We start from the raw sequence: 144179 nt of genomic DNA, 5'->3' as shown, positions 1-144179 counted from the left end.
CAAGTACAACCCAGTATGACTGATGATCTGGCGGAAAAAATATATCAACAACAATTTAAGTGAAACTGGAAAAAACACCTTTGGGAGAAATTGCTGAAACATCCTAACTACTCTCTATCTTCATACTAAGTCAAATAAGGCTGATCTACAATTAAGGCCTACAGTACAGTGCGTGAAAGTAATGCTAATAATAAAGGCATTTTCCAAGGAAGAAATTTTTGCTCACCCATTCAAAGAGGTTTGAACAGGAGTCCATTAATTTACGAGGAATTATGTTAAAGTCAGTGGCTTATGAAAAACTGTAATGGCAGCACCTTGAACTAAAATAGAACTGTGCTTTTTAAAAATTGGTTCCGGGATGTGGGCATCGCTGGCAAGGCCAGCATTTATTGCCCATCCCTAATTGCCCTTGAGAAGGTGATGATGAATCACCTTCTTGAATCACTGCAGTCCTTGTGGTGAAGGTACTCCCACAGTGCTGTTACGGAGGGAGGGAGTTCCAAGAATTTAACCCAGCGATGATGAAGGAATGGTGATATATTTCAAGTCAGGATGATGTGTAAGTTGGAGGGGAACATGCAGGTGATGGTGTTCCCATGTGCCTGCTGCCTTTGTCCTTCTAGGTGGTAGAGGTGGCGGGTTTGGGAAGTGCTGCCGAAGAAGCCGTGTGAGTTGCTACAGAGCATCTTGTTGATGATACACACTGCAGCCACTGGCTTAAACCCCAGCTCAAACAAATGCTGTTGTTTCTAGAGAATATTAGGTACATCATGAGCAGTGTGGATAAGTGACCAATATGTTTTTTCACAAACTAACAAGAGTATCAATTACTCCCAAGGGAAGACCCTAACCTCAATATTGTTCAGTGAATTTAGCATGTGTGCAGACTGGGCAGAGTGTACTTGTAGTATGGTCTGCCAGGAAGTAGAGACTGTCACTCAAAAGTCGAATTGCTGTTCATTTGAATGTGATGGGCGTGCACCAGTATGGCAGCATCTTTAATTGGGTGCAAGCCCTTTAAAGGGAAGTAAATTGGTCCAACAGTCAATGGATATAATCCCAATAGTTACATTCTGCAGGACAGACTTCAGAAGGGTGTTTTGCTGACCATTTCTGGAACTGGTCATATAACAACAACAACTTGCATTTATATAGTGACTTTAACATAGTAATACCACCCAAGGTGCTTCACAGCAGTGTTACCAAAAAAACATTGACACCAAGCCACATAAGGAGGTGTTAGAAGAGATGACCAAAAGCTAGCATAAGAGGTAGGTTTTAAAGAGCATCTGGAGGCGGTGTTGAATCTCCGCATCAATGTCTGCCTTTGTTGATAAGAGGCTCCCGAGATATGGGAAATGGTCCATGTTGTCAAGGGCCACGCTGTGGATATTGATGACTGGGGGACAGTGCTGTGTGGCGAGGACAGACTGGTGGAGGATCTTTGTCTTACGGATGTTTAGCATAAGGCTCATGCTTTCATATGCCTCAATAAATATGTCGACTATGTCCTGGAGTTCACCCTCAGAATGTGCGCAGATGCAGGCGTCGTCCGCGTACTGTCGCTCAATGACAAAGGTTGGTGTGATCTTGGAGGCGGCGTAGATTAACAGCTTCCAACTGGTTCTGTAGTTTAGTTCCACTTTGGCCGCCTGAGGAAAAGATTGTGCGAAGACCAGGCCCGCAAATCTACCACCAAGCTCATGGTCTACAGGGCTGTAGTAATACCCGCCCTCCTGTAGGACTCAGAGGCATGGACCATGTACAGAAGACACTTCAAGTCACTAGAGATATATCACCAACGATGTCTCCGCAAGATCCTACAAATCCGCTGGGAGGACAGGCGCACCAACATCAGTGTCCTCATCCAGGCTAACATCCCCAGCTTTGAAGCACTGACCAATCTCGATCAGCTTCACTGGGCAGGCCACATGGTTTGCATGCCAGACACGAGACTCCCAAACCAAGTGCTCTATGCAGAGCTCCTTCACGGCAAATGAGCCAAAGGTGGGCAGCGGAGATGTTACAAGGACACCCTCAAAGCCTCCCTGATAAAGTGCGACATCCCCACTGACACCCGGGAGTCCCTGGCCAAAGAAAGCCCTAAGTGGAGAAAGTGCATCCGGGAGAGCGTTGATCACCTCGCGTCTCAACGCCGAGAGAGTTGCAGAAATCAAGCGCAGGCAGCGGAACGAGTATGCGGCAAACCAGTCCCACCCACCCCTTTCCTCAACGACTATCTGTCCCACCTGTGACAGAGCCTGTGGCTCTCCAATTGGACTGTTCAGCCACCAAAGAACTAACTTCAATAGTGGAAGCAAGTCTTCCTCGATTCCGAGGAACTACCTATGATGATGATGAAAGAGCATCTTAAAGGAGGAGGGAGAGGTAGAGAAGTGGAGAGATTTAGGTAGGGAAATCCAGAGCTTAGGACCTAGCCAGCTCAAGGCACGTCTGCCATTGGGAGCGCGAATAAAATCGGAGATGCTCAAGAGGCTAGAATTGAAGGAGCTGAGATCTCAGAGGGTTGTGGGGCTGGAGGGGATTACAGAGTTAGGGAGGGGCAAGGTCATGGATGGTTTGAAAACAAGGATGAACATTACCGGACCAGGAGGCCATGTAGGTCAGCGAGCACAGGGGTGATGGGTGAAAGGGACTCTTGTGAGTTAGCATATGGGCAGTAGAGTTTTGGATGAGCTCAAGTTTATGTAAGGTGGAAGATGGGAGGCCGGCCAGGAGGATGTCTAGAGGTAACAGAGGCGTGGATGTGGGTTTCAGCAGCAGATAAGCTGAGGCAGGGGCAGAGATGGGCAATGTTAGGAAGGTGAAAGTAGGTGATCATGATGATAGAGTTGATGTGTGATCAGAAATTCATCTCAGGATCAAATACGACAGCTAGGTAGTGAACAATCTGGTTCAGCCTCTGATAGTTGCCAGGGAGAGGGATGCAGTCAGTGGTTGATGGCAGGGACCAAAAACAATAGGGGAATTTTAGCCCCAAAAACAGGTAGGTTCGGGTTGGGTGGGAGATTAAAGTATTGAAAATTTGAATCCCAACGCCAACTCACTTACAACCTGCCCTTAACGGAGATGGGATGGGGAGGGCAGCCAACCCATGCCCAGAAGGCGGATTGGCACTTTAAATATTATAATGTGGGGGGAAGCCTCTGATTTAACGTGCTGTGCAAATTCAACTGTGGCCGGCCTGGGATCTCGGGCCTCAGGAATCATGGGGATCAATCCTTGTAGGCCGGGAGGAGCAGGACTGCTTCCCTCACCCGCCCCCCACCCCCCCCCCCCCGGCCCCCTCTAGCTCCTCCACCATCAGCATCATCCCCCTCCCATTCAAACCCCCTCCCCCCCGGGGGTAGAGATCAGACACCCACAGGATCGGACACCCCATTGGTATTGCGGTTTGGACCCCCTGGGATTGAACCCCACCTCCCCGAGGTCACGATCGGACCCCCCCGGAGTCGGGGTTCGTACCTACCTGTGGTTGCGTCCTCCGGTCCAGCATTCCCCGCCCAACTGGAAGCCAGCCTACCAATCAGGTAGACATCCGGGTGGGAAACCTGTCCGTGACATCACATACGCAGTGGGGTGCATGTGATGGAACCTCTGGGTTTCCCGCAGTCTACCGTGCCCCTTGTCCCTCCCACCCCCCACCCTGCCCCTACCCCTCCCCCACCCCCACTGCGGGCAGGTCAAAACCTTTAAATTCCAGCCATTGGCTGCGGGCTTTCCTATATTTAGTTGGAGAAAATTTCTGCTCATCCAGTACTCAATATTGGATAACAGTGTGACAAATCGGAGACAGTGGCAGGGTTGAGAGAGGTTGTGGTGAGGTGGAGCTGGGTGTGTCAGTGTGCATGTGGAAGCACTGACTACACTTGACCAGCTCCGTTGGGCGGGCCATATTGTCCGCATGCCCAACACAAGACTCCCAAAGCAAGCGCTCTACTCAGAACTCCTATGCAGTAAGCGAGCCCCAGGTGGGCAGAGGAAATGTTTCAAGGACACCCTGAAAGCCTCCTTGATAAAATGCAACATCCTCACTGACACCTGGGAGTCCATGGCCAAAGACCGCCCTAAGTGGAGGAAGTACATCCGGGAGGGCGCTGAGCACCTCGAGTCTCATCGCCGAGAGCATGCAGAAATCAAGCGCAGGCAGCGGAAGGAGCGTGCAGCAAACCAGACTTTCCACCCACCCTTTCCTTCAACCACTGTCTATCCCACCTGTGACAGAGACTGTAATTCCCGTATTGGATTGTACAGTCACCTGAGAACTCACTTTTAGAGTGGAAGCAAGTCTTCCTCGATTTCGAGGAACTGCCCATGATATGATGATGATGAAACCTGATGTGTTTTTGGCTGATGTTGTTGAAAGATAGCATGTAGATGAGGAATAGGAGGATACCAAGGATAAATCCTTGGGGGACTCCAGAGGTAACGGTGTGGGAACGGGAAGAGAAGCCATTGCAGGTGATTCTCTGGCTATGACTGCATAGATAAGAATGGAACTGGATGACACAGGAGAGGTGTTGAAGGAAAATGAAGTGGTCCACCATGCCAAAGGCTGCAGACAGGTCAAGAATGATGAAGAGGGATAGTTTACAATGGTCCCAGTCACACAGAATGTCATTTGTGACTTTGATGAGGGCCATTTCAGTACTGTGGCAGGGATGGAAACCTGAGTGGAGGGATTCAAACATGGAGTTGTGGGAAGGGATGGGCAGGGATTTGGAAGGCAGCAACACAATGAAAGACTTTGGAGAGGAAAGGGAGGTTGGAGATGGGGCGGTAGTTTGCAAGGATCGGGGTCAATGGTGGGTTGTTTAAGGAGGGGGTGGTGACTGTAGATTTGAAGGGGAGAGGGACAGTACCTGAGGAGAGGGAACTGTTAACAATATAGCTAACATAGGGATCAGGATGGGAAGTTGGGTGGTCAGCAGTTTGGTGGGAATGGGGTCGAGGGAGCAGGAGGTGGGTCTCCTGGGCAAGATGATCTCGGAGAGGGAATGAGGAGAGATAGGAGAGAAATTAGAAAAAAATACGAATTCAAGGCAATGTCAGGGGAAACATTAGGGGAAGTTTGGCCTGGTGGGCTAGGGGAAGGTCTTCACAGTGGAAGACACTAAAAACATCCTAATGGTGGATAATCAAGGGGCTTTCGGGAGGGAGGAATCACTATCACTAAAGAAGTAGTACTCGGTAAAATAATCGGATTAAAGGCAGACAAGTTCCCTGAACCTGATGGCTTACATCCTGGGGTCATAAAAGAAGTGGTGCAGAGATAGTGGATGCATTGGTTGTAATCTACCAAAATTCCCTTGATTCTGAGGAGGTCCCAGTAGATTGGAAAACCGCAAATGTAACGTCCCTATTTAAAAAAGGAGGCAGACAGAAAGCAGGAAATTATAGACCGGTTAGCCTAACATCTGACGTTGGGAAATTGCTGGAGTCCATTATTAAAGAAGCCGTAGCAGGACATTTGGAAAAACATAATTTAATCAAGCAGAGTCAGCTTGGTTTTATGAAATGGAAATTATGTTTGACAAATTTGCTGGAGTTCATTGAGAATGTAATGAGCAGGGTGGATAAGGAGCACCAGTGGATGTGGTGTATTTAGATTTCCAGAAAGCATTCGATAAGGTGCCACAGAAAAGGTTACTGCACAAGATAAAAGTTCACGGGGGTGATGGTAATATATTAGCATGGATTGAGGATTGGCTAACTAACAGAAAACAAAGAGTTAGGATAAATGGATCATTTTACGCTTGGCAAACAGTAACTAGTGGGGTGCTGCAGGGATCGATGCTGGGGCCTCAACTATTTACAATCTGTATTAATGACTTGGCGTGTAATGTAGCCAGGTTTGCTGATGATACAAAGATGGGTGGGAAAGCAAATTGTGAAGAGAGCTCAAAAAATCTGCAAAAGGATATAGACAGGCTAAGTGAGTGGGCAAAAATTTGGCAGATGGAGTATAATGTGGGAAAGTGTGAGGTTATCCACTTTGTCAGAAAAAATAGAAAAGCAGATTATAATTTAAATGGAGAAAAATTGCAAGTGCTTCAGTACAGAGGGAGCTGGGGTTCCTTGTACATGAAACACAAAAAGTGAGTATGCAGGTACAGCAAGTAATCAGGAAGGCAAATGGAATGTTGGCCTTTATTGCAAGGGGGATGGAGTATAAAAGCAGAGAAGTCCTGCTGCAACTGTACAGGGTATTGGTGAGGCCACACCTTGAGTACTACGTGCAGTTTTGATCTCCGTTTTTAAGAAAGGATATACTTGCATTGGAGGCTGTTCAGAGAAGATTCACGAGGTTGATTCAGGAGATGAGGTGTTATGAAGATAGGTTGAGTCGGTTGGGTCTATACTCATTGGAGTTCAGAAGAATGAGAGGTGGTCTTATCGAAACATATAAGGTAATGAAAGGGCTCGACAAGGTGAAGGCAGAGAGTATATTTCCACTCATAGGCGAAACTAAAACTAGGGGACATAGTCTCAGAATAAGGGGCCGCCCATTTAAAAGTGAGATGAGGGTTGCTGTGGAGGCTGGGTCATTGAACATATTTAAAGCGGAGATTGACAGATTTTTGAGCAATGAGGGAATAAAGGGTTATGGGGAGCGGGCAGGGAAGTGGAGCCGAGCCAATGATCAGATCAGCCATGATCTTATTAAATGGCGGAGCAGGCTCGAGGGGTCAAATGGCCTACTCCTGCTCCTATTTCTTATGTTCTTATGTGCTTGTGTTCTTGTGAAGCGGCAGAGACAGCTTAATGGATAGTCTCAATCATAATGACAAAGAAGTCCATGAGCTCCTTGCACTTGTTGTCGGAGTTGAGGGTGGGCGTGGGGGTTTAAGAAGACAGTTTGCAATAGAGTAAAGAAGCTGGGGGTTATCTTTGCATTGCATGATGATCTGGAATAGTGAGCAGTTTTGGCTGAGGAGAGCAGGACCTGATAATGTTTTATGTGCTCCAGCCAGATCTGGTGATGAATTGCTATTCACCCAGCCCCCTGCTACCAATCCCCCCCGACTCGGCCACCAGTCGTTGCCACCCCTGTCCCTGCTAGCTCCCCCCGGCCTGATCCTTCACCCTAGGCTAATACTTCCAAGCCCGGGCCTGAGGCCTGATCACTCCCACCCCCACCGCTACCACATCCCACCCACTTCGGCCAGCCTGAGTCCCAGTCACTTCTTGTTGTGGTAAGAAGGAGGCTTCTCTCCTTCAAGGTGGACTAACTGATATAGTTAATCGACACCTGCTCTCTGTTGGGGTAAAAGGAGGTTTCTCTTCCTCGGGGTGGACTAACTGATATAGTTAATCGATACCTCGCCCAGCTTCCCACTGAATAATGACCACGGAAGTAAACAAACGAAACCTCAGGTTTACCGGTTTTATTACGAGCAATGCACGGGAAGGTTCAGTCATGGAACCTCCGAAATACAAGAGGTTTCAAGTACAATTTATGCAGGTTTTGGAGAGGAGCATCCTCCTACAAAATTCTCGATAGGTCTAATTCTATCAGCGAAGTTACATTGATTTGTCGACTTTTATCAAACTGTCTCTGAGTGGTATATGCAATTGCCCATCTTCTATGGTGATGTTCCATGACTTGCACTTTGCCACAGTATAATAGATACCTAAACTGGCTTCCTTATCTCTTCCTCAGAGACTTCTGATCAACAACTGCTGATTTTGCTGTTTAAGTATTACAGAGGTTACGGATTCAGTTTAATGCGTTATACATTTGTGCTATACCTATATAAGCAAGTGTTACATATATAGGCAATTATACAGACCCTCCTAATACTGATAAGTTCACTACCTTCAGCATAATTCTCACCACTTATTTGCAACTCTTACAATTTATCCCTTACACTCCTCACCCGACCAATGCTACCTCCAGTGAACTTCCTTTTCCCCTTTCCCCCAGGTCACCAATTCTCCCAACAGCTAGCGATCCTGCCCCCGCCGCACCCCCCCCCCCTCCCCCCACAACTAACCATCCATCTGGGCCATTGTATTCAGTCTGTATGATAACTTTTAAAAGCAATATTTATATTTTGTCTGTGAGTTATATCTTTGTGTGAAAATGCATATTTTCTGAATGCAACTGGTTGTTGATCTTTTCTTGTAGCTGTTAGTATTAGCCAGGGTGTCTGAATGAAGGTAATTGTTTTAACCATTGCTTTAACCAATCACATGCTTGTATAAAAGAGCAAGCGAGAGAGGGAAGGGTGTAGAGTGCCTATATTAAGCACTCGACTTTGCACGGAAAGTCTTCCCCTTCGTCTTGTCACAGTAGTCAACTTTGTGTTCACATTTAAGGTCTCAGGCATCCATCAAAGTAGGACACAGGGTGATGAAGGAAATCACCTTGCACCATGTGATGAATTCCCCGACTCACTGATAAATGAGCCAGTGTAACAGTCCACTAAAGTCCACAGTGTGATGACCTTTCTGCTGGAAATCTCAGCGGGTCAGGCAGCATCTGTGGAGAAAAACAGAGTTAACGTTCTGGGTCGATGACCTTTCGTCAGAACTAATGTTAAGTCATCGATCTAAAATGTTAACTCTGTTTCTCTCCACAGATGCTGCCTGACCTGCTGAGATTTCAAGCATTTTCTGTTTTTATTATTATAGTATATCCTGGCCCTGACTCATGTACTCATGTAGAGTGGAAGAAAGTCTTCCTCGATTTCAAGGGACTGCCTATGATGATGATGACACGATAGGATATGCTTTAAATTATTTCAAATTAAATCCCAATTTTTGTTAAATCATTTATTCTCCTTTTGCAGTTGAGAGGTGTTTGCATTTTTTTAGGGTCACCCTCGTTTTATTAATTCTTTTGTCTGCATGTTCAACCATGCAGCACTCTCAGTACTGCACTGTAGCAATGCATTGATTCAATACCTATTCTCATCGCCGAGAGTATAGAGAAACCAAGCGCAGGCAGCAGAAAGAGCATGCGGCAAACCAGTCCCACCCACCTTTCCCTCAACGACTATCTGTCCCACCTGTGACAGGGACTGTGGCTCTCGTATTGGACTGTTCAGCCACTAAGGACTCATTTTTAGAGTGGAAGCAAGTCTTCCTCGATTTCGAGGGCCTGCCTATGATGATTTGTGTAAATAGCAATATTTTTCTGAGCCAGATAGACTGACTTATAACATTTTATACATGCAGTTGTGCATACTGTGGTTATGGCAGACCATTGCTTATAATTTGCATTTAATATCTGTAGGAGATGACTAAGAATTACTATCAGATGTATCACAAATATTGTGCATTGGTATCATTAAACTCTTCTTAATTATGTATGGCTTTTTGCAATTGTAGTAATTTAGGGCTCAATTTTGGCCACCATTCTGCGCTGCTCTTTTGGCGTCTGCAGCTTTATTTTGGAGCAGACAATAATCTGCAAGTTTAGCCAAAGTTTCTGCACTGTTCTAAAGTAGGTACGTCCAATTTTTTTTAGTTCCCAATTTTTTTACGTCACTGGGGGCGGAACCTGCCGTGTGTGCCACTTCTGGCCATTTAAGTGAGTTTGGCCAAGTACGATTTTTTCCTAAAAAGGCGTACTGCATGCTTGTGAAAAACCTTCCCTACACTTAAGGAAAGTGGTGCAGAGAAGGGAAAATCGGTGGAGAGAAGACGCCATTTCAGCGGAGCTGAAGACAGGGCAGGTAGGTGGGGGGGGGGGGGGGATGGGTCATTTCAGCCCGGGATAGGTGCGGGCCGGCCTGCTGTCATCCTGGGCTGAAAGGACCCCGCACCGGCCCGCATTACCTCTTTGGCTGAGATTAACTATTTCACCTGGTCAAAGCACTGGAGAATGGATAGTGTCCGAGCGTTCATATTAAGTGAGCCAGAGCCTCCAGAAGAGGAGGAGAGAAAATAAGGAGGGGCGGGGAGAAAGAAAGAGATTTCCAGTATTTTCTGTTTTTATTCCAGATTCCAGCATCCGCAGTATTTTGCTTTTGTGTTGCCATGATGTTTCTGCATTGGCAACTTAAAATAGATTCCATTATGTTCTGGTTCACAATGTTCCAATTTTATTATTATCTCCAATTAATGTTGCTGTTTGGGTTACTTTGTGCAAGTCAGGAACTGTGTGTGCCATCCAACTCAATGAATTATATCGTAACTTAAGTTATAAGGAGTATCAAAGCGTTCCAAAATCTTAGATGTTTCTTAATTAGTAACAATTGCTATTACGGCATGTGCTTTCCGGCTGTGTCTTTCTGAACCCGGAGAAGCGCTCAGTTTACCATTATGTGATGGCATTTGTGTTATTGCTGGGATTTTTGACGTAGGTGGTGTGTATGCTTGAACTGACATCTCGAGTTGAGATATGAGGGGTAATGTCCCGACTTTACGCCTGCATGAGAAGTCGCACTCGCCAAGGGCAATTGTTAGAAAACCTAGCCTGCACTGTGCACACATTCTAACCAGTTGACATAATACTCAGAAAAATGTTATTCACCCATCAGAATTTTTGATATGCACTTACGGTTCAATGATGGGTGTACAAGTTAGAAAGTTATTTTCATAGGGTGGGATCCTTTCTTTTTTTCAATCAGACATACTGCTTCTCCTTTAGAAACATTGATGTGAAAATTTGTTTTGCCCTGTTTTCCGGATTGAAATAAAATGCTGGAGCCTGAGCCTCACCTGAGGCCTCAGGCCTCATCAGCACATTGTTGGCGAGCGGCAGATGTCAACTGCGCATCTAGAAGCAGCTCATTGGTTCCTGTCATGTATGTATGCTTGGGGTTACTAGTCACCAGGCGACGCCACTGTCGGAGGTCATTGGGCTGTATACACGTGTGCGACAGGCCACGTAAATAAAGCAAGCAACCATATAATGTGGGCACTTTGGGCCCGAATAAAGTTCAGCCAGGTTTGCACCTGTGTGAGTTTACAGTATTCAGTCTATCGAGTTATTACATATCTAACAATTGGCGACGAGGTAACTCAAGAACCTTCGCATGCAAAATGAGCACCATTAGAATTCTGGAGAGATTCATGAAGGGAGAGGACTGTCATGTATGTAACCACAATGTAATACCGCTGTATTATTGTGCACACTCAACCTAGATGCACACCTTGACCACAAGGGGTGAACTTGTGGGAGACACTCCTTACCTGATCACACAGGTAAAAATGAGAGGTCCCATGCAGGGTCATCATCTTTGGAGTCCTGTGAATAAAGAGTTAAGGTCACAGAGTGACCTTGTCCCCAGAATGTGCCTCGTGTGGTTTCATACTGTAGAGTAAGGACTTTACATTGGCGACGAGAAACGTGAATTCACGACCCATGAGAATGGCCACCGGTGGCACAGAGGAACAATACTGTGTTGGGGAAGACTGGGACAATTTTGTCGAGAGGCTTCAGCAAAGCTTTGTTACGAAAGAATGGCTGGGGGATGCAGTGGCCGACAAGCGAAGGGCTCATCTCCTGACCAGCTGTGGACCAAAGACTTACGTGCTCATGAAGGACTTACTGGCACCCGAAAAGCCGGCGGACAAAACCTTTAAACAACTTAGCAAATTGATCGGGGAGCACCTCAAACCGGCGAGTAGCATACACATGGCCCGACACAGATTCTACACCCACCGACGTCGTGAAGGACAGAGCATACCGGACTTCGTAGTGGATCTCCGGCATTTGGCCAACCTCTGTAAGTTCACAGACGCCTGCATGGGGGATATGCTAAGGGACTTCTTTATCGAGGGCATCGGTCATGCGGGAATTTTCCGCAAATTAATTGAGACCAAGGATTTGATTTTGGAAGCAGCGGCGGAAACTTTCATGGCGGGGGAGGAAGAGACAAAAATAATATACGTGCGCAATTCTGCCTCTAACGCGGCGATGGATCAGGGAGTCAACATCATCAATGCGACTCAGAGCCCCGCAGGTAGGCAGGGGCAGTCCGACACTCCCCAGGCAGCAATAGACCCCAGGGTAGGACTTTAACAGAGACAATGGCAGGCTGAACGGACATTCACGCCATCACAGTGGACAATACGGCCCGGGCTGGGGCCATTGACACCACTAATAGGGTAATTAAGAGCAATCAAAGGGACAGTCAGAGCGGAATGGCTGGCCATAATCCCTTTGTTCCCAACAATGGAAACTTAAACTCATGCTGGAGGTGTGGGGGAAAACACTTAGCTAGATCTTGCAGATTTCAACTGTTTATCTGCAGGAACTGCAATCTCAGTGGCAACTTAGCTCGAATGTGCAGGAAGTCTGCAACCAGACTAATATGAGGTGGATGGACGAGAAGAGGGTTCTTTGAGGCAGGATGACTTTTGGGGCAAGTCATTCATGGGCGTTCAGCAATTTGAGAAGCTACGGCCACGTAGACCCAAATTAGCACGTATTGAGACACAATTACGGACTTACACTAAAGAAATCATTCCGTTGCTAGGCAGTGCAATGTTGGCTGTCACACACAATGGGTTAGTGAATCAGCTGCCACTCTGGATTGTCCCGGGCAATGGTCCCGCACTGTTGGGGAGGAGCTGGTTAGCCGAGATGAACTGGAAATGGGGGGATGGTCACGCAATGTCATCTGTGGAGCGAAGTTCATGCTCACAAGTTCTACAACAATTCGATTCACTATTCCAACCTGGCGTTGGCACTTTCAAAGGCACTGAAGTAGTGATACACATCACCCCGGACGCCAGGCCAGTGCACCACAAAGCCAGAGCGGTGCTGTATGTGATGCGGGAAAAGATCGAGAGCGAATTGGACCGGCTGTTGATAGAGGGCATCATCTCGCCTGTTGAATTCAGCGACTGGGCGAGCCCCATCGTTTCCGTCCTAAAAGTGAATGGCTCTGTCAGGATCTGTGGTGACTACAAGGCCACCATCAATCGGGTGTGCCTACAAGATCAATACCCACTCCCGAGAGCATAGGATCTCTTCGACACGCTGGCAGGTGCAAGCCGTTCACCGAGTTGGACCTCACTTCAACCTATATGACCCAGGAACTGGCCGATGAATCTAAACTACTGACCACCATCACCATGCACAAGGGATTGTTCGTTTCACATTTGGCATTCGATCAGCGGCCGCGATTTTTCAACAAAACATGGAAAGTCTGCTTAAATCCAGTCCTGCAATGATCGTATTCCAGGACGACATCCTCATCACGGGTTGAGACACTGAGGAACACCTCCACAACCTGGAGGAGGTGCTACACCAACTGGACCGGGTAGGCCTAAATGTGTGTTCTTAGCTCCTGAGGTTGAGTTCCTGGGCAGGAGGGTTGCTGCAGATGGGATTCGGTCCACCGAATCCAAAACAGAGGCCATTCGACGAGAATTCAGACCCTGCAAAATATCGGAGTTGCATTCATTCCTGGGACTGTTGAACTATTTCGGGAACTTTCTGCCAAACTTGAGCACATTGTTGGAGCCGCTACACGTGCTGCTGTGTACGGGTTGTGATTGGTTTTGGGGGGACTGTCACTAACGGACACTAATCGGGCGCGAAACCTACTTTGTTCAAACAAGTTGTTGACCCTGTACGACCCCTGTAAAAAATTGGTTCTGACAAGTGAGGCATTGTCCTATTAGGTTGGGTGCGTGTTGCAGCAGGGCAATGCTGAGGGTCAACTACAGCCTGTGGCTTATGTCTCCAGGTTGCTCTCTCAAGCAGAACGGGGATATGGTATGGTCAGGAAGGAAGCGCTTGCATGCGTCTATGGTGTAAAAAAAATGCATCAGTACCACTTTGGTAGGAAGTTTGAATTAGAGACGGACCACAAGCCATCCCTGTTGTCAGACAGCAAGGCTATCAATGCCAATGCATCAGCTCACATACAGCGATGGGCTCTCACGCTGGCTGCTTATGACTACTCCATCCGGCACTGGTCCGGCACTGAAAATTGCGCTGACGCGCTCAGCAGGCTTCCACTGGCCACCACTGAGGGGGCAGTGGAGCAAAGCACCGAGATGGTCATGGCTGTCGATGTCTTTGACAGCGCAGGCTCCCCCATCACAGCCCGCCAGATCAAAATCTGGACAAACAGAGATGCCCTCCTATCCCTGATAAAGAAATGTGTCCTGACTGGGGATCGGACGCCCGCACACGGAGCATGCCCTGAGGAGGTCAGACCGTTCCACAGATGGATGGATGAGCTCTCCATCCAAGCCAACTGCCTACTATGGGGCAGCCGGGTAGTTATGCCCCAGAAGGGCGGGGAGGCATTCATCAGGGAACTCCACAGCGAGTACCCAGGCATTATGCTGATGAAGGCCATTGCCCGGTCACACGTTTGGTGGCCTGGAATTGATTCGGACTTGGAACACTGTGTTCGCAGATGCACAATGTGTGCCCAGCTGGGTAATGCCTCCAGGGAGGCCCCACTCAGCCCGTGGCCCTGGCCCACCAGGCCATGGTCACGCATTCATGTTGACTACGCGGGCCCGTTCATGGGAAAGATGTTCCTTATTGTGGTAGATGCATACTCGAAATGGATCGAGTGCATCATTCTGTATTCATGCACGTCATCCACCACCGTGGAAAGCCTACATGCGATCTTTGCAACCCATGGCTTGCCGGACATCCTGGTTAGTGATGATGGCCCATGTTTCACAAGCTACGAATTCTGAGAGTTTATGTCAGGCAATGGCATCAACCACATCAGGACTGCGCCATTCAAGCCATCCTCCAATGGCCAGGCGGAACGTGCGGTCCAAATCATCAAGCAAGATATGCTCAGGATTCAAGGACCCTCCCTACAATGCCGCCTATCGCGTCTCCTGCTGGCCTATAGATCCCGACCACACTCGCTCACGGGGGTCCCGCCCGCAGAGCTACTAATAAAGCGGACATTCAAAACTCAGTTATCATTCATTCACCCAGTCCTGACCGACATAGTTGAGGGCAAGCGCAAGTCACAAAATGAGTACCCTGATTGTAATTCGAGGGGGAGATGTATAGAAATAAATGATCCTGTATTCATCCTCAATCACACCATGGGGCCCAAATGGCTTGAGGGCACTGTAATTGACAAAGAAGGGAATAGGGGCATCGTGGTAAAACTCAACAATGGTCAGATATGCCTTAAGCATCTGGACCAAGTAAAAAAAAGGTTCAGCATCGACACGGAGGAACCTGAAGAAGACCACGAGATGGAGCTCACAACACCGCCAGTGAACGAGCAACAAGAGCAATCAGAAGAATGCACAGTCCCTGCGGTCAGCCGGAATCACCACAGGTGACAGACACTCACATCAGTGTCCAACAACCAGAGCCCCAACTGCGGCGCTCCACGAGGGAGCGTAGACCACCTGAAAGACTAAACCTTTCATCCCAATAAGACTTTGGGGGCGGGGGGTGGGGGGAGGTGATGTCATATATGTAACCACAATGTAACACCACTGTATTACTGTATACACTCAACCTAGATGCACACCTTGACCACAAGGGGTGAACTTGTGGGAGACACTTCTTACCTGATCACACATGTATAAAAAGGGAGGTCCCATGCAGGGTCATCGTCTTTGGAGTCCTGTGAATAAAGAGTTAAGGTCATAGAGTGACCTTGTTCCCAGAATGTGCCTCGTGTGGTTTCATTCTGTAGAGTAAGCACTTTACAAGGACTGGTCTGATTTTATCAATCGCCTGGATCAGTACTTCCTGGCCAACAAAATGGAGGAAGCTACTGACGCAGTTAGGCTCAGGGCAGTTTTCCTCACAGTTTGCGGTCCGAAAACCTATGGCCTCATAAAGAATCTCCTCTCGCCTGCACGTCCAATGGACAAGGACTATGAGGAATTGTGTGCTCTGGTACGTGACCGTCTCAAACCAAAAGAAGGCATCATCATCCCACGCTATCGATTCTACACGCATATTCGTTCTGAGCGCCAGGATGTGTCAGAATTCATCGCCGACCTAAGGCGCCTTGCTGGGCCATGTAAGTTCGAAGACGAATTGTGAGACATGCTGTGAGATTTCTTCGTAATAGGAATCAACCACGAGGTGATCCTCCGGAAATTATTGGCTGTGGAGATGCTGGATTTGAGCAAGGCCATCGCGATTGCCCAGGCATGCATGATGACGGATGATAATTTAAGGCAGATATCATCGAAGAGTCGGAGCTCCACTGCAAGTCCTGCAAACAAGATTGTGTCGTCGTATGGCAGAGCTGCTTATGGCAGGGCCTACTCGACTGCATATGCAAAACCTGTAGCTGCTCAAAGTCCGCCAATGGGTATGAATCCGATTTCACCCTGTTGGCATTGTGGGAGCAATCATCGGCATCATCAGTGTCATTTTAAACAGTACATCTGTAAAGGCTGTTTGAAAGTGGGGCATCTTCAGCAAATGTGTTCACAACTAAGCAAGCGTACTGCGACTCACCACATAGATGATGATGACCAGTCCAGCGCGGACCTGGATATGCAACCTGAGATACCCGAGGAAGAAGTGTATGGACTGTATTCATTCCTGACAAAGAGCCAATTGATAATGGTTAATATGAAACAAAATGGCGTACTGGTGTCGATGGAATTGGACACAGGTGCGAGTCAGTTGATAATGAGCCAAAGGACATTCAACAAGCTGTGGGACACTGAGGCTGTGAAGCCTAAGCTGAGTCCAGTCAATGCCAAGTTGTGTACTTACACCAAAGAACTCATACCGGTGATTGGCAGTGCAGTAGACAAGGTGTCGTATGATGGTGTGGTTCATGATCTACCATTATGGATCGTTCCAGGAATTGGTCCAACGCTGTTCGACAGGAATTGGCTCGAAAAAATCAAATGGAATTGGAATGATATCAAAGCATTGTCATCGGTGGATGGCACTTTGTGTGCTCAAATGCTGAGCAAGTTTCCCTCGCTGTTTGAACCGAGCATCGGCAATTTCATGGGAGCCAAGGAGCAGATTCACCTGGACTCGGGTGCAAGACCCATCCATCACAAAGCTCATGTTGTTTCGTACATGATGAGGGAGAAAGTCAGAATTGAGCTGGACAGACTTCAACGTGAAGGGGTCATATCACCGGTCGAGTTTAATGAATGGGCCAGTCCTATTGTTCCTGTGTTGAAGAGTGATGGCACTGTCAGGATTTGTGGAGACTACAAGGTTACGATCAACCGATTTTCGAAACAGGATCAGTACCCGTTAGCGAAGACTGATGACCTGTTTGCAACGCTAGCCTGGGGGGATGTCGTTCACTAAATTGGATCTGACGTCAGCCTATATGACACAGGAACTCGTCAACACATTGAAGAAACTTACGTGCATCAACACTCATGAAGGATTGTTTATCTACAACAGGTGTCCTTTTAGAATTCGCTCGGCTGAAGCTATATTTCAGAGGAACATGGAGAGTCTACTGATGTCCGTCTCTAGAACCGTCGTGTCTCAAGATGATATTCTGGTCACAGGTCGTGATACCGCCGAACATCTGAACAACCTGGAAGAGGTTCTACATCATCTGGACAAAGTGGGACTCAGGCTGAAACATTCAAAGTGCATCTTCATGGCACCGGAAGTCGAATTTCTGGGGAGGAAGATTGCTGCTGATGGCATCAGGTCTATGGACTCAAAAACCAAGACCATCTAAATGCACCCAGACCTCAAAATGTGACAGAGCTGCATTCGTTCCTTGGTCTACTCAACTACTTTGGTAATTTCTTACCTAGATTGAGCACTTTGGAGAGCCACTGCACAGGTTGATCAGAAAAGGTGACAACTGGGTTTGGGGTGTGTCTCAAGATAGAGCTTTCAAGAAAGTTACAAATCTGCTTTGATCTAACAGGTTGCTGGTACATTATGATCCATGTAAGCGTCTAGTATTTGCCTGTGATGCTTCATCATATGGGGTTGGCTGCATGTTCCAACAAGCTAATGAGTCGGGTAAACGACAACCTGTTGCGTATGCTTCGAAATGTTTGTCAAAGGCGGAAAGAGCCTACAGCATAGTAGAAAAGGAAGCTTTAGCCTGCGTGTATGAGGTTAAAAAGATGCACCAGTACCTGTTTCGTCTTCATTTTGAACTCGAAATGGATCACAAGCCACTCATTTCATTGTTTTCGGAAAACAAAGTTGTCAATACCAATGCATTGTCCCGCATCCAAAGGTGAGCACTGACATTATCTGCCTATGATTATGTCATTCGCCATAGACCTGGCACCGAGAATTGTGCCGATGCACTGAGCCATCTGCCCTTGTCCACACCGGAGGTGGAGTCTCCATGTGGTGACCGAGGAGTGGACCAAGTGATATACAGGGTCGACACTCGGGAAGAGAAGACAGACTCCGGTAGTGGTTCAAAACGGTTTATTTGCAGGCCTGGGAAGAGAGAGATCGAGACCCATTCTCGGACTCTCAACTTCGCAGTTAAATCTAAGTTGCAGCATTATATACCTTTTAGTACAAGCTTATCTCGCAGGCAAAGCCTGCATCTCATCACTTTTCTAAAATAAAGCTTTGTGTGTCTTGTACATTCTTTTCGAGTTACATTTTATCTTGTACAGAGAGTAACCATGTCCTTCTCAAGGCTTCATCTGCTTGGATGTTTTGTGATTATTATATCACTGATTGTCTTGCTGCTTCAGTTTTAGTTTTTGCAAGTTAGCATAATTATATGACACTGTGTTTTTCTTTACCCTAGCCTTCGGAGAATGCGAGTTAGCATAATTATATGAGGATTGATACAGTGCTTTCTCCAGCCCAGCTTCCATACATAGGTTTAAATGATTCCAGGCTATGCACCTTACTTTGGGGCTTTTTAGGGGTACTTCAGTTCCCCCTTGTGGCCCATTGGTCACTATACCCAATACGGCCACTTAATGTAAATACATATTCCATCTGTTTCCCATTCCATGGCCCCCCTTTTTGCACCCTCCTATTACCGTGCCGCCTCATGTTTTCTGGGGTTTCTGGTCCACCTGATTCGTACAAACGGTGATCAGTTGTCCTGAATCAAGCTTTCCAGTTTACCAGAATACTTCTTGGCACTCTCTGCTAACAATATGTTTGTGCGAATTGCCTTCCTGTGTTGTAATTCTGCCATTGTTAGATAATCATCATGTGATGCTGCATTTGCCTGGTGAAGCTTCTGCCCCTTGCGCTGTTGTCACATTATACATATCATTACTACCCAACACAGAACCAAGAACAATTGAACGAAAACCAACACATGGGATATAATCCTAATCCAAGGGTAGATGTTCACATTCATTCCCCAATCCCACAGGTACCAAGGGACGGTGTCCAACTCTTTCCCAATGTCCTTTGTCAATTTCGTAAGGTTTCTTTTGATGAGATGATACCGTTTGATACTGGCAACAAGTGAATTCTTAAGCCGGGGTTCAAGTGTTCCGGCAGATGTGACATTGGTGGTGCAATATCACTTGCGTATTGTTCCAGCTCGTCCTGTAAGCTGTCTTTTACATTTATTGTAACTGCCTCCCGCGCTTGTACATAGACTATTCGAGTACGTCCCACGCTTACTGAAATCCTTGGGGTGAAGCAGAAATTTGGGTTAGTGATGTTACATACAGTTTCACCATACATATATTTCTGGAGGGTGGTTGCCACACAGTATTCTCCCTTCCCTCGTTACGCGGAGTGGGTGACCTCCGTGTCTGCCGGACTTTCAACCAAGGTTAGATGAGTGGGCAAATGCATGGCAGATGAAGTATAATGTGGATAAATGTGAGGTTATCCACTTTGGTGGTAAAAACAGAGAGACAGACTATTATCTGAATGGTGACAGATTAGGAAAAGGGAAGGTGCAACGAGACTTGGGTGTCATGGTACATCAGTCATTGAAGGTTGGCATGCAGGTACAGCAGGCGGTTAAGAAAGCAAATGGCATGTTGGCCTTCATAGCGAGGGGATTTGAGTACAGGGGCAGGGAGGTGTTGCTACAGTTGTAAAGGCCTTGGTGAGGCCACACCTGGAGTATTGTGTACAGTTTTGGTCTCCTAACTTGAGGAAGGACATTCTTGCTATTGAGGGAGTGCAGCGAAGATTCACCAGACTGATTCCCGGGATGGTGGGACTGACTTATCAAGAAAGACTGGATCAACTGGGCTTGTATTCACTGGAGTTCAGAAGAATGAGAGGGGACCTCATAGAAACGTTTAAAATTCTGATGGGTTTAGACAGGTTAGATGCAGGAAGAATGTTCCCAATGTTGGGGAAGTCCAGAACCAGGGGTCACAGTCTTAGGATAAGGGGTAAGCCATTTAGGACCGAGATGAGGAGAAACTTCTTCACCCAGAGAGTGGTGAACCTGTGGAATTCTCTACCACAGAAAGTAGTTGAGGCCAATTCACTAAATATATTCAAATAGGAGTTAGATGAAGTCCTTACTACTAGGGGGATCAAGGGGTATGGCGAGAAAGCAGGAATGGGGTACTGAAGTTGCATGTTCAGCCATGACCTCATTGAATGGCGGTGCAGGCTAGAAGGGCTGAATGGCCTACTCCTGCACCTATTTTCTATGTTTCTATGTTTCTAAGACACAGTTTTCAGTTTGATTATAACCACATTGGTCTCGCTCCCCCCGTCCCACCGGATGAGGACATATGGTTAATCAAACCCTCCGTCTACATTCCTCCAAAGATATTCCCACCATTGTCTTGTTGCATCTTATGGCATTACTGTTGGTAGGATAGTATTGTAAATACCTATCCTGTCGGAATACCCCTATGTTATCTACTTCGAACTGGTGGTATGGGCCTTCTGCCCCGTCCATCATTACTGGAATACTGAGGACTAGCCCCACTAATCCGAGACCTTCCCCTACGCATCCTGCTGTGGCTGAATATGCCTGGGTCATTTGTTTGAGGGTACAGTTATCCAGGGGGCCCGGGTGTTTCGCCATTCAGAGCAACTGTGTCACATTGATTCAATCTGATACTTCCCCCCGAGTTAATGAGGAACAGGTCATGCCTTAGCTGTCCGACCATCAATCCTCCATATGCATGGCACAGGTCCCTACGAACCTCTGTTCTTTCATTCTCGAATTCTCGGTCGATTAAATGATTTATGGTGGTGGCGTGGCCTTCCAGGACTGTTATCCCTTTCCCTAAGCTCCCCGCCACCCCCATTCCTTCCTCTGTCAGATGGATTGATTCCTTCGCCTGCCTTACCAGCAACCCCTGTACGACCCCTTTCAAGTGATCTTGCTGGGCTTATATAATTTGTACGTCTAGGGTATTTACTACGGATGTGCCAGTATTTACTCCTGTTATAATATAATTTGCGAGGCCTCTCCTTTCCCTATGTATCGATTTCGAGGGTCCCGGGTGTCCTTAACCCGTTCTTCCGTGATACTCTGCTAATACTGTCTGTGTTAGTCGGGCATACCGTGCTTTTATCTTGGGTCGCATTTGGCAGGGAGACCTAGACCGGTGAGATTTATTTGTACCGGCAATGTTGCATGTAGGACATTCTCATACAAAGTTGTCCCATCTGATCTCCACACCAGTCCGCTCAGGGGCCCTCCTATTGTCTTAGGACACTTCAAAGGCTCCCAGAGTTCTAGTTGAAATGGCCCATGCCCCCTGCAGGTTGCTCTTGGCCTCCCACCCGGTGGGTTTTTACACCATATTGTTGGGGAGTCATTTTCACTTCCGGCGCCCACTTTTACCCATCTAAACCTTTCTGGGTGTACCAAATCTCCTGGCCCCATTCGTGTCCAAACAGTGCAGCCTCCATGTGCCCTCATCACACTTAGGAATGGCTTAGTCCCCTTTATGTCATAAGCAGAATTTTTTGTTCGTAGACTTCCATTGCCAAGGATGCAGGTGAACTCCACGCCCTCATTTTCTCTCAGCTGGATCTTCCCGTCCGTACATTTACCAGTGGTTACTAGCGCCACTCGCTCCCCTTGTGTCGCCCCAACAAGGCTGACAAGTAAGAATTCAGTTATGCCCCAAGCCTTAACTTTTATGCTTGGCGTGGCGCGTGGATGCCTGGTCCTTCGGGCTCTGCTGGTCTCAAGTTCTGCCTGAGGCTTCTAAGAATACAGATCAACAATATTAACATAACACAAATCCCTAATATTAATATGTAACTAAACGTGCTTATCCATTTGTGATAATCTTGAGCGTATTGTTCGCTCTCGTCAAATGGTATTACTTCTGGTTCATCCATTGGTTTGTTCATATAGCTTTAGCTGAGTCCAGTGCTTCCACCTTCCTTTATTTGTTCTGGACTCATCTATACAAGCGCAAGTATCACTGTTCATTAGCACCTCATAGGGTCCTGACCATTTGGGTGCCAGTTCCAGCCTGGCTGGTATTATTTTAACCATTACTTTGCTACCCACTGCTGGGACCTCCTTCGGGTCAGCCCAGGTACTGTATTCCAAATCACCTATAATCTGTTGGTCCCTGGCCTCATGCCTGAGAGCGTGTAGTTGGACACACAATTGTTTGATAAATTTCCTGATTCTATCCTTCAGAGGCCCCACATCCTCTCCCCCGGTAATGACACCCTCCGGCAGTGCCATTGCTCGACCAGTCATTAGTTCAAAAGGGATTAGCCCAGTAATTCTATTTAGTGTTGCTCTGAGCCTCATTAGTATACTGGGAAGTATCTCTGCCCATCCCTTGCCTGTGTCTTCTATTGCCTTAGCTAAGGATAATTTCAATGTCCTATTCATTCTTTCCACCATCCCTGAACTCTGGGGGACGGTAGGGTATGTGGAACCTTTGTCTAATGCCTAATAGGGCACATGTCTCTTTTATCACTTTCCCCGTAAAATGTGTCTGCTGATCTGAGTCAAATCTGTAACGGGACTCCCCATCGTGGCACCACCTCTTCTGCCATTATCCGTGCTACCGTGGTTGCTGTACAATCCCGAGTGGCGAATGCTTCCACCCATCTAGTGAATTGATCTATTATCACCAAACAGTAAGTTTTCCCTTTAGAATTTGGTAAGGGTCCAATAAAATCTATCTGCAGTTTTTCCCATCGGCCCCTTGGTCACGGCTAATGTCGCCAGTTCACCTTAATGAGCTTTCTATGTTATACAGGGCGCATATGTGACACTGTCTGCAAAACTTTTCCACTGCTTGTGTCATTCCGGGCCACCACCAGCATCGCCGGAGGTTGTTTAGCATATTAGACATACCCGTGTGCTGCCTACCATGGCACAATTCCATCAATCCCTGTTGAATGTAACTTGGGGTGCAAATTTACTGCTCCTTCCTCCATATCCCTCCTGTCTTTTCCACTGCCCCTCCCTGTCTCCATGTAATCCTTTCCTCTTGGGATACTTCCACATGTAATTTGGATATGTCTATATCCTCGGGCAATGCAGTAATAGCGGCTATATCTATCTGTGTTTCTGGACCTGTTTCAGCCTTGTCTCCGGAGCAATTAGTTATTCTGTCACCCTCTTGGCTGCTTGATCTGCAGCTCTATTTCCCTTTTCTGTGGGGGAGTGGCCTCGCTGATGGGCTTTTACCTTCACCACTGCTGCTTCCGTGGGCAGCCCCGAGGCGGCTGGCTACCAGTTTCTCTACTAAATCCCTGTGTTGTATTGGTTTACCCTCTGAGACAGGACCCCAAGAAAGAATGCAAAAGGCAGGAGGCAACAGAGCAGAGTAGCACTGGGGTAAGTGTAAACCACAAGGTGATAGGAAGGGACAATAGGTATGAATATAAAGGGGTTGCAGGAGGGGTCAAAACTAAAAATCATGGTTTAAAAACTAGTATTAAAACACTTTACCTAAACGCACGCAGCCTTCGAAATGAAGTAAATGAGTTGACGGCACAAATCATTACAAATGGGTATGATTTGGTGGCCATTACAGAAACGTGGTTGCAGGGTGGCCAAGACTGGGAATTAAACATACAGGGGCATCTGACAATTCGGAAGGATAGACAAGAAGGGAAAGGAGGTGGGGTAGCTCTGTTAATAAAGGATGATATCAGGGCAGTTGTGAGAGATGGTATTGGCTCTAATGAACAAAATGTTGAATCATTGTGGGTGGAGATTAGAGATAGTAAGGGGAAAAAGTCACTGGTGGGTGTAGTTTATAGGCCCCCAAATAATAACATCACGGTGGGGCGGACAATAATCAAGGGAATAATGGAGGCATGTGAAAAATGAACGGCAGTAATCATGGGGGATTTTAACCTACATATCGATTGGTCAAATCAAATCGCATGGGGTAGCCTGGAGGAGGAATTCATAGAATGCATATGGGATTGTTTCTTAGAACAGTATGTTACAGAACCTACAAGAGAGCAAGCTACTTAGATCTGGTCCTGTGTAATGAGTCAGGAATAATAAACGATCTCCTAGTAAAAGATCCTCTCGGAATGAGTGATCACAGTATGGTTGAATTTGTAATACAGATTGAGAGTGAGGAAGTAGTGTCTCAAACGAGCGTACTATGCTTAAACAAAGGGGACTACAGTGGGATGAGGGCAGAGTTAGCTAAAGTAGACTGGGAACACAGACTAAACGGTGGCACAATTGAGGAACAGTGGAGGACTTTTAAGGAGCTCTTTCATAGTGCTCAACAAAAATATATTACAGTGAAAAAGAAGGGCGGTAAGAGAAGGGATAACCAGCCGTGGATAACCAAGGAACTAAAGGAGAGTATCAATTTAAAAACCAATGCGTATAAGGTGGCCAATGTTAGTGGGAAACTAGAAGATTGGGAAAATTTTAAACAACAGCAAAGAATGACTAGGAAAGCAATAAAGAAAGGAAAGATAGATTATGAAAGTAAACTTGCGCAAAACATAAAAACAGATAGTAAAAGCTTTTACCGATATATAAAACGGAAGAGAGTGAAGAAAGTAAATGTTGGTTCCTTAGAAGATGAGAAGGGGGATTTAATAATGGGAAATGTGGAAATGGCTGAGACCTTAAACAATTATTTTGCTTCGGTCTTCACAGTAGAAGACACAAAAACCATGGCAAAAATTGTTGGTCACAGGAATGTGGGAAGGGAGGACCTTGAGACAATCACTATCACTAGGGAGGTAGTGCTAGGCAGGCTAATGGGACTCAAGATAGACAAGTCCCCTGGTCCTGATGAAATGCATCCCAGGGTTTTAAAAGAGATGGCGGAAGTTATAGCAGATGCATTCGTTATAATCAACCAAAATTCTCTGGACTCTGGGGAGGTACCAGCGGATTGGAAAGCAGCTAATGTAATGCCTCTGTTTAAAAAAAGGGGGCAGACAAAAGGCAGGTAACTATAGGCCGGTTAGTTGAACATCTGTAGTGGGGAAAATGCTTGAAGCTGTCATTAAGGAAGAAATAGCGGGACATCGAGATAGGAATAGTGCAATCAAGCAGATGCAACATAGATTCATGAAGGGGAAATCATGTTTAACTAATTTACTGGAATTCTTTGAGGATGTAACGAGCATGGTGGATAGAGGTGTACCGATGGATGTGGTGTATTTAGATTTCCAAAAGGCATTTGATAAGGTGCCACACAAAAGGTTACTGCAGAAGATAAAGGTACGCGGAGTCAGAGGAAATGTATTAGCATGGATCGAGAATTGGCTGGCGAACAGAAAGCAGAGAGTCAGGATAAATGGGTCCTTTTCGGGTTGGAAATCGGTGGTTAGTGGTGTGCCACAGGGATCGGTGCTGGGACCACAACTGTTTACAACATACATAGATGACCTGGAAGAGGGGACAGAGCGTAGTGTAACAAAATTTGCAGATGACACAAAGATTAGTGGGAAAGCGGGTTGTGTCGAGGACACAGAGAGGCTGCAAAGAGATTTAGATAGGTTAAGCGAATGGGCTAAGGTTTGGCAGATGGAATACAGTGTCGGAAAATGTGAGGTCATCCACCTTGGAAAAAAAAACAGTAAAAGGGAATATTATTCGAATGGGGAGAAATTACAACATGCTGTGGTGCAGAGGGACCTGGGGGTCCTTGTGCATGAATCCCAAAAAGTTAGTTTGCAGGTGCAGCAGGTAATCAGGAAGGCGAATGGAATGTTGGCCTTCATTGCGAGAGGGATGGAGTACAAAAGCAGGGAGGTCCTGCTGCAACTGTACAGCGTATTGGTGAGGCCGCACCTGGAGTACTGCGTGCATTTTTGGTCACCTTACTTAAGGAAGGAAATACTAGCCTTTGAGTGGGTACAGAGACGATTCACTAGGCAGATTCTGGAGATGAGGGGGTTACCTTATGATGATAGATTGAGTAGACTGGGTCTTTACTCGTTGGAGTTCAGAAGGATGAGGGGTGATATTATAGAAACATTTAAAATAATGAAAGGGATAGACAAGATAGAGGCAGAGAGGTTGTTTCCACTGGTCGGGGAGACTAGAACTAGGGGGCACTGCCTCAAAATGGGGGAGCCAATTTAAAACCGAGTTGAGAAGGAATTTCTTCTCCCAGAGGGTTGTGAATCTGTGGAATTCTCTGCCCAAGGAAACAGCTGAGGCTAGCTCATTGAATGTATTCAAATCACTGATAGATAGATTTTTAACCAATCAGGGAATTAAGGGTTATGGGGAGCGGGCGGGTAAGTGGAGCTGAGTCCACGGCCGGACCAGCCATGATCTTGTTGAATGGCGGAGCAGGCTCGAGGGGCTAGATGGCCTACTCCTGTTCCTAATTCTTATGTTCTTATGTTCTTATGATATACCCTTTCGATTCCAGGCAAATGCAAAGTATTTATATTTCAGTATTATAAGATTCAGGGGACAGAACTTTAACAAAGACTTTCTCTGATCAAACAATATATGTCTGTGACTGACAGCTGCTCAACTGTTGGCTCTGCCCATGTGACAGGCTAATGTCTACGCCCGTGTCTTTTCCATAACTAGAACAGAGTCTTGCACGTAGGCTTTGAAAGATGCTTTCCGTTATCTCAAGTGTTCCAGTTTCAAGGCCATTACATCTCACTTCCTGTGGTTCTTCAACCACCGTCTCTGAAGTCACAAGTTCAACTTATATTGTTCTTTGTTCTAAATTGCTAAAGCCTGCAGTTTTAACATTCTAATTTTTCCAAAGTCCCTTTTACACTTTCGCAGATAGCTCCCCACTTGTCCAGGAGTTTGACCTGATCCCTGAAGGTATTTCTATATTGTTTCCAAACCTTTTAGTCTTATTTTTTTTAAGAAATCAGATTTAACTTTTTATTTTAAATGTACCTCATTTGGTTGTGCCTTTTCTTAACCAGTGGTACTTGAAACCTTCACAACAAAATTAACTCTTCACTTTTCCTATCCTAATTTCTGCTCCCCTTTTGTAGGATTTGTATTTATTGTTGGATTACAAAATGTCAAATATGGTAATACTGTTTTTTTTAATCAGACTTTTCATTTATGCTTATAGTGATTCACAGATCACAGAATGCAAAGTACTTGTTTTATAATTATGTGCCTAACTTCTGTTTTAGAAGCTGAACATCAAAAACTCTAATCTTTTGCTTTGTAACTTCAATTTTGTGATACCGTATCTCATAAATTACATCTTTTTAAGCTTCAGCTTCTGACGTAGTAGTTGTGTAATTTTATCAAAAAGGCTTCCAATCCCAAGATTTCCTAATACAACCAAAATGTTTATCAAGGAGAATCACCTGAAATATCTCAAAATCCCAATTCAAATATTGTACTGCTAATCTTTTATTTAAAAATCTTTTTACTGAGCTAGAAGCTTTCATGTCAAGGTTTTACACAAAGGAAAATGGGGGTGTACTTCCCCAACCCGCAGCCTCGAGAGACCCACGCAGGCTTTTTTTTAAGGCATTACAATTTCCATTCTCCTTTCTTTATCTCATTCCTAGACTAACTTTATTGTCTTTCAACCCAATATAATCAATGATTACATGTTTTCTTTTCACAAGTGAGCGTGTCGAAATTATTTTTTTTAAACCAACAGGACCATGCATTTTTTATCTTTTGCTCAACAAACCTATCCTCGTTCTGTAACTTATCATCTGAATAAATCCACACCTGTGTTTCTAACTTAAAATGTAATTCAATTCTAGGTTCACACTTTTTTGAAACTTCCCACATACAGGACAACACTGCAAAGGGTTAAAAAAAAACTTTCACGCTGTCTGAAAAAGTGGGTGGAGCCAAAACAAACAGACAGCTCCACCATTTTCTCAAACAGGCTTTCAGACACATGAAAAATTTATGAATTCCCACCTCAAATATTCCGCAGTCAAAATTCATACAAGCACTTTCATTCAAAGACAGACATTCACAAAAGTCTCTCTTCATTCAACAAAGTTTATTGGTTGGCCGGCTCTATTTTTGGATCCATACTTCACTTAAGATAGTCACTGTCAGGTTTTTTTATGGTCGTCCGAAAAATATCTACTAAGCGAGCCATCCGGCCCCCAATCTAGTGTATCTTTACATGTCATTTCTATACTGGGTCCAGGAGATGTCGCTTGGTATCACGATCCTACGGTCTAAGTGTGTTCCCTGCACCTACTTGATCCTGGCCGTCACGTGGGACCAAGTCCTCTTAATTCAGGCTCAGGCTAGGTGTGTGAGATATTAGACTGTCTGCTCGTGTCAATCAACCAGCGTCCACCTTCAGCACCCCTGTTTCTTGTTACAGTCATGCGCTTGGTTAGGATTTTGCCACCTACCTGGCTTAGAGGATTTTGCCGCCTCCTCGGCTTAGAGAATTATGCCACCTCCCCAGCGTTAGAGGATTATGGTGCCTCCCTGGCTTTAGAGGATTTTTCCACCTCCCCGGCGTTAGAGGGTTCTGCCGACTCCCCGACTACACCGAACCGCACCACTTACTCGAGTCTGTCCCCACTTGTTCTTTGGTCGCGATCTTGTCAAATCCCACAGTCCGTTTTGAGCACTCTAATTTATGGGTGGTAAATGAAAAATACTCACCCTGTTTCGCTTAATGTTCCTGGGGAATGGCAAGACGTCATGACCCTGCTCTCGCTGTGCCAAATTGTGGTGACCGAGGAGTGCACCAAGTGATATACAGGGTCGACACTCGGGGAGAGAAGACAGACTCCGGTAGTGGTTCAAAACGGTTTATTTGCAGGCCTGGGAAGAGAGAGATCGAGACCCGTTCTCGGACTCTCAACTTCGCAGTTAAATCTAAGTTACAGCATTATATACCTTTTAGTACAAGCTTATCTCACAGGCAAAGCCTGCATCTCATCATTTTTCTTAATTAAAGCAATGTGTGTTTTGAACATTCTTTTCGAGTTACATTTTATCTTGTACTGAGAGTAACCGTGCCCTTCTCAAGGCCTCAACTGCTTGGATGTTTCCTGATTATTATATCACTGAGTGTCTTGCTGCTTCGGTTTTAGTTTTTGCAAGTTAGCATAATTATATGAGGATTGATACAGTGCTTTGTCCAGCCCAGCTTCCATACATAGGTTTAAATGATCCCAGGCTTTGCACCTTATTTTGGGGATTTTTAGGGGTACTTCACTCCACAATCTGCAGATCTGCTGATAGTTTTGAGAGTGAAGGAACCCCTGTCATGGCTCAACAAGTTAGAACTTGGACCAGACAGGACCCGATTTTATCAGTTGTGAAACGTTGTGTCCTCAGTGGTGATTGGTCTGCTATACCTATGGAAATGTGTGATGAGACCAAACCTTACAACCGTCGCAAAGACGAACTATCCATTCAGTCCGATTATTTACTGTGGGGTAATCGTGTTGTTATGCCTAAGAAAGGCAGAGAGAAATTTGTACGTGATCTACACAGCACTCATCCCGGTATTGTCATGATGAAAGCCATCGCCAGGTCTCACGTATGGTGGCCTGGAATTGACTCTGATCTGGAATCATGTGTGCATCAGTGCAACGCTTGTATGCAACTAAGCAAAGTACCAGCGGAATCTCTGCTGAGTCTGTGGCCGTGGCCATCCAAACCATGGTCGAGGATCCACATCGACTTTGCGGGTTCTTTCCTGGGAAAGATGTTTTTTGTTGTGGTGGATGCATATTCCAAGTGGATAGAGTGTATAATCATGTCATCCAGCATGTCCACAGCTATCATTGAGAGCCTTTGTGTCATGTTTGCTACTCATGGTCTGCCTGACATTGTTGTGAGCGACAATGGATCTTGCTTCACAAGTCTGGAGTTTCAAGAGTTCATGAAACTCAATGGTATTAAACATGTGAGGTCAGCACCATTCAAACCTGCTTCTAATGGTCAAGCAGAGGGTGTGGTCTAAACAATCCAGCAGAGTATGAAATGTGTAATTCAGGGTTCACTGCAGACTCGCTTGTCATGCATATTGCTTAGTTATAGGACAAGACACCACACGCTTACCGAGGTCTCCCCTGCTGAACTATTGATGAAGAGAGATCTCAAGACCAAGCTCTCTCTCGTCCATCCTGACTTGAACGATCGTGTTGAAAACAGACGTCAAAATCTGCTGTGGTATCATGATCATGCTGCTGTGTCACGCGACATCTCTGTTAACGTGCTAAATTATGGTCAAGGTCCCAAGTGGGTCGCCAGTACTGTTACGGCCAAGGAGGGTAACAGAATGTTTATTGTCATGCTCAAGAATGGGCAAACATGCAGGAAACATGTTAATCAGATAAAGCTGCGACACATGGAGAAACTGGAACAGTCTGAGGAAGATATGATCAGTGACCAACCAACCTGTATTCATTCATCAGATGACTCTGTCATCATCAATGAATCTGGACTTTCAATCTCTGACATGGTCATTGCCACTCCCATCAGATCAGCTACCCAGCCTCCAGTCATAACTGACTCAGAATGCTCGCACAGAACTGGAGTTGAACTGAGACGATCAATTCGTGAGCAGAAAGCCCTGGACTGTCTTAACTTGTAAAAAGACTGATACTAAGATCTTGAAAGGGGATGTTGTCATGTATGTATGCTTGGGGTTACTAGCCACCAGGGGACGCCACTGTCGGAGGTCATTGGACTGTACGCATGTGTGCGGCGGTGCAGGTATATAAAGCAAGCCACCATGTAATGTGAGCACTTTGGGCCCGAATAAATTTGAGCCAGGTTTGCACCTGAGTGAATTTACAGTATTCAGTCTATCAAGTTATTACATACATAACAGTTCCGCAAGGACAAAGTTGGGCTGAGGTTTGCCTCCCCAACAGTGGTCCTCAGGTCGGCCTGGAGAGATGGTGGGAGACAATTGGGAGGGAGGATGACGATCGGGAGGAAGGATGGTGATCAGGAGGGAGAGAGAGAATAGCGGTTAGGAGGAAGGGTGGTGATCAGGAGAGGGTAGGTAATAAAAACAGAAAATGCTGGAAATCTCAGCAGGTCAGGCAGCATCTGTGGAGAGAAAAACAAAGTTAATGTTTCGGGCCGACGACCCTTCATCAGAGGTGATCGGGAGGGAGGAAAAGAAGTAAACAAGATACTGCACAAGATAAAAGTTCACAGGGTTGGGGGTAATATATTAGCATGGATAGTGGATTGGCTAACTGACAGAAAACAGAGCAGTCGGGATAAATGGTTCATTCTCTGGTTGGCAATCAGGAACCAGTGGGGTGCCGCAGGGACAGTGCTGAGACCCCAACTATTTACAATCTATATTAACGACTTGGAAGAAGGGACTGAGTATAACGTAGCCAAGTTTGTTGACAATACAAAGATGGAAGGAAAAGCAATGTGTGAGGAGGACACAAAAAATCTGCAAAAGGACATAGACAGGCTAAGTGAGTGGGCAAAAATTTGGCAGATGGAGTATAATGTTGGAAAGTATGAGGTCATGCACTTTGGCAGAAAAAATCAACGAGTGAGTTATTATTTAAATGGAGAAAGATTGCAAAGTGCTGTAGTACAGCGGGACCTGGGGGTACTTGTGCATGAAACACAAAAGGTTAGTATGCAGGTATAGCAAGTGATCAGGAGGCCAATATAATCTTGGCCTTTATTGCAAAGGGGATGGAGTATAAAAGCAGGGAAGTCTTGCTATAGCTATTACAGGGTATTGGTGAGACCATACCTGGACTACAGCGTGCAGTTTTGATTTCCATATTTACGAAAGGATATCCTTGCTTTGGAGGCAGTTCAGAGAAGGATCACTAGGTTGATTCCGGGGATGAGGGGGTTGACTTATGAGGAAAGGATGAGTAGGTTGGGCCTGTACTCATTGGAATTCAGAAGAATGAGAGGTGATCTTATTGAAACGTATAAGATTATGAGGGGGCTTGATAAGGTGGATGCAGAGAGGATGTTTCCACTGATGGGGGAGACTAGAAATAGAGGGCATGATCTTACAATAAAGGGCCGCCCATTTAAAACAGAGATGAGGAGAAATTTCTTCTCTCAGAGGGTTGTAAATCTGTGGAATTCACTGCCTCAGAGAGCTGTGGAAGCTGGGACATTGAATAAATTTAAGACAGAAATAGACAATTTCTTAAACGATAAGGGGATAAGGGTTATGGGAAGCGGGCAGGGAAGTGGAGCTGAGTCCATAATCAGATCAGTCATGATCTTATTAAATGGTGGAGCAGGCTCAATGGGCCTTATGGCCTACTCCTGTTCCTAGTTCTTATGTTCTTATGAAGGGGGAGGAGGGGGTGATCAGGAGGGCAGATATTGGAAGTAGGGCAATCAGTAGGGGGCCGAGCAAGGACAGCAATGGTCTTTTGGCTACTGTGGAGCCTGTGCAAGCAGGAGTGACTCCTGTCTCCATATTCAGGTTGTTATGTATTAATGCTTGGGGGTCACCAGACACCAGAGGGCACCGTGGTCGGAGGTCATCGGGCTGTACGCAAGTGGCATGTGTGCTGGTTCACCTGTATATAAGCTGGGTGTCTTTGTCACGCTGGCACTCTTGGGCGGGAATAAAGGTGGATCAGGTTGCACCTGAGTGAGTTTACAGTACCCAGATTCTTGAGTTATTACAATTGACGACGAGGTAATTTAAGAACCTTCGCATGCATAATGGCCACGTTGGAATCCTGGAGAGATTCATGGAGGGCGAGGATAGGGCGGATTTTATCAACCACCTGGCTCAGTATTTTGTGGCCAACGGCATGGAGGCAGAGGCCGACGCAGTTAAGTGCAGGGCAGTTCTCCTCACCGTTTGTGGTCCGAAAATTTACGGCCTCATGAAGAATCTTCTCTTGCCTGTACGTCCGGCGGAAAAAGGGTACGAAGAATTGTGTACGTTGGTGAGTAACCATCTGAAGCCAAAAGAGGGGATCATCATATCACATTACTGTTTCTACACACATGTTCGTGCTGAGGGCCAGGACGTGTCGGGATTTGTCACCGACCTGCGATATCTTGCTGAGCCGTGTAAGTTCGGGAACATGCTGGAAGACGTGCTGCGTGATGTCTTCATGATAGGCATCACCCATTATATAATCCTCAGGAAGCTGTTGGTTGCAGAGACGCTGGATTTCAAAAAGGCCATCGCAACTGCCCAGGCATGCATGACGACGGATGATAATTTGAGGCAAATATCATCGATTAGTCGGAGTTCCACGGCAAGTATGTAAACAAGACGGTGTCATCTTCGGGCAGAGCTGCTTACGCGAAACCTGCCGCTGCTCAGAGCCCGCCAACTGGTTCGATCCAGATTTCACCCTGTTGGCGTTGTGGGGGCAATCATCGACCTCATCAGTGTCAGTTTAGACAATACTCATGCAATGGATGTTCGAAAGTGGGGCATCTTCACAGGATGTGCACACACGGAGCAAGCGTGGTGCAGCTCACCACATGGTTGATGAGGACCAGTTTAGTGATGGCCCAGATACGCAACACGAGGAGGAAGTGAATGGACTGTATTCATTCCTGAGCAAGAGCCAGCCGATACTCGTTAATGTGAAGTTGAATAGCGTGCCAGTATCAATGAAGCTGGACATGGGTGCGAACCAGTCAATAATGAGCCAAAGGACATTCAACAAGCTGTGGGATACTAAGGCTGCAAAACTGAAGCTGAGTCCAGTCAATGCCAGGTTGCATACTTAGACTAAGGAACTCATACAGGTGCTCGGCAGTGCAGCAATCAAAGTGTCATATGATGGTGTGGTTCACAAGCTACCATTATGGATCATCCCAGGCAATGGTCCAATGCTGTTCGGCAGGAATTGGCTCAAGAAAATCAAGCTGAACTGGAATACTGTCAAGATGTTGTCCTCGGTGGATGATACTTCGTGTGCTCAAGTATTGAAAAACGTTTCCTTCTTTGTTTGAACCGGGTATTGATTTTTACGGGAGCCAAGGTGCAGATTCACCTGGACTCCAATGCAAGGCCTGTCTATCACAAAGCTCAGTCTGTTCCGTACATGTGAGGGAGAAGGTTGAAATTGAGCTTGACAGACTCCAGAGTGAAGGGATCATATCACCAGTTGAGTTTAACGAGTGAGCTAGTCCCATTGTTTCTGTGTTGAAGAACGATGGCACTGTCAGGATTTGTGGAGACTACAAGGTTACGATTAACCGATTTTCGAAACAGGATCAATATCCGTTACCGAGAGCTGATGACCTGTTCACCATGTTAGCTGGTGGAAAGTCTAAGCGTATTCCCTATGCCCAGTTAACCCTGGCCGTCACATGGGACCAAGTCCTCTTAATTCAGGCTCAGGCTAGGTGTTTGAGATGCTAGACCGTTTCCTCGTGTCGATCAACCGGCGTCCACCTTCAGCACCCTTTATTATATCTTTTTAAAATCTATAATCACCGGGTTTTTCCAAGGGTGTGTAGCAACTTCTATATGCTGTTTGTGACGCCGCTGTTAGCGCGAATGCTTTCCTGGAAGAATCACTTGGCACTCTGGGTCAGTTCCAACATCAAAACGGTCTTTATTACGCCGGCGGGGAGAAAGCCTCTGGGTTACTCCAGGCACTTCTCTCCACCAAACAAAGTAATTCATCGATACTTACATGTTTTACAACAGTTTGCTACAGCTGCACAGCCTACTTCAGCTGGACATAATCCAATCATAACGAGTATAGATTACAAATCAATTCCTCTGGGCCAATGGAGTTGGCCCCCCCAGGAACCAGGTGACTGCGTGATCATCTCATGCCCTCGTGATGTTCTCCAGACCCCCTTATCTCAACTGTCCTTGGTTTCTGCCTGAGCCTAGCTTTCTTATCTTAATACAATTGCAGAGTCCCATTCTGTATCATTGGGCAGAGACATCTGGTTTGGGCTTCAGAATGTGCTGATTTGGACTTAATTGTGTGTGCCTGTGTGAGAAACACAGTTGTATCAGTTACCTAGGAATGTGGTCAAATCAGCCAGTTGAGTTCTCCTGATGCTTTGCAGCATCTCTGGCAGCCTTTTTATATCTAGCAGCCATTTTATACATACGTATAGACATACACCCTGCAGGTGCCTTTGCCTTCGGAAGCGTCCTACAACAAAATCAAAATAATTTATTCTTGAATGATTATACAAAATTAATGTTTAATTATTGACTCTTGATTTTTACATCGCCATAAGATAGCACTTTGGTGAATCTAATGCAGCAGCCTATAAATATACAGTTGCCTTAGCTGAATGAGATATTGATGTAAATAATAATTGTCAGTAGTTATTAAAGTAACATAATTTTAACACAAAAAGCACTTGTATATAGGAAATAACAAGCATGTATTTCTATACAGCTCAAACAATCTGATACCGCCTCTAATTCTTGCTATGAGTCAAAGATTGTTGCAGCACTGAAACTGGCCATTCAGCCGATGAATGCTTCATTGGGGTTTTTCTGCACATAATCCACCTCACCTAATCCCACTGTCCTGATGCTCTCCACACCCCTAATAGGCCTCTTTTTCATCAACTATCTAACTGAAAGAATTTATGGATTCGGCTTAAATTGTCATTTGTGTACATTCCAACTACCCTCTAAAGAAAGATTTTTTCGAACCTCCCCTTTAATTCTTCACATAATTACCATTGTAAAGTCCTTACTTTACAGTATGAAACCACACGAGGCACATTCTAGGGACAAGATCACTCTGTGACCTTAACTCTTTATTCACAGGACTCCAAAGACGATGACTCTGCATGGGACCTCCCTTTTTATACCTGTGTGATCAGGTAAGGATTGTCTCCCACAAGTTTACCCCTTGTGGTCAAGGTGTGCATCTAGGTTGAGTGTATACAGTAATACAGTGGTGTTTCATTGTGGTTACATACATGACATCACCTCCCCCTGCTCCCCCGCCGCTCCCCCCCGCCACCCAAACTCTTATTGGGATCATAGGTTTAGTCTTTCAGGTGGTCTACGCTCCCTCGTGGAGCGCCGCAGTTGGAGCTCTGGTTGTTGGACACTGACGTGAGTGTCTGTCACCTGTGGTGATTCCGGCCTGTCCGGGCTGACCGCAGGGACTGTGCATTCTTTTGATTGCTCTTGTTGCTCGTTCACTGGCGGTGTTGTGAACTCCATCTCATGGTCTTCTTCAGGTTCCTCCATGTCGATGCTGAACCTTTTTTTTACTTTACGGCATATCTGACCATTGTTGAGTTTTACTACAATGACTCTATTCCCCTCTTTGTCAATTACAGTGCCCTCAAGCCATTTGGGCCCCATGGCGTGATTGAGGACGAATACAGGATAATTTATTTCTATATATCTCCCCCTCAAATTACAGTCATGGTACTCGTTTTGTGACTTGCGCTTGCCCTCAACTATGTCGGCCAGGACTGGGTGAATGAGGGACAACCGAGCTTTGAGTGTCCGTTTCATTAGTAGCTCTGTGGGCGGGACCCCCGTGAGCGAGTGCGGTCGGGATCTATAGGCCAGCAGGAGACGCGATGGGCGGCATTGTAGGGAGGGTCCTTGAATTCTGAGCATATCTTGCTTAATGATTTGGATCGCACGTTCCACTTGGCCATTGGAGGCCGACTTGAACGGTGCAGTCCTGACGTGGTTGATGCCATTGCCCGACATAAACTCTCGGAATTCGTAGCTTGTGAAACATGGGCCATCATCACTAACCAGGATGTCCGGCAAGCCATGGGTTGCAAAGATCACACGTAGGCTTTCCACGGTGGTGGATGACGTGCATGAATTCAGAATGATGCACTCGATCCATTTCGAATACGTATCTACCACAGTAAGGAACATCTTTCCCATGAACGGGCCCGCGTAGTCAACATGAATGCGTGACCATGGCCTGGTGGGCCAGGGCCACAGGCTGAGGGGGGCCTCCCTGGGGGCATTACCCAGCTGGGCACACATCGTGCACCTGCGAACACAGTCTGAATCAATTCCAGGCCACCAAACGTGTGACTGGGCAATGGCCTTCATCAGCACAATGCCTGGGTGCTCGCTGTGGAGTTCCCTGATGAATCCCTCCCTGCTCTTCTGGGGCATAACTACCCGGCTGCCCCATAGTAGGCAGTCGGCTTGGATGAAGAGCTCATCCATCCGTCTGTGGAACGGTCTGACCTCCTCAGGGCATGTTCCGTCTATGGGCGCCCGATCCCCAGTCAGGACACATTTCTTAATCAGGGATAGGAGGGGATCTCTGTTTGTCCAGATTTTGATCTGGCGGGCTGTGATGGGGGAGCCTGCGCTGTCAAAGGCATCGACAGCCATGACCATCTCAGCACTTTGCTCCGCTGCCCCCTCAGTGGTGGCCAGTGGAAGCGTGCTGAGCGCGTCAGCGCAATTTTCAGTGCCGGACCGGTGCCGGATGGAGTAGTCATAAGCAGCCAGCATGAGAGCCCATCGCTGTAAGCGAGCTGATGCGTTGGCATTGATAGCCTTGCTGTCTGACAACAGGGATGTTAATAGCTTGTGGTCCGTCTCTAATTCAAACTACCTACCAAAGAGGTACTGATGCATTTTTTTTACACCATAGACACATGCAAGCGCTTCCTTCTCGACCATCCCATATCCCCGTTCTGCTTGAGAGAGCGACCTGGAGGCATAAGCCACAGGTTGTAGTTGACCCTCAGCATTGCCCTGCTGCAACACGCACCCAACCCCATAGGATGATGCATCACATGTCAGAACCAATTTTTTACAGGGGTCGTACAGGGTCAACAACTTGTTTGAACAAAGTAGGTTTTGCCCAGATCAAAAGCCCGTTCCTGACAGTCCCCCCAAAACCAATTGCAACCCTTACGCAGGAGCACGTGTAGTGGCTCCAACAACGTGCTCAAGTTCGGCAGAAAGTTCCCGAAATAGTTCAACAGTCCCAGGAATGAACGCAACTCCGATGTGTTGCAGGGTCTGGGTGCTCGTCGAATCACCTCTGTTTTGGATTCGGTGGGAGCAGCAACCCTCCTGCCCAGAAACTCAACCTCAGGAGCTAAGAACACACATTTAGACTTCTTGAGTCGCAGGCCTACCCAGTCCAGTCGGTGTAGCATCTCCTCCAGGTTGTGGAGGTGTTCCTCGGTGTCTCAACCCGTGATGAGGATGTCGTCCTGGAATACGATCGTCCAGGAATGGATTTAAGCAGGCTTTCCATGTTACGTTGAAAAATCACGGCAGCTGATCGAATGCCAAATGGGCACCTGTTATAAACGAACAGTCCCTTGTGCATGGTGATGGTGGTCAGTAGTTTAGATTCGTCGGCCAGTTCCTGGGTCATATAGGTTGAAGTGAGTTCCAACTTGGTGAACAGCTTGCCGCCTGCCAGCGTGGCGAATAGGTCCTCCGCTCTCGGGAGCGGGTATTGATCTTGTAAGGACACCCGATTGATGGTGGTCTTGTAGTCGCCACAGATTCTGACAGAGCCATCAGCTTTTAGGACGGGAATGATGAGGCTCACCCAGTCGCTGAATTCAACGGGCGAGATGATGCCCTCTCTCAACAGCCGGTCCAATTTGCTCTCGATCTTTTCCCGCATCACATACAGCACCGCTCTGGCTTTGTGGTGCACTGGCCTGGCGTCTGGGGTGATGTGTATCACTTTAGTGCCTTTGAAAGTCCCGATGCCAGGTTGGAATAGTGAATCGAATTGTTGTAGGACTTGTGAGCACGAACTTCGCTCCACAGATGACATTGCATGAAATTCCCCCCATTTCCAGTTCATCTCGGCTAACCAGCTCCTCCCCAACAGTGCGGGACCATTGCCCGGGACAATCCAGAGCGGCAGTCGATTCACTAACCCATTGTGTGTGACAGCCAACATTGCACTGCCTAGCACTGGAATGATTTCTTTAGTGTAAGTCCGTAATTGTGTCTCAATACGTGCTAATTTGGGTCTACTGGTTTTAAGTGGCCATAGCTTCTCAAATTGCTGAACGCCCATGAGTGACTGGCTGGCCCCAGTGTCCAGCTCCATGTGTACTGGGATATCATTTAATAAAACCCTCTTCATCATTGGTGGCATTTTGGTGTATGAACTGTGAATATTCACCACATGGACCCGCTGAACCTCAGCATCCATCGATTTGTCCCAAAAGTCATCCTGCCTCAAATAACTCTCTTCTGGTCCATGCGTCTCATATATAAGTCTGGTTGCAGACTTCCTGCACATTCGAGCTAAGTGGCCACTGAGATTGCAGTTCCTGCAGACAAACTGTTGAATCTGCAAGATCTAGCTGAGTGTTTTCCCCTTCACCTCCAGCATGAGTTTAAGTTTCCATTGTTGGGAACAAAGGGACTATGGCCAGGCATTCTGCACTGACTGTCCCTTTGACTGCTCTTAAATACCCTATTAGTGGGTGTCAATGGCCCCACCCTGGGCCACATTGTCCACTGTGATAGCGTGAATGTCCGTTCAGCCTGCCATTGTCTCTGTTGAAGTCCTACTCTGGGGTCTATTGCTGCCTGGGAAGTGTCGGAATGCCCCTGCCTGCCTGTGGGGCTCTGAGTCGCATTGATGATGTTGACTCCTGATCCATCGCCGCGTAGAGGCAGAATTGCGCACGTATATTATTTTCGTCTCTTCCTCCCCCGCCATGAAAGTTTGAGCTTTCAACGCCACCGCTTCCAAAGTCAAATCCTTGGTCTCAATTAATTTTCCGCATGACCGATGCCCTCGATAAAGAAGTCCCTTAGCATCTCCCCCCTGCAGGCATCTATGAACTTACAGAGGCTGGCCAAATGCCGGAGGTCCGCTACAAAGTCCGGTATGCTCTGTCCTTCACGATGTCGGTGGGTGTAGAATCTGTGTCGGGCCATATGTATGCTACTCGCCGGTTTGAGGTGCTCCCCGATCAATTTGCTAAGTTCTTCAAAGGTTTTGTCCATCGGCTTTTCGGGTGCCAGAAGTCCTTCATGAGCGCGTAAGTCTTTGGTCCATAGCTGGTCAGAAGATGAGCCCTTCACTTGTCGGCCGCTGCATCCCCCAGCCATTCTTTCGTAACGAAGCTTTGCTGAAGCCTCTCGACAAAATCGCCCCAGTCTTCCCCAACCCAATACCGCTCCTCTGTGCTACCGGTGGCCATTCTCGTGGGTCATGAATTCCCATTTCTCGTCGCCAATGTAAAGTCTTTACTCTACAGTATGAAACCACATGAGGCACATTCTGGGGACAAGGTCACTCTGTGACCTTAACTCTTTATTCACAGGACTCCAAAGGCGATGACCCTGCGTGGGACCTCCCATTTTTACCTGTGTGATCAGGTAAGGAGTGTCTCCCACAAGTTCACCCCTTGTGGTCAAGGTGTGCATCTAGGTTGAGTATATACAGTAATACAGCGGTGTTACATTGTGGTTACATACATGACAACCGTAACTTTGTGCCCTCTCATTACCAGTTCATCGAGCAGTGGAAACATTGAGGGTGAAGTTCGATTCCGGCAGTAGCACAGAACAGCCCATCGTGAATCGGCAGCCACTTTTCTCTCTATTGACTTCAATGGGAAAGAAAATCGATAGGATGTAAAACAGGGCACCCGAGTCGATATCGTCTATTTTGCGCGACTGCAGAGGTCAGATTTCACCCTCATTCTATCTATCACTGTTTTACTCCATCATAATCTCTATCAGGTCATCTGCTAGCCTTCTCTGTTCGGTGGAAGACTGAGCTAACTTCTCAAGTTTCATCAACTGTAATCCTTTCATCCCTGGTAATATTCTAGTGAATCATATTCCACCTTTCCCTCTGCTACGATGACCTTCCAGTGCCCAAAAACTACACACAGTACTTCAATTGCAACTTAACTAATGTTGTGTCCAAGTTAAACATTACCTTTGCTTTTGTGCCTCTTGATATAAAGCCAAGGGTTCCATTTGCCTTTATTTATGATAGCCTGATGGTAAAGGATTCACCATCTTGAATGGTTACCTACAGACATGCTGCTGTAAAAGCAATCTACAAATAAGTGTACGGAAGCTACGGTAACAAGAATGTTGTCCAGATTAATTTTTTCCTGTTTGTACTTTTTCTTTCAGATTTAAGAAGCAGGAAGTGTTGCCCAAACCAATTGGAAATACAAGTCAACTGTGAGTCTCCGAAATGGATGAGCAATCCACCAACTCCGTACACTGGTCCCTTTATTTGCTGCTGGTTCTGATGACATTTTTAGTGCTGATTCTAAACAAGGGCCATATAAAGGTATTGGGAATGTACAGCTGCTTCAAGGCCACCATTGGGTCAACTAAAATATGGTGGTTTATTTACATGCCGATTATGCATTCCAAATGGCAAGCCTTAGGATGGTCGTTGTTGTTTGCTTTTGTCTTTCTTTTAAAACAAATGATTAGGCTCCTTTTGATTTGTTTTCTCTCTCCAGATTTCTCTCCACCCCCTTTTCCCTATGAGGCGATGATTTGCTTCCTGGGGTAAGGTTTGTCTTCCACAACCTCACCCAAGTGGCTGTTACTCATGTGTGAGGCTTGACAGTGCTAGCTGTCTGACTGAGGAGCTCATCATAGTTCAATCCAACCTTGCCCTCACCCAACACCAAAGCAAAATACTGCGGATGCTGGAAATCTGAAATAAAAGCAGAAAATGCTAAAAACATTCAGCAGGTCAGGCAGCATCTGTGGAGAGAGAAACAGAGTTAACCTTTCAGGTCGATGACCCTTCGTCAGAACTGGAAAAAGTTAGAGATGTGACAGGTTTTTAAGCAAGTGCGGGGACAGCGAAAGGGGGGATGGGAGGAAAGAACAAAAGGGAAGGGGGGAGAAATTCAGTCGCGTCTCATTTGGGTGGTAACCCAGGCGGAGCGGTAATTTTAGCGCCTTGAAAAAGTTTGGGCCCTCCGCCCAGAAATTTGTCAGAATCGGTCGAAGAGCTGACAGGTGTGCTCAATCAACTGTTGCACACTACAGCTGGGGGGACCATAACGAAAGTTTGGTCGGCAAATTTGGAGTTCTATTTTAAGTGTGATGACCTTGATTTATGTGGTAGTGTAAGCTTTTTGTCTCAATTCATCTAATGTAGACCAGTATTGCTTGTGGCCAGTTGTCAGGTAAACTTCAGGAAATTTTTTAGGGCAATGTCTGCAATTTTAGACATCCCGTTGTCGATATGAATTAAAGCCATAAAGTGCATACAGCATATATTTGTCAGGATGATGCCAGGGGTGGAAACTATTGTAATGCGGGAAACAAAAATTGAGGGTTACTGGAGCAGAGAAGGCTAAGAGGAGATTTAATCGAGATTTTTAAAATTATGAAGGATTTCGCTGGAGAAGAAAGGAAAGGCTGTTTCCACTGGCTTTGAAGAAGCGTCAAGTTAAAGTTGCCATTGAGAGTGAGCAGTCAAGTTGGATGAAGGTGCTTATGGCAGAGGGGAATTAGTGCATGAAATGTTCTGTTACAGTGTAGTTGAAGCAGAGAACATTGCCTCTTCTAAAGGAAAATTAGATAAGTATAGGGTGATGCATGGCTATAGGGATAGAGCAGGGCAGTAGGATTATTTTTGCATTGCTTTCGCAAAGAACAGACACAGATGCGATGAGTTGATTCGTCTCCTTCTGTGCTGTAAAGTTCTGTGATTCTAATAAACCTCATTAACAGAGGCAAACAAGTTCAAACAATTGCCAACCATTAGAGTAATCGCTATTCAATCATTTTGGAGTCAGAACATTTGATTTATTCAAGTGATCCCATGAATTTCCATATAAACTTGGATTTGTATTGAACCATTTATATTCCTATTATTTCTGCTATTTTAATGTTTTGCATTATAGATACATTTTAGTGCTGAACCTAGCTCTGTAGTCCAGATTACAAACCACTTCAGCTGTTTAAAATGCTGCCAGAAAATACACAACATGAAATATAGACGACAGGGGTTATTTTCCAGCTTTGTGCTTCTGGTAGCAAACCTCACATGTTGAAAGCCGAACTTGTAAATTTCATTTAAAATTATAGAAAAATACATCGGAGGGGTGAAATTAGTCGGGGCGGTGGGGGGGTGGGGGGGTGGTGTAGCGCAAGGTGGGCAATAGTGAATCGGCATCCCACTTTACACCTCACGTGATGTTCTTTTTCCATTGCAGTAATTGGGATGTAAAATGAGATGTTAATTTTCTATTGCCCATTTTGCGCTACCCCCCAAGACTCCCATAGTGTGCGCCTAAATTATTGATATGCACTCTTGCCGGTCAAGATTCCCAGTCAGGACCACAAAATCAGAAAATCATTGAATTATCATATTTAGAAGCACTTCTCATGGAGCTCCACTGTCAAAAATCCTCAAGAAGTCTATGGCCCAAAGCACTTTTCCTTGCTTTTTTCTTTACAGGAGGAGGGTATATATTGGAAAATGGTATGTGGAAGCTGGAAGCAGAAAATATTTCTTATAAAATGTTTTTCCTTTTCACAGTGTAATAAATATTCAACCTCTGGATCAGAGGCAAATTGGAAGAGTTACCCAGCTCCGAAATCTGATCCCATAATAGAACACCCAAAGGACAAAACAACATCTCTTTGGACGGACCGATTGTTGCAATGTGGCTACCAGAATCAGAGCTTCACCCCTGAAGAAAGGTCAGAGGGGACAATCCTTATGAAAATGATTGAATGGCCAAAACCACCCAAGCCTGCTGTGCCCTTTCTGAAAAGCAGCGACCCATCAAATGTTTACTTTGTTATTGTAAATTCTGGAAAGACTTTCTATGTTGGAGATCAGTTACAAGTGATGCTGCATATGAATGATTCTGAAGGACACCCAAAGCAATATGGGGTGACTATCTCCAAGGCCGGATCCACACCCCAGCTTTAAAAGCCGGTTCAGCAGGAACAGTTGTAGATAATCAAAATGGATTTTATTATATAAATTTAAATTTATCTTGGCCAGGAAAAGTTGAAGTGTCTGTTTCCTTGGTTCATCCCAGTGAAGGGATCCAAACACTTGAAAGACTACAGGCCCAAATTTCGGCCTCAGTTGCTCATGATTTTTAGGAGCAACTGGTGCAGAACAAAGTATCTTAGAAATTCAAATTCTCGGCATTTAGTTTGCTCCAGTTCTAGTCAGTTAGAACAGTTTCACTTTGGAACAGAATTTTCTTTTCAAAAGGGGGTGTGTCCGGCCACTTACGCCTGTTTTCAAAGTTTCGGCAGTGAAAACTTACTCCAAACTAACATAGAATGGAGTAAGTGAAGATTTTTGTACGCTCGAAAAAACCTTGTCTACACTTTAGAAAATCAGGCGTAGGTTACAAATCAGGCGTAGGGAATGGTGGGGGGGGGGTTTAAAGGGAAGTTTACAAACATTAAACATTTCAGTTTTACAAATAAAGAGCCATCATCAATAATAAATGATAAAAACATCAATAAATCAACCAATAAATCAATCAAAAAAAATGAATAAGAAATAATTTTTTTTTAAAAATCAATAAATAAAACATTTTCTACTTACCGACTGCAGCACCGGGAGCCCTCCAACAGCGTGCTGGGATGCCCCCCCTCCACCCAGTGTGTCTCTGTCAGTGTCTCTATCTCTCTGTCTGTCTGTCTGTCTGTGTCTCTCATTCTCTGTCTGTCAGTGTCTGTGTTTCTGACAGCGAGGGGAGGGGGAGGAGTGGGGTAGAGGGAGAGAGGGGGAGGAAGGGGAATGAAGGGGGAGGGAGGGAAGGGGGAGAAGGGGAAGGGAAGGGGAGGAGAGGGGAAGGGGGGAGAGAAGGGGGGAGGAGAAGGGGAAGGGGGGAGGAGAAGGGGAAGGGGGAGGAGAAGGGGAGGGGGGAGAAGGGGAAGAGGGGGAGGAGGAGAAGGGGAAGGGGGAGGAGGAGAAGGGGAAGGGGGGGAGAGGAGAAGGGGAAGGGGGGGAGAAGAGAAGAGGAAAGAGAAGGGGTGAAGGGGAAGGAGAAGGGGGGAAAGGAGAAGGGGGTGAAAGGAGAGGGGGGGAAAGGAGAAGGGGGGAGGGAAGGGAGAAGCGGGGGGAAAGGAGAAGGGGGGAAAAGAGAAGGGGGGGAAAGGAGAAGGCGGGGGGGAGGCTGAATGGGCCGGGCCCGGTCGGGCCCAAGACTTCGGGCAGGGTCCGTCCCCAGCACCAGATTTACAGGTAGGTGGCATTGGTTCGGGTCGGGTCCAGGGTCGGGAGCACGGGTCGGGTCGGGGGGTGGGGAAGGGAGGGAGAGGGAGGTCAGGTCGGGTGTGGGGGGGGGAGCGCGGGTCGGGTTGGGTCCGGGGGCGGGGAGGGGGGGGGAGCGGGAGTCGGGTCGGTGTCGGTGTCGGGGTCGGGTTGGGTCCGGGGGGGTGGGAGCGGGAGTCGGGTCGGTGTCGGTGTCGGGGTCGGGTCGGGTCCGGGGGGGGGCGGGGAGCGGGAGTCGGGTCGGTGTCGGGGTCGGGTCGGGTCCGGGGGGGGGGGAAGCAGAAGTCGAGTCGGGTCGGGAGGAAGCAGGAGCTGGGCGTGGGAGGCAGCCTTATGCACGCAGCCCCAGTGAGGCCATTCGGCCAGGGCTAGGGGCTGCGTGCTTCAGGCCCCTCCCACACAGTTTTGGGCGCCTGGAGCTACTGCACATGTGCGCCCATTGTAGCGCGCATGTGCAGAGATCCCGGCACTGTTTTCAGCGCAGGGATCTGGCTCCGCCTCCTACAGCTCGTGCTGCGCCGCGCCTGACTCAAGAGGACCAGCAGGGAGCCGGAGAATCTTTAAGTTTTTTTTAGGCGCACTTTGTGGCGCGAAAAACGGGCGTCCAGGTCGGGGCTGCGCCGTTCTAGGCGTGGCCCGAAACTTGTGCCCTACGTGAGGACCAGCCAGATAAAGTGTATTTTAAAAGTACCTTCAAATCAGGGGATATCTCTGAGACCACTGTGTGTGATCTTTGTTTGCCTCAAACTGAACCGCTCTGTAACTTTACTGACCCCAGGACTGGGGAGCCCTGGTTCTGTTACAAACCACAGAAACTCCCCTGTTCTGCTTGTATCAACCATATGATGGGAGGTTATGCCAAGCATCCCTTAAAAGGAGAAGATGTTCTTTATTTCCAAAGGTATGTCACTTAACATTTTCTTTTTCATATTTTGCTTTTCTTTTTCTTCGCATGAGACATAAAAGCACTGCACAGCTTCCAATCAGTTCCGATCTATATTGACAATCATAGAACTGTAATTTCCATATTAAAAGGGGCCTTTCGCCTGAAAAAGGCAGTCACTTTGGATACCCTGCAGTACACATGTGGGAAGTCCTGGACGCTTCTCATGGTCTGGACGACTACATATGCGGGAAATGTCGCGCTAGGGCAGCTGGACCTCTGGGTTTCGGAGCTTGAGCAGCGGCTGATGTCACTGCAATATATTCCGTGAGGCTGAGAACTTTGTGGATAGCACGTTTCAGGAGGTGGTCACCCACAGCTTAAGTGTGTGCAGGCAGAGAGGGAATGGGTGACCGCCAGACAGACAAGAAGAACCAGGCAGGTAGGGCAGGAGTCCCCTGAGTGCATCTCGCTTGCTAACTGGTTTTCAGTCCTGGATACTCTTGAGTGTGATGGGTCCTCTGGGAAGTGCAGCCAGAGCCATGCCCATGGCACCATGGGTGGCTCCGCTGCACAGGCAAGGGAGGAAGAGTGGAAGAGCAATAGTGGTAGAGGAACAGACAGGCATTTCTGTGGATGCAGACGTGACTCCAGGATGGTATGTTGCCTCCCTGTTGCCAGGGTCAAGGATGTCACTGAACAGCTGCAGGGCATTCTGAGGGGGGAGAGTGAACAACCAGAGATCATGGCCAATGCATAGGAAGAAAGTGGGATGACGTCCTGCAGGCAGGATTTAGGGAGCTAGGATAGAGATTAGAAAGCAGGACCTCAAAGGTAGTAATCTCCGGGTTACTCCCAGTGCCATGTGCTAGTGAGTACAGAAATAAAAGGATAGAGCAGATGAATGCTTGGCTGGAGAGATGGTGCAGGAGGGATGGCTTTAGATTCCTGATGTTAAGTCCTGACTCTAATGTACTGACTTACACGAGACACATGCTGAAGTCAAGGTCACTCAGGACCTGCACCTTTAATTCCAGCTCTCCAGTGCTGCACTTACCTGAGACCTCCCTTTATATACCTCAGTGGGACAGGTATGGAATGTCTCCTGCAAGTGCACCTCTGGTGGTAAGGTATGCTTATTGTTACAGGTCATATCCAGTTACAGTCATGTATAGCATGGTAAGATACAGTTATATACAGTAATGTGAGATGCATGACATCGCCCTCCCCCAAGGTCTTATTGCCTTTATAGATTCAGTCTCTCAGGTGGTCTGCACTCTCGCGTGGAGCGTCTTAGTTGTGGTTCAGTTGTTTGCCTTGGTGCTTGTTTTTCATTCGGTGTGATTGCTGGTATCTCGCCTGGGCTGTCTGTTGAGACTGCCCTTTCCTCAGGTTGTTCCACCTGTTTGTCCACCAGGTGTGGTGTGAGTTCCACATTGTAGTCTGCCTCTGGTTCTTCAGTGTTATCAGTGAATCTACTTTTTACTTGGTCTACATGCCTCCGGCAGGTTTGGCCATTGTCCATTTGTACAACCAGAAGCCTGTTTCCCTCTTTGTCTGTTACTGTCCCCGCAAGCCATTTGGGACCCCGGCCATAGTTTAGCACAAACACTTTGTCCCCTATCTCATTCCACCTCCCCCCCGAATTTCGGTCATGGTACCCAGTTAGCTTTTGAAACTTAGCCTCAACAATTTCATGCATGTCTGGAAGGATTAACGAGAGCCTGGTCTTTAAATGTTTGTTTCATCAATAGTTGCGCGGGGGGAACCTCAGTCAACGAATGCGGACGAGATCTGTAAGCCAGCAGCAGTCTCGTGACAGGCGGCTCTGCAGCGTGGGACCTTGGATTCTGAGCATGCCTTGTTTAATGGTCTGCACTGCTCGCTCCGCCTGGCCATTGGAGGCCGGCTTGAAAGGTGCCGTCTTAACGTGATTTATACCATGGTCAACTAAAAAATCGTGAAATTCTGCGCTGGTGAAGCACGGACCATTATCACTGACCAATATGTCAGGAATGCCGTGCGTTGCAAACATGGTTCTGAGGCTCTCCACAGTGGTGGAGGTGGTGCTTGAGTTTAAAATGGTGCACTCGATCCATTTTGAAAATGCATCAATGACTACGAGGAACATTTTGCCCATGAATGGGCCCGCACCCGCAACTACGGCTTGGTGGGCCAGGGCCAGGGGCTTAGGGGGGCCTCCCTGGGGGCATTACTGAGTTGGGCACAAATGGTGCACCGCCGGACGCAGAGCTCCAAGTCCGTGTCAATGCCAGGCCACCAGACATGAGATCTGGCTATGGCCTTCATAAGGACGATCCCCGGGTGCTCGCGATGGAGCTCCCGCACAAACGCCTCCCTGCCTCGTAAGGGCATAACTACTCGGCTGCCCCACATCAGGCAGTCTGCCTGTAGTGAGAGTTCATGCATGTGCCTATGGAAGGGTTTGACCTCCTCGGGGCAGGCATCGCGAGCCTCTGCCCAGTCATCGTTTAAAACGCATCTTTTAACTAGAGATAACGTGGGGTCGCTGGTCGTCCAGGCTCTGATTTGGCGAGCAATCATCGATGAACCTGTGGATTCAAAGGCATTGATTGCCATGACCATCTCACAGTCCTGTTCGTCGGACCCTTCTGTGGTGGCCAGAGGTAGCCTGCTAAGCGCGTCGGCACAGTTGTCTGTGCCTGGTCTGTGCCTTATCGTGTAGTCGTAAGCCGCCAGCATGAGTGCCTACTGCTGAATGGCATTGATTGTCTTGCACTCGGATAGTAGGGATGTGAGGGGTTTGTGGTCGGTTTCTAACGCAAACTTGGCCCCGAAAAGGTATTGGTGCATCTTTTTGACACCGTACACGCACGCGAGCGCCTCCTGCTCAACCATACCGTACCCGCGCTCTGCCCGTGAAAGTGACCTGGAGACATAAGCAACAGGCTGCAATTTACCCGCATCATTGACATGCTGTAAAACGCACCCGACCCCGTACGCTGACGCATCACACGTAAGGACTAACTTTTTACCTGGGTCAAAAAAGGCTAAAACACTCTTGGAACATAGAAGGTTGCATGCTTTATTGAAGGCGCGTTCTTGGGCGTCCCCCCAAAACCAATCGCTCCCCTTTCTGAGTAGCACGTGGAGAGGCTCCAGCAGCATGCTCAAGTTCTGCATAAAGTTCCCAAAGTAATTGAGTAGCCCGAGAAAGACGCGCAGTTCCGAGACATTCCGGGGCCCGCGTGCCAGGCAAATCGCTTCGGTTTTGGATTCGGTTGGGCGGATTCCCTCAGCGGCAATCCTTCTGCCCAAAAATTCAACCTCAGGCGCGAGAAACAGACACTTGGATTTCTTAAATCTCAGGCATACCCGATCCAATCGACTTAGTACTTCCTCAAGATTGCGGAGATGAGAGTCGGTGTCCCTCCCCGTGATGAGTATGTCATCTTGAAACACAACCGTCCCCGGGATGGACTTGAGCAGACTTTCCATGTTGCGCTGGAATATAGCAGCTGCCGACCTGATGCCGAATGGGCATCGATTGTACACAAAAAGGGCTCGATGTGTGTTGATGGTGGTGAGTAGCTTAGACTCGGTCAGTTCTTGTGTCATATACGCAGATGTGAGGTCAAGTTTCGAGAAAAGTTTTACTCCAGCCAACGTGGCAAATAGGTCCTCCACTCTGGGCAGCAGGTATCGGTCCTGTAGGGAGACTCTGTTTATGATAGACTTGTAATCCCCACAGATTCACACGGATCCATCAGGCTTCATGATGGTGACGATGGGGCTTGCCCAGTCGCTGAATTCCATGGGAGAAATTATGCCTTCCCGCAGAAGCCGGTCCAGTTCATTTTCAATCTTTTCCCTCATCACATAAGACACAGCTCTAGCCTTGTGATGGACCGGTCTGGCATTCTGTGTGATGTAGATTCTAACTTTAGCCCCTTTGAAGGTGCCCACACCTGGCTGAAAGAGATGTTCAAAATGGCTCAGAACTGTTGAGCAGGAGGTACGTTCCTCTGACGACATGGCGTGAACATCATCCCATTTCCAATTAAGTTCTACTAGCCAGCTGGGAGATCCCCGGGGATAATCCACAGGGAAAGTCGGTGCACCATCCCTTTGTGTGTGACTGAGAGCATGGCGCTGCCAAGGACTGGGACGATTTCTTTCGTATAGGTCCTTAGTTTGGTGTCGATCCTTGTGAGTTTTGGTCTGTTGTTTTTGTACGGCCACAGCTGTTCAAATTGTTGAACGCTCATGAGGGATTGACTGGCCCCCGTGTCCAGTTCCATGTTGACGGGTATCCCGTTGAGTAGAACCCTCATCATAATTGGAGGCGTCTTGGTGTAAGGACAGCGGACATTGATCTTGTTAACCCACTGTACCTCGGCATCCCGTGCACTGTTCCAACCGTCTTCTGGTCTGCTTTCCAACTCTTCCGATTCGTATACCAGCCGAGCTGCTGTTTTTCTGCACATGCGAGCTAGATGCCCTGTATAGTTACAGTTTCTGCAAACGGCATGCTGAAATTGTCACACTCTGGCTGAGTGCCTTCCCCCACATCTCCAACACAGACCGTTTCCATTGTTTCCGAAGGATGAGCTGCATCTGGCTGATCTCCCTTGAGCTTCTCTCAATCTGTTGTTGATTGCTCGCATTGTGGGTTGATGAGGTGTGATCGGCCGTTCAGATGGCCCTTGATTTTGATGGCTTCTGGCACCACTGTCTGCTGTTGAAGGCCTGCTCTCCTGCTTTTGTCTATGTGTGGGGGTAGTGGTTTGTTTCACAATGTGAACCCCTTGTTCCGATGCCTCATTGGTTGTCGTACCCGAAGTATAGATCAGCCTCATTTCTTCTTCGCCTGCCAAGAATGTCTGTGCGACCAGTGCTGCTGCCTCTAGAGTCAAGTTCTTAGTCTCTATAAGCTTTCGGAATATGCCTGTGTGGCTTATTCCTTCAATAAAAAAGTCTCTCAGTACTTCTCTCCTTAGTTCAATGGGGAACTCACATGAACTGGCCAGCCTCCGAAGTTCCGCCACGAAGTCGGGTATGCTTTGGCCCACACAGCGTCTGTAGTTGTAGAACCTGTGTCTGGCCATGTATAGGCTGCTCGCTGGCTTCTGGTGGTCTCTCACCAGTGTGCTCAACTCATCAAACGACTTGCTTGCTGTTTTCTCGGGTGCCAGCAGGTCTTTCATTAAAGTGTATGTTTTCGAGCCACAGCTGGTCAAGAGATAGGCTCTTCTCTTGTCTGCCTTATCGTCGCCCAGCCAGTCTTTGGTCACAAAGTTTTGCTGGAGCCTTTCTATAAAGTCATCCCAATTGTCTCCAACATTGTCTTTCTCATCTGAGCTGTTGGTAGTCATTCTGTGGATTCTGTGATCCCATCCTCATCGCCACTGTTAAGTCCTGACTCTAATGTACTGACTTACACGAGACACATGCTGAAGTCAAGGTCACTCAGGACCTGCACCTTTAATTCCAGCTCTCCAGTGCTGCACTTGCCTGAGACCTCCCTTTATATACCACAAGTGCACCCCTGGTGGTAAGGTATGCTTATTGTTAGTCATATCCAGTTACAGTCATGTATAGCATGGTAAGATACAGTTATATACAGCAATGTGAGATACATGACACCTGAGGGATTGGGACCGGTTCTGTGGGAGGTGGGACCTGTACAAACCAAACGAGTTCCACTTCAACAGGGCTGGGACCAATAGCCTCACGGGGTGGGTTTGCTAGTGCTTTTAGGGCAGGCATAAACCAGCTTGGCAGGGGGATGGGAACCTGATAGCAGATTCAGAAGGGAGAGAAGCAAAGCTGGAGATGGAAGGCAGAAAATTAGTAAGCGAGTTTTGAAGGCACAGGAAATAAATGCTAGAAAATAGACAACAAGGAAGTTTGGCAGTGCTAAATGGTATATACTACAATGCAAGGAATCTAGGGAATAAAGCAGATGAGCTGAGGGCACAGATAGACACATGGGAGTATGATATGACAGGGTATAGCTATTACTGAGACATGGCTGAAAGAAGGGCAGGAATGGCAGCTCAACATTCCTGGTTACAGGGTTTTCAGATGAGATAGAGCGGGGGGGTAAAAAAGGTGAGGGGGTCGCAGTATTGATTAAAGAAACAATTACAGCTATGAGGAGGGAAGATATATTAGAGGGGTCATCAAATGAGATATATGGGTTGAACTGAAGAACAAAAAAGGGGCAATGACACTGCTCGGAATGTACTATAGATCCCTAAACAGTCAGAGGGAGATAGAAGAGCAAATATGTAGGCAAATTTCTGAGAAGTGCAAAGACAATGGGGCAGTAATAGTAGGGGATTTCAACTACCCTAAGAGGCCTCGCAAATGCCAGTTCTCGCTGCGCAATGCGCCGAGAAGCAGCTTTTGCGATCTGTCAACATTTCTGTTGACAGATCCAACGCCACCCCACAGGAAGGACATCTGCAGGCAGAGATTGGGCTATTTGTCCAACTCTTGCCCAGCAAATGTCCTTCAAACTCTTATGCCTGGTAAAAGCAGGTGTATAGCCTACTTTTACTAGCGTAAGAGTTTTAAAACATACAAAAATTAAATTTAATCACTTATTTTGTATTAAAAACCCGGTCCATTGAGGTAAGTTTATTTTTAACCCTATTAACACATTAAAAAATATATTCTTTTTTCTAAAACATTTAATTACATTCAATTTTAATTAATTTTAAATATGCGAGGTGTTTTTTTAATTTATTGTGTTGTCTTAATTTTTTGAGGGTTTTCTCATTGATGGCAATGGGAGCTCATACAAACAGAGTTCCCATTATTATCAGTCAGAATTCTGCATAGTGATTCCAGGCCCACGTGATTCCATGATACGCATACGTACCTGGAAGACATGTTCCTATAGGCTGGACTGCGAAATTAGGCCTCCGACCGGAATCCTACGTTCCTCCAGGACCACCAGATATTTTCGTGAAAAAATTTGGGATTAGAGGTGTTCGCCCGAAGGAAGCCTCCGACCGCAATTTTCCCCCCATTAACTGGCATAGAATTAGTGTGAAGTGCATTCAGGAAAACTTTTTAAGCCAGTACATAGCAAGCCCAACAAGACGGGGCACGGTTCTAGACTTAGTTTTAGGGAATGAAGAGGGACACGTGGAAGGGATATCAGTGGGAGAGCATTTTGGTGCTAGTGATCATAATTCAGTTAGATTTAGGGTAGTTATGGAAAAAGACAAATATAGACCAGGAATAAAAGTTCTCAATTGGGGAATAGCCAATTTTACTAAGCTGAGATGTGATTTAGCCAAAGTGGACTGGAAAAAGCTCCTTGAAGGTAAATCAGTGTCAGAGCAGTGGGAGGCATTCAAGGAGGAGATAGTGAGGGTTCAGAGCAAAATTGTAGTTGGAGGTTTCTTTCGGGCCAACACCTCCAATCCTGGAGGAATGTACGATTCCGGTTGGAGGCCTAGTTTTGAACTCCATCGTATGCAAACATGTCTTCCAGATATGTATTCTGGAATCTCGTGCGCCTGGACCACCAATCATAATGTAGTATTCTCATTCATAGTAATGGGAACTCTGTACAAGAAGAAAGGTGAGACTCACAAATCTAGAGCCCCCTGGATGTCAAGGGGCATACAGGGTAGTATAAAGCTCATGACAGATACTGAGGGCTCAATATTGCAGAAACCCTAGAGGAATATAGAAAGTGCAGAAGTGAAATTAAAAAGAAAATTAGGAAAGCAAAGAGAGGACATGAAAGATATTGGCAAGTATAATCAAGGAAAACTTAAAGATGTTTTAGAAATACATTGAGAGAAAGAGAATAACTAAAGAAAGAGTAGGGCCTATTGGAGACCATAAAAGTAACCTGTGTGTGGGGGCGGACGACGTGTGTATGGTTCTTAATGAATTCTTTGCGTCTGTTTTCACAAAAGAGAGCGATGATGCCGCTATCAGGGAGGAGGAGTGTGAAATAAACATAGTAAGAGAGGAAGTATTAAGAGGTTTAGCAGCTTTGAAAGTGGATAAATCCCCAGGCCCAGATGAAATGTATCCCAAGCTGTTAAGAGAAGCAAGAGAGGAAATAGCAGAGGCTCTGACCATCATTTTCTAATCCTCTCTGGCTACAGGTGTGATGCCAGAGGACTGGTGGACTGCTGACATTGTACCGTTGTGTAAAAAGGGAGAAAGGGATTGACCGAGTAATTGCAGGCCAGTCAACCGAACCTCGGTGATGGGAAAATTATTGGAAAAAATTCTGAGGGACAGGATAAATCTTCATTTAGAAAGACACAGATTAATCAAGGACAGTCAACACAGATTTGTTAAAGTAAGTTCGTGTCTAACTAACGATTGAAATTTTTGAGGAAGTAACAAGAGGGTCGAAGAGGATAGTGTGTTTGATGTGTATATGAATTTTAGCAAGGCTTTTGATAAGATCCCAAATGGCAGACTGGTCACAGAAGTAAAAGTATATGGGATCCAAGACAAAGTAGCAAGTTGGATCCAAAATTGGCTCAGAGGCAGGAAGCAAAGGGTAATGGTCGATGGGTGTTTTTGTGACTGGAAAGCTGTTTCCAATGGGGTTCCGGAGTGCTCAGTACGAGGTCCCTTGCGTTTTGTGGTATATTTCAATAATTTGGACTTGAATATAGCAGTATGATTAAGAAGTTTGCAGATGATACAAAAATTGGACGTGTGGTTGAAGAAGAAAGCTGTAGACTGCAGGAAGTTATCAATGGACAGAACAGTGGCAAATGGCATTCAATCCAGAGAGAGGTAATGTATTTGGGGGAAGTGCAACAAGACAAGGGAATACACATTAAATGGTAGGACACTGAGAAGTGTAGAGGAACAAAGGGACCTTGGAGTGCATGTCCACAGATCCCTGAAGGTAGCAGGCCAGGTAGATAAGGTGGTTAAGAAGGCATTTGGGATACTTGCCTTTATTAGCCGAGGCATAGAATATAAGAACAGGGAGGTTATGCTTGAACTGTATAAAACACTAGTTAGGCCACAGTGAGAGTACTGTGTACAGTTCTGGCAACCACATTACAGGAATGATGTGATTGCACCAGCGAGGGTGCAGTGAAGATTTATGAGGATGTTGCTTGGACTGGAAAATTTCAGCCATGAGGAAAGATTGGATAGGTTGGGGTTGTTTTCTTTGGAGCAGAGCAGGCTGAGGGGAGACTTAATTGAGGTGTATAAAACTATGAGGGGCCTAGATAGAGTGGATAGGAAAGACCTATTTCCCTTAGCAGAGGGGTCAATAACCAGGGAACATAGATTTAAAGAAATTGGTAGAAGGTTTAGTGGGGATTTAAGAAGAAATCAGAGGGTGTTGGGTGTCTGGAACTCACTGCCTGAAAGGGTGGTAGAGACAGAAAACCTCATAACATTTTAAAAGTACTTGGATGTGCACTTGAATTGCCATAACCTACAAGAGCAGGAAAGTGGGATTAGGCTGGATAGCTCTTTGTCAGCCAGCCCGGACACGATGGGCCAAATGGCCTCCTTCTGTGCTGTAAATTTCAATGGCGCCAAAATTGGCCCTTTGCACAGTGCAGTTCACGTGGGCGGCCGGCGGTAATGGTATGCAAATGAGTGAGCACGTGGGCATGGCAGCCAAATCAACCCCCGTGGATTTGCCCACGTGTTTGCTGATGGCACTATGTCTTTGCGCACTGTTTCGCCGTCGCTCGCGATGCTCTTCTGTGCACGCTGATGGTGAGGTCATCACCGTGCGCACCACCTCATGACTGCCCCGGTAGCTTATATTGCCCCGCGTCTCTCCAACGTTTGGTTGATGGCAATGATTGTTTTTGCTGTCGGTTTGAAGTCGTCAGGCTGCAGCGCCAGCGAGATTTAAAGGCGAGTTGGTGGAGATAATTTTTTGCCAGCAAAATTTTTAGACATTTTGAAATAATTTTGTTTTTTTGGTTCTGCCACGGCCAAAATTGATTGCTGGACCTCAGTTTCCTTTGGCTTCCATCGCTCCCCCTGTTTCAGCCAGCTCCATTTGCATAGCACAACATTCTGTGCAAATCATGGGCTCAGTGCTGGCAATGGACCGCCTCCTGCATCTTCATCATCGGAGGATTGTTCGGAGAAAAAATTGTGCCGTCATTTATCTAGGCAGATGCATCAGGAGAGGGAAAGAGAACGGCTGCCACTGGGAAAGGCCCATGGAGCGGACCGTGCTCCGAGGATTGGAGCGAGGAACAGAGAGGGACAGACAGAGGCAGATGGGAAGGTGCAGGAAGAGGCAAAGGGAGCAAGAGCAGCAGGCAGAGGCACAGCAGCAGAAGGATGCAGAAGGCCAGCAATGGCCGGACCAACATCAAGAGGTCCATGAGGATGTGGGCAGATGAGGATGCTTACACAGACGTGCCAACAGAAGGCCACACGCATCCAGAGTCTTTCGCCAACAGTTTTCCTAAGTCCTTTTCTCTGAGGAGCAGAGTGCCCGAAGCTGCAATTTACAAAAGACGTGGTGACGGAGTTGTGCCATCTGTTGCAGCTGGACCTTGAGCCTCAAACAAGGGTGAGGACGGCTCTCTCAGTGGCAGTGAAGGTCACCATCACCCTCAATTTTTATGCCAATGGATCTTTCCAGGGAGCCACAGCAGACATCTCCAACATTTTCCAGTATAACACCCATTGCTCCATTCATGGCGTCACAGATGCTCTGTACAGAAGGAGGATGGAATACATCTCCTCTCCATCTTCTCTGCTCCAAGGAGAACATAAGAACATAAGAACATAAGAATTAGGAACAGGAGTAGGCCATCTAGCCCCTCGAGCCTGCTCCGCCATTCAACAAGATCATGGCTGATCTGGCCGTGGACTCAGCTCCACTTACCCGCCCGCTCCCCATAACCCTTAATTCCCTTATTGGTTAAAAATCTATCTATCTGTGATTTGAATACATTCAATGAGCTAGCCTCAACTGTTTCCTTGGGTAGAGAATTCCACAGATTCACAACCCTCTGGGAGAAGAAATTCCTTCTCAACTCGGTTTTAAATTGGCTCCCCCATATTTTGAGGCTGTGCCCCCTAGTTCTAGTCTCCCCGACCAGTGGAAACAACCTCTCTGCCTCTATCTTGTCTATCCCTTTCATTATTTAAAATGTTTCTATAAGATCACCCCTCATCCTTCTGAACTCCAATGAGTAAAGACTCAGTCTACTCAATCTATCATCATAAGGTAACCCCCTCATCTCCGGAATCAGCCTAGTGAATGATCTCTGTACCCCCTCCAAAGCCAGTATATCCTTCCTTAAGTAAGGTGACCAAAACTGCACGCAGTACTTCAGGTGCAGCCTTACCAATACCCTATACAGTTGCAGCAGGACCTCCCTGCTTTTGTACTCCATCCCTCTCCGAAACAACCCCAGCTTCTCCATTCTATCAACATAACTGAAGTCCCTCCTTCCTGGAACCATTCCATGGAATACTTCTCACTCCATATGACGAGACAGAAGCAGCTGGAGCGGTCGACTGGCTTTGTGAGGATGGTGCGCATTCCCATGGTGCAGTGTGCCATAGACTGCTCACACGTCACATTGAGTGCACCGAACCGCAATCCTGAGATCTTTAGAAACCGACAAGAATACCATTCACTCACTGTCCACTTGGTGTGTGACCACACACACACAATAGTGGCTGTTAATGCCCACTATCCCGGCAGCAGCAATGATGCCTTCATCTTGCGCCAGCCCTGTTCCAGCCACCGAATGCAGCTCCCAGCTGGTTCCTCGGAGACAAGGGCTACTCGCTATGCACCTGGCTCATGACTCCGCTCCGCAACACCACCACTCCTACCCAGCACTCTTACATGAGTCATGCCGCCACTAGGAGCATCATTGAGTAGACCCTCGGAGTGCTAAAGCAACGGTTCCACTGCCTTGACCGGTCAGGAGGAGTCCTGCAGTATTCACCTGACCGGGTGTCCCTATTCGTTATCTGCTGCATGCTTCACAACCTGGCAATCATGAGGGCACAGCCATTGGCCAAAGACATAGACGTTACATCTCAGGAGGAGGAGGAGCTGCAGGACCAGGAGGAGGCACAGCCGGCAGGCAGGTAGCATCGACAGCATCCCGATACTGCAAGGGAGGTCCGAGACCATCTCAGAAGATCTCAGTTCCAATAAGATCCTCGCCACTTACCGCTTCCATTGTGCCTCCCCATAAACACATCAATGAGCCCTTCCTTCCATATCACATGCCCAACACTGAAATCAGATACAAGACCAAACAGTGAAGATGACAATCAACATTTATATGTAAAAAGTGCTACGGCAACATAACATATATCATTCACCCTTGTGCATCTTATATCCGCTTTTATGTAAACCTATTCTACTATTATGCCCAAGTGTCTCCTCTGTGGCTGCAGCATAGCTGGTGGAAGGCTGCTGTGTTTCCGGGCCAATGACTACAGATTGCCTTCGAGGATGCCCTCGGCCAGCTCTGGACATGGAAGGCCTGGCTGCAGACTGAAGCACCTTGGGCTGGGCGACGGCAGTCTGGGCTGGCTGGGTGACAGCCATGGATAATTGCAATGAGGGAGTGCCAGTGGTGGGAGCAGAAATGCTGTAATCCTGAGAGAGGACAGCAGGTTCCTGCACCACTGACCCAGTGCCACTCCCCCAGGGCAACACCTCAGTCTCCGCACCAATCTGATGGAGCACAGATTGCTGGGCTGCTGAGACGCCTCATGATGGCTGGATCTGCACGGTCCGACTGGGAGTCCACCATCGTCTGCACACTGGCAATGATGGGCTCCCTGGTGTGCACAGAGCTGTTTACAATGCAGGAGGCGGACTCCTCCACGCTCCTTACCATTTGCGACAGGCTCTCGGGCACCCTTGCCATTGCCTCTATCATATCGCAGTGCAAGGCCTCCCCAATAAGGTCCTAATCTGAGGTCTGTGGAGCAGAACTCGTACGCGAACTCGCCCTCCGGGGAGCAGGCTCCCGAGCTTGTGTTACCCCGTGACCCTGCTGCAGCCCGCTGGGCCCTGGAGCATCACCCAGCGCAGGCCCCTCTCCTAACCTGAACTGCAACGACCGCATACTCCCTGTATCTGAGCTGGTGTGTGTGAGTGTGAGAAGCAGTGACGCAGTGCTTGCATTGTACTCCTCCTCCTCCTCCCCCATTTCTTCTCCCTGCAGACTGGGTTTTTGAGGGGTGGGGGGGGCGGGTGCGGGGCTCAGGAACAGACTGAGACACATCCGGGGCATTGTCTGAAAGCACAAATGGCAAAAGAGTGGCTTTAAGATGAGAGAATAGGGCCAGACATGCAGAAAGAAAGATGGTCAGAATATAGACCGGCTAAATAATAAGGTCTTTTGCTTAAAGTGGGAGGTAGGATGAGAGGAAGGGTTTCACTTACCAATGTTGGCCCTAGCAGGCTCGGTCCCCACTGCCATGGGGATGGCCATCTGCGGGCCCATAAAGCGAAGTACTCACTCCTCCAGGTCTGTGAGCTCACGCAGTTTAAGCTCCCCTACCCCACCGCTCCTGTTTGCTGCTGAAGCCTGTTATGTGCCATCTTGGCCTGCAAAAGAAAGGAAGCTTGGTGAATCACTGTGCACTTATGTATGTGGAAGGACTGCATGGGCAGCTCAAGCTGCTGTGATTCTAAGCAAAGCATCAAATGAGCCAATAACTGTGAGCAGGCACATCCTGAATTAAATGCTGGTTTGCTGAGTCTGCACAGAGGCTGCTTTGTAAGAGTTGTGGGAACAGACCGAGGCTCACAGGTTCATAGGGAAGAGTTGTGGGAACAGACCGAGGCTCACAGATTCATAGGGAAGAGTTGAGGGAACATGCACTCACGTTCACCACACGAGTGAGGTCACAGAACATTTTGCAACACTGTTTGGTGGTGCGGTCAATGACAGAGGTGTCCGGCACCTCAGTAGCCACCTCTGCCCAAATAGCTCTGAGAAGCTGTGGAGCGAACCTCCCAGCTGGAGGGAAAGGATGCGCCTCCTTTCTTCCACTGTCCCCACCAGTGTCTTCCACTGTCCTCACCAGTGTCCCCAATTCCGTGTCTGTGAACCGCGGGGCCCTAGTACTGCCTCTCCCAGTTGCCTTGATGGCCCTCAGCAAGCAGCAACTGAACTGTGAGGAAGAAGAGAATCAGTAGAGCAAGGCATCCGCTTTAAGAAGCTCAATGACCATGTGACTCGTTATGAGTGAATCAAACTCACCTGAAATTGGCGGCTCGTTTCCACCACCACCCCTGCAGTGCCCTTACAGCGCACATGGAGGCCATTTAGCGCTCCAACAGCTCAACTCTCAGATTTGGGAAACAAAATACCGAAATTATAACCATCTTGGCCGGCGCTAACATTTCAGCTAATTCGAACTATGCGCTCCAACCCCAGCACGGGGCAATTTTAGCCCCTATGATTCTATGAGGAGAAGGAGCAATCTAGAGTAAAAAATACTTAATTGGAGGAAGGCAAATTTCAGTGGGTTGAGAACAGATCTGGCATCTGCCCCGTGTAAATTAGAATCAAAGATTGGCAGGCCAAACTAATCGAACAATGGGCTGCCTTTGAAGAGAAGATGGTTCGGGAACAGTCGAGCTACATTCCCACGAGAGGGAAAGGTATGGCAACTAAAGCCAGAGCTGCCTGGATGACGAAAAAGATAGAGAGTAAGATGAAGCAGAAAAAGAGTACGTATGACAGATGTCAGGTTGAGAATACAAGTGAGAATCAGACTGAATATAGAAAGTTCAGAGGGGAAGTGAAAAAGTGGGGCAAAGAGAGAGTAAGAGAATAGATTGGCAGCTAACATAAAAGGGAATTCAAAAGTCTTCTATAGGCATATAATTAATAAATGGATAGTAAGAAGAAGGGTGGAGTTGATTCGGAACCAAAATGGAGACCTATGCATGGAGGCAGAGGGCATGGCTGAGGCACTAAATAAGTACTTTGCATCTGCCTTCAACAAGGTCATAGTGAAAGAGGAGGTAGTGGAGACACTGGATGTGATATCAATTGATAAAGAGGAGCTACTAGAAAGGATGTCTGTCTTAAAAGTTGCTAAGTCACCTGGGCCATATGGGATGCATCCTAGGATGCTGAGGGAGGTTAAGGAGGAAATCGCGGAGGTATTGACCATAATCTTCCAATTCTCCTTAGTGACGGGGATGATGCCAGAGGACTGGAGAATTGCAAATGTTACACCATTGTTCAAAAAGGGTGTAAGGATAAACCCAGCAACTACAGGCCAGTCAGTTTAACCTCGGTCATGGGGAAGCTTTTATATATGATAATCAGGGACAAAGTTAATCGTCACTTGAACAAGTGTGGATTAGTTAAGGAAAGTCAGCATGGATTTGGAAAAGGTAAATCATGTTTAACCAGCTTGATCGAGTTTTTTGATAAGGTAACAGAGTGGGTATGAGGGTAATGCAATTGACATGGTGTACATGGATTTCCAAAAGGCATTTGATAAAGTGTCACATAATAGGCTTGCCAGAAAAGTTGAAGCCCATTGAACAAAAGGGATAGCGCAGCATCGATACGAAGTTGGCTAAGTGATAGGAAACAGAGAATAGTGGTGAACGGTTGTTCTTTATACTGGAGGAAGGTATAGGCCTAGATTTTTGCCGAACTTGCGACTGGGTTTTCAATGCAATTTGACTCTCTGCGGCGAAAACCTGGTCAGCGGAAACTTCAGTCACCTCTTTGCGGTGGCGTTTCACGTACTGCCGGGGAGAGGAGCGCCGACGTGAAATGACGTGCGACACCACGGATTGTGTTAGCATCGTACTTTCGGTTCTCTTGGGACCTGTACGCCACGCCAAGAATACCGACGGGGTCAAACCTGTCAGTGCAGCCCTGCAGCAGCAGTAAGTATTAAGACCTGCAAAAAGGTAAGTTAAAGTTTTTATTTTTTCCTTATTTCTCAGCGGTTTAGCAGGGAAGGGTGTTTTGAATGTTTTGTGAATGTTTTTTGCAATTTGTTTTTTGTTTCTCCCCCCCCCTTCCAAAGCCTCTCCCACAGTGTTGCTGGCCCCGGACGAAAGTTGCCGAAACTCACGGTTTGCGCCGCAAATCCTCATGCAACGCTGATTTTACCGATGTGCGTAAAGGCCGAAAGTTAGGCCTAAAAACGGAAGCGCAGTGAAAATGGTAATTACATTAAAGGGACAAACTGTGTTAAAAAGACAAGCCTGAAGGCTCTGTGCCTCAATGCGAGAAGTATTTGTAATAAGGTGGACTAATTAACTGCGCAGGCAGCTATTAACAAATATGGTGAACTTCAACAATTGTACATCCCTGTCTGGAGTAAAAATAAAATGGGGAAGGTGACGCAACCATGACTAACAAGGCAAATTAGGGATAGTGTTAAATCCAAGGAAGAGGCATATAAATTGGCCATAAAAAGCAGCAAACCTGAGGACTGGGAGAAATTTAGAATTCAGCAGAGGAGGACAAAGGGTTTAATTAGGAGGGGGAAAATAGAGTATGAGAGGAAGCTTGTTGAAAACATAAAAACTGACTACAAAAGCTTCTCTAGATATGCGAAGAGAAAAAGATTAGTGAAGACAAACGTAGGTCCCTTGCAGTCAGTATCAGGTGAATTTATAATGGGGAACAAAGAAACGGCCAATTGACCACATACTTTGGTTCTGTCTTCACGAAGGAACACACAAATAACCTTCCAGAAATACTAGGGGACCGAGGGTCTAGCGAGAAGGAGGAACTGAAGGAAATCCTTATTAATCAGGAAATTGTGTTAGGGAAATTGATCGGATTGAAGGCCGATAAATCCCCAGGGCTTGATAGTCTGCATCCCAGAGTACTTAAGGAAGTGGCCCTAGAAATAGTGGATGCATTGGTGATCATTTTTCAACTCTATCGACTCTGGATCAGTTCCGATGGACTGGAGGGTAGCTAATGTAACACCACTTTTTAAAAAGGAGGGAGAGAGAAAACGAGGAAATATAGACCGGTTAGCCTGACATCAGTAGTGGGGAAAATATTGGAATCAATTATTAAAGATGAAATAGCAGCGCATTTGGAAAGCAGTGACAGGATTGGTCCAAGTCAGCATGGATTTTTGAAAGGGAAATCATGCTTGACAAATCTTCTAGAATTTTTTGAGAATGTAACGAGTAGAGTGCACAAGGGAGAACCAGTGGATGTGGTGTATTTGGACTTTCAAAGGCTTTTGACATGGTCCCACACAAGAGATTGGTGTGCAAAATCAAAGCACATGGTATTGGGGGTAATGTATTGACGTGGATAGAGAACTGGTTGGCAAACAGGAAGCAGTGAGTCGTGATAAATGGGTCCTTTTCAGAATGGCAGGCAGTGACTAGTGGGGTGCCGCAGGGCTCAGTGCTGGGACCACAGCTATTTACAATATACATCAATGATTTAGATGAAGGAATTGAGAGTAATATCTCCAAGTTTGCAGATGATACTAAGCTGGGTGGCGGTGTGAGCTGTGAGGAGGATGCTAAGAGGCTGCAGGGTGACTTGGACAGGTTAGGTGAGTGGGCAAATGCATGGCAGATGCAGTATAATGTGGATAAATGTGAGGGTATCCACTTTGGTGGCAAAAACACAAAGGCAGAATATTATCTGAATGGCGGCAGATTAGGAAAAGGGGAGGTGCAACGAGACCTGGATGTCATGGTACATCAGTCATTGAAGGTTGGCATGCAGGTGCAGCAGGCGGTGAAGAAGGCAAATGGCATGTTGGTCTTCATAGCTAGGGGATTTGAGTATAGGAGCAGGAAAGTCTTGCTGCAGCTGTACAGGGCCTTGGTGAGGTCTCACCTGGAATATTGTGTTCAGTTTTGGTCTTCTAATCTGAGGAAGGACATTCTTGCTATTGAGGGAGTGCAGCGAAGGTTCACTAGACGGATTACCGGGATGGCAGGACTGACATATGAGGAGAGTCTGGATCTACTGGACCTGTATTCACCAGAGTTTAAAAGAATGAGAGGGGATCTCATAGAAACATAAAATTCTGACGGGACTGGACAAGTTAGATGCAGGAAGAATGTTCCCGATGTTGGGGGAGTCCAGAACCAGGGTTCACAGTCTAAGGATAAGGGGTAAGCCATTTAGGACTGAGATGAGGAGAAACTTATTCACTCAGAGAGTTGTTAACCTGTGGAATTCTCTTCCGCAGAGAGTTGTTGATGCCAGTTCGTTAGATATATTCAAGAGGGAGTTAGATACGGCCCTTACGGCTAAAGGGATCAAGGGGTATAGAGAGAAAGGGGTACTGAGGTGAATGATCAGCCATGATCTTATTGAATGGTGGTGCAGGCTCGAAGGGCCGAATGGCCTACTCCTGCACCTATTTTTCTATGTTTCTATACAGTTGTGTTCCCCAGGGGTCGGTACTTGCACCACTCCTTTTCTTGATATATTATAATGTCTTGAACTTGGGAGTACAGGGTACAATTTAAAAATTTGCAGATGACACAAAACTTGGAAATATAGTGAGGTGGATAGTGATAGATTTCAAGAAGAGATAGTCAGGCTGTGAAATGGGTGGTGATACATGACAGGTGAAAAGGGTGGTGATAAATGGCGGGTGAAATTTTACGCAGAAACGTGCGAAGTGATATATTTTGGTTGGAAGAACGGGAAGAGGCCATATAAACTAAAGTGGTTGCATGAACAGAGACCGAGGGGTATATATGCACAAATTGTTGAAGGTGGCAGGGTAGGTTGCGAAAGTGGTTAAAAACGCATATGCAACATTGGGCTTCATAAATATAGGCATGGGGGGAAAAAGTTTGGGGACAGTAACACTCGCGAGGCGCGAGAATTTCTCTCGCAAGAAAATGTGGTTACCACCCCTGAGAGCGCTCCACTTCTGGGGCGCTAGCGGGACGGACACATCGGGAGCGGGGTGCAGCACGCATAGCGCTGCTGCGTAGGAGGGCTTTTCCTTTAATTTAAGGGAAGGACCCAGGCTGTATACTCTGCAGCTGATAAGGGGTCCTACCTGGACCACCGGGGAGCGTGGGTGCCATGACAACAGCCTTGCACTCAAGCAGATCACGGCCCGGACCCTACATTCAAAGCGGCAAAATCGCATCATTTTTTTTCAAAATGCATCACACCTCTCCTTTAAGTTGCGCTCTGCGAGCGGCCGGCCGTGTCCCTGTCATCGCCCGGCACAACTTCAGGGGCCAATACCCAATTTAGGGTCTGAGACACTAATGGGACGCTGTGCATGGTGATGATATCATCATCGCTGGCACAGCTGAGCGGGACGCTGCAGGTTACCGCCACTGCTAAACGAATTTAGCAGGAGTCATTAGCAGTGCTGCACCCAGTCGCAAAGTGATTTGTGCCCCGTTAATGCCCCCCCCTGGGGGCGCCAATGGGAGGTGCAAATGAGTCGAATTTCTAGACTGTTGAGTACAAAGGCAAGGAAGTTCTGATCAATCTTTATAAAACACTGGTTCAGCCTCAACTGGAGTATTGTGTTTATTCTGGGAACTACACTTCGGGAAGAATGTGAAGGCCTTAAAGAGACTACAGAACAGATTCATGAGAATGATTCCAGGGATGAGGGACTTCCGTTACGTGGATAGACTGGAGAAGCTGGGCAGAGAAGGTTGAGAGGAGATTTGATGGAGGTGTTCAAAATCTTGAGGGGTCTAGACAGAGTAGATAGAGAGAAACTGTTCCCACTGGCAGAAGGGTTGAGCGCCAGAGGACACAGACTTAAGGTGATTGGCAAAAGAATCCAAGGCGACATGAAGAAAAACTTTTTTACGCAGCGAGTGGTTAGGATCTGGGATTCACTGCCTGAAAGGATGGTGGAGGCAGACACAGTCGCGGCTTTGAAAAGGGAATTGGACAAGTACCTGGAGGAAAAAAAGTTGCATTCATACGGGGAAAGGGCGGGGAGTGGAACGAGCTGAAGTGCTCTTACAGAGAGCCGGCACGGCCTCGTCGGGCCAAATGGCCTCCTTTTGTGTTGTAACCATTCTATGATTCTATGATATGGGGTAGATTTTCAAATTGCTGCCGTAAAACTCGTGTGTGGATCAATGGTATAGAGACCATCCAATTTTTTTTTCCCATTGATTTTCGTGGAAATAAAAATGTGGCTATTTCTATAGCAGGTGTTCGATCTGCTACACCAGTTTTGCACCCTGACGGCAAGGTGAAAATCTACCCCATATATGTTTGAAGTATGCATTGGTCAGTGTCAGCTATGATTCAGTTGGTAGCACACTCACCTCTGAGCCAGAAGGTTGTGGGTTTAATTCCCACTCCAGAGACTTGTTATATAAATGCAAGTCTTTTTTTTTTTAATCATATTTTCCTTACAATTTTCCTTTAGAATGAGAAAATTATTCCTCTCACACGTTCTAGTAAAGACTTCAGGGGTGAATTTCTGCCATGGTCCTCCCACTCGTCCATTGCAACTTTGGTGGCAGTGCCATGGAAAGCCACAAAAAAAACACCGTTGGCGCCATATGTACGATGTTTCCGCAGCTCTTCTGCCAGTTACAATGGATTATCAGGAGAACCACCATGAAAATTACCCCACTGTATGTACTTTTAAGCTTCCTACATTATGAGCTCTTTAATTTTAACAATTGAAGAATTCAGTGGCTTAACATGTAACAATATATTACATTTTCAGTGGAATCAACATCAAGAAGCCCATATTGCCCAGTGGTCTGGGTTATGTAACTGCAAAACCTTCACCTCGTGCAGGTAAGAGAAATGTAAATTATTTCAATGATAAGCAGTTAGGCGGTTTCATATATTAGAAGAGTGATGGAGTTGGTGTTACAGAAACTTCATTATATTCTTAACAAAATGCAATTTAATGTTTCATGTATTTATTTACTGAGTTAGTTAACATTTTGAGTACAGTATTTGTGTTTAAAGTAATAAGATTTGTCCCACAAAATCTTGCATTTTCATAAGTTTATACCCATGTGATTCATACTGATCCAGTTACAATCTATTGGGCCCAATTTTGAGTACAAGAACATAAGAACATAAGAGCAGGAGTAGGTCATAAGGCCCTTCGAGCCTGCTCCGCCATTTAATACGATCATGGCTGATCCAATCATGGACTCAGGTCCACTTCCCTGCCCACTCCCAATAACCCCTTCTTCCCTTATCGGTTAAGAAACTGTCTATCTTTGTCTTAAATTTATTCAATGACCCAGCTTCCACAGCTCTCTGAGGCAGCGAATTGCACAGATTTACAACCCTCAGAGAAGAAATGTCTCCTGATCTCAGTTTCAAATGGGCAGCCCCTTATTCTATTATGCCCCCTAGTTCTAATCTCCCCTATCAGTGGAAACATCCTCTCTGCATCCACCTTGTCAAGCCCCCTCATAATCTTATACGTTTCGATAAGACCACCTCTCATTCTTCTGAATTCCAATGAGTAGAGCCCCAACCGACTCAATCTTTCCTCATAAGCCAACCCCCTCATCTCCGGAATCAACCTAGTGAACCTTCTCTGAACTGCCTCCAAAGCAAGTATATCCTTTCGTAAATATGGAAACCAAAACTGTACACAGTATTCTAGGTGTGGCCTCACCAATATCCTGTACAACTGTAGCAAGACTTCCCTGCTTTTATACTCCACCCCCTTTGCAATAAAGGCCAAGATTCCATTGGCCTTCCTGATCACTTGCTGTACCTGCATACTAACCTTTTGTGTTTCATGCACAAGTACCCCCAGGTCCCGCTGTACTGCAGCAATTTGCAATTTTTCTCCATTTAAATAATTGCTTGCTCTTTGATTTTTTCTGCCAGTGCAAAACCTCACACTTTCCAACATTATACTCCATCTGCCAAATTTTTGCCCACTCACTTAGCCTGTCTACGTCCTTTTGCAGGTTTTTTGTGTCCTCCTCACACATTGCTTTTTCTCCCAGCTTTGTATCATCAGCAAACTTGGCCACGTTACACTTGGTCCCTTCATCCAAGTTGTTAATATAGATTGTAAATAGTTGGGGTCCCAGCACTGATCCCTGTGGCACCCCACTAGTTACTGATTGCCAACCCGAGAATGAAACATTAATCCCGACTCTCTGTTTTCTGTTAGTTAGACAATCCTCTATCCATGCTAATATATTATCCCCAACCCCGTGAACTTTTATCTTGTGTATTAATCTTTTATGTGGCACCTTGTCAAATGAGTTCTGGAAGTCCAAGTACACCACATCCACTGTTTCCCCTTTATCCACTCTGTTCGTTACATCCTCAAAGAATTCCAGCAAATTTGTCAAACATGATTTCCTCTTCATAAATCCATGCTGACTCTGCCTGACTGAATTATGCTTTTCCAAATGTCCTGTTACTGCTTCTTTAATAATGGATTCCAACATGTTCCCAACCACAGATATTAGGCTACCATTTTCACTGAAAATCGAAAATCTAGCCCATAGTGCTGCTGGGGAGGGGTTAAACTAATATGGCAGGGGGATGGGAACCTATGCAGGGAGACAGAGGGAAGTAAAATGGAGGCAGAAGCACAAAATAGAAAGAAGAAAAGTAAAAGTGGAGGGCAGAGAAACCCAAGGCAAAAATCAAAATGGGCCACATTACAGCTACATTAAAGGGACAAACTGTGTTAAAAAGACAAGCCTGAAGGCTCTATGCCTCAATGCGAGAAGTATTTGTAATAAGGTGGACGAATTAACTGCGCAGGCAGCTATTAATGAATATGGTGAACTTCAACAATTGTACATCCCTGTCTAGAGTAAAAATAAAATGGGGAAGGTGACACAACCGTGGCTAACAAGGGAAATTAGGGATAGTATTAAATCCAAGGAAGAGGCATGTAAATTGGCCAGAAAAAGCAGCAAACTTGAGGACTGGGAGAAATGTAGAATTTAGAATGGCCTCCCATACAGGCCAGCCCGCTGCCTTCCCCGGCTGATTTCAAGTCAAGGTAGGCTTTACTACAATTCTTTATTTGTTCTTCAATTATTTACTTGAGTTCTTTATTTTTAATGAATTATTTAAACTTTTATTTGCAATGTTTGGTGCTTGGGTGCAGGTCCTTACTTACTTACCTGCGGCAACTTCTTAACTGCCAGCAATGTTTTTCAAAGCTGGCCACATACGCCGACCTAAGTCGATTTGGAATAAGTTTTAGCTGGCCAAAGTGGCATAAATGGCCAAAACTAGCGTAAGTGGCTGGGAAGGCCCCCTTTTGAAAAAAACTGGAAAAAAATCGTACCTGAGTTACTCTGGAGCAAGTTTATTGGGGAAAATCGCGTTTCTTAACTTATACCAGAAAATCCAACTTACTCCAAAAAATTGGAGCAAGTCATGGCCAAAATTGGGCCCATTGGGGCCAAGTTTCAGCCTGAGTAGCTCCTGTTTTTTTGGAGCAACTGGTTTAGAATGGAGTATCTTAGAAATTGCAATTCTCGGCATTTAGTTTGCTCCATTTCTAGTCAGTTAGAACAGTTTCAGTTTGGAACAGATTTTTTTTAAAGGGGGCGTGTCCAGCCACTTAGGCCCATTTTGAAAGTTTAGGCAGTGAAAACTTACTCCAAACTAACTTCGAATGGAGTAAGTGTAGATTTTTGTACGCTCAGAAAAATCTTGTCTACACTTAGAAAATCAGGCGTAGGTTACAAATCAGGCGTAGGGAATTGGGGGGGGGGTGTTTAAAGGGAAGTTTACAAACATTAAACACTTCAGTTTTACAAAAAGAGCCACCATCAATAATAAATGATAAATACATCAATAAATCAACCAATAAAGCAGTCAAAAAAAATTAATAAAAAATAATTTTAAAAAAATCAATAAATAAAACATTTTCTACTTATTGACTGCAGCACCGGGAGTCCTCCAACAGCGTGCTGGGACACCTCCCCCACCCCGCCCCGTGTGTCTCTGTCAGTGTCTCTATCTCTCTGTCTGTCTGTGTGTCTCTCTCACTCTCTGTCTGTCAGTGTCTGTGTTTCTGACAGCGAGGGGGGAGAGAGGGGGAGGGGGAGGGGGGAAGAGAGGGGAAGGGGAGGGGGGAAGAGGGGAGGGGGAGGGGGGAAGAGTGGGGAGGGGGGTAGAGAAGGGAGGGAGGTGGAGGGGGGAAGTGAAGGGAGGTAGGGGAGGGGGAAGAGAAGGGATGGAGGGGAGGGGGGAAGAGAAGGGAGGGGGGTGCGGAAGAGAAGGGAAGGGAGAGGGGGGGAAGAGAAGGGAGGGGGAGGGGGGAAGAGAAGGGAGGGGGGGTGGAGGGGAAAAGAAGGGAGGGGGAGGGGCTAGAAAAGGGAGGGGGAGGGGGGGAAGAATAGGGAGGGGGGAAAGAAAGAGAAGGGGGGGAAGAAAGAGAAGGGGGGAAGAAAAAGAAGGGAGGGGGGAAGAAAGAAAAGCGGGGGAGGGGGAAGAAAGAGAAGGGGGGAGAAAGAGAAGGGGAGGAGAAAGAGAAGGGGGGGAGAAAGAGAAGGGGGGAGAAAGAGAAGGGGGGAGAAAGAGAAGGGGGGGAGAAAGAGAAGGGAGGGGGGGGAAGAAAGAAAAGCGGGAGAGGGGGGAAGAAAGAGAAGTGGGGGAGGGGTGGAAGAAAGAAATGAGAGGGAGGCTGAACGGGCCGGGCCAAAGACTTCGAGCTTAGACTTACCGGATTGACCGGTAGATGGCGTCGGGTCCGAGGTCCTGGGGGGTCGTGAGCGTGGGTCGGTGGGTCGGTCGGAGGGAGGGGGAGGGGGGGGGGTCGGTCGGTCGGGGGGGTCGATCGGTCGGTCGGTCGGGGTGGGGGGGGGTCAGTTGGTCGGTTGGGGGGGGGGTCGATCGGTTGGTCGGGGGGGGTCGGTTGTTCGGGGGGGTCGGTCGGGGGGGGGGTGGGTGGGGGGGGCGGAGGTTGGTCGGTTGGTGGGGGGGTCGGTCGGGGGGTGGGGTCGGTCGGTCGGTCGGGGGGGTCTGTCAGTCGGTCGGGGGGGGGTCGGTCGGTCGGTGGGGGGGCGAATCGGTCAGTCGGTCGGGGGGGGTTCTGTCAATTGGTCGGGGGGGGGTCGGTCGGTCGGTCGGGGGGGGACGGGTCGGTCTGTCGGTCGGGGGGGGGCGGGTCGGTCGGTCGTCGGGGGTCTGTCGGTCGGTCGGAGGGTGGGCTGGAGGTCGGTCGGTCGGGGGGGGTCTGTCAGTCGGTCGGGGGGGGGTCGGTCGGTCGGGGGGGGGGGGGCGGGTCGGTCGGTCGGTCGGTCGGTCGGGGGGGGGGGCGGGTCGGTCGGTCGGTCGGTCGAGGGGGTTCTGTCGGTTGGTCGGGGGGGGCGTCGGTCAGTCGGTCGGGGGGGACGGGTCGGTCTGTCGGTCGGGCGGGGGGGGGCGGGTCGGTCGTTCGGTCGGGGGATCTGTCGGTCGATCGGAGGGTGGGCCGGAGGTCGGTCGGTCGGTGGGGGTGGTGCGGAGGGCGGTCGGGGGCTGGGGCGAAGGTCGGTCGGTTGAGGGGGGGCCGAGGTCGGTCGGTCGGTGGGGGGGGTGCGGAGGTCAGTCGGGGGGGGGCGGAGGTCGGTCGGTCGGAGCGGAGGTCGGTCGGTGGCGGAGGTCGGTCGGGGGCGGGGGTAGGTCGGTCGGGGGGGAAGGTCGGTCGGGGGGAAGGTCGGGAGTGGAGGTCGGGCGGGGGGGCGTCGGGAGCGGGGGAAGCGGAGGTCGGGTCAGGGTGGAGTGGGGGGAAGCGGGAGTCAAGTCGGGTCGGGTCCCGGTCCGGAGGAAGCAGGAGTTGGGCGTGGGAGGCAGCCTTATACACGCAGCCCCAGTGAGGCCATTCGGCCAGGGCTAGGGGCTGCGTGCTTCGGGCCCCTCCTACACAGTTTTGGGCGCCTGGAGCTCCTGCACATACGCGCCCACTGTCGCGCGCCTGTGCAGAGGTCCCGGCACTGTTTTCAGCGCAGGGACCTGGCTCCGCCCCCCACAGCTCGTACTGCGCCACGCCCAGTTCCAGAGGACCTGCAGGGAGCCGGAGAATAGGTAAGTTTTTTTTAGGCGCACTGTGTGGCACGAAAAACGGGCATCCAGGGGCCCGAAACTTGGGCCCATTGTTTCTGTACAAACTGTTTGACATGGATCACAGGACTTGAGATTTGGGCAGTTTGGTATGGTTTAATCATTTAAACACGTGTTGCTATTTTGTGGTTTTGTAAAAGGATTGTTTTTTTAACTAGTGGTTTCAAATGTTTTATTTTTTTAAATCCCCTTTTTCTCAATTAACATTTTCTGAGATATTCGGCATCAGTCTTAGTGCAGATCTTGACTGTCAAAGCACAGCATCAAATTGATTGACAAAAAGGTATTCCTACAACGTCAGCTGTTCTCGAATGCTGTTGACCACTATGTAGATAAGTGTCAATGTTGAGCGTGGGTTACCCACCATGCACATTAGCCTGGAAATTACTGAGTGATCTAAGCTGTACCAATGCTTGATGTGTTGTCTAAAATTCTTCTCTCCACTATTTTAACTGAAGTCTTAATCCATTTAAAATAAATGGACTAACTCTTCTTAAAGGAGAGGACAGTGAAAATTGAAATGTACAAGTTACACATTCATCGCTGACAGTAATTTGCAGGCTGTCATTATTTAATTTTGATTACACATTTACCAAATATGTCAAAAGGCTAGAAAATTGTGGAATTTCTGATGAGCACCAAATAGAATGGCTTTATTCTTACCAATTTTTACCTGGTGGAAGTTCTGATCCCTCTACAGTTTGATGTCACATAAACAGTCAGGACAACAGAGCAACAGAGGTTGAGAAGCCTCCACCCTTGCAAACTATCGTGCCAGCACCGACCTCCCTTTCCTCTCCAAAGTCCTTGAACGTGTTGTCACCTCCAAAATCTGTGCCCATCTTTCCCGGAACTCCATGTTTCAATCCTTCCAATCCGGTTTCCGCCCCGTCACAGTACCGAAACGGCTCTCATCAAAGTCACAAATGACAACCTTTGTGACTGTGACAAAGGTAAACTATCCCTCCTCGTCCTTCTGGATCTGTCTGCAGCCTTTGGCACGGTTGACCACTCCATCCTCCTCATGGAAACATAGAAACATAGAAACATAGAAAATAGGTGCAGGAGTAGGCCATTCGGCCCTTCGAGCCTGCACTGCCATTCGATAAGATCATAGCTGATCATTCCCTCAGTTCCCCTTTCCTGCTTTCTCTCCATACCCCTTGATCCCTTTAGCCATAAGGGCCATATCTAACTCCCTCTTGAATATATCCAATGAACTGGCATCAACAACTCTCTGCGGCAGGGAATTCCACAGGTTAACAACAGGTTAACAACTCGCCTGGTTCCATTCTTATCTATCTAATTGTAGCCAGAGAGTCACCTGCATAGGCTATTTTCCCACTCCCGCATCATTACCTCAGGTGTCCCCCTAGGATCTATCCTTGGCCCCCTCCTGTTTCTCATCTACATGTTGCCCCTCAGCATCATCCAAAAACACATGTCAGTTTCCACATGTACACTGATGACACCCAGCTCTACCTCACCACTACCTCTCTCAACCCCTCCACTCTCTCTAATTTGTCAGCCTGCTGGATGAGCAGACATTTTTTCCAATTAAATATTGGGAAGACCTAAGCCATTGTCTTTGGTCCCCATCACAAACTCCGTTCCCTATCCACTGACTCCATCCCTCTCGCTAACATTTCTCTGAGACTGAACCAGACTGTTCGCAACCTTGGTGTCATATTTGACCATTAAATGAGCAATCAAGCACATATCCGCACTAAGACCCCTTATTTTCAGCTCCACAACATCGCCCGTCTCTGCACCTGCCTCAGCTCATCTGGTGCTAACACCCTCATCCATGCCTTTGTTACCTCTAGACTTGACTATTCCAATCCACTCCTGGCTGGCCTCCCACATTCTACCCTACGTAAACTTGAGGTCATTGAAAACTTGGCTGCCCATGTCCTAACTTGCACCAAGTCCCATGCACCCATCACCCCTGTGCTCGCTGACCTACATTGGCTTCTGGTTAAGCAACGCCTCAATTTTAAAATTCTCATCCTTGTTTTCAAATCCCTCCATGGCATTGCCCTTCCCTATTGCTATCGTCTCCTCCAGCCCCATAATCGCCCCTCCCCTCCCCCGCAAGATATCTGCGCTCTTCTAATTCAGGCCTCTTGACCATCCCTGATTTCAATCGTTTAACCATTGGTGGCCATGCCTTCAGCTACCTAGGCCCTAAGCTCTGGAATTTCCCTCCCTAAACCTGTCCGCCTCTCTAACTCTCTTTCTTCCTTTAAGACACTCCTTAAAATCTACCTCTTGATCTCAACTGCCCTAATTTCTCCTTATGTGGCTTGATGTCAATTTTTGTTTTCTAACACTCCTGGGAAGCACCTTGGGATGTTTTATTATGTTAAAGGCGCTATATAAATACAAGTTGTTGTTGAGAATGATGGTGGGTATTTTCAATTTACATATATAAGCTAACTCTATGATTATGAATAATGTTGTTTACTGGCCCCTTGTACATGAGGAATAGAGGGGGGGAGGGCAAAGATGGACCCTCCAGAGAGGGTAGAGCAGTGATGAGCATCATCATCATAGGCAGTCCCTCGGAATCGAGGAAGACTTGCTTCCACTCCTAAAGAGAGTCCTTTGGTGGCTGAACAGTCCAACGCGAGAGCCACAGACCCTGTCACAGGTGGGACAGACATTCGTCGGGGGAAGGGGGGGTATAGGACTGATTTGCCGCACACTCCTTCCACTGTCTGCGCCTGACCTCTTCACGCTCGCGGCGTTGAGACTCGAAGAGCTCAATGCCCTCCCGGACGAAATTCCTCCGCTTAGGGCGGTCTTTGGCCAGGGACTCCCAGGTGTCAGTGGTGATGTCACACTTTATCAGGGAGGCTTTGAGGGTGTCCTTGTAACGTTTCCGCTGCCCATCTTTGGTTCATTTGCCGTGAAGGAGCTCCACATAGAGCAATTGCTTAGGGAGCCTCGTGTCTGGCATGCGAACTATGTGGCCTGTCCAGCGAATCTGATCGAGTGTGGTCAGTGCTTCAATGCTGGGGATGTTAGCCTGGGTGAGGACACAGATGTTGGTGCGCCTGTCCTCCCAGGGGATTTGCAAGATTTTGCGGAGACATCGTTAGTGATATATCTCCAGCGACTTGAGGTGTCTTCTGTACATCGTCCATGCCTCTGATCCATACAGGAGGGTGGGTATTACTACAGTCCTGTAGACCATGAGCTTGGTGGTAGATTTGAGGGCCTGGTGTTTGAACACTCTGTTCCTCAGACGGCCAAAGGGTGCACTGGCCCACTGGAGGCGATGTTGAATCTCCTCATCGATGTCTGCCTTTGTTGATAAAAGGCTCCGAGGTATGGGAAGTGGTCCACGTTGTCGAGGGCCCGCCGTGAATCTTGACGACTGGGGGGCAGTGCTGTGTGGCGAGGATAAACTGGTGGAGGACCTTTGTCTTACGGATGTTAAGCGCAAGGCCCATGCTTTCATATGCCTCAGTGAATACATTGACTATATCCTGGAGTTCAGCCTCAGAATGTGCACAGACGCAGGTGTCGTCCGTGTATTACAGCTCAATGACAGAGGTTGGGGTGATCTTGGACCTGGCCTGGAGGTGGCGTAGGTTAAACAGCTTCCCACTGGTTCTGTAGTTTAGTTCCACTCCTGCGGGGAGCTTGTTGACTGTGAGGTGAAACATGGCAGCGAGGAAGATTGAGAAGAGAGTTGGAGTGATGCCGCAGCCCTGTTTGACCCCGGTCCGGACGTGGATTGGGTCTGTAATGGAACCGCTGGTAAGGATCACGGCCTGCATGTCGCCGTGGAGCAGGCGAAGGATGTTGACAAACTTTTGGGGGCATCCAAAACGGAGAAAGAAACATAGAAAATAGGTGTAGGAGTAGACCATTTGGCCCTTCGAGCCTGCACTGCCATTCAATAAGATCATGGCTGATCATTCCCTCAGTATCCCTTTCCTCCCATAAGCTCCATAAACCCTCATGGTTGACAGTGTCAAAGGCCTTTGTAAGATCAAAAAAGGCCATGTATAAGGCCATGCTGCTCCCTGCATTTTTTGCAAAGATCATGTCTGTGGTGCCCCGTAGGGGACGAAATCCGCACTGTGCCTCCGGGAGGAGGTCCTTGGCCACAGGGAGAAGACGGTTGAGGAGAACTCTAGCGACGACCTTCCCAGTGACTGATAGCAGGGAGATTCTTCTGTAGTTGCCGCAGTCGGACTTGTTCCCTTTTTAAAGATGGTCATGATCACTGCATCTCTGAGATCTCCTGGCATTCTCTCCTGCCTCCAAATGAGAGAGATGAGGTCATGTATCCGCCCAACAGCGCCTCTCCACCATACTTTAGTGCCTCAGCAGGAATTCCATCCGCACCCGTAGCTTTGATATTCTTGAGCTGTTTTATGGCTTTGCCGACCTCGTGCAACGTTGGGGTTTTACTGAGGTGGTGGCGGGTCACATGCTGTGGGATGGAGTTGAGAACACTCGAGTCAAAGGCAGAGTCTCGATTGAGGGGATCTTCAAAGTGCTCCTTCTATCGGGCCCTGACAGCCTCGGTGTCCTTGATGAGTGTTTCCCCGTTCTTGGCCAGGAGTGGGGTGAGGCTTTGGGAGTTTGGACCATAGGTGGCCTTGACTGCAGTGAAGAATCCTCGCATATCGTGGCTGAAGGCCAGTTGTTGTATCTCCTGTGCTTTCTCCATCCACCACCTGTTCTTTAGGTCCCGGGTTTTTTGTTGGACCTCAGCCTTGAGCCATCTGTAATGTTGCTTTGCAGCTCCCGAGTTGAGTTGTTGCTTGAGGCTCAGAAATGCTCTTCGTCTACGATCTATTAGTTCTTGGATCTCCTGATCATTTTCATCCAACCAGTCCTGGTGTTTTCTGGTTGAGTAACCAAGTGTCTCTTCACAGGCACTGGTTCCTGGAGGGCAGACCAAGCGCTATGGACATTCAGCATCTCAGAGTCATCAAGGCATGCCAGATTAGCTGTGAGGCGCTAGCTGTATAGGGTTCTTTAGCTGGGTCTTTAAGTGCCCCAGCATTAATTTTTTTGCGGCACTGCTTCTGCTGTCCTCTCTGCTTTGGGGCTATGTTTATATTGATGATGGATCGGACTAAGTGATGCTCCATCCAGCAGTTGTCAGCTCCTGTCATGGCGCGAGTGATGCGCACATCCTTGCGATCCCTGGCTCGGATGATGATATAGTCGAGCAGATGCCAATGTTTGGAGTGAGGGAGTTGCCACGATGCCTTCTGGCGGAACAAGGTGTTGGTGATGAGGAGTTTGTGTTCTAGACATTTTGTCAGGAGTAGGGTACCGCTGGAGCTGGCTTTCCCTACCCTCTCTCTGCCAATCACACCTCCCCAGAGAGCTGTGTCTTTGCTGACCCTGGCATTAAAGTCACCTAGGAGGATCAATTTGTCGCCCGTGGGTCGCAGGACAGGGATGCCTCGAGGTTGGAATAAAAACCCTCTTTAGCCTCATCCGTTGCATCGAGTGTACGCACTGATGAGTGTGGCACATTGGTTCCGGGGTAGGGTCATGAGGCGTTCGTTAACCCTGAAGTGGGAGCCATTGAGGCGGTCAACCAGTTCTTTGACGGCGAAGTCGACTCCATGGCGGTGGCGTTCTTCCTCTGGTTTTCTTTTCCAGAAAAAGGTGTAACCTCCACCATGTTCCTTGAACTGGCCTTCCCCTGCCTGCCGCGTCTCGCTTAGAGTGGCAATATCAATGTTAAAACGTCTAAGTTCCTGGGCAACTATGGCGTGCGACATTCCGGCCTGTTGCTGTTGGAATTGTCCATGAGGGTCCTGACGTTCCAGGTTTCGAACTTCATATTAGTGAAGTGGAAGCTGCCTTTGTGTGAGTTCTTTTAACATGGGTGGCCGATGCACACCGGTAACCACACAGGCTTAGCTGAGCAAGCTCTTGGTCCAGTGGCAAGAGGGTCCAAGATGACTGGAGACTAGGCACTGCTGTATGAACCGAGTTGCCTACAGCGAGATGTTGGCCGCAAGCTCGGCGCCGATTAGCGCCATTGATGGTAGGTGGCCCGAGGTTTGGTTAGGGGGCAGGCATTGGGAAGGTCAGCTGTTCACTAGGGTCCGAGGGATGTTTTGGGAAGTTTCTTCCAAGGTTAAACATTTCTCACGAGTTCTCCAAGTTGTTTTAAAAGTTTAAGAGTTTAAAAGTATTTCCAGATTATTTTTTAAAAGTTGCACAGGTTGATTGAAGGTTTAATAAATAGATTAAGAGTTGAGTACAAATTATAGAAAAAAAAGTTCTACAAGTTGATTAAAAATGTAAAAGTTTTGAGAATTGTTTAAGAAGTTTAAAAGTTGATTAAAAGTTTAAAAATTGAATCCCTTCGGCCGGTTCGATGCCGGCCCCGGATTCTCTTCGGCCGGTTCAGCGCCGGCCCTGGATTCCCTTCGGCCGGTTCGATGCCAGTCCTGGAGTCCCATCGGCCGGTTCGATGCCGGCCCCGGAATCCCTTCGGCCGGTTCGATGCTAGTCCTGGAGTCCCATCGGCCGGTTCGATGCCGGCCCCGGATTCCCTTCGACTGGTTCGATGCCGGCCCCGGAATCCCTTCGGCCGGTTCGATGCCAGTCCTGGAGTCCCATCGGCCGGTTCGATGCCGGCCCCGGAATCCCTTCGGCCGGTTCGATGCCAGTCCTGGAGTCCCATCGGCCGGTTCGATGCCGGCCCCGGAGTCCCTTCGGCCGGTTCGATGCCGGCCCCGGATTCCCTTCGACTGGTTCGATGCCGGCCCCGGATTCCCTTCGGCCGGTTCGATGCCGGCCCCGGAGTCCCTTCGGCCGGTTCGATGCCGGCCCCGGATTCCCTTCGACTGGTTCGATGCCGGCCCCGGAGTCCCTTCGGCCGGTTCGATGCCGGCCCCGGATTCCCTTCGACTGGTTCGATGCCGGCCCCGGATTCCCTTCGGCCGGTTCGATGCCAGTCCTGGAGTCCCATCGGCCGGTTCGATGCCGGCCCCGGATTCCCTTCGGCCGGTTCAGCGCCGGCCCCGGAGTCCCTTCGGCCGGTTCAGCGCCGGCCCCGGATTCCCTTCGGCCGGTTCGATGCCGGTCCTGGAGTCCCTTCGGCCGGTTCGATGCCGGTCCTGGAGTCCCTTCGGCCGGTTCAGTGTCGGCCCCGGAGTCCCATCGGCCGGTTCGATGCCGGCCCCGGAGTCCCTTCAGCCGGTTCGATGCCAGTCCTGGAGTCCCATCGGCCGGTTCGATGCCGGCCCCGGAGTCCCTTCGGCCGGTTCGATGCCGGCCCCGGAGTCCCATCGGCCGGTTCGATGCCGGCTCCGGAGTCCCTTCGGCCGGTTCGATGCCGGCCCCGGAGTCCCTTCGGCCGGTTCAGTGTCGGCCCTGGAGTCCCTTCGGCCGGTTCGATGCCGGCTCCGGAGTCCCTTCGGCCGGTTCGATGCCGGCCCCGGAGTCCCTTCGGCCAGTTCGATGCCGGCTCCGGAATCCCTTCGGCCGGTTCAGTGTCGGCCCTGGAGTCCCTTCGGCCGGTTCGATGCAGGCTCCGGAATCCCTTCGGCCGGTTCGATGCCGGCCCCGGAGTCCCTGCGGCCGGTTCAGTGTCGGCCCCGGAGTCCCTTCGGCCGGTTCGGTGTCGGCCCCGGAATCCCTTCGGCCGGTTCGATGCCGGCCCCGGAGTCCCTGCGGCCGGTTCAGTGTCGGCCCCGGATTCCCATCGGCCGGTTCAATGCCGGCCCCGGAATCCCTTCGGCCGGTTCGATGCCAGTCCTGGAGTCCCTTCGGCCGGTTCGATGCCGGCCCCGGAGTCCCTTCGGCCGGTTCGATGCCGGCCCCGGAGTCCCATCGGCCGGTTCGATGCCGGCCCCGGAGTCCCTTCGGCCGGTTCGATGCCAGTCCTGGAGTCCCTTCGGCCGGTTCAGCGCCGGCTCCGGAGTCCCTTCGGCCGGTTCGATGCCGGCCCCGGAGTCCCTTCGGCCGGTTCCGTGTCGGCCCTGGAGTCCCTTCGGCCGGTTCGATGCCGGCCCCGGAGTCCCTTCGGCCGGTTCGATGCCGGTCCTGGAGTCCCTTCAGCCGGTTCAGTGTCGGCCCTGGAGTCCCTTCGGCCGGTTCGATGCCGGCCCCGGAGTCCCTTCAGCCGGTTCAGTGTCGGCCCTGGAGTCCCTTCGGCCGGTTCGATGCCGGCCCCGGAGTCCCTTCGGCCGGTTCAGTGTCGGCCCTGGAGTCCCTTCGGCCGGTTCAATGCCGGCTCCGGAGTTCCTTCGGCCGGTTCGATGCCGGCCCCGGAGTCCCTTCGGCCAGTTCAGTGTCGGCCCTGGAGTCCCTTCGGCCGGTTCGATGCCAGTCCTGGAGTCCCTTCGGCCGGTTCGATGCCAGTCCTGGAGTCCCTTCGGCCGGTTCGATGCCAGTCCTGGAGTCCCTTCGGCCGGTTCGATGCCAGTCCTGGAGTCCCTTCGGCCAGTTCAGTGTCGGCCCTGGAGTCCCTTCGGCCGGTTCGATGCCAGTCCTGGAGTCCCTTCGGCCGGTTCGATGCCAGTCCTGGAGTCCCTTCGGCCGGTTCGATGCCGGCCCCGGAGTCCCTTCGGCCGGTTCAGCGCCGGCCCCGGAGTCCCATCGGCCGGTTCGATGCCAGTCCTGGAGTCCCTTCGGCCGGTTCGATGCCAGTCCTGGAGTCCCTTCGGCCGGTTCGATGCCAGTCCTGGAGTCCCTTCGGCCGGTTCGATGCCAGTCCTGGAGTCCCTTCGGCCAGTTAGATGCCGGCCCCGGGCAGAATGTTTCACAGTACTGCCGGAACACTCCACCCCAGTGTCTTCCTTGTGGCCAGCGGGCCAGCGGGCCCAGAAGAGCCGGCGGGCCCCAGCGGGCCCCAAAGAGCTGGCGGGTCTCGAAGAGTCAGCAGGCCCCGAAGTGTTGGCGGGCCCCAGAAGCGTCAGCGGGCCCCGGCGAGCCTCAGAAGAGCTGGAGGGCCCACAATAGCCAGCGGGCCCTGGGGTCCTTTCGGCCCGGAGTAGAAGCGGGCCGGTGCGGGGTCCCTTCGGCCCGGGATAGAAATGTGATGACAGCAAGTTCAAAAGTGGAAACACAATGCCTGAGGAAAAGAAGTTGTTGACTATCTCTGAGAAATCTTGTCTGTGTTTGTGAGCATTTTGCCCAAAAGAGGTAATTGAAATAAAATCCAATCCCATCTCTGGGGGAGGAAGTTATGGGGCCAAAATTGTCCCTATTCTTAAAGCCTGTTACCACGCAAATTGGCGGCCGACTTTTCGCGGAATGGCCGCTGATAGCCCAATTGCCCTTCCGAGGTTTCCCGGCGGTGTCCCGATACCCCCCCTCCCCCCCCGCACCGCTCCGCTGCTGTCAATCCATGTTAAGTGCATCATCAGTGTGCGCACTGTCGATCTAACACCCCTCCCCCCGCACTCTGCTCCCCGACGGTGAAATTGCCCTCTGAAAATCTTCGGCCTGCGGTGCCGAAACCTGTTTTTTAACCAGTGCTCCAGTGAGGCTGTGGCCTTCTGCAACAGCGGTGCGGCTTCCCTTAAAGGGTACCAAGCGGCTAGCCTGACTGAAACCCTCCCTGGTGGCCCAGAGGGTCGAAGTTTTAAAATCGCGGAGGCTCTCCCTTTTAAGTGAAGGGCAGAGCCATAGTGACGCGGGGCTGTGATGACGTCATTACAGTGGTCACTCCACACCCCCCCAACTTCGGCCTCTCAGGTGTTCCCACTGCCGCGTATCCACCCCTCTCGTGTTGTCACAACCTCCATTAAGAGTGACTTCCATATCCGAATTTAAAAAAACAACAAAGAGCAGAATTTCGCTCAAGAGGCGACCTCAACTATAGTTGTGGTAAAAATGGAGTGTGTGCACCCCATTTTGGGCAGGGGGCAATTTAGGCCCCAGGGTCCTTTCAGCAGCCATTTTGGCTTGCCACGTTATTAAATGCCCTTAATAATTAAATTAAACCTTTAACATACTAAACACGTTTAAAAAAAAATGTATCTTGATGGAAAAAAATAACAAAACACACCCATAGACATGCTGATCCTACCTGTCAAATTTTTATCTCATAATTCTCCTGTGAAACACCTTTGGACATTTCACTACATTAAAGGTGCAATATAAATACAAGTTGTTGTTCCCATACCTAGACAAACTTGTGCCTACACAGAGCCACTCTTCTCCCAGGATCTCAGACTTACCTTCAGCCTTGAGTTCTGATATTGTTCAGGGCTCTGTGCATGAATGTCCTGAGTGCCCCTTAATCGGTAAAATTGGAGGGACAAAGTTTTGTTCAGTATAATTTCTGCAGTAATCCAGGCTTCTATCCAAGAAATTTCATTTCCCAACAACCCAACAACCCTCTGTCTCTTCTTCCAACCACATGAGGTCATGGCTCCTCCATGCATCACCTTTCAGGACTCTGCACACACATTGCTCCTGGCTGCTGTTTGCTCTGCCAGCTTAGATTTGCCCTGGCTCCACTTTAGTGCTTCCAATCCACAGCTTCCCAACTGTTCACAGTCCCTGTTCCTTGAATACTCACCATCACCCCAGCCCCAGAGCTCAGAGACACCCAGGTACTCCCAAACCCACCTACCAGGTACTCCTAGACACTTGCACCTAAGTACCTATAGACCCCACATTCCAAACTTTACCCTGATGAGTGACCTGAGACCCCAATTCCACAGTGTGTTTCTAGAGCCCCTCCAACCCTACATACTTCAAAGGCCCAGACATCAGTTGTCCCAGACCTTATCTTCCACAACCTGCCTCCCACATACCTCCATCACCAAATTTCCTCCTTCCCTCCCACTACCTCCAGCCTCTTAACTACAAGTATTCCAGTGACTCCCAGAGCCCATCTCCAATCCAGTTTGTGTTGGGTATTATTGTACAATGTAGCTTGGATTTAAAAAAGGTAAAAGATAGAAAATGAGTACACTGCTAAAGGGACATTTGTGAGAGAAGAGAGAGGAGACATATGGAGAAGGATGGACTTACACAAAGACTAAAAGAAAACATTGGAGACAAATAAAAAGATAGATACCACAGTCAGAAACGTGTGAGAGCTATATAGGGAGAAAAAAGAAATGAAGCTTGGAAGACAGAGAAATATAAAGAGTATAATATGGTAAGAATTAGAAAGACGGAAGAAATGAGAGGAACAGTTACAAGAAGAGAAACAATGGCACCGATATTTACGGGGAGGAGAGGAAGGAACAGAGGGGAGGTACAGTATAGCGGTCGGTTCCCTCAAGTCCTGCCGAATGTAATGGCAGGACCTGATTACCACTTTTGTAATCCGTTTCATGTCCGCAGCAAACCAGGCTGACTGGCTGTTGGGCGGTTGGGCCCACAGCACCAGGCCGCAGCCAGGCAGCGTAGAGGAGAGAGGTTAAGATCGGGGGTAAGAGGGGGACATAGATTGGGGGGGGGGGGCATGGATAGTTCGGGGGTCGGTGAGAAGATCGCAGGGGGACACACAGAGATTGAGAGTTGTGGGGGGACATCGCTGGGGGAGGGGGGGAGTTGGCGGGCGGAGAGATCAGGGGAGGAGGGTAAAAGATTACGGGGGGCCCAGAGAAGTCGAGGGTGAGGGAGAAGATCATGGGGGGCCCATGGAGGAGATGGCAGAGGGGCCATGGAGGACATAGAGAGGGGATGGGGGCAGGGAGGAGATCGCAGGCTGAAGAGTTTATCGGATTGCGGAGGTAGGCGTGGTCTGATTGATGGGGAGGTTATCAAGGTAGCTTGGTAGGCAGGGGTGAAGCACTCCTGCTCCTCCTGGCCCACACGCAGTGCTGAAGAAACAATTACTTGTTCCATCCAGTACTCCTTGCCTCCCTTCAGCTGCCAGGATTCTGGAGGCCCAGGAAATCCGGCCGACCAGTGTTAAAGCTGGGACCGAGCTTCATTAAACTACTTAAGTGAGGAACCCGTCTCCTGGGAGCGTGTTGGTTTTGGCATGTATTCCCTTGAGCTTAGAAGGTTGATGGGTGATCTAATTGAGGTATTTAAAATGATTAAGGGGTTCAATAGGGTAGATGTAGAGAAACATTTTCCTCTGGTGGGGAAATCCAGAACAAGAGGGAATAATCTTAAAATTAGAGCCAGGCCATTTAGGAGGGAATCAGGAAACACTTTTTCACTCAAAGGGTAAGGGAAATCTGGAACTCACTTCCCCAAAAGGCTGAGATCAATAGATTTTTGTTTGGTAAGGGTATCAGGGGATATGAAACAAAGGTGGATAAATAAAGTTGAGGTACAGATCAGCTGTGATCTAATTGAATGTCAGAACAGGCTTGTGGAGCTGAATGGACTATTTCTATTGCTATGAGAGACATTATTTATGAACAAAGTAGATGACTATAACTTATAAGATACAAAGGTGTATTACATTTACCCAAGTATGGGACAGGCCTGTTGGATTATAAGGCTAGAAATTCACCACCGTAACAATCGATTTAGCTCCAATTTTTGGTGTTAAAAGTTTTTTTTTGGTGCTAAATAAATTTAAGGACATGTTGCTAGTTTCGTCAGTGGTGTAACGGCGTCGTTAAAAAATAAGGGCCGATTTTCTTTTTGGAACCGTTTTTGTAATGTCACTCGGCATCAACACCAACGATAACATCATTTTTGAGAGTTTCCTCAATAAGGACATTTTTAAGACAGTAATAAATACCGATTTGAAAAAGCTTGCCTTACCTGGTCGAGTCCCATCGAAATCGGCAAAAACGGTGCCATCTTGGGAAATGGAGTTTTTTGGAGGGAGTTTATAATGTGTTTTTAGGGACATTTAAGAACATTTAAGGAGATTTAAAGAATGGGGGCTATTCTATCATTGCGATAGGTGGTGAGTGCTTATGTTATGCTGGATTATCATAGAAGAAGGCTTATTTGACAGTATTATCAGTGTAATCAAAGAGGTTGCAGACTTATGGGGAGGAGGCCTTACCCCCAATGAGTTTACACACAGAGATGATTATACCTGCATCTGACTGAGACACAGTGCGTTAGAAGGTTGTGCTTTCGAAAAGAGGTGGTCGCAGAGATATGCCAGCTCAAAAAGGCGGACATACAGCCTACAAGCGGGAGGAGGACTGCACACTTGCCTTCTATGCCTCTGGCTCCTTTCAGGCATCAGCTGGGGACATATGCTGCATCTCGCAGTTCGCTACACATCGCTTCATTCGCCAGCTGACTGCTGCACTGTACACATGCAGGGATGACTTCATCAACTTCCCAATGACCAGGGAGGCACAGAATGAGAGGGCTATAGGCTTTGCACAAATTGCTGGCTTCCCCAAAGTGCAGGCTGTCATTTACTGTACGCACATCGCCCTGCGATCACCTTTTGAGGATCCAGAGATTTACCGAAACCAAAAGGATTCCACTCGCTGAAAATACAAATCATAGAATAGAAACATAGAAATTTACAGCGCAGAAGGAGGTCATTCCGGCCCATCGTGCTGGCGCCGGCCGACAAGAGCCATACGGCCCTTGGTCAGAAGCCCTAAAGGTTACACATAAACCTATGAATAATGACGGAGAGGCAAAGAGCACTCAGCCCAACCAATCCGCCTCACATAACTGCGACACCCCTTATAGTGAAACATTCTACATTACACCCCAACCGGAACCATGTGATCTCCTGGGAGAGGCAAAAACCAGATAAATACCCAGGCCAATTTAGGGAGAAAAAATCTGGGAAAATTCCTCTCCGACCCATCCAGGCGATCGAAACTAGTCCAGGAGATCAGCCTGGCCATATGCTATTCCCTGCAGTACTTACCATTATATCTGCTTCGTTCAACAAAAGATCATCCAGTCTAATCCCAATTACCAGCTCTAGGTCCATAACCCTGCAGTTTAAGTGCCCATCCAACCATCTCTTAAAAGTGGTGAGGGTTTCTGCATCCACCACTCTGCTAGGCAGCGATTTCCAGATCCCCACAACCTTCTGCGTAAAGAAGCCCCCCCTCAAATCCCCTCTAAACCTTCCACCAACCACCTTAAAACTATGCCTCCTCGTAATAGACCACTCCACCAATGGAAATAGACCCTTACATTCCACTATGTCCAGGTCCCTCAATATTTTGTACACCTCAATGAGGTCTCCGCTCAACCTCCTATGTTCCAATGAGAACAAACCCAGCCTATCCAATCTGTCCTCATAACTAAGATTCTCTATTGCAGGCAGCATCCTAGTAAATCTTTTCTGTGACCATACTCAGCGCATCATGGCAGAAGATGCAAAATATCCAGGGAGCATCCATGATGCTTTCATCTTGCGTGAGAGCATTGTCTCACAGATGTTTGTGCAGCAGCCAGAAGGACAGAGCTGGATGCTGGGCGACAAAGGTTACGGCCTTGCCACCTGGCTCATGACCCCACTCTGCAAAACGCAGACAGAAGGCAAGCGTCGCTACAATATCTGCCATATAGCCACACGCAACATCGTCGAGAAGACAATTAGAGTGCTAAAGCAGCGCTTCCGATGCCTGGACCGATGTCTGAAGGCTCCCTGCAATACTCCCCTCAGCAGGTCGCTGCATGCTACACAACGTAGCCACCATGAGCGGACAGGATTTGACACTGGGGACTGCAGGACCATCTCAAGAGAGAGGGGAAGGGTGGGGTGGGGTGGGGGAGGAGGAGGACGAGGAACCCATGGCGCCACTACAACCCGCAGGACGACGGGGAAGGAGGCCTCATGCACGTTACACCATTGCAAGAGCCTTGTATCAGCAGCTGATACTTCACCGCTTTGCATTAAGGCTGAACAGCACATTTGATCATTGTATACCACCATGTTGACTATTTTCACCTGTTATTCTGTGAATGAGACACTACATAAGTTTGGTTTAGTTGAAAAAATAATTTGCAGTTTATTAAACATTTGTACACTTGTACTTAACTTTAATTAAAACAGTTATATTAAACTTTAAATTTTTAAATGAACATCACTTAAATAACAATAAAAAAACATCACAACAACAACAACAGCAAACAAACTTCAGCTGCAGCCATCTCTTCGCCCCCCCCCCCCCATTTAAAAACCACCACACTGCATGCCCTTCCTGCCCACGCCCTTCTTGGACTTGCCATTAGGCTTGGCTGTTTCCTTAGCCTTAGGCCATTTCCCGATGAGCTCAAGGTTTTTGTTAGTGTCTCGGGTACGGCACTCTGCTTGTTGGGGAACAGACCCAGGAGACGACAATCCAGAAGGCCCGGTGTCTACCTCTTCAGCCTGTGGATCAACCTGCACATCACCTGTTGAGGTTGGCCTGGGATTGGAGGTGGGAGTGGCATCACTTGATACCGTCAATTGCCGCTGGGCAATGACAGCCCAGGTGTGTTCCAGCATTGCAATGACTATCTCCGACATGCCGGCGGATATTGCTGCTATTCCTCCTGACATGCCCTCCCTAATGTCAGCAGATAGTGCTGGTATTTCTCCCTTGATCTCACCCACGGCCTCGAGGAGCGATTTTGTAAGCTGACCGCTCTCCCCACTCATTCCCATGAGCTCTACCACCTCCCGTGGAGCCTGCATTTCAGGAGAGCGCTGTTCAGTTCTCCTCCTCCTCCATGCAGACGGGGCTACTGCTGCCCTGGGTGTACTTTCCTGCAACCCAATGGGACCGGCGACCTTGTAGGGTGGCCAATCCAGAAATGTCCCCTCGGGTGCAGAGCTGTTGAAAATGCTTGGTACATCTGTGGCCAGCACCTCCTCCAATTGCAATATCACCATCTGATCATCCTCCTCCACCGCCCCCCCCCCGCCCATGAAAAATATTATCGGGCTCCAGCTCCTCATTCTCCTCCTCGTCCTACTCCTGATCGCCCTGTGGAAGTTGTTCAGTATGGCCAAGGTTGTCGGGCTCATCCACTTCTGCTTGTGGCAAGATGGCGGGGTGCTTGTGGCAAGGTGAAACATCTACAAAATATAACAGAACAGACGAATGGTTAGCAGCAGGGAAGGGGCAGGGTGACATGAGTAAGCTCATATAGTGCAGGTTCATTTGAAGGACCACGACGAATGATAGTACATCGCATAAACTGAAGTGTAGCCGACGGAGAGTGCGTTGCATAAACCGAAGCATCGCCCACTTGTGGCATCCCAGATTGGATTTTGCAGGACTTACCCTCTCTCTGCAACCTGGGACCAGCATCCACTGAGGTGATCGATCTTTGGGACCCACCAATAATACCTGCGATTCTACTTTCCATGGCTGTTAGTGGGCGCAGTCTTGGCGGACCTCCACCAGTTTCATGCGCTCTCGGTTGTTGTCGGAAACCTTCTTCTGCAAAGATGGCAATAGAAATTTTTAAGAGAGGGGCCTTCTGCTGTCATTGCATACATAAATAGTCAAATTTATAATTCAAGTAATTGTAGTGCATAAATAAAAATATTACTTACACTTAACTGCTTGGCAAAGGTCCTGCCACTTCTTCCGGCACTGCTGATGGACCTCACTGAGGAAACCTGCTCTGCAATGCATTGCTAAGCTTGAGCTATTGCTGCTGGTTTAAGTTACCAAGACCCTTCTTGCCAATCTGTCACCATCCTCTCTCACCATCCATTTTTTGTTTTGCTGCTCCTGTGTGGAAGTACAGGTGCAACGCCTAACACACCGAACCCTCGGGACCGAGACTGTTCTGGATTCCGGGCTTTTCCGGGCTTTCGATTTGTTTTCTGATGTCACGAATCGGAAACACCCAAGCCCAGGTTCGGCTATTTCCGGATTTCGGAACATCAGAAAGGACGAGGGGGAATTCCCACCCTAAGAACTGTTCGGGCCAGATGCCCCGCCGAGGTGGTTGTCGGGCCGTCCGGCCCTGCTGAGGAAGATGTTGTCGGGCGGACCCCGTCAAGCAGGTTTTCGGGTGGGCCAGCCATGCCGAGGATATTGTCGGACAAGTCGGCCCCGCCGAGGATGATGCTGTCTGGCGGGCTGGCCCCGCTGAGAAGTTCGTTAGGCAGGCCGGCAAGGAGGCCCCAAGGTAAGGGCAACGGCGGTGAGGTGGGCAAGGCCAGGCCAGACCCAAGGTCGGGCAGCGGCAGGGCCCCGAGGTCGGCAGGGTCGTCGTGTCCAGATTCCGAAACATTTTACGGATTCCGGATGACCCTGCCACCGATCGGTCCAGAGTCCAGATTCCGGATTCCGGAACTCCAGATTCTCGCGCTGCACCTCCACTCACAAATCTCCTGAAACTTTCAAAGGTCTTTAAAAATGACTGATCCAGACCAGGAAGTGTACTGCACATGCACAGGCACACCGTCACATGAAAAATGGGTGATTTTTTTTTTCTATTTTTGCGTATGTGCAGAACAGGCTTTATTTTTAACGTGAAAAAATTTATCTCCATCCTTAAAAACAGTGGTATTTTAATGCTACAGCAAAATTAAAAAGACTTTTGGCGAAACTTAAGCCTTTTTTTTTGCCGTTATTTCGGCAATAAAAAACGGCCGTTGTTTACAAATAGCACCAAAAAACGCTGCTATTCTTAAATGTGGAAATTCTAGCCCAAAGTGTGTTTTTTTGATTCTTTACCTCCTTGTGTTCCTATATTACTTACCAGCATAGACCAAGGATTAAACATAGCATCTTCCATATTTGTATGGCTTAGTACCATGACAGAACAGTACCACTTTTCTGCACGTAAACTTTCTGTGCAAACAATAAAAAGCACAGATGTGATTTTTTTATTGTCAAATAAACTATGATTAGTCAGTGGTAAAATGTATTGATGACATATACATATGGAAAAGTGCATTGGAATATATGTACCTGAATTCCTTTCCAGTCTGAGTTCCTTTTAGTTTCAGGCACAGATCTTGGAGAATGTGTCCCTGGCAAGCCTCTGCTTTCACCATCTGAATTTTATTATCAGGACCAGTGGATATCATCAATCTGTAACATTCGGTACTTCGACACTCCTGCAAGTATTACAGATTGTCTTCACCTGAAAAAAAGTTTACATTTTTGGAGATTCCACTATACGTCAATGGTTTAAATATTTGTTGGAATTTATGCCAGGTTAGATTCAGCCATTTGTATTTTGGTATTGTGGTATAATCTGTTTTATGTATTACATATACCCCAGTCCAGAAACAGTTCTTATATTTATACTTCCATGAATGTTATCAGTTTGGCATTTATACATGGTACATCAGTAGCCACTGTACAACAGGTAACATACTGGTGAAAACATTGCTGGAACGAGCTACTGCCCAGTTTACTCATTTTTAATATTTGTAATGCAAAACAACACAGTTCATTATTAAAGGTATAAGTGATGTTTATTTGTAATGTTGTTGGCTCCAAGACTGCAGGTGCAATTTTAACTTCCAGCCACTCCCGATTTCTGATTTTCCCCTCCTACAGATATCCAGCCACCAGGCTGCATAGCCCAGAACATTCTTTCCCAATACAGGTTGAACCTCTGTAAGGGTTTCTAAATACCTAGTCCCCCGTTTGACATCAGGATTTATAAGAACAAAATACACACAGCACAGGGTTTTGGCTCAACCAAAATTCATTCATTTATTGAACATACACACAATTACCTCCCCAGTATAAATCACTACGAGTTTTATTGGATTAACAAATCCCAAATTGCAAACCCCTACGAAAGGGTCATTTGCATTGGCACAACTCAACACAGTTAAACCTGTCCGCAATTTGACTGTTACACATAAAGTTACCCAGACCCAAAACCCTTCTATGATTTTGCTGGAATAACCATACAATCACTAATTCCTCGGCTGTTTTCAGAGGTTGACTATAGGCCCTTTCCTTGGTTTCAGCTTGTGTCCCGAAGATTGGCTGGCTTCTGTTGCTGTTTCGATTCTGTTCCTGTACTGCTCCTGCCTTCGAAAATGGGTCTTCTATCTGCAAAAACACAGCTTGTGACCTCAAAACAGATTTAACACAATGGCCGCATCAAACGTGAACTATTGATGGCTAATTGTCCCTCATTTAGGGTCATTGTCCATGATTACTTTGGCCACCGCTTGTCTGCAGGGTGAGGTCCTTTCTGACAATGTAACCTTCCCAAGGTGACATAATTGTTGTTTTCTAGTAGCATTCATATTCAAATGGTTCAGGGTCCAGTCCATTGTCTAGGCCTACACTGATATCAGCCTTTCTGGAGCCATGGTCCAAGTCATCATCATCATAGGCAGTCCCTCGGAATCGAGGAAGACTTGCTTCCACTCTTAAAATGAGTTCTTAGGTGGCTGAACAGTCCAATATGAGAGCCACAGTCCCTGTCATAGGTGGGACAGATAGTCGTTGAGGGTAAGGGAGCGTGGGACAGATTTGCCGCACTTGCATTTTCCGCTGCCTGCGCTTGATTTCTGTATGCTCTCGGCGATGAAACTTGAGGTGCTCAGCGCCCTCCCGGATGCACTTCTTCCACTTAGGACAGTCTTTGGCCAGCGACTCCCAGGTGTCAGTGGGGATGTCGACTTTATCAGGGAGGCTTTGCGGGTGCCCTTGTAATATTTCCTCTGCCCACCTTTGGCTCGTTTGCCGTGACGGAGTTCCGAGTAGAGCACTTGCTTTGGGAGTCTCGTATCTGGCATGCGGACAATGTGACCTGCCCAGCGGAGCTGATCAAGTGTGGTTAGTGCTTCAATGCTGGGGATATTGGCCTGGTCGAGGACGCTAATGTTGGTGCGTCTGTCCTCCCAGGAGATTTGTAAGATTTTGCGGAGACAAAATTGGTGGTATTTCACCAGCGACTTGAGGTGTCTACTGTACATGATCCATGTCTCTGAGCCATACAGCAGGGTGGGTATTACTACAGCCCTGTAGACCATGAGCTTGATGGCAGATTTGAGGGCCTTATCCTCGAACACTCTTTTACTCAGGTGGCCGAAGGCTGCACTGGCGCACTGGAGGCGGTGTTGAATCTCGTCATCAATGTCTGCTCTTGTTGATAAGAGGTTCCTGAGGTATGGGAAATGGTCCACGTTGTCCAGGGCCGCGCCTTGGATCTTGATGACTGGAGGGCAGTGCTGTGCGGCGAGGACAGGCTGGTGGAGGACCTTTGTCTTACGGACGTAAGGCCCATGCTTTCGTACGCCTCAGTAAATATATCGAGAGACGGGAGTCGAAAGGCGGGAGTTCGTGGAGGCAGAGGCCTGCAAAAGGCCCAGCGGGAGGTTGGACAGGCGGCGGCAGTCGAGAGGTGGGAGTTCGTGGAGGCAGAGGCCTGCAAAAGGCCCAGCGGGAGGTTGGACAGGCGGCGGCAGTCGAGAGGCTAACCGGTGCAGCTGCAGCGGGGTGAGAAGGCAAAAAAGTAGAAAGAAATCGAAAGGTGAAGTCACAGCCAAGGGATTGGCTGGTGATTGGTAAATAGCTTTTTTTTTCTTTATCAGTGAGTAATCATTAGCAATGTTGTTGCCAAATTAAGTTTATCTAAGGGTTAAATCATGGCAGGACAGCTCGGACACATGTTATGCTCCTCCTGTACTTTGTGGGAAGTCAGGGATGCTTCCAGTATCTCTGACGACGACGTGTGTGGGAAGTGTATCCGCCTCCAGCTCCTGACGGACCGCATTGGGGTACTGGAGCTGTGGGTGGATTCACTCTGGAGCATTCACGATGTTGAGAATGATGTGAATAGCACGTTTAGTGAGTTGGTCTTACCGCAGGAAAAGGGTACACAGCCAGATAGTAAATGGGTGACCAACAGGAAGAGCAGTGCAAGGAAGGTAGTGCAGGGATCCCCTGCAGTCATCCCCCTGCAAAACAGATACACCGCTTTGGGTACTGTTGAAGGGGATGACTCATCAGGGGAGGGCAGCAACAGCCAAGTGCAGGAGGGCAGGAAAAAGAGTGGGAGAGCTATTGTGATAGGGGATTCAATTGTAAGCGGCATAGATAGGCGTTTCTGCGACCACAACCGAGACTCCAGGATGGTATGTTGTCTCCCTGGTGCAAGTGTCAAGGATGTCTCGGAGTGGGTGCAGGACTTTCTGAAAAGGGAGAGTAAACAGCTAGTTGTCATGGTGCATATAGGTACCAACGATATAGGTAAAAAAAGGGATGAGGTCCTACGAGACGAATTTAGGGAGCTAGGAGCTAAATTAAAAAGTAAGACCTCAAAAGTAGTAATCTCAGGATTGCTACCAATGCCACATGCTAGTCAGAGTAGGAATCACAGGATAGCTCAGATGAATACGTGGCTTGAGTAGTGGTGCAAAAGGGAGGGATTCAAATTCCTGGGACATTGGAACCAGTTCTGGGGGAGGTGGGACCAGTACAAACCGGACGGTCTGCACCTGGGCAGGACCAGAACCAATGTCCTAGGGGAGTGTTTGCTAGTGCTGTTGGGGAGGAGTTAAACTTAAATGGCAGGGGATGGGAACCTTTGCAGGGAGACAGAGGGAAATAAAATGGAGGCAGAAGCAAAAGATACAAAGGAGAATAGTAAAAGTGGAGGGCAGAGAAACCCAAGGCAAAAAACAAAAAGGGCCACATTACAGCAAAATTCTAAAGGGGCAAAGTGTGTTCAAAAGACAAGCTTGAAGATTCTGCGCCTCAATGTGAGGAGTATTCAGAATAAGGTGGACGAATTAACTGCGGAGACAGCAGTTAATGGATATGATGTAATTGGCATCATGGAGACATGGCTCCAGGGTGACCAAGGCTGGGAACTCAACATCCAGGGGTAATCAACATTTAGGAAGGATAGGCAGAGAGGAAAAGGAGGCGGGGTGGCGTTGCTGGTTAAAGAGGAAATTAATGCAATAGTAAAGAGGGACATTAGCCTGGATGATGTGGAATCGGTATGGGTATAGCTGCAGGATTCTAAAGGGCAGAAAACGCTAGTGGGAGTTGAGTACAGGCTACCAAACAGTAGTAGTGAGGGTGGGGACAGCATCAAACAAGAAATAAGGCATGTGTGCAATAAAGGTACAGCAGTTTTCATGGGCGTCTTTAATCTACATATTGATTGGGCTAACCAAACTGGTAGCAATGCGGTGGAGGAGGATTTCCTGGAGTGTATTAGGGATGGTTTTCTCGACCAAATATCAAGGAACCAACTAGAGAGCTGGCCATCCTAGACTGGGTGATGTGTAATGAGAAGGGACTGATTAGCAATCTTGATGTGCGAGGCCCCTTGGGGAAGAGTGACCATAATATGGTAGATTTCTTTATTAAGATTGAGAGTGACGCAATTAATTCAGAAACTAGGTCCTGAACTTAAGGAAAGGTAACTTCGACAGTATGTGGCATGAATTGGCTAGAATAGACTGGCAAAGGATACTTAAAGGGTTGATGGTGGACAAGCAATGGCAAACATTTAAAGATCACATGGATGAACTTCAGCAATTGTACATCCCTGTCTGGAGTAAAAATAAAACGGGGAAGGTGGCTCAACCATGGCTAACAAGGGAATTTAAGGATAGTGCTAAAACCAAGGAAGAGGTATATAAATTGGCTAGAAAAAGCAACAAACCTGAGGACTGGGAGAAATTTAGAATCCAACAGAGGAGGACTAAGGGTTTAATTAAGAGGGGTGAAATAGAGTACGAGATGAAGCTTGCAGGGAATATAAAAACTGACTGACAAAGCTTCTGCAAATATGTGCAGAGAAAAAGATTTGTGAAGACAAACGTGGGTCCCTTGCAGTCAGATTCAGGTGAATTTATAATGGGGAACAAAGAAATGGCAGATCTTTTGAACAAATACTTCGGTTCTTGTCTTCACGAAGGAAGACACAAATAACCTTCCGAATATACTTGGGGACAGTGGGTCTAGTGAGAAGGAGGAACTGAAGGATATCCTTATTAGGCGGAAAATTGTGTGCGGGAAATTGATAGGATTGAAGGCCGATAAATCCCCGAGGCCTGATAGTCTGCATCCCAGAGTACTTAAAAAAGTGGCCATAGAAATAATGGATGCATTGGTGATCATTTTCCAACAGTCTATCGACTCTGGATCAGTTCCTCTGGACTGGAGGGTAGCTAATGTAACACCACTTTTTAAAAAAGGAGGGAGAGAGAAAAAGGGTAATTATAGACCGATTAGACTGACATCAGTAGTGGAGAAAATGTTGGAATCAATCATTAAGGATGAAATAGCAGCGCATTTGGAAAGCAGTGACAGGATCGGACCAAGTCAGCATGGATTTATGAAAGGGAAATCATGCTTGACGAATTTTCTGGAATTTTTTAAGGATATAACTAACAGAGTGGACAAGGGAGAACCAGTGGATGTGGTGTATTTGGAATTTCAAAAGGCTTTTGACAAGGTCCCACACAAGAGATTGGGGTGCAAAATCAAAGTACATGGTATTGGGGATAATGTACTGACATGGATAGAGAACTGGTTGGCAGACAGGAAGCAGAGAGTCGGAACAAACGGGTGCTTTTCAGAATGGTAGGCTTTGACTAGTAGACTGATGCAGGGCTCAGTGCTGGGACCCCAGCTCTTTACAATATACATTAACGATTTTGATGAAGGAATAGAGTGTAATATCTCCAAGTTTGCAGATGACACTAAACTGGGTGGTGGTGTGAGCTGTGAGGAGGACGCTAAGAGGCTGCAGGGTGACTTGGACAGGTTAGGTGAGTGGGCAAATGCATGGCAGATGCAGTATAATGTGGATTAATGTGAGGTTATCCATTTTGGGGGCAAAAACACGAAGGCAGAATATTATCTGAATGGCAGCAGATTAGGAAAAGGGGAGGTGCAACGACATCTGAGTGTCATGGTTCATCAGTCATTGAAAGTTGGCATGCAGGTACAGCAGGCAGTGAAGAAGACAAATGGTATGTTGGCCTTCATAGCTAGGGGATTTGAGTATAGGAGCAGGGAGCTCTTACTGCAGTTGTACAGGGCCTTAGTGAGGCCTCACCTGGAATATTGTGTTCAGTTTTTGTCCCCTAATCTGAGGAAGGACGTTCTTGCTATTGAGGGAGTGCAGCGAAGGTTCACCAGACTGATCTCAGGGCTGGTTGGACTGTCATATGAGGAGAGATTGGATCAACTGGGCCTTTATTCACTGGAGTTTGGAAGGATGAGAGGGGATCTCATAGAAACGTATAAGATTCTGATGGGACTGGACAGGTTAGATGCGGGAAGAATATTCCCGATGTTGGGGAAGTCCAGAACCAGGGGACACAGTCTTAGGATAAGGGGTAGGCCATTTAGGACTGAGATGAGGAGAAACTTCTTCACTCAGAGAGTTGTTAACCTGTGGAATTCCCTACCGCAGAGAGTTGTTGATGCCAGTTCATTGGATATATTCAAGAGGGAATCAGAAATGGCCCTTACAGCTAAGGGGATCAAGGGTTATGGAGAGAAAGCATGAAAGATATGCTGAGGGAATGATCAGCCATGATCTTATTGAATGGCGGTGCAGGCTCGAAGGACCAAATGGCTTACTCCTGCACCTATTTTCTATGTTTCTATGTCAACTATATCCTGGAGTTCAGCCTCTGTATGTGCGCAGACGCAGGCGTTGTCCGCGTACTGTAGCTCGACGACAGAGGTTGGGGTGGTCTTGGAGCTGACCTGGAGACGGCTGAACAGGTTCCCACTGGTTCTGTAGTTTAGTTCCACTCCAGCGGGAGCTTGTTGACTGTGAGGTGGAGCATGGTGGCGAGGAAGATTGAGAAGATGGTAGGGGTAATGACGCAGCCCTATTTGACCCCAGTCCAGACATGGGTTGGGTCTGTAACGGATCTGTTGGTAAGGATCACGGCCTGCATGTCATCGTGGAGCAGGCGGAGAGTGGTGACAAACTTTTGGGGGCATCCAAAATGGAGGAGGACGCTCCATAAACCCTTGCGGTTGACAGTGTCAAAGGCCTTTGTGAGGTCAAAGAAGGCCATGTATAAGGGTTGGCGCTCTTCCCTTCATTTTTTTCTGCAGGTACGCATTTTAAAAATGTAAATCCTTAAGGCAAATGAATATGTGAATGTTCCTTTATCTTTTCAGACAGAAAACCATTGAAGGTGTGAATATCCCTCTTCTGGTGCTCTGATGATGAGTGTCTCTTTTTGGCTGCCATTGACTGGTGATTTAGATCAATGGTAGATATTCTGTGTCATTGTCTCTCATAATGTCTGATGGTTTGGCTGCAATGTATGAATTAACCCTTTCCTGCCGAGCTCTTTTTGTGGGCTGTAATGCAGTTCTGGATTTTTATATTTAATAGTCCAATCTTTACCATTGGCGGGGGGGAACAGATCCTACACCTCTCAAATCCGGCACTCTTTGGTCCGGCAACCTGGTCCGGCATCATTCCCGGCGGGGGGTCACGACTCGCGTTGCGACCTCGGGCTGCCTTGCTCCTCTTCTCCCCGCTGCCTCTGGTGTTCCCTTCTCAGAGCGTTGTCAGCGGTACCTGGTAAGTTTTTAATGTTATGGCTCATTTCAGGCAGAGACACTAACATCAGTGAAGTGTCGCCCTGGGCTGCAGGACAGCTGAGAAAGATCGGCAGTGTTTATAGCGGAGTACAAATCCTTCCAACTGATGTAAAGTTCAATGTCTGATCTTAAGTGTTTGTTTTAGATGAGCGATCTTCATTAATTTAAGCATTAGTTCAGAGAGCCTGCAATACTTCAGCCGACTTTGTCCTCTCAACTACAAAATGTGCCTAACCGGCAATATCACTTTTTAAACAAATAAAAAAAAATCGACCATGTATAATTCACACATAAAAAGTGAGAGAGAGAGAGAGAAATGGACGGATGGATTCTAGTTGGATTAAAACATAATAAAACTACAGATGGGTAAAACATGACTGCTTTATTTCACGAACTCGTTCTGCTCTGTGGTAATGAAACATAATTTGTGGACAATCCGAAGGGAATACAGACCAGGGTATTAACTAGCTGTAGGCTCGTTTATTTCATTTGTTTTCATTCAAATGTACTACACAGATAGGAGAGCGGGCGGGGATCTGCGTGTTGAAGTTCATTGCTTTCATCGTCAGTGCAATCGCGTTTCATTACCACCGAGCAGAACTCGATTATTTTTTTATTTATTTAAAAACTGATATTGACAGTCCCAGACTGGAGAGGTCCAATATCCATGGAGTTGTATATTATGTGTACTGTGGAGCGTGTTTCTGCTTCTGCCAGGGTGCTGCACATTGATAGTGCCACAAAGGATAGCAGTGGAATCTGCTGCCATCTGATGATGGTCCTCGCAAACTTCCTGCAGTGCATTCCTAAAGCACTGGTGCTCTGCAACAATTCATCTGATCATAGCAGGACTCTTGAGAACATCGTTTGAATGTTCAACGCAAAGTCGGACATTTCCTGAGCCTCGACTCAACTACATTATTACCACCTCCAATAGCTCAACCTTTGGCCGCCTTCTTATGAAGTTGTGCATCACTCAATATCAATTCCTGATCTAGACTGTCTGTGGCCGAAATTTGTCTTGGGCCATTGTGCAAGAATGGAAATAGCGAATCAGCAGCCTATTTCACAACAAATTTTATTTTCCATAGAAAGTGTAAAACGGACTGCCAATTTGTTATCAGTCATTTTGTGCTACTACATTAGATGAATTTCACTCCTCCTGTATCACCCCAAGCTAACCTATCTGGACTGCTGAGTACAAGTGGTCGGGTTCATGATGCAGTGGGCCAATTTCAGCCTTGTAGTATCAGATATTGAAGGCTTTATCATTGGTTCTTTCTCTCTCTCTCTCCTCTCTCTAGCATTTTCCTGCTTTACTAGAGATAAGAGTATATTTCTATGTTTCAGCTGTCCACTTATTCCTTCCAGCTCATGTAAGGGTCTCCTCAGAGTGTGGACCTCAAAAAAGATAAATTATTTCTGATCTTTGACTGTAAAAATCAGCTGTGGCTCAGTAGGTAGCACACTTGTCTCTAAGCCAGAAGGTTGTGGGTTTAAGTCCCACCCCAGAGACTTGAACAGAAAAAATCTAGGCAACACTCTAGAGCAGTTATCTCAGGTGCTCTCTCAGGTGGACATAAAAAATCCCATGGCACTATTTTGAAAAAGAGCAGGGGAGTTATCCCCAGTGTCCATGCCAATATTTTACTCTCCATCAACACAACAAAAAAAACAGATTATCTGGCCTTTATCTCATTTTTATTTGTGGGAGCTTGCTTGTGCGGAAATTGGCTGCCACGTTTCCCACATTACAACAGTGACAACACTTCAAAAGTAGTTATTGCCTGCAAAGCGCTTTGAGAAGTCCGGTGGTCATGAATGGTGCTATATAAATCCAAGTCTTTATTTCTTAAGCACTTAATCAGCATAAACCATCTGTGAGAGCAGGAACCCCCGCCTCCACACCTCCCCCCCACCCCGCCATTTCCTACAACATGAGCTGAGTGAGTTTCAACAACAATAACAACTTGTATTTATATAGCGCCTTTAACGTACTAAAGGTGCTTCATAGGAGTGTTATAAAACAAAACTAATAAATTTGACAACGAGCCACATAAAAAGAAATTACGGCAGATAACCATAAGCTTGGTCAAAGAGGTAGGTTTTAACAAGCGTCTTAAAGGAGGAAAGAGAGGTAGAGAGGCAGAGAGGTTTAGGGAGGGAGTCCCAGAGCTTGAGGCCTTGGCAGCTGAAGGCACGGCCACCAATGGTTGAGCAGTTTTAATTAAGGCTGCTCAAGAGGGCAGAATTTGAGGAGGGCAGACATCTCTGGGAGAGTTGTGAGGCTGAAGGAGATTAGAGATAGGGAGGGGTGAGGCAATGGAGGGATTTGTAAACAAGGATGAGAATTTTGAAATCGAGGCGTTGCTTAACCGGGAGCCAATGTAGGTCAGCGAGCACAGGGATGATGGGTGAGCATGACTTGGTGCGAGTTAGGACACGGGCTGCTGAGTTTTGGATGACCTCAAGTTTACGTAGGGTAGAAACATAGAAACATAGAAACACAGAAAATAGATGCCGGAGTAGGCCATTCGGCCCTTCGAGCCTGCACCGTCATTCAATGAGTTCATGGCTGAGCATGCAACTTCAATACCCCATTCCTGCTTTCTCGCCATACCACTTGATCCTCCTAGTAGTAAGGACTTCATCTAACTCCTTTTTTAATATATTTAGTGAATTGGCCTCAACAACTTTCTGTGGGAGAGAATTCCACAGGTTCACCACTCTCTGGGTGAAGAAGTTTCTCCTCATCTCGGTCCTAAATGGCTTACCCCTTATCCTTAGACTGTGACTCCTGGTTCTGGACTTCCCCAACATTGGGAACAATGTTCCTGCATCGAACCTGTCAAGAATTTTAAACGTTTCTATGAGATCCCCTCTCATTCTTCTGAACTCCAATGAATACAAGCCCAGTTGATCCAGTCTTTCTTGATAGGTCAGTCCCGCCATCCCGGGAATCAGTCTGGTGAACCTTTGCTGCACTCCCTCAATAGCAAGAATGTCCTTCCTCAGGTTAGGAGACCAAAACTGTACACAATACTCCAGGTGTGGCCTCACCAAGGCCCTGTATAACTGTAGCAACACCTCCCTGCCCCTGTACTCAAATCCCCTCGCTATGAAGGCCAACATGCCATTTGCTTTCTTAATCGCCTGCTGTACATGCATGCCAACCTTCAATGACTGATGTACCATGACACCCAGGTCTCGTTGCACCTCCCCTTTTCCTAATCTGTCACCATTCAGATAATAGTCTGTCTCTCTGTTTTTACCACCAAAGTGGATAACCTCACATTTATCCACATTATACTTCATCTGCCATGCATTTGCCCACTCACCTAACCTATCCAAGTCACTCTGCAGCCTCATAGCATCCTCCTCGCAGCTCACACTGCCACCCAACTTAATGTCATCCGCAAATTTGGAGATACTACATTTAATCCCCTCGTCTAAATCATTAATGTACAGTGTAAACAGCTGGGGCCCCAGCACAGAACCTTGCGGTACCCCACTAGTCACTGCTTGCCATTCTGAAAAGTCCCCATTTACTCCTACTCTTTGCTTCCTGTCTGACAACCAGTTCTCAATCCACGTCAGCACACTACCCCCAATCCCATGTGCTTTAACTTTGCACATTAATCTCTTGTGTGGGACCTTGTCGAAAGCCTTCTGAAAGTCCAAATATACCACATCAACTGGTTCTCCCTTGTCCACTCTGCTGGAAACATCCTCAAAAAATTCCAGAAGATTTGTCAAGCATGATTTCCCTTTCACAAATCCATGCTGACTTGGACCTATCATGTCACCTCTTTCCAAATGCGCTGCTATGACATCCTTAATAATTGATTCCATCATTTTACCCACTACCGATGTCAGGCTGACTGGTCTTTAATTCCCTGTTTTCTCTCTCCCTCCTTTTTTAAAAAGTGGGGTTACATTGGCTACCCTCCACTCGATAGGAACTGATCCAGAGTCAATGGAATGTTGGAAAATGACTGTCAATGCATCTGCTATTTCCAAGGCCACCTCCTTTAGTACTCTGGGATGCAGTCCATCAGGCCCTGGGGATTTATCGGCCTTCGATCCCATCAATTTACTCAACACAATTTCCTGACTAATAAGGATTTCCCTCAGTTCCTCCTCCTTACTAGACCCTCTGACCCCTTTTATATCCGGAAGGTTGTTTGTGTCCTCCTTAGTGAATAGCGAACCAAAGTACTTGTTCAATTGGTCTGCCATTTCTTTGTTCCCCGTTATGACTTCCCCTGATTCTGACTGCAGGGGACCTACGTTTGTCTTTACTAACTTTTTTCTCTTTACATATCTATAGAAACTTTTGCAATCCCTCTTAATGTTCCCTGCAAGCTTCTTCTCGTACTCCATTTTCCCTGCCCTAATCAAACCCTTTGTCCTCCTCTGCTGAGTTCTAAATTTCTCCCAGTCCCCGGGTTCGTTGCTATTTCTGGCCAATTTGTATGCCACTTCCTTGGCTTTAATACTGTCCCTGATTTCCCTTGATCGCCACGGTTGAGCCACCTTCCCTTTTTTATTTTTACGCCAGACAGGAATGTACAATTGTTGTAGTTCATCCATGCGGTCTCTAAATGTCTGCCATTGCCCATCCACAGTCAACCCCTTAAGTATCATTCGCCAATCTATCCGAGCCAATTCACACCTCATACCTTCAAAGTTACCCTTCTTTAAGTTCTGGACCATGGTCTCTGAATTAACTGTTTCATTCTCCATCCTAATGCAGAATTCCATCATATTATGGTCACTCTTCCCCAAGGGGCCTCGCACAACAAGATTGCTAATTAATCCTCTCTCATTACACAACACCCAGTCTAAGATGGCCTCCCCCCTAGTTGGTTCCTCGACATATTGGTCTGGAAAACCATCCCTTATGCACTCCAGGAAATCCTCCTCCACTGTATTGCTTCCAGTTTGGTTAGCCCAATCTACGTGCATATTAAAGTCACCCATTATAACTGCTGCACCTTTATTGCATGCACCCCTAATTTCCTGTTTGATGCCCTCCCCAACATCACTACTACTGTTTGGAGGTCTGTACACAACTCCCACTAATGTTTTTTGCCCTTTGATGTTCTGCAGCTCTACCCATATAGATTCCACATCATCCAAGCTAATGTCCTTCCTAACTATTGCCTTAATCTCCTCCTTAACCAGCAATGCTACCCCACCTCCTTTTCCTTTTATTCTATCCTTCCTGAATGTTGAATATCCCTGGATGTTGAGTTCCCAGCCCTGATCATCCTGGAGCCACGTTTCTGTAATCCCAATCACATCATATTTGTTAACATCTATTTGCACAGTTAATTCATCCACCTTATTACGGATACTCCTTGCATTAAGACACAAAGCCTTCAGGCTTGTTTTTTTAACACCCTTTGTCCTTTTAGAATGTGGGAGGCCAGCTAGGAGTGCATTGGAGTAGTCAAGAAAGAGGGTTTCAGCAGCAGATGAGCTGAGGAAGGGACGGAGACAGGCAATGTTATGGAGGTGGAAATAGATGGTTTTAGTTATGCATGGATATGTGGCCAGAAACACATTTTAGGGTCAAATATGACACCTATTTGCGAACAGTCTGGTTCAGCCTCAGACAGATGGCAGCTAGAGGGATGGAGTCGATGGCTCGGGAATGAAGTTTATGGCGGGGGCCAAAGACAATGGCCTCAGTCTTCCCAATATTTAATTGCAGAAGGGTGGATAAGGGGGAACCAGTGGATGTGGTGTATTTGGATCTCCAGAAGGCATTCGATAAGGTGCCACATAAGAGTCAAGATAAAAGTTCACGAAGTTGGGGGTAATATATTAACATGGATAGAGGATTGGCTAACTAACAGAAAACAAGAGAGCGGGATAAATGGGTCATTTTCCAGTTGGCAAACAGTGACTAGTGGAGTGCTGCAGGGGGTCGGTGCTAGGTCCTCAACTATTTACAATCTATATTAATAGACATAGACATAGAAAATAGGTGCAGAAGCAGGCCATTCAGCCCTTCGAGCCTGCACCACCATTTAATATGATCATGGCTGATCATGCAACTTCAGTACCCCCACTCCTGCCTTCTCTCCATACCCCCTGATCCCTTTAGCCGTAAGGGCTACATCTAACTCCCTTTTGAATATCTCCAACGAACTGGACTCAACAACTTTCTGTGGTAGAGAATTCCACAAGGTTCACAATTCTCTGGGCGAAAAAGTTTCTCCACATCTTGGTCCTAGATGACTTGGATGAAAGAACTGAGTGTAATGTAGCCAAGTTTGCTGATGATACAAAGATGGGTGGGAAAGCAAATTGTGAGTCGGACACAAAAATCTGCAAAGGGATATAGACAGGCTAAGTGAGTGGGCAAAAATTTGACAGATGGAGTATAATGTGGGAAAATGTGAGGTTATCCACTTTGTCAGAAAAAATACAAAAGCAAAGTATAATTTAAATGGAGAAAAATTGCAAAGTGTTGCAGTACAGAGGGACCTGGGGGTCCTTGTGTATGAAACACAAAATGTTAGTATGCAGGTACAGCAAGTAATCAGGAAGGCAAATGGAATGTGGGCCTTTATTACAAAGGGGATGGAGTATAAAAGCAGAGAAGTCCTGCTAAAACTGGAGTTAGAAACATAGAAAAATAGGTGCAGGAGTAGGCCATTCGGCCCTTCAAGCCTGCACTACATGAGAGGTGATCTTATCGAAACATATAAGATAATGAGGAGGCTCGACAAGGTGGATGCAAAGAGGATATTTCCACCCAAAGGGGAAACTAAAACTAGGGGATATAGTCTCAGAATAAGGGGCCATCCATTTAAAACTGGGATGTGGAGGAATTTATTATCTCAGAGGATTGTAAATCTATGGAATTCTCTGTCCCAGAGAGCTGTGGAGGCTGGGTCATTGAATATATTTAAGGTGGAGATAGACAGACTTTTGAGCGATAAGGAAGTAAAGGGGTATGGGGAGCGGGCAGGGAAGTGGAGCTGAGTCCATGATCAGATCAGCCATATTGGCAGAGCAGGCTCGAGGGGCCAAATGGCCTACTCTTGCTCCTATTTCTTACATTCTTATGTTCTTAAAAATTCTGCTCATCCAGCCTGACAATTTAGAGACCATGGAGAGGACGAGAAAAATGATGGTAAGGTAGAGCTGGGTACATGTGAAAACTGACACTGTGTTTACGGATGATGTTGCCAAGGGGCAACATATAGATGAGAACTAGGGGGGGGGGGGGGCAAGGATAGATCCAAGGATAGTTTCCAGCATTTCATTTGCCTCTTCTTGTTGCTGTCCCTCCTCCTCCTGTAGGCTGCCGTTTTCAGGAATTGTGCACAATCTTTGTCTGCATGAAAAAGAATGCTTATTATTGTCAGTCACAGATTGTTTCATTTGAGAATGCTTAAGATTTCCGTTATGGAATTCTCACCCAAGTAGTGAGGGTTCAAAAGTCTTGTATCCATTTAAGTGGCTCCATTCTAATGTTCTGTGGTTATAAATAGTATGTGTCCCTGCTTCACACCTGTCAGTACTTATGGATAAAGTGAAATTGTTTATACTTGTAACATGATTACCTTCTGTTTTAGCTGTCAAGAAGATGCGTAACTGCAATTATAAAAAGTTCACCCCGCTCCTCTGTATGGATGTGGCAAACAACATCAGCATGGAATATTATGCTCATGGCACACCAATCCGAATCTTTCCCATTTCGCTTCAGGACCCGCCATTCATGGCAAATAAACTGGATGACATTAAAGGAGGAAAGAGCACAGTTATAGCCTTCACCATTTGGTGCCATTTCAACATTTTTCCAGTAGCCCATACATCCGAAGGCTGCAGAACATCCGGAGATCAATTCTGCGATTGCTGGATAGGAGTCCAGATACACTGATTGTAATAAAGACTGCCAATGTCCAGGCCCTTTCGCGGAAGAACAGTCACTTGAGCAGTGACTGGTACTCCTATCAGCTTGATTTAGTGCTCAGAAAGATGTTTGAGGGCATCAAGGTGGCATTTGTGGATGCTTGGGAGATGACACTTGCACATTACCTGCCACATGATATACACCCCAAGTGAGTCATTATAAAGAATGAAGTAGATGTGTTTCTTTCATATGTGTGCCCTTTGAAAAAGGGTTAAAGGCTGATTTAAATCTGGTCCAACCAGCTTTTGGCAATCAGGAGATTCCAAATGCTTAAAATACTAAGAAAACTGACAATGCTCTCTGAACGCTAAGGATTATGGGCTCAATTTTCCCCAAAGCATTTTTTGGAGTACTTGAAGAGTTATGCCCGATTTTTTAGGGCCCAAGTATGCCAAAAAAAAATATTCTAAAGTTTCCCCATTGGATTTCTTCATTTTGGCGTGGCGTAACCCGACCTTTAGTTTTGGGGATGGAGCCTTAATCTGCATCAAAAAGATCGGGCTGCCATGGTAACCAGGGACAAAATGTAAGCTGAGGCTGCAAAGTGAAGCATACAGCCAGCTCCCAACACATTAAAAGAATTAAAAAACACATAATAGCAACTTACCTCCAACCCATTCTCGGTCCCCACAGGTTCGATTCTCCAATCTCTCTCTCTTTCTCTGCATCTGGCCGAGTGATCTCCCGGTGCACTCGCCCGCCCATAGCTCTGACCAAGTGGTCTCCCGGTGTGATCTCCCGCCCCTAGCTCTGACCAAGTGGTCTCCCGGTGTGATCTCCCGCTCCTAGCTCTGGCCAAGTGGTCTCCCGGTGTGATCTCCCGCCCCTAGCTCTGGCCAAGTGGTCTCCCGGTGTGATCTCCCGCCCCTAGCTCTGACCAAATGGTCTCCCGGTGTGATCTCCCACCCCTAGCTCTGGCCAAGTGGTCTCCCGGTGTGGTCTCCCACCCCTAGCTCTGGCCGAGTGGTCCCCCGGTGCGGTCTCCCGCCCCTAGCCTTGGCCGAAGGGCTTGCTGGTGCGCTCTCCCGCCCCTAGCTCTGGCCGAGTGGTCTCCCGGTGCGCTGTCCCGCCCCTAGCCTTGGCCGAGTGGTCTCCCGGTGCGGTCACCCGCCCCTAGCCTTGGCCGAAGGGCTTGTCGGTGCATTCTCCCGCCCCGAGCCCTGCCAAAGGGCTGGCCGGTGCGCTCTCCCACCCCTAGCCCTAGCCGAGTGGTCTCCCAGTATGCCCTCCCACCCCTAGCCTTGGCAGAATGGTCTCCTGGTGCGATCTCCTGCCCCTAGCCGAGGAAGAGTGGTCTCCTCCCTCCCGGTCCCTGCACTTAACGACACCCGAACGGCTTCCCCCCCCCCCACCCTCCCTCCCCCCACTTCTCTCTTCCTCCCCCAAATTTCTCTTCCCCTCTCTCTTACTGTTCCTGCTGCTGCTGTCCGGGCATCTGCTGCACTCAACTGCGCCGATTTCCTTACCTGCGCTGATTTCTTTAACCCTCCGCAAGGGTTTACTTGAGAGGCCACATACGCTGGCCTAAGTAGAAATGGAGTAACTATTAGCTGGCCAAAGTTGCCGAAATGGCCACAATTGGCGTAGGTGGCTGGACCGCCCCTTTGAGAACTAAAAAACTTACCTGAAAAAAAAGGTAACGAACAGAATTACGCTGGTGCAAATTGATTGGGGAAACTGGGGATTTTTAAGTTCGGCCAGAAATAGCAGCCGACTCCAAAAAAAAATGGCGCAAATACTGGGGAAAATTGAGCCCTAAGAAACTGCATTAAATTAATACGCACAGCAGTTGTTTCCACAGGGGTTCTCCTGATTTTCCACTGCAACATCAAAATTTAGTCCCCCAAGCCTCAGGCCTCATTATTACTGAGCTGGCAAACTGGATGCTAAAATGGCAGCTCGCCGGAAAAGCGGATTGGAAGATCGGGCCGCTATGACGCCAACATAGAAACATAGAAACATAGCAAATAGACACAGGAGTAGGCCATTTGGCCCTTCGAGCCTGCACCACCATTCAATATAATTATGGCTGATCATTTTTGCAACTTTAGTACCCCATTCTTGCTTTCCCTCCATACCCCTTGATCCCTTTAACTGTAAGGGCCACATCTAACTCCCTTTTGAATATATCTAGCGAACTGGCCTCAACAACTTTCTGTGGTAGAGAATTCCACAGGTTCATAATTCTCTGAGTGAAGAAGTTTCTCCTGATCTCGGTCCTAAATGGCTTACCCCTTATCCTGAGACTGTGACCCCAGGTTCTGGACTTCCCCAACATCGGGAACATTCTTCCTGTATCCAACCTGTCCAATCCTGTCAGAATGTTATATGTTTCTATGAGATACCCTCTCATTCTTCTAAATTCCAGTGAATAAAAGCCTAGTCAATCAGTCTTTCTTCATATGTCAGTCCTGCCACCCCAGGAATCAGTCTGACGAACCTTCGCTGCACTCCCTCAATAGCAAGAATGTTCTTCCTCAGATTAGGAGACCGAAACTGTACACAATATTCAAGGTGTGGCCTCACCAAGGCCCTGTACAACTGCAATAAGACCTCCCTGCTCGTATACTCAAATCCTCTCGCTACAAAGGCCAACATGACATTTGCCTTTTCACCGCCTGCTGTACCTGCATGCCAACTTTCAATGACTGATGTACCATGACACCCAGGTCTTGTTGCACCTCCCTTTTTCCTAATCTATTACCATTCAGATAATATTCTGCCTTTCTGTTTTTCCCACCTGTGAATAACCTCACATTTATCTACATAATACAGCATCTGCCATGCACTTGCCCACTCACCTAACCTGTCCAAGTCATCCTGCAGCCTCTTAGCATCCTCCTCACAGCGTACACTGCCACCCAGCTTAGTGTCATCTGCAAACTTGAAGATATTACATTCAATTCCTTCGTCTAAATCATTAATGTCTATTGTAAATAGCTGGGGTCCCAGCACTGAAACTTGCGGTACCCTACTAGTCACTGCCTGCCATTCTGAAAAGGACCTGTTTATTCCTACTCTTTGCTTCCTGTCTGCCGACCAATTCTCTATCCACATCAATACATTACTCCCAATACTATGTGCTTTAATTTTGCACACTAATCTCTTGTGTGGGACCTTGTCAAAAGCCTTTTGAAAGTCCAAATACACCACATCCACTGGTTCTCCCTTGTCCACTCTACTAGTTACATTCTCAAAAAATTCCAGAAGATTTGTCAAGCATGATTTCCCTTACATAAATCCATGCTGACTTGGACCGATCCTGTCATTGCTTTCCAAATGCACTGCTATTACATCTTTAATAATTGATTCCAACATTTTCCCCACTGCGGATGTCAGGCTAACCGGACTATAATTCCCTTTTTTCTCTCTCACTCCTTTTTTAAAAAGTGGGGTTACATTAGCTATCCTCCAATCCATATGAACTGATCCAGAGTCTATACAATGTTGGAAAATGGCCACCAATCCATCCACTATTTCTAGGACCACTTAAATACTCTGGGATGCAGACTATCAGGCCCTGGGGATTTATCGACCTTCAGTCCCATCAATTTGCCTAACACAATTTCCTGACTAATAAGGATTTTTTTCAGTTCCTCCTTCTCACTAGACCCTCGGTCCCCTAGTATTTCTGGAAGGTGATTTGTGTCTTCCTTAGTGAAGACAGAACCAAAGTATTTGTTCAATTGGTCTGCCATTTCTTTGTTCACCATTATAGATTCACCTGATTCTGACTGCAAGGGACCTACATTTGTCTTCACTACTCTTTTTCTCTTCACATATTTATAGAAGCTTTTTCAGTCAGTTTTTATGTTCCCTTCAAGCTTCCTCTCATACTCTATTTTCCCGTTCCTAATTAAACTCTTTGTCCTGCTCTGCTGAATTCTAAATTTCTTCCAGTCCTCAGGTTTGCTACTTTTTCTGGCCAATTTATATGCCTCTTCCTTGGATTTAACAACCGTGGCTATCAAGGGAAATCAGGGATAGTATTAAAGCCAAGGAAATGGCATATAAATTGGCCAGAAATAGCAGCGAACCCGGGGACTGGGAGAAATGTAGAACTCAGCAGAGGGGGACAAAGGGTTTGATTAGGGCAGGGAAAATAGAGTACGAGAGGAAGCTTGCAGGGAACATTAAGACGGACTGCAAAAGCTTCTATCGACATGTGAAGAGAAAAAGATTAGTAAAGACAAACGTAGGTCCCCTGCAGTCAGAATCAGGGGAAGTCATAACGGAGAACAAAGAAATGGCAGACCAATTGAACAAGTACTTTGGTTCGGTATTCACTAAGGAAGACACAAACAACCTTCCGGATATAAAAGGGGTCAGAGGATCTAGTAAGAAGGAAGAACTGAGGGAAATCCTTATTAGTTGGGATATTGTGTTGGGGAAATTGATGGGATTGAATAAATCCCCAGGGCCTGATGGTCTGCATCCAGAGTACTTAAGGAGGTAGCCTTGGAAATAGCGGATGCATTGACAGTCATTTTCCAACATTCCATAGACACTGGATCAGTTCCTATGGAGTGGAGGGTAGCCAATGTAACCCCACTTTTTAAAAAAGGAGGGAGAGAGAAAACAGGGAATTATAGACCGGTCGGCCTGACATCGGTAGTGGGTAAAATGATGGAATCAATTATTAAGGATGTCATAGCAGCGCATTTGGAAAGAGGCGACATGATAGGTCCAAGTCAGCATGGATTTGTGAAAGGGAAATCATGCTTGACAAATTTTCTGGAATTTTTTGAGGATGTTTCCAGTAGAGTGGACAAGGGAGAACCATTGATGTGGTGTATTTGGACTTTCAGAAGGCTTTCGACAAGGTCCCACACAAGAGATTAATGTGCAAAGTTAAAGCACATGGGATTGGGGGTAGTGTGCTGACGTGGATTGAGAACTGGTTGGCAGACATGAAGCAAAGAGTAGGAGTAAATGGGTACTTTTCAGAATGGCAGGCAGTGACTAGTGGGGTACCGCAAGGTTCTGTGCTGGGGCCCCAGCTGTTTACATTGTACATTAATGATTTAGACGAGGGGATTAAATGTAGTATCTACAAATTTACGGATGACACTAAGTTGGGTGGCAGTATGAGCTGCGAAGAGGATGCTATGAGGCTGCAGAGTGACTTGGATAGGTTAGGTGAGTGGGCAAATGCATGGCAGATGAAGTATAATGTGGATAAATGTGAGGTTATCCACTTTGGTGGTAAAAACAGAGAGACAGACTATTATCTGAATGGTGACAGATTAGGACAAGGGGAGGTGCAACGAGACCTGGGTGTCATGGTACATCAGTCATTAAAAGTTGGCATGCAGGTATAGCAGGCGGTTAAGAAAGCAAATGGCATGTTGGCCTTCATAGCGAGGGGATTTGAGTACAGGGGCAGGGAGGTCTTGCTGCAATTGTACAGGGCCTTAGTGAGGCTTCACCTGGAATATTGTGTACAGTTTTGGTCTCCTAACTTGAGGAAGGACATTCTTGTTATTGAAGGAGTGCAGCGAAGGTTCACCAGACTGATTCCCGGGATGGCGGGACTGACATATCAAGAAAGACTGGATCAACTGGGCTTGTATTCACTGGAGTTCAGAAGAATGAGAGGGGATCTCATAGAAATGTTTAAAATTCTGACGGGTTTAGACAGGTTCGATGCAGGAAGAATGTTCCCAATGTTGGGGAAGTCCAGAACCAGGGGTCACAGTCTAAGGATAAGGGGTAAGCCATTTAGGACCGAGATGAGGAGAAATTTCTTCACCCATAGAGTGGTCAACCTGTGAAATTCCCTGCCACATAAAGTTATTGAGGCCAATTCACTAAATATATTCAAAAAGGAGTTAGATGTAGTCCTTGCTACTGGGGGATCAAGGTGTATGGCGAGAAAGCAGGAATGGGGTACTGAAGTTGAACTCATTGAATGGCGGTGCAGGCTCGAAGGGCCGAATGGCCTACTCCTGCACCTATTTTCTATGTTTCTATGTTTCTATCACTAATTTCCCTTGTTGGCCACGGTTGAGCCTCCTTCCCCGTTTTATTTTTATGCTAGATAGGGATGTACAATTGTTGAAGTTCATCCATGTGATCTTTAAATGTCTGCCATTGCCTATCCACCGTCAACCCTTTAAGTATCATTCGACAATCTATCCTAGCCAATTCACGTCTCATACCATCGAAGTTACCTTTCCTTAAATTCAGGACCCTAGTCTCTGAATTAACTGTGTCACTCTCCATCTTAAAGAAGAATTCTACCATATTATAGTCACTCTTCCCTAAGGGGCCTCGCACAACAAGATTGCTAATTAATCCTCTCTCGTTTCACAACACCCAGTCTAGGATGGCCAGCTCTCTAGTTGGTTCCTCGACATATTGGTCTAGAAAACCATCCCTAATACACTCCAGGAAATCCTCCTCCACCGTATTGCTACCAGTTTGGTTAGCCCAATCTACATGCAGATTAAAGTCACCCATGATAACTGCTGTACCTTTATTGCATGCATCCCTAATTTCCTGTTTGATGCCAACCCCAACCTCACTACTACACAGCTCCCACTAGTGTTTTCTGCCCTTTGGTGTTCCACCCATACAGATTCCACTCATCCAAGCTAATCTCCTCTTTAATCAGCAACGCTACCCCACCTCCTTTCCTTTCTGTCTATCCTCCCTGAATATTAAATACCCCTGGATGTTGAGTTCCCTGGACTCATGTCTCCGTAATCCCAAATACATCATATCCGTTAACAGCTATCTGCGCAGTTAATTCATCCAGCTTATTACGAATGCTCCTCGCATTGAGACACAGAGCCTTCAGGCTTGTTTTTTTAACACTCTTGTCCTTTTAGAATTATGTTGTAATGTGGCCCTTTTTGATTTTTGCCTTTGATTTCTCTGCCCTCAACTTTTCCTTATCTTCTTTCTACCTTTTGCTTCTGCCTCCATTTTACTTCCCTCTGTCTCCCTGCATAGATTCCCATCCGATCGGTTCTGGAGGTAATGGTGGCTGAGGGGGCGGATGGTAGCAGTGGCCATGGTGGGGAAGGGTAGCAGTGGCTGAGGGGAGAGATTTGCTGTGGCCAAGGGGAGGGGGATGGTATTGGTGGGCGGGGTGGGGGTGTAGCGGTGGCCAAGAGATGGGAGGGTAAACTGCTTGTTAGTGATCCTTTTAAGGACCGCCTGTTACGCCGCAGGTAGTCCTGGTTTTCCTGAATGCTTGTGCCACCAATTGCCTCAGGGTAAATCAATCATGCCCTGGGGGTCTGAAACAGGTGTTACGACCCTTATCTGCATGTAAAGAAAGGCCGCATGGCCAAGGTGGCCATCAACCGGTCCAGGCAGTGGGCGGTCGAGGGGGTTGTTCAGCCTGACTGCCTGCCTCTCTTCAGCAGTTACATAGGGCCAGGGTGTCCCTGGAGATGGAGCACGCAGTGTCCACCGGTATGCTCGCGGCCTTCCACAAGAGGTGGGCACCGGAGGGACTGGAGTGCATCATCACCACCGGCAACCAAATTTTAATTTGAATTAAGTTTACTGTCAAAAATTTAATTTGTTTAATGTGTCGGTTTTAGTGCCCCCTTTTAATAAGAAGGCACTTGATTTATAGTTTCAACTTAAAATAGTTGTAAAGAAAGGCCAAATCGCTGTTTCGGACTTGGGCAAGGTATGCTGATTTTTTGGCCTTTACAATAAGACAAGCAGTAATGAACGTGCGATTTCTACATGTCATATTGGAAGTTGTTTTCTCCGGCTAAATATTGGGAAGACTGAAGCCATTATCTTTTGTCCCCACCACCAACTCTGTTCCCCAGACATAGGGCTAGACTTTCCATTATTTTTGCATCGATACCGCCCACATAACGTCCATTTTAACGCTGAGATGAGGTATAACGCACAGATATCGCCCATTTAGCAACAAAATGGAAACCAACGCCCATGAATCGCTCACTTATCACCGAGCGTTACTTTCAGCATGTAGTTAACGTCAGGAATTAATAATACCGCCCGCCTACTTTCTTTTGATCAGAATGGGCAAAACTAACGCCCATAACATCGCCGAGCGTTACTTTCGGCAACTCGGTCACATATCACCGAAAATATTGGCCACCGAAAGAAACGCTGAGAAAAAGTTGCTCTCATCTGAACTAAACCCAGTGGTATGGACGCCATGTTGTAAATCAGAGGTCGGTTCATATAACAGGCTGTTTCAACTTCTGGGGAGTTTTGATGTAATCTGGAGTTCTTTTAAGGGGATTTGAACATCTGAACAAACATCTTATCATACTGTGGATGATTTGAATTTATTTTAGGTGTTTTAGTAGGTAAACTTATTGTTTGTGAACAATAGGTATAATATTGATTGTTATTGTAATGGAGCCTGTAATTTCTCAGCCTGTCTTGATGATTACGCACATGCTGCAGACTAGAGATGGCAGAAGGTATATTCAAGAGCATTATGTGCCCAAAGAGGTGGCAGACTGAGGAGGAGGAGGAGAACTTACACCCCACACACTTACAGGGAAAAGCGGTCGTATCTGAGACAATGCGCAACAAGGTTATGTGAAATAAAAAACATTTAATGAGAACTTTTGTATAAAATCATAATTATAACTGTAAAAAACACCCCACTCCACATCAAATTGATAACATTTATGTCATTCATTACATTTTTCACATTTTCAACAAAACTTCACAATCATAGAACACAAATGCAAAAAAACAAGTTACCCCCCTCCCCCCTAACCTCCCAACAAAATAGCAACAACAACATAAAAATACTGTGACTATACAATTCCTACAGCCATGCACTTCACTTTCCTTTCCCACCGGCCCCCCCCACCCCACCCCGCTTCTCCTCCCCACCTCTATTCCTTCCCCTTCCCCTCCCGACTCCAAGCTGCCTGGCCGAAGAGCTCCTCGGGCGCTGCTTCATTGGGAGGGATGACGGCAGATCCGCTGGTTGGCCGGATACAGGAGAGGATGGTCCTGAGGAGGGAACGTCCTCCGAGCCAGAAGCAATATCTTCCTTCTTGCTCTCATGTGTCGTTGGCAATGGAGGTGCGGCACCTTGGGGTGCAGTGTCGCGCTCCGGGACCACAGGTAGCCCTCTGGCACCAGTGTTCCTGGCTATCACCTCCAGGGCCCCCACCATCCGCGGCACATATTCGGTCATGGTGGCGGACATGCTGGCCAGCTGTTGGGATATGCCTCCCATTGTCTGGAGGATCTGCTGACTAATGTCAACACTCCTACTAGACAAGTATACCATGTCCCCTGGTGAGTCCAGTGCCGGACCCGCAGCTTCTTGGGCTCGGTGGTGTTGCATGGGACCGCACTGCTGGCTGAGCTACAAAACATAAATTAGGTTATTAGAAGAGAAGGGGGTGCTAAGGTCACAAGGTGATTCAAATGCTACACACAGTATATGCATGACAAAAGCACTACCGCTATCAAAATCATCATAGACATCACATTTCATGACCAAATTCTGCCTTACAATGATTTTCATGAAGCCATCATATTTAGATAATATTTTTATCAATCATCTATCATATATTATTGGTTGGATATGAGTGGGTGTGTCATCTATTGACTTAACAACATGGAATGGTTTATACTTTACTCATGTGGCATCACATCAGGTTCTGCGTGGCCGACCAGGGGTGACTCCCCACTAGTGCCAGCACCCGCTCCTCGATGTGTGTCAGCTCACTGATGACTGGTGGCCCACCACCCGTGCACTGCTGCTCGGCCCTATTCTTCGAAAGCTTCTTCTGCAAAAGGTAACAACAGCATGAAATGGCATGAGATCATTGTGTGATTTCATTGCTAGGTACTGTCACAGAGACTGATACAACACATAACCGACAGATGTAATCATGATTATTCTGATAATTATCATTATGTACCTAAAGACGTACGCCGTCAATGCAGGCTTTGAGTAAAACATTCTCGGTATATGTGCAAGACATTACATCTGATTTTAATCACTCATTACACTTACAATTCAAATTATATAAATATATAAGTAAATGTAAATAAATGTAATAATTACTCTGGCAGATCTGACAAGGTCGTTCCAGCACTTGTGGCACTGGTTGCCCTCACGCACCTCGTTTGTCACCGATGAGACCAGCTCGGCTATGTCGGCCCCAAACTTCTGGTAAACCTTCTGGGTGGGCTTCTCATGCCCACCCCGGGTCAATTGACCCCAGTGTGACTCAACCTCCTGCAGGAGGGAAGCATTTGCCTCATCGGAGAATCTCCGAGCTCGTTTTCATCCTCCCACTTCTAGTTCCTCTCCCACCTCACTGCTTTTGCCAGTGTCCTCACTCTCCACAGCGTGCTGCGTCGCCTGACATCGGTAGTGGGTAAAATGATGGAATCAATTATTAAGGATGTCATAGCAGCGCATTTGGAAAGAGGTGACATGATAGGTCCAAGTCAGCATGGATTTGTGAAAGGGAAATCACGCTTGACAAACCTTCTGGAATTTTTTGAGGATGTTTCCAGTAGAGTGGACAAGGGAGAACCAGTTGATGTGGTGTATTTGGACTTTCAGAAGGCTTTCGACAAGGTCCCACACAAGAGATTAATGTGCAAAGTTAAAGCACATGGGATTGAGGGTAGTGTGCTGACGTGGATTGAGAACTGGTTGTCAGACAGGAAGCAAAGAGTAGGAGTAAATGGGTACTTTTCAGAATGGCAGGCAGTGACGAGTGGGGTACCGCAAGGTTCTGTGCTGGGGCCCCAGCTGTTTACATTGTACATTAATGATTTAGACAAGGGGATTAAATGTAGTATCTCCAAATTTGCGGATGACACTAAGTTGGGTGGCAGTGTGAGCTGCGAGGAGGATGCTATGAGGCTGCAGAGTAACTTGGACAGGTTAGGTGAGTGGGCAAATGCATGGCAGATGAAGTATAACGTGGATAAATGTGAGGTTGCCCACTTTGGTGGTAAAAACAGAGACAGACTATTATCTGAATGGTGATAGATTAGGAAAAGGGGAGGTCAACGAGACCTGGGTGTCATGGTACATCAGTCATTAAAGGTTGGCATGCAGGTACAGCAGGCGGTTAAGAAAGCAAATGGCATGTTGGCCTTCATAGCGAGGGGATTTGAGTACAGGGGCAGGGAGGTGTTGCTACAGTTGTACAGGGCCTAGGTGAGGCCGCACCTGGAGTATTGTGTACAGTTTTGGTCTCCTAACTTGAGGAAGGACATTCTTGCTATTGAGGGCGTGCAGCGAAGGTTCACCAGACTGATTCCCGGGATGGCGGGACTGACATATCAAGAAAGATTGGATCAACTGGGCTTATATTCACTGGAGTTCAGAAGAATGAGAGGGGATCTCATAGAAACATTTAAAATTCTTGACGGGTTTAGACAGGTTCGATGCAGGAACATTGTTCCCAATGTTGGGGAAGTCCAGAGCCAGGGGTCACAGTCTAAGGATAAGGGGTAAGCCATTTAGGACCGAGATGAGGAGAAACTTCTTCACCCAGAGAGTGGTCAACCAGTGGAATTCTCTCCCACAGAAAGTTGTTGAGGCCAATTCACTAAATATATTCAAAAAGGAGTTAGATGTAGTCCTTACTACTAGGGGGATCAAGGGGTATGGCGAGAAAGCAGGAATGGGGTACTGAAGTTGCAAGTTCAGCCATGAACTCATTGAATGGTGGTGCAGGCTCGAAGGGCCGAATGGCCTACTCCTGCACCTATTTTCTATGTTTCTATGTTTCTATACCTTCCATTTTAATTATATTTTTTCCCCAAAATCTCTGTGCAAACGTTATTTGTGCTCTCATTTCTTTTTACTGCTGTTAAATCTCTTTCCTACCTTCCTCAACAGCCAAACAACCACACAACATACTGACACACGCTTTCAGTTCCTCTCTGCTCCCTCTCCCTCTCTCTCTCCTCTTCTGCGCATGCATTGATGACCCCTGATCTCAATAAACGCGGGAAATGACCATTGCCATGGCATTGCTATGGACGGTGACATTTTACGGCAGAGGGAAATAAATTTACCACTAACACGCATTTCACATTGCTCACGGTAACGCTCATTTTATAAAGTGGAAAGTTAGGGTCTTGAAGATGGGCGATAATCCAGCGATCTCAAAACCCATAATAAATGCCAATGCTGGAAATAACGCCCATTTTTGGGCGGATCTACACAATAATGGAAAGTCTAGCCCATAGATTCCATCCTTTTCCCTGGCAACTGGCTGAGGCTGAACCATGCCATTTGCAACCTTGGTGACGTAATTGACCCTGAAATTAGCTTTTGACCATGTACCTGCTTTATCACCAAGGCTGCCTAAATTCCACCTTCATAACATCACCCAAATCCAACCCTGCCTCAGCTCATCTGCTGCTGAAACTCTCACCCATGCCTTTGTTACATTTAGACTTGACTATTCCAATGTTCTTCTGGCCGGCCTCCACCCTACATAAACTTGAGCTCATCCAAAATTCTGCTGCCCGTATCCTAACTCGCACCAAGTCCCTTTCACCCATCACTCTTGTGCTCACTGACCTACATTGGTTCCTGGTCTGGCAAAGCCTCAATTCTAAAAATCTCATCCTTGTTGAAAATGCCTCCATGGCCTCACCCCTCACTATCTCTGTAACCTCCTCCAGCCCTACAACCCTCCGCGATCTCTGCACTCCTCCAGTTCTGGCCTTTTGAGCAACCTTGATTTTTATTGCTCCCCATTAGTAGCTGTGCCTTTAGCTGTCTAGGCCTTAAGCTCTGGAATTTCTTCCCTAAACCTCTCCACTTCTCCACCACTCTCCTCCTCCTTTAAGACGCTCCTTATAACTTGCCTCTTTTGGCTCAGTATCAAAATATGTTTGACAATGCACCTGTGAAGCGCCTTGGGATGTAACAGTGCTATATAAATGCAAGTTGTTGTTGTATAGCTCCCAAATACCAGCCACCGCACAGCCAAATTCTCGGTTCAACTGTCTTGAAAGTTTTTAAACCAAACAGTGCTGTTTGATAGTGTGGCAGTATACCTTCTGAATCTGCATATTCACTCTGAATTAGACCTGAAAGTACTTCTGCTGTGTTTATCAACTATTACTACATCACAACAACATAAGAAATGAGAGCAGGAGTAGGCCATTTGACCCCTCAAGCCTGCTCTGCTATTTAATAAGATCATGGTTGATCTAATCATGGACTCAGTTCCACTTCTCTGCCCGCTTCCCATAACCCTTTATTCCCTAATTGCTCAAAAATCTGACTATTTCCACCTTAAATATATTCAATGACCCAGCCTCCACAGCTTTCTCGGGCAGAGAATTCCACAGATTTACAAGCCTCAGAGAAGAAATTCCTCCTCAGCTCAGTTTTAAATGGGCGGCCCCTTATTCTGAGACCATGCCCCCTAGTTTTAGTTTCCCCTATGAGTGGAAATATATTCTCTGCATCCAACTTGTCCAGCCCCCTCATTGGGCTCAATTTTCCCCGGTCATTTGCGGCGTTTTTTTTGGCATACTTATTTTTTTCAAAGTTTTCCCCTGCAATCTGTGCCAGTATAACTGACTTAGTTACGATTTTTCTAGGCCAGTTTTTTTACGTTCCCTTATGTCTGCGTCGGTTTTTTCAATTGTTCGCAGTTTGGCCAACATTTATTTCTCTTAGGTCGACGTATCTGGCCACTCCCGAAAAACCTTCTGGTGATTTAAGAAAACCAGCGCACATTCACAAATCTGCGCTGAAAGACACCATTGTTTTTAAATCGAAGATTTTGGAGGGAGTTAAGAACACTGTCAAAATCAACAATAAAGTTCAACTTTATTTTACCTGTCAACGTAGAAGTGTAAATTTGTTGGACTTCAGAAGTTTTCTCATTTTTTTACTCACTCACACGCCACCACCGAACATCTTGAAGCAGGGCTGGAGGGTTTTAGGTTTGGTCGGCAGAATCGGCCTTGTGCCCGGACACAGCGGTTCGAGGCTCGGTTACAAAACAAGCTGTGGGGGGGACGGACGGTGGGGGTGCTGAGGAGAGAGAGCGAGGTGCCGATTGGAAGGCTTGGAGCCCGGGGAGGGAGAGGGAGAGATAGAAGTCACAAGACCCCAATTAAGGGGGGGGGTGGAAAGAGAGGAGAAGTCACAAGACCTTTGAGTGTGGTCCATCCATACATACCTGGAGAGATACAACTGCGAACCTGTGCTACTTGCTTTCCTGCCATTTTGAGCTTCTTTCAAATGTTAAATTTAAGTATGGGGGCAATACTGACAATGCCATATCTTGTGTGAGCCTTCTGCATCATGGTGCTACGTAGGAGACAATTGATTCGAGAGGGTGTCTTTCTGCTGGGTGGGGCATATACAGCTGGTCACATTTGCAATTGCAATTGCAATTCCATTGAATAAATGAAAATATTACTTACACTAACTACTTGACCAAGGTCCTGCCATTTCTTTTTACACTGGCCTGCAGGTCTTGCCCGGAAAATCTGCACCTACTGACACCCTTGGAAGAGAGGGCCGCTGCTTTGATGGGTCCTGCCTGGAAAAAAGCAATCAGTACTGCACAAGCTGGGCCCACACTCAAGGGAGGGGGTAAGTCCTGCTCATGCCACCCACCCTGCCCCCTCTTCTGCTGGTAATCATTTGACTGTTCTATTATATTTTGCAGGAACATCAGAGCCCGTAGAGTGCTGGCAGGAGGCCTTACCCACCTCGGGTATATTGAGACAGGCGTTTGTACCACCACCTGAGTGAGGCAGATTGTGTCAGAAGGCTGCATTTCCGCAAAGAAGTTGTGAGGTCTGTGAGTTGTTCAAAGCAGACCTGGAACCTAGAAGCATCAGGAGGAATATTTTGTCAGTTGAAGTGAAGGTTACCACAACACTGGAACTCGAAGCCTGGGACAGTAGGACCCTGGGTGTGCCTCACTGCAACCCACCACTGGGACCCGCAACCTCGGAAGGTGTGAAACCATGGAATGTCCCACCAACACTCCATTCACTAGTCACGGAAGAGGCTGTCAGCTTCATGAATGGCATCTCCTCCAAAGTCAGTACAACAGTGGGAGCTTCATCCAGCTCCATCCCCTCCCCGCCATGTTCTTGGTCTGGAGGGTTGGATTGAAAGATGTTCTCCTTTTCAGGCTCATCCTCATTTGAATCTTCTTCTGCATTGTCAGGGTTGGCCTCAAGTTCTGCAAAATATAATAGAACAGTCAAATGATTACCAGCAGAAGAGGGGGCAGGGTGGGTGGCATGAGCAGGACTTACCCCCTCCCTTGAGTGTGGGCCCAGCTTGTGCAGTACTGATTGCTTTTTTCCAGGCAGGACCCATCAAAGCAGCGGCCCTCTCTTCCAAGGGTGTCAGTAGGTGCAGATTTTCCGGGCCTCCTTTGTTCGAATTCTTTCCCTTTTATTATGTGCCACCTTCCTCTGCAAAGATGAAAATGCAACTTTTTAAGAGAGGGTGTCTTTCTGCTGGGTGGGGCATATACAGCTGGTCACATTTGCAATTGCAATTGCAATTCCATTGAATAAATGAAAATATTACTTACACTAACTACTTGACCAAGGTCCTGCCATTTCTTTTTACACTGGCCTGCAGGTCTTGTGCTGATCACCACTGCACAGTAATCTTACATAAGAACATAAGAAATAGGAGCAGGAGTAGGCCATACGGCCCCTCGAGCTGCTCCACCATTTAATACTATCATAGCTGATCCGATCATGGACTCAGCTCCACTTCCCCACCCGCACCCCATAACCCCTTATCCCCTTATCGTTTAAGAAACTGTCTATTTCTGTCTTAAATTTATTCAATGTCCCAGCGTCCACATCTCTCTGAGGCAGCGAATTCCACAGATTTACAACTCTCTGAGAAAAGAAATTTCTCTTCATTTCTGTTTTAAATGGGCGGCCCCTTATTCTAAGATCATGCCCTCTAGTTTTAATCTCCCCCATCAGTGGAAACATCCTCTCTGCATCCACCTGTCAAGCCCCCTTATAATTGTATACATTTCGAAGAATGAGAGGGGACCTCATAGAAACGTTTAAAATTCTGACGGGTTTAGACAGGTTAGATGCAGAAAGAATGTTCCCAATGTTGGGGAAGTCCAGAACCAGGGGTCACAGTCTGAGGATAAGGGGTAAGCCATTTAGGACCGAGATGAGGAGAAACTTCTTCACCCATAGAGTGGTGAACCTGTGGAATTCTCTACCACAGAAAGTAGTTGAGGCCAATTCACTAAATATATTCAAAAGGGAGTTAGATGAAGTCCTTACTACTCGGGGGATCAAGGGTTATGGCGAGAAAGCAGGAAGGGGGTACTGAAGTTTCATGTTCAGCCATGAACTCATTGAATGGCGGTGCAGGCTAGAAGGGCTGAATGGCCTGCTCCTGCACCTATTTTCTATGTTTCTATGTTTCTATGATAAGATCACCTCTCATTCTTCTGAATTCCAATGAGTAGAGGCCCAACCAACTCAACCTTTCCTCATAAGTCAAACATAGAAACATGGAAAATAGATGCAGAAGCAGGCCATTTAGCCCTTCGACCCTGCACTGCCATTCAATATGATCATGGCTGATCATGCAACCTCAGTACCCCACCCCTGCCTTCTCTCCATACCCCTGATCCATTTAGTCGTAAGGGCTACATCTAACTCCCTTTTGAATATGTCCAACGAACTGGACTCAACAACTTTCTGTGGCAGAGAATTCCACAGGTTCACAACTCTCTGGGTGAAAAATGTTCTCCTCATCTCAGTCCTATATGGCTTACCCCTTATCTTTAGACTGTGACCCCGGATTCTGGACTTCCCCAACATCGAGAACATTCTTCCTGCATCTAACCTGTCCAGTCCCGTCAGAATTTTATAAGCTTCTATGAGATCCCCTCTCATTCTTCTAAATTCCAGTGAGTATAAGCCTAGCCGATCCAGTCTTTCCTGATATGTCAGTCCTGCCATCCCAGAAATCAGTCAGGTGAACCTTCACTGCATTCCCTCAATAGCAAGAATGTCCTTCCTCAGATTAGGAGACCAAAACTGCACACAATACTCAAGGTGTGGTCTCACCAAGGCCCTGTACAACTGCAGTAAGACCCCCCTGCTCCGACACTCAAATTCCCTCGCTATGAAGGCCAGCATGCCATTTGCTTTCTTTCATGCCTGCTGTACCTGCATGCCTACCTTCAATGACTGATGTACCATGACACCCAGGTCTCGCTGCACCTCCCCTTTTAGTAATCTGTCACCATTCAGATAATAATCTGCCTTCCTGTTTTTGCCAACAAAGTGGATAACCTCACACTTATCCACATTATACTGCATCTGCCATGCATTTTCCCACTCACCTAACCTGTCCACGACTCCCTGCAGCCTCATAGCATCCTCCTCGCACCTCGCACTGCCACCCAGCTTTGTGTCATCTGCAAACTTGAAGATATTACATTCAATTCCTTCGTCTAAATCATTAATGTATATTGTAAATAGCTGGGGTCCCAGCACTGAGCCCTGCGTCACCCCACTAGTCACTACCTGCCATTCTGAAAAGGACCCGTTTATTCCCACTCTTTGCTTCCTGTCTGCCAACCAGTTCTCTATCCACATCACTACATTACCCCCAATACCATGTGCCTTAATTTTGCACACTAATCTCTTGTGTGGGACCTTGTCAAAAGCCTTTTGAAAGTCCAAATACACCACATCCACTGGTTCTCCCTTATCCACTCTACTAGTTACATCCTCAAAAAACTCTAGAAGATTCGTCAAGCATTATTTCCCTTTAATAAATCCATGCTGACTTGGACCGATCCTGTCACCGCTTTCCAAATGCACTGCTATTTCATCTTTAATAATTGATTCCAGCATTTTCTCCACTACTGATGTCAGGCTAACCGGTCTATAATTCCCTGTTTTCTCTCTCACTCCTTTTTTAAAAAGTGGGGTTACATTAGCTACCCTCCAATTCATAGGAACAGAACCAGACTCCATGGAATGTTGGAAAATGACCACCAATGCATCCACTATTTCTAGGGCCATTTTCTTAAGTACTCTGGGATGCAGACTGTCAGGCTCTGGGGATTTATCGGCCTTCAGTCCCTTCAATTTCCCTAACACCATTTCCTGACTAATAAGGATTTCCCTCATCTCCGGAATCAACCTAGTGAACCTTCTCTGAACTGCCTCCAAAGCAAATATATCCTTTCGTAAATATGGAAACCAAAACTGCACGCAATATTCAAGGTATGGCCTCACCAATACCCTGTACAACTGTCGCAAGACTTCCCTGCTTTTATACTCCATCCCCTTTGCTATAAATGCCAAGATTCCATTGGCCTTTCTGATCACTTGCTGTACCTGCTTACTATCCTTTTGTATTTCATGCACAAGTACCCCCAGGTCCCGCTCTACTGCAGCACTTTGCAATCTTTCTCCATTTAAATAATAACTTGCTCCTTGATTTTTTTCTGACCTCACCCTTTCCATTATAGTCCATCTACCAAATGTTTACCCACTCACTTAGCCTGTCTATATCCCTTTGCAAATATTTTGTGTCCTCCTCACAATTTGCTTTCCCACCCATCTTTGTATCATCAGCAAACTTGACTACATTACACTCTGTCCCTTCATCCAAGTCATTAATATAGATTGTAAATAGTTGGGGCCCAAGCATCGATCCCTGCAGCATCCCACTAGTTACTGTTTGCCAACCGGAAAATGACCCGTTTATCCCAACTCTCTGATGCTGTTAGCCAAACCTCAAACCATGCTAATATATTATCCCCAACCCCGTGAACTTTTATCTTGTGCAGTAATTTTTTTGTGGCATCTTATCGAATGCCCTCTGGAAATCCAAACACACCACATCCACTTGTTCCCCCTTATCCACCCTGCTTGTTACATCCTCAAAGAACTCCAGCAAATTTGTCAAACATGATTTCCCTTTCATAAAACCATGCTGTCTCTGCTTGATTGAATTATGCTTTTCCAAATGTCCTGCTACTGTTTCTTTAATAATGGACTCCAACATTTTCTCAACGACAGATATTAGACTAACCGGTCGATAGTTTCCTGCTTTCTGTCTGCTTCCGTTTTAAAATAGGGGCGTTACATTTGTGGTTTTCCAATCGATGGGACCTCCTCAGAATCCAAGGAATTTTGGTAGATTACAACCAATGCATCCACTATTTCTGCAGCCACTTCTTTTAAGACCCTAGGATATAAGCCATCAGGTCCAGGCGACTTGTCCACCTTTAGTCCCATTATTTTACCAAGTACTACTTCTTTAGTGATAGTGATTGTATTAAGTTCCTCCCTCCCTATAACCGCTTGATTATCCCCTATTGGGATGTTTTTAGTGTCTTCTACTGTGAAGACCAATACAAAATATTTGTTCAAAATCTCTGCCATTTCCCTGTTCTCCACTATTAATTCCCCAGTCTCATCCTCTAGAGGACCAACATTTACATTAGCCACTCTTTTCCTTTTTATGTACCTGTAGAAACTCTTACTATCTGTTTTTATATTTTGTGCTAGTTTACTTTCATAATCTATCTTCCCTCTATTATTTTTTTAGTCGTTCTTTGCTGGCTTTTAAAAGTTTCCCAATCCTCTGGCCTCCCACTAGTCTTGGCCACATTGTATGCCCTTGTTTTCAATTTGATACCATCCCTTATTTCCTTAGTTAGCCATGGATGGTTATCCCTCCACATCCCGGACCTTGCCATGTTTCACCATGCTCCCCCGCACCGTCTCCGTAAATATTGGGGCCATGGAGTGTACTGATACCCCTTCAAAGCAGAGAAGGCATACATGGGTAGAACTTCCTCTCTGTGTTAAATATGGGAAATGAAGGGTTGCTTTTCAGTTTCTTGTGTTATAACTCACATGGTGGAATTATAATTATTTTACTCTTTGACTTGTGAGACTTTGAATGGCTATAATAAATCAAGCGCAGGCAGCGGAAAGAACATGCGGCAAACCTATCCCACCCACCCTTTCCCTCAATGACTATCTGTCCCACCTGTGATAGGGACTGTGGCTCCCATGTTGGACTGTTCAGCTACCTAAGGACTCATTTTTAGAGTGGAAGCAAGTCTTCCTCGATTCCAAGGGCCTGCCTATGATGATGATGAAGGTGATGATGATGATAATAGATCCAAAACTGATTACTGCACATGCACTCTCATTCTTTAATGAGATAAGTAGGCACTTACCCATTATAAATATTGTAGAATACTTACAGGAAATATCTATATAATTGATATGGGTGCTGTGAGCATCGAACATTAGACACGGACAGCATAGAAAGAGGTCATTCAATTGATCATGCTTGTGCCAGCTTTTTGCTACAGCAGCCTAAAATTAATTCCACTGAACCCTCTCTCCCCATTGTCTTGTGTCTTTCTCTGCTCCAAATATTTATCCAATTTTCCCTTAAAATATGTAATGGTCTCTACCTGAACCATTCCTTGTCGCAAAATATTTAATGCTCTAACAACCTTCTGTGCAAAAAAAAATTCTCCTTACTCTGTTAGTGATATTATTAAATTAATGACCCTCTCATCTTCAACTCCCCAACCAGAGGAAATGGATTTTCCCTCTTCATCCTACCAAAACTCTTCATAATTTAAAAAACATCTATTAATATCCTCTTAGCCTTCTCTGCTCCAGTGGAACTAGTCCCAGTATCTCAATCTATTCTAATAACTATAGTTCCACATCCCTAACATAATTTTGGTGAATCTATACTGAACGCTATTCATGGTCTTTCTATAATGGGGCACTCAAAACTGCACGCACTACTGTAACTGTGACCTAACCAAGGATTTGTATAAATTCATCAGCAAATGATTACATACATGCAATGAACCTCCTTCTGTGCAGTAAATGACTTATTGTTCAACTCTTACACCATCATATCAACTATATAATTATTTCCTATATGTCTTCTGCACAAATTCCTTACAGTTCCTGTATGTTGTACAAGTGATAAATCCAAGATAGACATGGCTTCAACACAGTATGTGCGGCAGCTGTAAAACAGAATTTGTTATGATGCCTATCATGACCTCGGATTGAATTCAACGGATTCAAATTGAAGTAGTTCTTCCTACTGTTTTTGTTGCAACGTACCTACAAACAGTGTGAATTTATCAGTTCAGCCAAGGTCATATCAATTACAAACCACTCAGTGGAATAAGCTAGTATTCAAAGTGAATCTATAGAGGGCTGTGGATGCTCAGTCATTGAGTATATTCAAGGCTCAGATCAATAGATTTTGGACTCGAGGGGAATCAAGGGAAATGGGTTAAGGCTGGAAATTGGAGTTGAGGTCGAAGATTAGCCATGATCTTATTGAATGGCGGAGCAGGCTTGAACTGCCGTATGGCCTACACCTGCTCATAGTTCTTATGTTCATATGTTTTTAAGTGAGCAGGAGATAAAATATCATTTAACAAGGTAATCATCCCAAACATATTTCCCCTCCCTTTAATTATGAAAGCTCTAACCACCATTTTTCCATGATTACTTCTTAATTTATAAATGTAGCCCAGCAAATAAAATGGTGACCATGAAACTACCAGATTTTTGTAAAACCCCATCTGATTCACTAATGTCCTTTAGGGAATGAAATTTGCTCTCCTTACCCGGTCTGGCCTATATTTGACTCCAGACCCACAGTAATGTGATTGACTCTTAACTGCCCTCTGAACTGGCCTCTGACCTGGCCTAGCAAGCCATTCAGTTATACCAAACCGCAAAAAGAAAGTATAATACCTTCACCACATGAACTGCAGTGGATCAAGAAGGTGGCTCGACATCACCTTCTCAAGGGTAACTAGGGATGGACAATAACACTCACATCCCATGAATGAATTAAAAAAAGCAAATTTCATTTCACTAGTCAAAATGGCAACAGGTGTATTGCTATTTTAAAATACCTTCTCAATTCAGGAAGGGATTTTCAGCAGCCATCTTCCTCATTGCATTTTGGCTAAAGTCAAAAGTAGTATTTTTGTAAAATCTATTTGATATCTGTCTCTGAGCCATGAACCTTATACAATATAGATGTATATTTGATAGGGAGAAATGCTTTCATTTTAGGTTGGCACGCCAACTCACTTGGTAGGGCTTTCAGCAGGCAGTGACGTAACCAACCTTGGACATACTTCACCATTTTGAATAAGATTTAGACAGAATTGACTATTTGGATATTAAATGAGAAGAGAGTCACCTCGGGCATCCAAGGCTCCAGGGGAACCAACCGAGCTACCTACCACTTAACTGCATTTCACACCGGGAGCATCTCACAGGAGTAGCAGAATAGGAGCTCAAACAAGTAGCTGGCACACAGGGTAAGCACAATGTTAATAAGTTCTTGTAGATAGGGTCAATGGACTGTTTGGCACCCCTGAATGAATGGTGCTCTGCAAAGTAAACCTGCCGAGGCAATAATCAACCCAAGTTCATTTCTTTGTATGCTTGTAGCCTTTCATAGTTGGATGGTATCAGCTGAACTCTAAAATCGGTGTTGCACAGGAAATAAGCAGGTCTTTGAGAGCGAGGGTGAGTGTTTGGGGGGGGAAGGGGAGAATAGAAAGGTGTGAAGCAAATTCATTTGGTATGTCAGCCTTCATTCATTGAAAGTTTCTGCTATAGTTGGTGTCCACTTGTCTCTGATTGTTGGGTACTGGTTATCCTGATTGACAGTCTCCCCTTCCAGTCCACGCTCCTCATGCTGTGGGGTTGAAGGTCCTCCTTCCCCGCACCCATCCCCATCTTCATCACCAAGCCCTTCAGCTTGTGGGAGGGGTAAGACTTTTTTCATGGTGTTGTTAGGCAGTGCACAGCAAGCTACAATGATCAGAAGGCTCCAGACAAATTTATTAAGGCACCTAAATCAAGATTTCAGAATGCCTATAGTCTGTTCTATGGCACATATTGTACTGGCATAGATTTGGGGTTGTCCGAGTCACCCGCCCTGGAGAGGCAGGACAGTAATTATAATATTTAAATGAGGCTCCACACCTCAGATATTGGGAGCCATTTGAATTTAACGGCCAAGGGCCGAGTTTCCCAGGGCTCGGAAAACCCAACTTCGAAAGGAAGGCGGGAGCTGCCAGATCCAGCAGGCTGCTGCTTTTCACAGCGTTACCAGTGAGTCCGGTGGAGCAGGAGTCTGCAAACCTCAGGCCCCCTGCCATCTTCGGCCACGATTTTCAGACACCCCGCCCCCACCCCTGCGCGTTCAGACTCTCCCCGCAGCCCTCCTCGTCTATGAGTTGCCCAACTACTGACCCCACAACTCCAAAGTGGTCAGTATTGGAGGACACTAGTGGCATGTTCCTGGCATAACTACCTGAAATACATCCACGATAACGTCAGAGTCCAAGGGCTGAATCTTTACCTTTCCATTGGGTTGGGTGCGGGGGGGAGGGAGGGGGCCATGTAGCGGGTCACTATCCCGGACGTTCTGTCAGCGCGATCTTCAGTGGCTTTTTAACTAAACTAAACAAATTGTGTTTAACTAACTTGATTGAGTTTTTTGATGAGGTACCAGAGAGGGTTGATGAGGGCAATGCGGTTGATATGTGCACATGGACTTCCAAAAGGCGATTGATAAATAGGCTTGCCAGCAAAGTTGAAGCCCATGAATAAAAGGGAAAGTGGCAGCATGGATACGAAATTGGCGAAGTGACAGGAAACAGAGAGTAGTGGTGAACGGTTGTTTTTCAGACTGGTCAAGGTACACAATGATGTTCCCCAGGAATCGGTTCTAGGACCACTGCTTTTCTTGATATATATTAATGACTTAGACTTGGGTGTACAGGGCACAATTTCAAAATTTGCAGATGACACAAAACTTGGAAGTATAATGAATAGTGATAGACTTCAACAAGACATAGACAGGCTGGTGGAATGGGCGGACATGTGGCAGATGAAATTTAACGCAGAAAAGTGCGAAATGATACATTTTGGTAGGAAGAACGAGGAGAGGCGATATAATTTAAAGGGTACAATTCTAAAGCGGGTGCATGAACAGAGAGACCTGGGGTTATACGTGCACAAATTTTTGAAGGTGGCAGGGCAGGTTAAGAAAGAGGTTAAAAAAGCATATGGGATCCCGGGATTTATAAATAGAGGCATGCAGGTACAAATTTCCCCCCTGCCCGAAACAGTGTCTTTTACCGGAGCTACGGTTCAGGTCGACTCTTTTGCGACATGCGGCTTTGTTTTTTTAAATTTTGATCCGGAAGTCGGTCATGATGGGGACGGGTACTGAGGGCGGGAAAGACGGGGACAGATGCAGAGCGGCCAACGCGATGACATCACCACGGCTCTCCCTTTCACTAAAAGAAGAGAGCCTTCGCGTTTTTAAATCTTCGGGCTACTGAGCCACCAGGGAGGATTTCGGCCAGGCTGGTGGCTGGCACCCAAGAGGGGATGCCAGGCTGCCTGTTGGCGGTCCGGCCGAACCTGAGGGCATAATTGTCGGGCCAACATGGCAGTCGTCCAACAAAAAAAAAACATGGCGGCAGTGGCAGTAGGCCCTCCCCTTTAAGAGAAGCCACACTGCCGCTGCTGAAGGCCACAGCCTCACTGGACCACTGGGTGAAAGCTTGTTTTGGCACCGCCAGGTGGACTGAAGATTTTTCATGGGGAATGTTGCCATCGGGGGGTTCGATCGGCGGTGCGCACAGTGATGACGTGCGTACTGCTGATCGGCAGCAGCAGAGCGGTAAGGAGGGAATCGGGGCACCGCCGGGAAAACTCGGGAGGGCAATTGGGCTATCAGCGGCCATTCCACGAAAAAGGGAGGCCTTAAAGAAAAGGGCAATTTCAGCCCCATAGAGTACAAAAGCAAGGAAGTTATGATGAACCTTTATAAAACATTGCTTCGGCCTCAATTAGAGCATTGTGTTCAATTCTGGACTCCGCACTGTAGGAAGGATAGAATCAAGTCAAATTATGACTCAGAAGGAGGTCATTCCATCGTGTCCTTGCCGGTATGTGAAGACCTTAGAGAAGGTGCAGAAAAGATTTACAAGAATGGTTCCAGGGATGATGGACTTCAGTTACGTGGATAGACTGGGGAAGCTGGGGTTGTACTCCTTAAAAAGAAAGAAAAACTTGCATTTATATTGCACCTTTCAATACCACCGGATGTCTCAAAGCGCTTTACAGAGAATTAAGTACTTTTGGAGTGTAGTCTCTGTTGTAATGTGGGAAACGCGGCAGCCAATTTGCGCACAGCAACTCCCACAAACAGCAATGTGATAACGACCAGATAATCTGTTCTTTAATGCTGATTGAGGGTTAAACATTGGCCAGGACAGCCCTGCTCTTCTTCAAAATCGTGCCATGGGATCTTTTACATCTACGTAAGAGAGCAGACTTCATTTAACATCTCTTCCGAAAGATGGCGCCTCCGACAGTGGAGCACTCCCTCAACACTGCACTGGAGTGTCAGCCTAGATTTATGTGCTCCAGTCCCTGGAGTGAGACTTGAACCCACGACATTCTGACTCAGAGGCGAGTGTGCTGTAAGTAATTTTTTTACTTAATATTTATTGAACATTAATAACATTTACAACATCGTCATCATTCCATTGTAACATACAAATCCATTCCGTCCCTCTGCAAAGCCGTTTCTCCAACAGTTATTAACATTAAAACCTGAAGTTTAATTTGTCTCCTGTAACATATATTAATCTATAGTATTTTACAAATTGATCATAAAATACTATCTTTAAATTCTTTTCTGAATAAAACATCCACAGAGACTTATAATGATCTTTTACCTTATATTTAAAATACTCTTTTAGATTTTTTTTCTCCTCCCCATAAAAAAAAAGCATTCCTTCTTTGCAAAATCACAAATCTAGCCAAACTTAACATTAAATTAATTGCCGCTCCGCTAGACTCGGGCAGACGCTCCTGCAATCCCCATCTCAAAATGGAGTCCCGTGGGATTCCTATTCTTGCTCTTCGGTCTTCACCCAGCAAGAAAACCTCACACAACTGTCAAACATAGTACTTAAAATCCTTAAACTGTGGACATAACACCAGTATATGGGACAGAGTCTCATCCCGCGTCCCATGCACTGGGCTTTTTTTATCAGCACATTGTTTTCAACATAAACTGGCAGGTTTAAGAATGAGACCACCATCTCTTCAGAATACAGCAGAGATACATCCAAGTACTTCTCACCAACCTTCAGACTCAGTAAAAGTCTTTCCACCTCCTCTCAGATACGGACCGTCACTTCAAATCCAACATTCGGCTTTGGTCGGCAAACAAAGCAACTTCCCTCACCGCAGTCCTCATGTTTTCTTTTCTATACCTCCTGGTGTCCCGGCCCAAATCTTTAGGCCTTTTATTGGCCCTTCTGAAAACAATTTCTCCCCTGATTAAATTTATCCTGGGAGCATTTTCCTGTGAGGGGCCCGGCACTCCAGGCCAGCCATCTGGCTGCTGTTTATGGGCCCAAAAGGGCCTAAAATTTGAAAAAACTCAACCCAAAAATCCACCACCAACTTTTTACAAACTCACTCCAACTCCTGCAATAATCAGCAGCGCCTGCTCACTCCTTGCTCACCCACCCAGAAAATGCTACCCACTGAGCCATAGCTGACACACTTAGAGCAGAGAAGGCCGAGGGGAGATTTGATTGAATTGTTTCAAACTACGAGCAGCCGAGACAGAGTAGATAGAGAGAACTATTCCCATTGGTGGAAGGGTCGAGAACCAGAGGACACAGATTTAAAGTGATTGGCAAAGGAACCAAAGACGACACGAGGAAAAACTTTTGTATGCAGCGAATGGATAGCATCTGGAATACACTGCCTGAAAGGGTGGTGGAGGCAGATTCAATCGTGGCTTTCAAAAGGGAATTGGATAGTACCTGAAGGAAACAAATTTGCAGGACTACAGGGAAAGGGCAGGAGAGTCGGACTAGCTGAAGTGCTCTTGAAAAGCTGACACGGGCTTGACGGGCCAAATGGCATCCTTTTGTGCTGTAATCATTCTATGATTCTATGGGGGTGAAATTCCCCAGCATCCCATTTGGGGGCAGTAACTGAGTCGGGGCGGGTCTTCCTGCACCCGGTGCGGAGGTCCCGCCCCGGCTGCAAAATTGTGGTTACCGCCCCTCACAGAAAGTGGAGTGCAATGTTGCGCACTCCACTTCCTGTTGGGGCCGGTTCGGGGGCACTACCCAGTCGCGCTCAGCAGCGCTGTGTGACTTCTCAGCGTAGCCCTGTAGCATTTTAATGCCCCTCCCCTTCCATTAAACGGGAGGGACGATGCCAACTCTGCCGGCCCTTTGATGGTCTCCACTGGGCCACCAGGGCTGCATGGTGCCATGGCCGCAGCCCGGCACCCAAACGGACTGCCGAGCTGCACGATGATAGCCAAGAAGAATGGGCCGACGGGTGAGTTGGCCGGAAAAAAAATGGCGGTGCACAGCGCAGCACACCTCCCCTTTAACTTCCGCCCCGCGAGCAGGTGTCGGCCCAGTTCGCAACCCGCGAGGCAGGCACTGACACTGTTCGTGGCAGCCTCCCGGGACGCTGGACAATTTCCACTGCGGGGTGTAAAGGGGTTGGCACGCGACACTAAGGGGTCACCACGCATGGCGATAAAGTAATCGCCGGTTGCACGGCGGCCTGGGGCACTACTAGCGGGACGCGGCTCTACAGTATCAGCACCTCCGCTACTCCCGCACCAGCTCACGGCTGCCAGTAGCACCCCTCGCCCCCCGGGGCAAAAACAGTTTTGCACTCTGTTCTGCCCCCGCCCCTCCCCCCCCCCCCCCCGAGAAGCGCTAACGGAAGGTGCAGGACAGGGCAAACATGGCCCCCATGATTCTACTGCAATTGAATCCATCATGCGGCTTTCTCGGCCAATTAACTGGAGCAGGTCTGATGACATCACAGATGACTCGACTTCAGCTCAGCTATTTAAGGGAGCATTGCATAGATGACAGTGAATGTTGGTGGAGGTGCTGTAGAGGTTGGTGGAGGTCAGTTGTTGATGTGAGAGTAACTATGGCCCTGACATTGGTGGCCTTACTGCCCACTGCTGCTTGCTGCCGCTGAGTTTTGCTGCCAGTCTCCCCTCATTGCCAGTTTCCACTTGGGCTAGAGTGGGCGGGAACCGCACACTGATGGTTTCTGGCGGCCAAGTAGCGTAAGTGACCTCCCGTCCGCCGAGATGCCAGATTGGTGCGGGCGGGAGTCGGCGCCAGCAGGGGGAAGGACCGCTGCGTGGAGGCAGGTTCAATCCCGACGCTACGTACGAAGAACGGAAAAAAAAGGTTAGTAAACATATTTCAAATGTTTTATTTTTTACAGTGACTTACTTGGATGGGATCCCCTGAAGGTGTTTTGGTGTTTTTTTATGTAATGATTTTTAATTTTATGTCTTCCATCCTCCTAGGGCCCGACTCCATCCACGGCGGCACTTGGCGACAAGCACATTTGCTGCCGAGATTGAGAGCTCCTGCCCGCTGCTGCCCAGATTGATGCTGGGCGGTACTGCCACCTCTTTTAGAGGAATCTTCCTGGCAAAGTACCGCCCAGTCTCTCAGCGGCCATCAGCAGTCCTTTGGGCAGCACTTGGGCGGGCCTTGGCTTCGACCGAGTTCAGACCCCTAGTTGTTTGAATATAAAGGTTTAAAGATTTTTAAGCAAAAATGCAGGCTCAGTGCCAACAGGTTCAATGATGCCTGCCTGGAAATCCTGCTCCAGGGAGTCAGAGGGAGATCCTCTTCCCTGATGATGGGAGGAAGAGGCCAGAAGCAGTGACAAAGAAGGCATGGCTGGAGATCGCCAAAGAAGTGAGTAGCAGGAGTGTGGTTACCAGGTCCTGGATACAGTGCAGGAAGAGACTTAATGACTTCACGAAGTCAAGAAAGGCAAGTCCAATGCCACAGTCAACTACATCCAGATGTGCGTGTCTCCCCAATCCCATCACTCTGTCTTCCCAAGCCTACTCCTTCCACCAACCCACCTGGCAGGTGCACCCATCCCTCACTGTTTGTGCACCTATTTACATCTGACTATCTGCCACTGACACTCTTGCTCATCTTAATGAAATCATAGAAACATAAAAATGAACACGACAGAAGGAGGCCATTTGGCAATGTCATGCCACACTCTCATAGTCACCCTCTACAGATGCAGTCCTTCCATCCCTTACACTCATTTCATGACTCTTAAAGGTCTCTTGTTTCCTTCCTTGCACGAGAAGGGAGCACAGAACACATGGGAGAGACAGAGAACCGGAGGTGGTTCTCCAATTACAACACCATTGACTGCAACAGAGGAGGATATGCTGAACATAAGTGGAGCTGTAGAACTTCTGGCGGTGGGAGATGGAGAGAAGGGGACCTCCCAGCAACCTGGTGACCGAATTATATATCATACAGCCACATGGCATACAACAGTCACTCACGGTAACTTGATGTTCGCAGCCAGTGAAATATGATCATCTGCATAATGGTAGCTTGAAGCGTTCTTACCATAACAGTTCTAATTCATGTCTTTACTCTCCCACAGGCCTATCAAATGCCACCACCCCTCCATCGCTGTCCAGCCAGAGGAGGAAGACGACTCTTCAGAGGAAGCTGTAGTCCTTGAGGGTGTACCATCACACAACTCAAGCGCACCCAGCACCAGTGTGGATACGCACACGTCGGTGGGTCCAGTGAGCGATAGAGTAGTGTTGCCACCTGGTGTCTCACAGGTCACATGTGAGCCAGAGCAGATGGTGAAGACTGGAGCAGCAGTGGAGAGTCCTTATCGGAGGGCTCCAAGCTCTGCTCCGCTGGATACAGATGCTGAACATCGGGAGCAGTCGACAAAAGTGTCTATGCCTTTGCAGCAGGAAAGTGAGCAGCCTGACTCTACCTCTGCTGAACCCACTGGGGGTGCACATCGCAGAAGTAGTAGGAAAAGAAAAATGCCACAATTGTTGATGCACAAGAGTATGTGCATGGGTGTGTTCCAAAATGTTATAGGGTTAAGTCTCAGTTATATTCATGAGCCACATCAATTAATTTATTTGCACCACTTTCCTGTCTTTCATTATGAGGCCAATCAGGGCAGTAATGTGCACCACTGCTAGTGCCATCTCCACCTCGGTTTCCTCCTCCTCCTCGTGTTCCACCTGCTCCTCCTCATCATCCTCCTCCAAAGAGGCTATGTGCTCTGCACTTTGCCCCTCCGCAGCTCCAGTCCTCGCTGCTGTTCTCTGTTGTGCAGTGCGCAGCATACCACAATTTTTCTGGAGACCCTGGCTGGTGCGTACTGAAGGGCTCCTTCAGATCTATCCAAACATCTGAAGCACACTTTCAGCATTCAGATTGCTTGTTCTATTACACATCTGGTAGTCATGTGGCTTTGATTATAGCGCTCCTCGGCCTCATTGCTTGACCTCCTCAAGGGTATCATCAGCCATGTTTTCTGTGCCTGGTCTCCAGTTGTCTTGGACCCCTTGCCACTGGACCAAGACCTTACTCTGCTAAGCCCGTGTGGTAGCCGGTGTGCAATGGCCACCCCACTTTAAAAGAACTCTTGCACAGGCATCTTCCACCCATCTTCCAATCTTCTGTGGTTAGCCCTTGTCTCCAAGCAGCCAGCCGGTAAGTCTGGTCAGAGGTGCGCAGGGCTGAGAGAGGGTGGACTGCTGCAGGTCGAAAGAGTCCTTGGGAATCTTGCACACACACGCATGATGATCTTTTTGTGGTTGCAGATGAGCTGCACATTGAGGGAGTGGAAGCCTTTTAGGTTCACAAACACACCTGGGTGATCTGGGGGTGCCTTGATGGGCACATGTGTGCAGTCAATAGCACCGTGCACCTGTGGGAAGCCAGCCAGAGCCGCAAAGCCAAGCGCCCGCTGAGTCACACTGGCTTCATCCGTGGCAAAGTGTACAGAAGCGCCTGACTTGTGAAACACGGCATCAGTCACCATGATTGATGCACCTGTGTGCAGCCGACTATGAGATCCTGCACAAGTCTGCTGCAGATCCCTGGAAGGAGGCTGAGGCCAGTGATGACTTTGACACCCACTGGTAAGGTGTGTCCACCAGGTCCACTTGGCAGCAGGTCTTCTTCCAGCAGGCTACAAATGTCTGCCATGACCTGACGTGACAGCCTGAGCCTCCTGAGGCACTGCTGTTCAGTCATGCCCAGGAAACATATCCTCTGCCTATATACCCTGTGTTGCGGGTATCGCCTCTGGCGAAGTCCACCCCCGTGCTCATCCCCTCCCGCCTGTGGAGCAGCAGGTCACTGAGGAGAAAGCTGTTGCTGTTATTGCTGGTGTTGTTGGTGCTGGGGCTCACCTTGGTCCAAATCTGAGGTCCAAGTTGAGACAACATAAGCGGCACCCATGCTGATCTGATAGATGCCAGGTAAAGTGGAGATCAGAGGCACAATCCTCCAATGTACTAAGAGTGGCTTCCGAGCTTGTATTAAGAAGGAAGGTAAGTTTTAAGGATGGTCTTAAGGGAGAGGGAGTTCATGCAGTGTATTCCAGAATGTGGAGCCTAGACAGCAGAAGGCACAGAGATAGGAAAGAGTTGTACCATGGAGGGATTTAAACACAAGGATGAACGTTTAAATTTGAGGCACTGGGGGACCGAAAGCCAATGTAGGTCAGTAAGGACAGGGTGATGGGTGAGCAGAGCTTTGTGTGGGATAGGCATCTAACAGGGAATCCTTTTTTTAGCGGTTTAGCCACTTGGCCCTCACTTGATAAGCTGATGTATCCACTATTAAGATCTGTATATTGCTGATGTGGTATACTACCTTGCTATGGTGGTTACATGCAGTGAGCAGAACACGGATGCTGGTAAACAGTACAGTCTGTATAGCAGTAAGGCTATGAATCCTAGGGAGAGAGTTCCTGTGGGAAGGAGGACAGTAGGGGTATGTTTATGTATATGTACTAGGTCCATGCAGCGGAGCCTGGTCTCCAGTCGTCTTGGATCCCCTTGCCACTGGATCAAGACCTTGCTCTGTCAAGCCTGTGTGGTAGCTGGTGTGCAACGGCCAACTCACGTTTAAAGAATTCACGCACAGGCATCTTCCACCCTCATCGGTGTTGTGTATCTGTAAAGCATGCACTCCCATGTTCCGGCATCAGGGAGCGGATCCCAGCATCCCTTGGGAGCACTGTATATAAGCTGGTCCCTAAGGACTGTTACTCACTCTGGAGTATCTTAATAACGACTGAGGTCACTGTTACTTTAACCTCCCTGTGTGCAGTCTCATCTGTGTCAGGAACACAACAACTGGCGACGATTATACGAATCCAACGCAAAGGTGCAGCAAACTGTGGGCATCCTGGAGAAGTTCCCAGAGGGTGAGGACTGGGAAGCCTATGTTGAACAACTAAAACAATACTTTGTAGCCAACAAGCTGGACAGAGAAGGATGCGCTGCAAAAATGACAGCGATCCTCTTCACAGTCTGCGGGGCACCGACCTACAGTCTCATGAAGAATCTTCTGGCTCCGGTGAAACCCATAGATAAGTCATATGAGGAGCTGTGTACACTGGTTCTGGAGCATCTTAACCAAAGGGAGAGCGTGCTGATGGCGAGGTATCGGTTCTACACGTGTCAGCGATCTGAAGGTCAGGAAGTGGCGAGCTACGTCGCCGAGCTAAGGCGACTTGCAGGACAATTTGAGTTTGATGGCTACCTGGATCAAATGCTCAGAGACTTTTTTGTACTGGTATTGGCCACGAGACCATCCTACGAAAACTTTTGACTGTAGAGACACTGACCCTCAGTAAGGCCATTGCAATAGCACAGGTGTTTATGTCCACCAGTGATAACACTAAACAAATCTCTCAGCACACAAGTGCTAGCAATGTTCATAAATTAACTGGAACTGTGTTTGCGAGCAGAAATGTACAGGGCAGAAACCACGAGTCTGCAACTGCCAGCAGGCCTCAGGTGACTCAGATCGCTCAGAGTCCACAACAAAGGATGAATGCAAGGCAATTCAGACCTTGTTGGCATTGTGGAGGCTTCCATTCAGCCTATTCATGCTGCTTCAAAGGGTATGTTTGCAAGAGCTGTGGAACAATGGGGCACCTCCAACGAGCTTGCAGATGAGCTGCAAGCTCTGCAAAACCTGCTAACCACCACGTGGCTGAGGAAGATCGGTCTATGGTGGATCAAAGCAATTTTGAGCCTCAGAGAGAGGAGGCAGATGCTGAAGTACACGGGGTGCACACATTTTCGACGAAATGTCCACCTATAATGGTAAACGTAAAATTGAATGGCTTACCCATAGCCATGGAACTGGACACTGGCGCTTGCCAATCCATCATGAGCAAAAAGATGTTTGAGAGACTGTGGTGCAACAAGGCACTCAGACCAGCCCTGAGCCCCATCCACACAAAACTGAGAATGTACACCAAAGAGCTTATCACTGTCCTGGGCAGCGCCATGGTCAAGGTCACCTACAAGGGCACGGTGCATGAACTGCCACTCTGGATTGTTCCGGGCGATGGCCCCACACTGCTTGGAAGGAGCTGGTTGGGCAAAATCCGCTGGAACTGGGATGACATCCGAGCGCTATCACATGTCGATGAGGCCTCATGTACCCAGGTTCTTGACAAATTTCCTTCCCTTTTTGAGCCTGGCATTGGAAACTTTTCCGGGGCGAAGGTACGGATCCACTTGGTCCCAGAAGCACGATCCATTCACCACAAGGCACGAGCGGTACCTCACATGATGATAGAGAGCGGAAATCGAGCTGGACAGGCTGCAATGCAAGGGCATCATCTCCCCAGTGGAATTCAGCGAGTGGGCCAGCCCGATTGTTCCAGTACTCAAAAGTGATGGCACGGTCAGCATTTGCGGTGATTATAAAGTAACTATTAATCGTTTCTCGCTACAGGACCAATACCCGCTACCTAAGGCAGATGACCTATTTGCGACGCTGGCAGGAGGCAAGACGTTCACCAAGCTCGACCTGACTTCGGCCTACATGACGCATTTGCTGAGGAGTCTTTGAAGGGCCTCATCCTGCATCAACACGCACAAGGGACTGTTCATCTACAACAGATGCCCATTTGGAATTTGGTCGGTTGCAGCGATGTGGAAGAAAGAATCTATGAATCTATGGCTTATGGAAAAGGGAAGGGTTAAATTATGTTTTTGCTACGCTTAAAGAAATAATAGGACTAGAAAAATAGCCACGCTTTTTTAGCCTTGAAACTTAGAGATGCAATTAGGTGACCATCTGGTATTAAAAGGGAGTCTCCTTTTGCCTTTTCTTATCAGACTGTGAACAGAGAGAAACTATGCAAGGAAAGATAGAGTGTATACCTCCCGAGACGACCTTTGTACTCGCGGGACTAATGAATAAGATTCCTTTTATATTTCTGTATTCAATTTCTGTATAAAGATAGGGACAATTTGCCTGTACGGCAGAGTTTTTGCCTTGGTACGGTCCAAGCAAGCTCTCCAAGATATCTTGTTAGCTTTAGTAATAAACTTCTCTCGAAGCAAATTCTGAAAGTCTCCGCCTGAGTTCATTTAAGCTAAATTTCCTCGACAGATTCTGGCGTAGTCCGGCAGGATCTCTAAAAAAAACGAGATCCAAAAGAACTAAATTTAACTTTTAAAGAGAAAAGTGGAATATTTCCTCGACAGATTCTAAAGAAAAGAGGAATTTTTAAGGACCTTCCTAGCTGAAAGGAGGAAGGTGCCTAGGCCGTCCTAGCTGAAAGGGGGACGGGCCGCCGAGATCCCCGAGAGGGTGAGGTATAAGGTAGCTACCGCCAAGAAGCTAAAATAACAAAAAGGCAAAAGGAGACCCCGAGCTGAGCGGAAAAGAGAACACCGGTGAGCGCTTTGTAAATTATTGTATATTTTGTAGGATTGTCCTAACTCTCATTTCAGAAAAGATCGCGAGACATTGCACCCGGTAGAATGGGAAACGGCTCTAGTCGAGCAGGGCGCTCGCGCCCAGTTCCTAGAAAAGGAAAGAAGGACGACCTCTCAACTGAAAGAATGAAAGTACATCCTAAGACTGAGAAAAGAATCCGTAAGGTAGTAAAGCAACGAGAGAAGGTAAGAGATCCCATTGTGCCACCCGGCTCGCCGGCGGACACTGTAATTAAAGAAACAGCAGACGACAGATACGCGGTAACGTTTACTAGCGATTTGTACGGTTGGGATTGGCCATATGGAGGAAGTTTTAAATTGTCCTTAATTGAGGAATGGAGACAGACCACCAAAAATGGGACAGTGGACCCCAGTTGGGATAAAGATTATATGGAGAATTGTTTTAAAAAATGGACAGAGGTGGCAAAGAGGCACCAGCCCCTAAAAATAAAAAGAAAGAGGAGGAGGGTAAGGAGAAGCCCCCTCTCTCTTACAGCCCCCCGAGTGCCCCGGTTTTGACCGCTTCCCCTGTCGGCTTATATCCCCGTCTTCGAACCACCAAGCCGGATGATTGGCAGGAGATTATAGAAATAGTGGCCGCTCAGCTGGATAAGACAGGCCGATTCCTCCACTACCCCCACGACACAAGCCCCCGTGTAATGATCAGACCAACGGCTGTCCTAAAGCCCTGGACACCGGGGGAAGCTCGGGATATGATATCAGCTGCCCCTAATCCTGTTAAGAAGCCAGTAGCCTTTCACAACTGGCTTGAGCAAACCTGTACCATTTATTAAAGGGAGCTAAAAAGCATGGAGATATAGGGGAAGTCACCCGCTGCTTGCAGAAAGCAGAAGAATAGATTTTGCAGGCAGATGGAAAAATAGTTGGGACGAGCATGCAGGAATACCAATGGATCAAAATGAACCTTTGGCAGTGCAAACCTTGTTAAATTGTATGTTGCCACAACAAGCAAGAACATACAAAATAAGGGTTTTGGACTGGCAAGGAAAAAGTTGGAAAGAGACAGTTACAGTACTGGCTAACATGGATAGAGAGGGACTATTTACCTATAAGGAAAATAAGGCTAAAACAGCAGGTCAGTAAATCAGCAAAAGGGACGAGGACAGGCACAGAATAATCAGCATAGGGATGCCCCGGAGGCTTAGTGGTACAGGCGGCAGCCCTTCGCTTATCGGCAGACATAGAAGAAAACCCTCTGGCAGTAGTAAAAGTAGGAGACACTTATGTGAAGTTCCTGGTGGATACCGGTGCTACTATGTCTTCTGTACCACCCTCTGTGGGATTATCTGTAAGCAACACCACCGTCTTAAGTATGGGTGTGGCCGGTATCCCCATGAAAGAATTTTTATCTGAACCTACCAAATTGATAATTGAAGGACAATCAGTTAATGATGAGACTTTGAAAGTCTCTAAAACAACACCGCTCCCTTCATTGGGAAGACAGACTTTGTGCAAACTAGGAGCCACAATTTATTGCACAAAGGAAGGAATGTACATGGAGCTCCCTCCAAATAATATTCATCAGTTCTTTAATGGGATTAAAAAAGAGAAAAGGGAGGATAACAAAGAAAAGGCTGCCCTCTATTGTTGGCAATTGATTGGCAACTTCTATTCCCCCTTGATACATGAAGTTATACAAAACTTAAAAGCTAAAATTGACTCTAATACTGAAGAATTGATGTATATAATTTTGACAAGCTTTGAGGCAGTTCAGCTTCACTGTACAGCCTGGTACATTCGTCAAAAAGCTGAAACTTACCAGTGTTTGGTACAATCCTTTTTAAATAGAGAAGAAATAGTAGAAGCTACGCCCCGCATTTATTTTGGACCAGAAGAATTGGGGGTAGCCATCGATTTGACACCCTTACAGCAACAGCGGTTTAGAGAAGCGAACTCGACACCCCATCTGACCTTGGCTGTAAAACCGCCAGCGAAACCTAAAGATATGGGTCCGATGATTGTAGGAATAGAAAGAGAAAAACAGCAACACGGCTATCAACCTTGGGCAGTAATAAAACTGCAAAATGTTCAGATAGACTTTATCACCCACAACAGGGGGATTCTCCAGTGGAAAGGTAAAAATCATGCCTCCACTTTTGAAAAACAGCAACCCCCAGAACAACCAAGCCCTAAGCTGCCAATGGCATTGAATCAAGTATCTTCTGAACTTTGGGCAAAGCATAAGAATCATGTTGGGCAAGTACATTCTGCAGTACCCCATCGGGTACAATTGATAAAGAATGCCGTGTTACCAAGCATTAGGCAGTACAGACTGCCTCCAGAGGCAGAAAATGGGATAGAGCCAGTCATTTCTGCATTGTTGGAACAAGGAGTTTTAGAAAAGACACAGAGCCCGTGTAACACTCCGATACTGCCCATACCAAAGGTTAATAGGCCGAATGAATGGAGATTTGTGCAAGATCTGAGAGCTATTAATAAGATAGTAGTCGCTATCACCCCTGTGGTACCGGACACCAACATTATACTATCTGCTATACCACCAACAGCAACTGTCTTTACTGTAATAGACCTGTGTTCAGTTTTTTTCTCTATCCCGTTAAATCAAGAGAGTCAGTATCTGTTTGCTTTCACCCACAAGAAGCAGCAGTACACATGGACCAGGTTGCCCCAAGGATACACCGAAAGCCCCGCAGTATATGCAGCAGCAGTAAAAAGAGACCTTGAAGACTGTTCATTATCAGACCAGTCTGTACTGCTGCAGTATGCGGACGATTTTCTTGTGGCTTCTAGCCACGGATACAGGTGCATGCAAGATTCCCTAGAACTGTTACAGCACCTATGTGAAAGAGGGCACCGAGTGTCGTTACAAAAGTTACAATTTTGTCAGACTCAAGTCCAGTACCTGGGTTTTCACATATCTCAAGGGCAGAGTCAGCTAGGACCAGAAAGAATTCAGACAATCGAGAATGGGATGCGGTCCTAAGATCAGCTGCCCTGAATAATGCCCCACCCAAGGTGGAGTGGTGCCCAGAGAGAGAGGAGGCATTTAAACAGTTAAAGAAAGCCATTGTTTTGGATCATCCATGTACTGTCATTACAGCCCATGCTGTGTTATTACTTTTGAATTTAGCTGCCACACAACACTTTACAGCGTCTCGAAGAACAGGTTATGAAGTATTACTGCTGTCACACCCTAACTACACCTTTCGACGCGCAGTGAACCCAGCCACCTTTCTTCCTACTAAAGAAGTAGAGGATCCAGACCAGCATGATTGTCTGTTAACGGTGGAAGTAGCCACTTTACCAAGACCAGATTTGCTCACAGAGCCCATGGACAATCCTGATCTTAGTCTCTATACGGATGGATCATCACATAGGCCATCGGATGATTTGTTTTTGGCAGGCTATGCTATTGTAAATCCCTACGAAACTGTTGAAGCATTCGCCCTGCCTCCCGGAACCTCGGCTCAGGCTGCTGAATTGTTTGCCCTCACTAGAGCTTGTATAATAGCTAAAGATCATACTGCTAATATCTATACTGATTCTAGATATGCATTCGGTGTGGCCCATGATTTTGGACAACTGTGGAAATAACAGAGGCTTTATCACCTCTGGTGGAAAGCATATTAAGCACTCTCAACTGGTGCTTAATCTATTAGACGCCATTCAGTTGCCAAGTAAGGTAGCCGTTATCAAATGTGCAGCTCACACAACCGGTGAGGATGAAGTATCAGTAGGAAATAGGAGGGCTGACGAAGCAGCCAAACA

The 144179-nt window shown here is 47.2% G+C and overlaps 1 protein-coding gene and 1 pseudogene across 2 annotated transcripts in view; both read left to right on the top strand.

Moving 5' to 3' along the window:
• The first annotated feature begins 26945 nt into the window (after positions 1–26945).
• LOC139275784 (NXPE family member 3-like) lies at positions 26946–114098 on the top strand (annotated as a pseudogene).
• Positions 114099–139710: 25612 nt separating this feature from the next.
• Positions 139711–144179, top strand: part of LOC139276119 (uncharacterized) — a 19919-nt gene continuing 15450 nt past the window's right edge. The window contains exon 1 of one of the 2 annotated variants that reach the window (XR_011595816.1): positions 139711–140387. Coding sequence is in view for 1 of the 2 variants with exons in the window: in XM_070893631.1 (XP_070749732.1) it covers positions 141706–143394 (1689 nt within the window). In the remaining variant the exon portion in view is untranslated. The other variant, XM_070893631.1, reaches the window with a different exon arrangement.

This window comes from Pristiophorus japonicus, chromosome 11 (genome assembly GCF_044704955.1).
Source record: "Pristiophorus japonicus isolate sPriJap1 chromosome 11, sPriJap1.hap1, whole genome shotgun sequence".
NCBI lineage: Eukaryota > Metazoa > Chordata > Chondrichthyes > Pristiophoridae > Pristiophorus > Pristiophorus japonicus.
Note: the sequence above shows the minus strand (reverse complement) of the source record. Positions and strands in the feature narration are given on the sequence as shown.